The sequence below is a fragment of the Anomaloglossus baeobatrachus genome, chromosome 2, assembly GCF_048569485.1.
Source record: "Anomaloglossus baeobatrachus isolate aAnoBae1 chromosome 2, aAnoBae1.hap1, whole genome shotgun sequence".
NCBI classification, from domain to species: domain Eukaryota; kingdom Metazoa; phylum Chordata; class Amphibia; order Anura; family Aromobatidae; genus Anomaloglossus; species Anomaloglossus baeobatrachus.
Genome location: NC_134354.1, coordinates 343,309,696 through 343,453,874, shown reverse-complemented (window position 1 = coordinate 343,453,874; position 144,179 = coordinate 343,309,696). Strand labels below are relative to the sequence as shown.

At 42.0% G+C, this 144,179-nt stretch overlaps 31 non-coding genes across 31 annotated transcripts; all 31 read right to left on the bottom strand.

Annotated features, from left to right (window-relative positions):
* Positions 1 to 19,331: 19,331 nt before the first annotated feature.
* Positions 19,332 to 19,404, bottom strand: TRNAI-AAU (transfer RNA isoleucine (anticodon AAU)). Its single transcript has one exon. It is a non-coding gene; the product is annotated as a tRNA-Ile (tRNA).
* Positions 19,405 to 53,007: 33,603 nt separating this feature from the next.
* Positions 53,008 to 53,080, bottom strand: TRNAV-CAC (transfer RNA valine (anticodon CAC)). Its single transcript has one exon. It is a non-coding gene; the product is annotated as a tRNA-Val (tRNA).
* A 3,758-nt stretch (positions 53,081 to 56,838) lies between these two features.
* Positions 56,839 to 56,911, bottom strand: TRNAV-AAC (transfer RNA valine (anticodon AAC)). Its single transcript has one exon. It is a non-coding gene; the product is annotated as a tRNA-Val (tRNA).
* A 392-nt stretch (positions 56,912 to 57,303) lies between these two features.
* Positions 57,304 to 57,376, bottom strand: TRNAV-CAC (transfer RNA valine (anticodon CAC)). Its single transcript has one exon. It is a non-coding gene; the product is annotated as a tRNA-Val (tRNA).
* Positions 57,377 to 60,291: 2,915 nt separating this feature from the next.
* On the bottom strand, positions 60,292 to 60,364 carry TRNAV-CAC (transfer RNA valine (anticodon CAC)). The gene has a single exon. It is a non-coding gene; the product is annotated as a tRNA-Val (tRNA).
* Positions 60,365 to 72,678: 12,314 nt separating this feature from the next.
* Positions 72,679 to 72,751, bottom strand: TRNAV-CAC (transfer RNA valine (anticodon CAC)). Its single transcript has one exon. It is a non-coding gene; the product is annotated as a tRNA-Val (tRNA).
* Positions 72,752 to 74,525: 1,774 nt separating this feature from the next.
* Positions 74,526 to 74,598, bottom strand: TRNAV-CAC (transfer RNA valine (anticodon CAC)). The gene has a single exon. It is a non-coding gene; the product is annotated as a tRNA-Val (tRNA).
* A 295-nt stretch (positions 74,599 to 74,893) lies between these two features.
* TRNAV-CAC (transfer RNA valine (anticodon CAC)) lies at positions 74,894 to 74,966 on the bottom strand. Its single transcript has one exon. It is a non-coding gene; the product is annotated as a tRNA-Val (tRNA).
* Positions 74,967 to 80,823: 5,857 nt separating this feature from the next.
* On the bottom strand, positions 80,824 to 80,896 carry TRNAV-CAC (transfer RNA valine (anticodon CAC)). Its single transcript has one exon. It is a non-coding gene; the product is annotated as a tRNA-Val (tRNA).
* A 4,218-nt stretch (positions 80,897 to 85,114) lies between these two features.
* TRNAV-CAC (transfer RNA valine (anticodon CAC)) lies at positions 85,115 to 85,187 on the bottom strand. Its single transcript has one exon. It is a non-coding gene; the product is annotated as a tRNA-Val (tRNA).
* A 1,381-nt stretch (positions 85,188 to 86,568) lies between these two features.
* Positions 86,569 to 86,641, bottom strand: TRNAV-CAC (transfer RNA valine (anticodon CAC)). Its single transcript has one exon. It is a non-coding gene; the product is annotated as a tRNA-Val (tRNA).
* A 1,641-nt stretch (positions 86,642 to 88,282) lies between these two features.
* Positions 88,283 to 88,355, bottom strand: TRNAV-UAC (transfer RNA valine (anticodon UAC)). Its single transcript has one exon. It is a non-coding gene; the product is annotated as a tRNA-Val (tRNA).
* A 1,271-nt stretch (positions 88,356 to 89,626) lies between these two features.
* TRNAV-CAC (transfer RNA valine (anticodon CAC)) lies at positions 89,627 to 89,699 on the bottom strand. The gene has a single exon. It is a non-coding gene; the product is annotated as a tRNA-Val (tRNA).
* Positions 89,700 to 105,226: 15,527 nt separating this feature from the next.
* Positions 105,227 to 105,299, bottom strand: TRNAV-CAC (transfer RNA valine (anticodon CAC)). The gene has a single exon. It is a non-coding gene; the product is annotated as a tRNA-Val (tRNA).
* Positions 105,300 to 107,397: 2,098 nt separating this feature from the next.
* On the bottom strand, positions 107,398 to 107,470 carry TRNAV-UAC (transfer RNA valine (anticodon UAC)). Its single transcript has one exon. It is a non-coding gene; the product is annotated as a tRNA-Val (tRNA).
* A 2,552-nt stretch (positions 107,471 to 110,022) lies between these two features.
* TRNAV-AAC (transfer RNA valine (anticodon AAC)) lies at positions 110,023 to 110,095 on the bottom strand. Its single transcript has one exon. It is a non-coding gene; the product is annotated as a tRNA-Val (tRNA).
* A 176-nt stretch (positions 110,096 to 110,271) lies between these two features.
* TRNAI-AAU (transfer RNA isoleucine (anticodon AAU)) lies at positions 110,272 to 110,344 on the bottom strand. The gene has a single exon. It is a non-coding gene; the product is annotated as a tRNA-Ile (tRNA).
* Positions 110,345 to 110,390: 46 nt separating this feature from the next.
* TRNAV-CAC (transfer RNA valine (anticodon CAC)) lies at positions 110,391 to 110,463 on the bottom strand. Its single transcript has one exon. It is a non-coding gene; the product is annotated as a tRNA-Val (tRNA).
* Positions 110,464 to 112,561: 2,098 nt separating this feature from the next.
* On the bottom strand, positions 112,562 to 112,634 carry TRNAV-CAC (transfer RNA valine (anticodon CAC)). The gene has a single exon. It is a non-coding gene; the product is annotated as a tRNA-Val (tRNA).
* An 892-nt stretch (positions 112,635 to 113,526) lies between these two features.
* Positions 113,527 to 113,599, bottom strand: TRNAV-AAC (transfer RNA valine (anticodon AAC)). The gene has a single exon. It is a non-coding gene; the product is annotated as a tRNA-Val (tRNA).
* A 294-nt stretch (positions 113,600 to 113,893) lies between these two features.
* TRNAV-CAC (transfer RNA valine (anticodon CAC)) lies at positions 113,894 to 113,966 on the bottom strand. The gene has a single exon. It is a non-coding gene; the product is annotated as a tRNA-Val (tRNA).
* Positions 113,967 to 114,858: 892 nt separating this feature from the next.
* Positions 114,859 to 114,931, bottom strand: TRNAV-AAC (transfer RNA valine (anticodon AAC)). The gene has a single exon. It is a non-coding gene; the product is annotated as a tRNA-Val (tRNA).
* A 46-nt stretch (positions 114,932 to 114,977) lies between these two features.
* Positions 114,978 to 115,050, bottom strand: TRNAV-CAC (transfer RNA valine (anticodon CAC)). The gene has a single exon. It is a non-coding gene; the product is annotated as a tRNA-Val (tRNA).
* A 1,603-nt stretch (positions 115,051 to 116,653) lies between these two features.
* Positions 116,654 to 116,726, bottom strand: TRNAV-CAC (transfer RNA valine (anticodon CAC)). Its single transcript has one exon. It is a non-coding gene; the product is annotated as a tRNA-Val (tRNA).
* A 2,211-nt stretch (positions 116,727 to 118,937) lies between these two features.
* Positions 118,938 to 119,010, bottom strand: TRNAV-CAC (transfer RNA valine (anticodon CAC)). The gene has a single exon. It is a non-coding gene; the product is annotated as a tRNA-Val (tRNA).
* A 4,968-nt stretch (positions 119,011 to 123,978) lies between these two features.
* On the bottom strand, positions 123,979 to 124,051 carry TRNAV-AAC (transfer RNA valine (anticodon AAC)). The gene has a single exon. It is a non-coding gene; the product is annotated as a tRNA-Val (tRNA).
* A 1,499-nt stretch (positions 124,052 to 125,550) lies between these two features.
* Positions 125,551 to 125,623, bottom strand: TRNAV-CAC (transfer RNA valine (anticodon CAC)). The gene has a single exon. It is a non-coding gene; the product is annotated as a tRNA-Val (tRNA).
* Positions 125,624 to 127,344: 1,721 nt separating this feature from the next.
* Positions 127,345 to 127,417, bottom strand: TRNAV-CAC (transfer RNA valine (anticodon CAC)). Its single transcript has one exon. It is a non-coding gene; the product is annotated as a tRNA-Val (tRNA).
* Positions 127,418 to 129,138: 1,721 nt separating this feature from the next.
* On the bottom strand, positions 129,139 to 129,211 carry TRNAV-CAC (transfer RNA valine (anticodon CAC)). The gene has a single exon. It is a non-coding gene; the product is annotated as a tRNA-Val (tRNA).
* Positions 129,212 to 130,344: 1,133 nt separating this feature from the next.
* TRNAV-AAC (transfer RNA valine (anticodon AAC)) lies at positions 130,345 to 130,417 on the bottom strand. Its single transcript has one exon. It is a non-coding gene; the product is annotated as a tRNA-Val (tRNA).
* A 664-nt stretch (positions 130,418 to 131,081) lies between these two features.
* Positions 131,082 to 131,154, bottom strand: TRNAV-CAC (transfer RNA valine (anticodon CAC)). The gene has a single exon. It is a non-coding gene; the product is annotated as a tRNA-Val (tRNA).
* Between the last annotated feature and the right edge of the window lie 13,025 nt (positions 131,155 to 144,179).

The window sequence follows — 144,179 nt, the reverse complement described above, 5'->3', positions numbered from 1 at the left end:
ATATTGTAATGGTCAGTAGGATCCTTTTGTAGTTCAGCATAGGTATCCAGGTCCTGTAGATCAGAGAGAGTTAATTTCTTATATAGGCCAGAGTCGAGCAGGACAATCAACCCTCCTTTATCTGCTTGTCTGATCACTATGTTAGTATTATGAATTAGTTCAGACAATGCGGTTCTTTCTCCTTTTGTGAGATTATCTCTGTGGGGGGAGAATGTCCTGCTCAGCTCTGTTAATTCTTGGACTATCAGTTCTTGAAAAGTGTCCATTATCATTGGTCATGATTGAACTGGATAATATGTCTAATTAGACAACTGAATTTTTGATCTAATGTCTTCAGAGTAAAATTGCTGATTCTGGTCCGACTGGAGAAGACGGAGGTCCATGATGGCTTTTTGTTCTTGAAACAATGGGTAGTCATTTGCAATATAAGGTTTATCAGTTGGTACAATAGTCTTTTGGATATTTACTGTTGTCTCTGTATCTTGAAAGAAGTGTCGCTTTAACGTTATATTTCTGGCAAATTTTTTCAGGTCTAAGCTGGTATGGAAGACAACAAAATTAGTATTAGGTGAGAATCCCAAGCCCTTGCTTAATAGAGAAATTTGATTCTCTGAAAGGATATAAGCAGATAGGTTCCAGACTGGCACATTATCTAATTGTAATTTCGTGCTCCTTTTATGTTTTTTTTATGAAATCCTTGCGAAGTAATGGCAATTAGAGACAAGTTTTGACCACCAGGAAAAAAACAAACAAATTCGTAGCTCTGTTGGTGATGGAAGCTAAAAGATCCCGTCATTCGGCAACAAAAGCAAGAACTTCATATATAACAGGTTGATCGTGTTTTATTTCAACACCATGAACAGATTGGTTTTACTGCGGATTGAACGTAGGACCTGCTGCGTGTTTGGCAGACGTGATGACCACTACACTATGAAACCTGATGGAATGTTACTGTGTATTGGCTTGCAGAGCAAAATTGTGACTGACGGGGCCTTTTCATTGCTGAAGGAAAGTATTTTTTGGTTAATGAAACATTTACAATTTTTATTACATATTTTACTAGTTTTATTCCTACAAAGGGATTTTGCTTAAATTGAAACTTACATTGAATGTGTTACATTTTTCTACATAGTTTAGTCATTTGCTTTTGTATTTATGGGAACTATATATTTTGAAACAAACAGGATATTTATAATATGGGAAGATGTTTTCTGCTAAAATGGTTAATAAAAAAGAAACCCAAAATCGTAGTTCTCTTGGTGATGCAAGCCAAAATGTATTGTCATTTGGCAACGAAACCAAGAATTTCATATTTTACAGGTTGATAGGAAATTACTTCAACACCGAAAACGGATTGGTTTCACTGGGGATTGAACCCAGGAACTTCTGGGTGTGAAGCAGAAAAGTTCGTGATTTCTTCTGGTGGACCAACCCAAATCAGTAGCATGTCATCCAGGTAACTGCCATACCAAAGGATGCTACTGCTGCTGCTGCTGCTGCTGAATGGGTTGGCATCACCGTATAAAAACTGTTCCTTCCACCTCACCATGACAATGTTAGCTAGCGAGGGGGAGAATCGAGCCCCCATACTGACTCCCCTACACTGCAAATAATACTGTCCATCAAAGGTAAAATAATTGTGTTGTAAGAGAAACTGTACAGCCATCAAAATAAAATCCTTAAGTTCAGTTTCATAAGTGCTGAATCTGTCCAGATGTTGTGACAGAGATCTTAATGCTATATTGTGTGGTATTGAAGGGTACAATGAAATTAAATCGCATGAGAGCCATCGATAGTTTTTTTGCCAATGAAATCTATCTAATGCTTTGACAATCTCTTTCGTGTCTTTGATAAAACCTGGGATGTTATAAACCAATGGTTGCAAAAATTGATCCACCCAACCTCCTAATTTTTCCCCCAAAGACCCTATGCCGGAGGGGGGGAGGAAAAATGTTTTTATGTATTTTACGTAATGAATGGTATATTGGTACCACAGGAAATGACACAAATAGATTGTCTTTTATTTTACTATCAATGGCTCCCATTCAAACACCCTCTTCCAAGATTTTTAACATAAGAATATTGTAATGGTCAGTAGGATCCTTTTGTAGTTCAGCATAGGTATCCAGGTCCTGTAGATCAGAGAGAGTTAATTTCTTATATAGGCCAGAGTCGAGCAGGACAATCAACCCTCCTTTATCTGCTTGTCTGATCACTATGTTAGTATTATGAATTAGTTCAGACAATGCGGTTCTTTCTCCTTTTGTGAGATTATCTCTGTGGGGGGAGAATGTCCTGCTCAGCTCTGTTAATTCTTGGACTATCAGTTCTTAAAAAGTGTCCATTATCATTGGTCGTGATTGAACTGGATAATATGTCTAATTAGACAACTGAATTTTTGATCTAATGTCTTCAGAGTAAAATTGCTGATTCTGGTCCGACTGGAGAAGACGGAGGTCCATGATGGCTTTTTGTTCTTGAAACAATGGGTAGTCATTTGCAATATAAGGTTTATCAGTTGGTACAATAGTCTTTTGGATATTTACTGTTGTCTCTGTATCTTGAAAGAAGTGTCGCTTTAACGTTATATTTCTGGCAAATTTTTTCAGGTCTAAGCTGGTATGGAAGACAACAAAATTAGTATTAGGTGAGAATCCCAAGCCCTTGCTTAATAGAGAAATTTGATTCTCTGAAAGGATATAAGCAGATAGGTTCCAGACTGGCACATTATCTAATTGTAATTTCGTGCTCCTTTTATGTTTTTTTTATGAAATCCTTGCGAAGTAATGGCAATTAGAGACAAGTTTTGACCACCAGGAAAAAAACAAACAAATTCGTAGTTCTAATGGTGATGGAAGCCAAAACATCCCATCATTCGGCAACAAAGCCAAGAACTTCATATATTGTAGGTTGATAGGAAATTACTTCAACACCGAAAACAGCTTGTTTTCACTGGGGATTGAACCCAGGACCTTCAGTGTGTGAAGCAGACATGATGACCACTACACTATGAAACCTGTGAAATCCTGCAAAGCAATGGCAATTGGAGACGAGTTTTGACCGCCAGGGGAAAAAAAAAAAAATCGTAGTTCTGTTGGTGATGGAAGCCAAAACAACCCATCATTCGGCAACAAAGCCAAAAACTTCATATATTGTAGTTTGATAGGGTATTATTTCAACACCAAGAACAGATTGGTTTTACTGGGGATTGAACCCAAGACCTGCTACGTGTTAAGCAGACGTGATGACCACTACACTATGAAACCTTGTGAAAAGTTACTGTTTATTGGCTAGCAGAGCAGAATTTTGACTGACGGGGCCTTTTTATTGCTGATGGAAAGAATTTTTGGTAATAAAACATTTACAATTTTTATTGCATATTTTACCAGTTTTATTCCTACAAAGGGATATTGCTTAAATTGAAGTTTACATTGAATGTGTTACATTTTTCTACACAGTTTAGTCGTTTGCATTTGTATTTATGGGAACTATGTATTTTGAAACAAACAGGATTTTTATAATATGGGATTATGTTTTCTGCTAAAATGGTCAATAAAAAAGAAACCCAAATTCGTAGTTCTCTTTGTAATGGAAGCCAAAATGTATTGTCATTTGGCAACGAAATGAAGAATTTCATTTCTTACAGGTTGATAGGAAATTACTTCAACACCGAAAATAGGTTGGTTTCACTGGGGATTGAACCCAGAACTTACTGCATGTGAAGCAGACTTGATGACAACCACACTAGAAAACCTGTAAAATCCTGCACAGTAATGGCAATTAGAGACGAGGTTTGACCGCCAGGGGAAAAAAAAAAAATAATTCATAGTACTGTTGGTGATGGAAGACAAAACATCCCATTATTCGTGAACAAAGCCAAGAACTTTTTATATTGCAAGTTGATAGAGTATTACTTCTACACCAAGAAATGATAAGTTTCACTGGGGATTGAATCAGGACCTTCTGCATGTAAAGCACACATGATTACCACTACACTATGAAACCTGACAAAAAATTATAGAGTATTGGCTATCAGAGCAAAATTGTGACTAACGGGGCCTTTATATTGCTGAAGAAAAGTATTTTTGGTAATGAAAAACTTTACAATTTTTATTACATATTTTACCAGTTTTATTCCTACAAAGGTATATTGATTAAATTGAAGTTTACATTGAATGTGTTACTTTTTTCTACACAGTTTAGTCGTTTGCTTTTGTATTTATGGGAACTATATATTTTAAAACAAAAAGGATTTTTATAATATGTGATTATGTTTTCTGCTAAATTAGTCAATAAAAAAGAAACCCAAAATCGCAGTTCTCTTTGTGATGGAAGCCAATATGTATTGTCATTTGGCAACGAAACCAAGAATATCATATACTACAGGTTGAGAGCAAATTACTTCAACACCGAAAAAAGATTGGTTTCACTGGGGATTAAACCCAGAACGTTCTGCATGTGAAGCAGACTTGATAACCACCACCAGAGAAAACCTGTGAAATCCTGCAAAGTAATGGCAATTACAAACGAGTTTTGACCGCCAGGGGCAAAAAAAAAATAATTCGTAGTTCTGTTGGTTATGGAAGCCAAAACATCCCGTCATTCAGCAACAAAGCCAAGAACTTCATATATTGTAGTTGGATAGGGTACTATTTCAACACCAAGAACAGATTGGTTTCACTGGGGATTGAACCCAGAACCTTCTGCGTGTGAAACAGACGTGATGACCACTACACTATGAACCATGTGAAATCCTGCAAAGTAATGGCAATTGGAGACGAGTTTTGACCGCCAGGGGAAAAAAAAAAAAAAATCGTAGTTCTGTTGGTGATGGAGCCAAAACATCCTGTTATTCGACAACAAAGCCAAGAACTTTATATGTTGCTGGTTGATAGGGTATTATTTCAACACCAAGAACAGATTGTATTCACTGGGGATTTACCTCAGGACCTTTTGCGTATTAAGCAGACGTGATGACCACTACACTTTGAAACCTGTGAAATCCTGCAAAGTAATGGCAATTAGAGACGAGTTTTGACCGCCAGGGGAAAAAAAAAATAATTCGTAGTTCTGTTGATGATGGAAGCTAAAACATCTCATCATTCGGCAGCAATGCCAAGAACTTCATATATTGTAGTTTGATAGGTTATTATTTCAACACCAAGAACATATTGGTTTTACAGGGTATTGAACGCTGGACCTTCTGCATATTAAGCAGACATGATGACCACTACACTATGAAACCTTGTGGAAAGTTACTGTGTATTGGCAAGCAGAGCAGAATTGTGACTGACGTGGCCTTTTTATTGCTGAAGGAAAGTATTTTTGGTTAATGAAACATTTGTAATTTTGATTACATATTTTACCAGTTTTATTCCTACAACGGGATATTGCTTAAATTGAAGTTTACATTGAATGTGTTACTTTTTTCTATACAGTTTAGTCGTTTGCTTTTGTATTTATGGGAACTATATATTTTAAAACAAACAGGATTTTTATAATATGGGATTATGTTTTCTCCTAAAATGGTCAATAAAAAAGAAACCCAAAATCGTAGTTCTCTTGGTGACGGAAGCCAAAATGTATTGTCATTTGTAGAGTTGAGCGCGGTTCGCGGTTCGAGGTTCTCCAGTTCTAAGCTCGAGTGATTTTGGGGGCTGTTCGAGATCGAACTAGAACTCGAGCTTTTTGCAGAAGCTCGATAGTTCTAGATACATTCGAGAACGGTTCTAGCAGCAAAAAGCAGGGCTTTTTACAGCTACAGTGTGCAGGAGCCATCTCTGGCAGCCTGCCAGAAGCTGGTAACCAAGATAAACATCGGGTATCCAACCAAAGCGCTTTGGTTAGCAACCCGATGTTTATCCTAGTTACGTGCAGGAAGCTCACACTTCCCCGCTCAGCTCGCTCCGCCCCCTCCTGCCCGCAGCATGTACACACGTACACACACACACACACACACGGTCCCGCTCGGCTTACCTGCGGTGATGAAGTCCCGCCATCCCGACCTCAGCGCTGTCACTGTCCTCCATGGCCGCCGCTTGTCACATCACCTCTCGCTTCCGACCCGAGACTGACTAGCGGTGACGTCACGGGCCTCTCGCGATATTTGGCTGTGAAAGCGGTGGTCATTGAACTCAGTGACAGGTCGGCAGTGCTGGAGATCAGCGCAGGTAATGTACCTCGCTGACAGGAAGCACTTGTCATGCCCTGCAGTGACCTGGGCTGACCCATTGATGTTAGCTCAGGTAACTGCACTGCTCTCCCAGCCAATGGGGAACATCCTGCTCTTCATTGACTGGGACAGTGTGGATCGTCATGGCAACCCCTTTGATTACACCAGACCTGGATTTGTTTTTCATTCTTATAAATTGGTTAAAGAGGGAATGTTTTGGGGAGTGTTTTTTCAAATAAAAATGTGTTTGTCGTCTATTTTTTTTTATTACTGACTGGGTTGGTGATGTCGGGTATCTGATAGACGCCTGACCTCACCAACCCCAGGGCTTGATGCCAGGTGACATTACACATCTGGTATTAACCCCATATATTACCCTGTTTGCCACCGCACCAGGGCGTGGGATGAGCTGGGGCGAAGCACCAGGATTGGCGCATCTAATGGATGCGCCACTTCTGGGGCGGCTGCGGCCTGCTATTTTTAGGCTGGGGAGAGTCCAATAACCATGGACCTCCCTAGTCTGAGAATATCAGACCCCAGCTGTCTGCTTTACCTTGGCTGGTGATCCAATTTTGGGGGGACCCCTACGTGTTCTTTTTTTTTAATTATTTATTTAATTTAAAATAACAGCGTGGGGTGCCCTCAGTTTTGGATTACCAGCCGGGTACAAATAGGCAACTGGGGGTTGGGGGCAGACTTACCTGCCTGCTGTACCTGGCTAGCATACAAAAATATGGCGAAGCCCACATAACTTTTTCAGGGGGCAAAAAACTTCTGCATACAGTCCTGGATGGAGTATGCTGAGCTTTGTAGTTCTGCAGCTGCTGTCTGTCTGTATGGAGAAGAGCAGACAGCAGCTGCAGAACTACAAGGCTCAGCATACTCCATCCAGGACTGTATGCAGAAGTTTTTTGCCCACCAAAAAAATGACGTGGGCTTCGCCATATTTTTGTATGCTAGCCAGGTACAGCAGGCAGCCACGGGCTGCTTCCAACCCCCAGTTGCCTATTTGTACCCGGCTGGGAACCAAAAATATAGGGAAGCCCATTTTTTTTTAATTATTTCACTTATTTCATGAAATAATTAAAAAACAAATGACGTGGGCTTCGCCCCATTTTTGTGTCCAGCCGGGTACAACTAGGCAGCTGGGGATTGGAATCCGCAGCATAGGTTAGCCCGAGGTTTCTGGGCGCCTCTGCTGCGGATTTCAGTCCGCAGCTGTCCCAGAAAATGGCGCTCTCATAGAAGTGCCATCATCTGGCGCTGTATCCAACTCTTCCAACAGCCCTGGAGCCGGGTGGCTTGTTGGGTAATCATGAGTTAATACTGGCTTTGTTTTACTAGCCAGTATTAAGCCAGAGATTCTTAATGTCAGGCACGTTTGACCCGGCCATTAAGAATCTACAATAAAGGGTTAAAAAAAGACACCACACAGAGAAAAAATACTTTAATAGAAATAAATACACAGACACATTAGAGACTCCATCTTTATTACCCCCTGTCAGCCCTCCACGATCCTGCTCTTCTGTCTTCTTTCTTTCTAGTGTAGTAGTAGTGACGATTGTAGTGAGGATGAGGTTCACCAGCCCATCACTTGGAGCTGGGGAACGTCATCCTCAGTACAATCCTCACTAGTGTAGTAGTAGTGACGATTGTAGTGAGGATAAGGTTCACCAGCTCATCACTTGGGGCTGGGGAACCTCATCCTCAGTACAATCCTCACTACAATCGGGAAGCAGCGTGCAGCCTTCACTCCGTGAGTGATGAGTGCTGGCTGTCAGCGGTAACAGCGGTAACTAGAGATGAGCGAACCGGTCCCGGTTCGGCTCGAGGTCGGTTCGCCGAACGGAGGTCCCGTTCGAGTTCGGCTCGTCGAACGTTCGACGAACCGAACTCGAACTGCATAGGAAACAATGGCAGGCAATCACAAACACATAAAAACACCTAGAAAACACCCTCAAAGGTGTCCAAAAGGTGACAAACAACTCACAACACAACACAAACACATGGGAAAGTGACAAGGACATATACTCATGCGAAAACAAAACAGCTGGACAAGGAAAAAGAGTTGGACACACAGATATATGAGTATATGCAAGTAAACATCGATTCCATTATTGTGCAACTTGAGCCCTGCTCATTTTAGGCTTCCAATCTTGATAAATTGCCTGAGCTCGCCACGTACGCCTTGGGGATCTTGTCGTGTCCTGAAGCCAGCGTTCTCTCGGAACCTGTCTTCAGTGCTGCTGGGGGTCTGCTGGCAGATAAGCACACGTGTCTGTCCACTGACAATGTTGACATGGCTCTCAGAGGACTTTTCTTCCCCTGGGTCAGCCAGGGGACGGGAAAGGCACGCGTATTTTTGAGAGTGCTTCATGCAAAGCATCTTTTTCATTTTGAAAAGGGGGGTCAAGTGATGGCAGTCAAGTGGGGTGTGTGTGGCCCAATTAGTGGAAACGAGGGAGACTGTGGTTGGATTCCCTTCGCTTTTGAAAAAAGAACCAAGATGAACAAGTCGGGGCTCTCAGAGGACTTTTCTTCCCCTGGGTCATCCAGGGGAGGTGAAAGGCACGCGTATTTTTGAGAGTGCTTCATGCAAAGCATCTTTTTCATCTTGAAAATTGGCTCAACTGATGCCAGTCAAGTGGGGTGTGTGTGGCCCAGTTAGTGGAAACGAGGGAGACTGTGGTTGGAGTCCCCTCGCTGTGTTTCTAAAAGAACCAAGATGAACAAGTCATGGCTCTCAGAGGACTTTTCTTCCCCTGGGTCAGCCAGGGGACGGGAAAAGGCACGCGTATTTTTGACAGTGCTTCATGCAAAGCATCTTTTTCATTTTGAAAAGGGGCATCAACTGATGTCAGTCAAGTGGGGTGTGTGTGGCCCAATTAGTGGCAACGAGGGAGACTGTGGTTGGAGTCCCCTCGCTGTGGTTCTAAAAGAAACAAAATGAACAAATCATGGCTCTCAGAGGACTTTTCTTCCCCTGGGTCAGCCAGGGGACGGGAAAGGCACGCGTATTTTTGAGAGTGCTTCATGCAAAGCATCTTTTTCATTTTGAAAAGGGGCATCAACTGATGTCAGTCAAGTGGGGTGTGTGTGGCCCAATTAGTGGCAACGAGGGAGACTGTGGTTGGAGTCCCCTCGCTGTGTTTCTAAAAGAAACAAAATGAACAAATCATGGCTCTCAGAGGACTTTTCTTCCCCTGGGTCAGCCAGGGGACGGGAAAGGCACGCGTATTTTTGAGAGTGCTTCATGCAAAGCATCTTTTTCATTTTGAAAAGGGGCATCAACTGATGTCAGTCAAGTGGGGTGTGTGTGGCCCAATTAGTGGCAACGAGGGAGACTGTGGTTGGAGTCCCCTCGCTGTGTTTCTAAAAGAAACAAAATGAACAAATCATGGCTCTCAGAGGACTTTTCTTCCCCTGGGTCAGCCAGGGGACAGGAAAGGCACGCGTATTTTTGAGAGTGCTTCATGCAAAGCATCTTTTTCATCTTGAAAATTGGCTCAACTGATGCCAGTCAAGTGGGGTGTGTGTGGCCCAGTTAGTGGAAACGAGGGAGACTGTGGTTGGAGTCCCCTCGCTGTGTTTCTAAAAGAACCAAGATGAACAAGTCATGGCTCTCAGAGGACTTTTCTTCCCCTGGGTCAGCCAGGGGACGGGAAAGGCACGCGTATTTTTCAGAGTGCTTCATGCAAAGCATCTTTTTCTTTTTCAAAAGGGGGCTCAACCGATGCCAGTCAAGTGGGGTGTGTGTGGCCCAATTAGTGGCAACTAGGGAGACTGTGGTTGGAGTCCCCTCGCTGTGTTTCTAAAAGAAACAAAATGAACAAATCATGGCTCTCAGAGGACTTTTCTTCCCCTGGGTCAGCCAGGGGACGGGAAAGGCACGCGTATTTTTGAGAGTGCTTCATGCAAAGCATCTTTTTCATCTTGAAAATTGGCTCAACTGATGCCAGTCAAGTGGGGTGTGTGTGGCCCAGTTAGTGGAAACGAGGGAGACTGTGGTTGGAGTCCCCTCGCTGTGTTTCTAAAAGAACCAAGATGAACAAGTCATGGCTCTCAGAGGACTTTTCTTCCCCTGGGTCATCCAGGGGATGGGAAAGGCACGCGTATTTTTGAGAGTGCTTCATGCAAAGCATCTTTTTCTTTTTCAAAAGGGGGCTCAACCGATGCCAGTCAAGTGGGGTGTGTGTGGCCCAGTTAGTGGAAACGAGGGAGACTGTGGTTGGAGTCCCCTCGCTGTGTTTCTAAAAGAACCAAGATGAACAAGTCATGGCTCTCAGAGGACTTTTCTTCCCCTGGGTCAGCCAGGGGACGGGAAAGGCACGCATATTTTTGAGAGTGCTTCATGCAAAGCATCTTTTTCATCTTGAAAATTGGCTCAACTGATGCCAGTCAAGTGGGGTGTGTGTGGCCCAGTTAGTGGAAACGAGGGAAACTGTGGTTGGAGTCCCCTCGCTGTGTTTTACATGCTTTTAGAAGGGCATGACATGGCTTGGAGGTTGACTTTCATAAAATGCAAACTGTTGGCTACCAAAATGCTGCCTTTCCAACAACTGTAGTTATAGGCAATGAGGAACATACTGATGAAGATGAGACGCAGATACCCGATTGGGATGACAACTTAAATATTCGGTCAGGGCAAGAAGAGGCTCGGTCTGAGGGGGAGGGGAGTGCAAACACAACAATTGACGCCGCTGCAGCCATTCTCCCTGCCACTGTGCCAGCTCCGGATCTCCACTGCAGGCGTCCATTCACCTCACATTGTGATCCTGTCACCCCTTCACCTACGAGCACACTCTGCAATACGTGTGGAACCTTACCTCTATTTGTCCATCTCCGGTTGTCCCTCGAGACCCGCATTTCCCTATTCTGACCAGTGATGCAACAACCTTGAGAAAGGCTCTATGCCGAAACGTTGGTGCTGTTGCTCTGGTTAGGTTCCTTCTGCAGTGTGTCAGTCAATAAAATCACTCATGCATATTCCCTCTTTGTCTTCATTCGAGTGCTGGGGTTCATTTTACTATACTATATGATTCTTTATCCCCATAGCACCTATATTGTGAGTGGTAGAGCCTTTAATCTCCAAGTATCGACATGGCTTGGAGGTTGACTTTCAGCATCTGCAAACTGTTGGCAACCAAAATGCTGCCTTTCCAACCTTTTTAACCGAAGATTTTCGAGACCTTATGCCCATCGCAGTGCCCCAAGAGCCGATGCCCAGGCGCCACTCCTTCTCCAACAAAGGCGTGCACGCGCTACACCAGCATGTCGCACTAAACATCACTGATTCCTTGAGAAACTCTGTGTGACAGGGTGCATTTCACCACAGATAATTGGCCCAGTAAGCATGGACAGGGGCGTTACATGTCGCTGACTGGGCAATGGGTTACTGTGGGGAGAGATGGAGAAGGGTCTGCTGTACAAGTCTTGCCGTCCCCACGAGTTGTTTCAATCCTTCTTCTGTATGTAGAAGTTAATACACTGCTTCTGCCTCTTCAACCTCGTGTGGGTCCTCCACCTTGGCGCAAACCCTGTGTGGTCAGGCCACCCTTCCTTGTAACTGCGCACAAGTAATACCACACACCTCCTTACTATGCTGGCAGCAGAGCTCAATGCCATCAGGCGGTCAAAGGTTTACTTTGAAATGTATGGGAAATGTGAGTCACACCGCTGAGAAGTTGTGGACGGTTAGCTCTGGAGACCGAGTTTCATCAATGGTTGTCTCCACTCAACCAGCAGCCAGGGAAGGCCGGGTGCGACAATGATGCAAACATGGGTGCGGCCCTTCGCTGTGACAATGTGACACACGTGCCTTGTGTGGTTCACGTGTTGAACCTGGTTGTCCAGCAATTTTTAAAGCACTATCCTGGCCCACATGGCCTTCTGCAGAGAGCACTGTGTAACGCCTTCCTTGATCCACACACTCAGATGGGCTGTAAATGATAGCCTAGAGGGAAGCCACTCACCAAGCAGGACCCCTAGAACCCTGAAACCCTTTAACCCCTATACAGGGATTAGGAATTACACAGGGCCCAAGGTGATTAATACCTGTGGAAGGCTGCAGTTCCAGAGAATAGTAGTCAGGCAGGGTCAAAACATTAATTGAGGAACAGGAACAGAATGGGACGGCCAGGACTTAATCAGAAAACAAGCAGAGGTGAAATGCGGATCGGCCAACAAGGTACATAAATAGCAAGCAGGAAAAGTAGTCAGGTAACAAGCACACAAAATCATAAAACTGAACTGGGGTTAAAATTAACCAGAGGTTCATAGCTATGTCTGGCAGTGGTCTGCAGACAGGATGGGCATAAAAAAGGGTGTGGTGTCTTCCCATTGGTTGTAGCTGAATGATGGTATTTCATCTGTGAGATACCCACCAGCTACATTCAGCCAGAGATTCTGCATCTGTCAAGGTAATGCAGCCCAGTGGGTGAGCATAACCTGTGTCCACCTGCACCGCTGGCATCGACTCCTCTCCCATCATCAGCACTATGCATGAAAGGAACATGTTGTCACCTGGCGACCGGAGTACAAATTGACGGAGCGTACTCCGTTGGTGACTTAACAGCCGTGTGCGGCAATGATGCAAACTTGGCTGCGGGCCATCGTCAGGGCAATGTGACACACGTGCCTTGTATGGCTCACGTGTTGAACCTAATTCTCCAGCAATTTTTAAAACACCATCCCGGCCTACATGGCCTTGTGCAGCGGGCACGCTCGCCATGTGCTCACTTCCATCGTGCGCACACAGCAGCTCAACAACTTTCATCACTCCGGAAGTCTTAGGGTCTGGCAGTTAAACGCCGGAAATGCGATGTTCCGACACGCAGGAATTGGAATCTGCACATGTTGCAGCGTGTGTGGCAGCACCGCAGAGCCCTGCTGAAATCCGGTATGACATATAGCCTGGGATAACTTGATCCAGAGGTGGTGCAGATCCCGCTGCTGGAGTGGTGTCAGATCAAGGACCTATGCACCCTGCTACACAGTTTACAAATGTCGAAGAAGATGTTTAGCACTGGCAATGTCATTCTCAGCGTGACAATTCTGGTCATCTACATGATGGAGCACACTGTAATTATTATTCGGAGTCAGGTGTTGGGACAAGAGGAAGGGGAGGAAGTACAGGAGGAGTCATATGCGGAAGGGATAACAAGATCTACGAGGTCCAGATGGTCAGCGGCACCTATGCGGCAGTCATGGTGAGGGAGAGGGATTAACAAGGGCGCATAGTATCAGCAAAAAGTGTTGAGGAAAGTGCAGGAGCCCATGAAGAAATGGAGGACGAACTGGCGATGGGCATGGAAGACTCAGCAGATGAGTGAGAGCTTGCTCACATTTCGGTTGTGCGAGGTTGTGGGGAGAGGGCCGAGGAAGGAGGCACGATTCTCACCTCTCTGCCACCAACACACCAAGGACTTGGTCCTCCTGGATGCACAAGACACATGAGCGCCTTCTTGCTGCACTACCTACATGACCCTCGAATTGTACGAATTCGAAGTAATCCTGAATACTGGGTTGCCACACTGTTAGATCCCCGGTACAAGACAAAATTTGGCGAAATAATTCCTGCCATAGAAATGGACGCACGTATACAGGAGTATCTGCAGAATGTGGTACGCAATCTTAGATCTGCTTTTCCACTAAACACCAGTGCTGCACAGAGTGAATCTCAACGCTTTGTCATGGATAGGAGGAAATGGTCTTTTCCTTGTCCACATCGGAGGGACCGAGGGATGGCTGCTGTGCTGAGATGGCGATGAGTACGGTGTCCCTGCAGAGTTGCACTTTTGGTCATATACCAAATGAGTTGAAAAAGGACAGATGCTGGTGGAAAGGGGAACAGGTGTGTTGGAAAGGGGAAAAAAGTTTTGGTCCGTGGATTTGGTGGTTAAGCAAAAGTAACATTTGATGAAGAAACACCATCTGTTACAGTGGGACTGGCAGATTTGGATAAGGTGGTATATACTATGTTACCGCTATATAACGAAAATTAATAAGAAAAGAAAGAGAAAGGTATATATCCCCATCAGCAGTCAGTGTCCACCGTGCTCACAGTTGGAAAAGGAGAGGTTGGCAACTGGAAGGTTTGGTGGAGGATACAGAGCTGTGTGGCTATGAAACTAATAGTAGCCTGAACCGAGTTAGACGCCATTCGGATCTGGAGACTGGGAGCCCTGTTAGCGTCACAGGGTCCACATGCCCACCCAGCCCAGGAACTCTTTGTTAACAACACAGGAGCCATTGAGTACGCTGACCGTGTGCGTAGGGGCAACACCTGTGGACAGCAGGCGCATCAGCAGCAGCAGGCCTGTTAATGCCACTGGGCTGCACAAGCAGGACTGGTAGGACAGGAGCTGGTCTTAACCGTTCTGCGTTACCAACTGTGGTGGTGGCCTGCATCGACACCCTATTCCTGCCTACCTCTGGCCTAAAGCCGCAATGGGTTCAACACATGGAGGTGTGCTCTTTCGGAGCATAATAGAAGAATGCGCACCTCCTTGTTGGCTCCAGCCCCTTTTATAACCTGGGTCCGCCCCAAACCAGGGTGAACCACAATGAACCTCCTGAAGACAAAAGTAGAGTGACACGTCATGAGTGGCATAACTAGCGTCCTATTTGGAACCACAACTTCAATGATGACCTCATGGCTGCCATGACCCAAACACCTCACCAGTCATCGTCTGACCATCAATAATGCGGTGACAAGTCATAGGGGTGGGCCTCTGCAAGCCATTTGGTAGGACACCTGATGCCCTGTGGTCTATATGGGACCCCCACATCAGGGGCAGGGCCAAAGAGTTCATTACCGGACCTAGTCTCTGATGCAGTAAGTGCCTGAGCATGCTCAGTAGCATGAAATACAGTCTCTGAAAAAAGACTATCAGCTTTAGCATGGTGTCTAGGCACAAAACAGGACTTAAACCCAGCACGGAATGCAAGTACCTGTGCAAAGAGGCTTTTGACACTTAGTGTGGGAGCATGCGCTGTATCCCGAAATGAAGACTTAGCGTCAGGAATGGCACAGTCAGGCTGAGCATACTCACTAGGCGAAACACTGTAGTTAGGCTGCAGCTGGGGTAAATCGGCACACGCATGCGCACTAGCTGCCTCTCCACACTTAGACGTGGAGGAGAAATTGCTCTTCGGGTGTGAACTTGGAGATGCTGTCTATGAACAGAAGGAAAAGCTAAAGGAAGCCTCACTTTCTATCCCTCCGAATTATCAAATGCAGCAATGAATTCCCTGAGTTTGCTATAACATTAGCGTAGCAAAATGTGCATGAGGGTGTCATGTAGAGGTGCTAGAAATAGCTTGGCACCAGTGAAGCACTAATGGAATACAACATCCAGTTCTATGATGCCACTAAATGGCAGTATTTTTTGCTATCATTATACCATATTAAAAACAGAGCAGGAGGGTGTCATGCAGAGGTGCTGCACATAGCTTGGTAGCAGTGGGGCACTAATGGAATACAACAGCCAGTTCTATGATGCCACTAAATGGCAGTATTTTTTGCTATCATTATAGCTTATTAAAAACAGAGCAGGAGGGTGTCATGCAGAGGTGCTGCACATAGCTTGGTACCAGTGGGGCACTAATGGAATACAACAGCCAGTTCTATGATGCCACTAAATGGCAGTATTTTTTGCTATCATTATCGCTTATTAAAAAAAGAGCAGGAGGGTGTCATGCACAGGTGCTAGAAATAGCTTGGCACCAGTGGGGCACTAATGGAATACAACAGCCAGTTCTATGATGCCACTAAATGGCAGTATTTTTTGCTATCATTATAGCTTATTAAAAACAGAGCAGGAGGGTGTCATGCAGAGGTGCTGCACATAGCTTGGTACCAGTGGGGCACTAATGGAATACAACAGCCAGTTCTATGATGCCACTAAATGGCAGTATTTTTTGCTATCATTATAGCTTATTAAAAACAGAGCAGGAGGGTGTCATGCAGAGGTGCTGCACATAGCTTGGTACCAGTGGGGCACTAATGGAATACAACAGCCAGTTCTATGATGCCACTAAATGGCAGTATTTTTTGCTATCATTATAGCTTATTAAAAACAGAGCAGGAGGGTGTCATGCACAGGTGCTGCACATAGATTTGCACTAGTGTGACTAGACAAAAGTCCAATAGCCACGTTTAGGATGCCACTAGGTACACTGACTGTTTGCTAGTATAATGGCTTAGTTAAAAAGAGTTGGAGTGTGCAATGCAGGCAGACGTGCTGCAAATATCTTTCCACTAGTGTGACTACACAAAAGTACAATAGCCACGTTTAGGATGCCACTAGGTACACTGACTGTTTGCTAGTATATTGGCTTAGTTAAAAAGAGTTGGAGTGTGCAATGCAGGCAGACGTGCTGCAAATATCTTTCCACTAGTGTGACTACACAAAAGTACAATAGTCACGTTTAGGATGCCACTAGGTACACTGACTGTTTGCTAGTATAATGGCTTAGTTAAAAAGAGTTGGAGTGTGCAGAGGACAGGAGGGTACAGTGCCAGGATTGTGGGGCTCTGGGTAGAGGAATGGAAGCCTGCCTTTCTATTCACTCCTAATGGGGTAATGCAGCGACGAAATCCCTGACCTTGGCTACACAGACGCTGTCTCTGTTTTCAGGACCTGTCACCTATGGCTCTGACCCTGCCGGTTTGATCCCTTAAAAGGACTGATAGAAAGTGCTCTCCCTAAGCTGTCCAGCGCTGTGTATGGAACGCATACAGCTGTATCGGCGATAGGACAAAGGACGGAGCTGCGACAGTGATGTCTGACACCCATGACGCAGAAGAGATAATGGCGTCCTGGAGGAAAATGTCCGGTTTTATAATGCAGGGGCATGTGACATGGACATCCTATCACACATGCCGTTGCTTCTCTGGCTAAAAGTCCACTTAGCTGTGTGTGTGTCTGGGATTGGCTGACATGCTGGCCCGCCCCACTACATGCGCGCGCTTAGGGAAGGATGACAAGGGAAAAAAAAAAAAATGGCGATCGCCATTATACAAACAGGAGTGATCTGAAGGCGCTGTTCACGCACACTATACACTGAAATGTCATAATAGTGTGAGTCACAGAGTGACTTACACTATTACAGCGGAAAGCCAGCTAGGAATTAGCTGTTTTTTTGCTGCTAGAACCGTTCTCGAACGTTTCTAAAACTATCGAGCTTTTGCAAAAAGCTCGAGTTCTAGTTTGATCTAGAACAGGCCCCAAAATCACTCGAGCCTAGAACTGGAGAACCTCGAACCGCGAACCGCGCTCAACTCTAGTGCGGGGTAGTGCCACAAGAAATTCTAAGTTTGCCCAGATGCTCAAGGAGTACCTTGCAGATCGAACAACTGTACTTCGACATTCCTCTGTGCCTTACAATTATTGGGTATCCAAGGTGGACATGTGGCATGAATTGGCTCTCTACGCCTTGGAAGTCCTGGCCTGCCCTGCCGCTAGCGATTTGTCAGAGCGTGTTTTTAGTGCCGCAGGTGGAATCATTACAGATAAACGCACCCGCCTGTCAACTGAAAATGCTGACAGGCTGACTCTGATCAAGATGAACAAGGGTTGGATTGGGCCAGACTTCACCACACCACCAGCAAATGAGAGCGGAATTTAAAGTTTGAAACGGGAATTTGCCATGTACCTCCACTCACCCATGGGTACACACTTCTGGACTTTGGATAATCACTGGACTGCTCCTCCTTCTCCTCATGCGCCACCATGATGACCGTTACAATAGTTAGGCCTTTGTTTCAGGTATACCCCCAGTGGTACATTTTTTCGCCCATTCTTTCAGAATGGACATTACAACGACAGGAGACCCGCTCCTTTGCAATGGGAACAATGTTTTGAGGCCCTCATGCACGTCTCTATCCAGGGACAACGTGGAGCCTCCCAATTTTTGGCTGCCCTGCCAAAGGGCTATACTACAATAGACCCACTTCCTTACAATAGGCACTTCAGGTTTACAGGCCCTCATGCACGTCTGTATGCAGGGGCATTGGTGAACCTCACAATTTTGGACTGCCATGGCAAAGGAAAATACTACAAAGACTCACTTCCTCAAAATGGGCACATTAGACTCAAGAGGCCTTCATGTACGTCTCTTCTCAGGGACATCGGAGTGCCACACAATGTTTTACGTAAAATCTTACATGTATTAATCTCAAAAAGTAACATACGCCAGCTCTATCTCACTATTGGGTATGTGCCCTTAACATTTCTGCCATGAAAATTCATTTTGATGTCATTTTGGAAGGTTTTCTGGTGAGTCCGTAAAAATGGTGTAAAACGCGGACAAAATTGTTCACAGCTGTGACTTTTGAGTGATAAATGCTTCAAGGGGTCTTCCCCATGCTGTTGCCATGTCATTTGAGCACTCTACTGAGACTTTTGTGACATTTTTAGGGTTTCTACATGCTGCCGGGGGTCATTTCATAAAAATACTCGGGTCTCCCATAGGATAACATTGGGCTCGGTGCTTGGGCCGAGTACACAAGTATCTTGGGATGCTCGGCCCGAGCCTCGAGCACCCGAGCTTTTTAGTACTCGCTCATCAATAGTAATGAAACATTTACAATTTTTATTACATATTTTACCAGTTTTATTCCTACAAAGGGATATTGCTTAAATTGAAGTTTACATTGAATGTGTTACTTTTTTCTACACAGTTTAGTTGTTTGCTTTTGTATTTATGGGAACTATATATTTTGAAACAAACAGGATTTTTATAATATGGGATTATGTTTTCTGCTAAAATGGACAATAAAAAAGAAACCCAAATTCGTAGTTCTCTTTGTGATGGAAGCCAAAATGTATTGTCATTTGGCACTGAAACCAAGTATTTTATATATTACAGGTTGATAACAAATTACTTCAACAGAGAAAACGGCTTGATTTACTAGGGATTAAACCCAGGACCTTCTGCGTGTGAAGCAGATGTGATGACTACTACACTTTGAAACCTGTGAAATCCTGCAAAGTAATGGCAATTAGAGACGAGTTTTGACCGCCAGGGGAAAAAAAAAAAGTAATTCGTAGTTCTGTTGATGATGGAAGCGAAAACATCCCATCATTCGGCAACAAAGTCAAGAACTTCATATATTGTGGTTTGATAGGGTATTATTTCAACACAAAGAAACGATTGGTTTCACTGGGGATTGTACCCAGGACCTTCTGAGTATTAAGCAGACGTGATGACCACTACACTATGAAACCTGTGCAAGCCTGCAAAGTAATGGCAATTAGAGACGAGTTTTGACCGCCAGGGGAAAAAAATAATAATTCGTAGTTCTGTTGGTGATGGAAGCCAAAACATCCTGTTATTCGGCAACAAAGCCAAGAACTATATATATTGCAGGTTGATATGGTATTATTTCAACACCAAGAACAGATGGGTTTCACTGGGGATTTAACTCAGGTCCTTGTGCGTGTAAAGCAGACGTGATGACCACTACACTATGAAGCCTGATGAAAAGTTTCTGTGTATTGGCTAGCAGAGCAGAATTGTGACTGACGGGGCCTTTTTATTGCTGAAGGAAAGTATTTTTGGTAATGAAACATTTACAATTTTTATTACATATTTTACCAGTTTTATTCCTACAAAGGGATATTGCTTAAATTGAAGTTTACATCGAATGGGATTATGTTTTCTGCTAAAATGGACAATAAAAAAGAAACCCAAAATCGTAGTTCTCTTTGTGATGGAAGCCTAAATGTATTGTCATTTGGCACTGAAACCAAGAATTTTATATATTACAGTTTGATAGCAAATTACTTCAACAGCGAAAACGGCTTGTTTTTACTAGGGATTAAACCCAGGACCTTCTGCGTGTGAAGCAGACGTGATGACAACTACACTTTGACACCTGTGAAATCCTGCAAAGTAATGGCAATTAGAGACGAGTTTTGATAACCAGGGGAAAAAAAAATAATTCGTAGCTCTATTCGTGATGGAAGCCAAAACATCCCGTCATTCGGCAACAAAACCAAGAACTTCATATATTTTAGTTGGATAGGGTATTATTTCAACACAAAGAACAGATTGGTTTCACTGGGGATTGAACCCAGGACCTTCTGCGTGTTAAGCAGATGTGATGCCCACTACACTATGAAACCTGATGGAAAGTTACTGTGTATTGGCAAGCAGAGCAGAATTGTGACTGACGGGGCCTTTTTATTGCTGGAGGAAAGTATTTTTGGTAATGAAACATTTACAATTTTTATTACATATTTTACCAGTTTTATTCCTACAAAGGGGTATTGCTTAACTTGAAGTTTACATTGAATGTGTTCCTTTTTTCTACACAGTTTAGTCGTTTGCTTTTGTATTTATGGGAACTATATATTTTGAAACAAACAGGATTTTTATAATATGGGATTATAATTTCTGCTAAAATGGACAATAAAGAAGAAACCCAAAATCGTAGTTCTCTTTGCGATGGAAGCCAAAATGTATTGTCATTTGGCACTGAAACCAAGAATTTTATATATTACAGGTTGATAGCAAATTACTTCAACAGCGAAAACGGCTTGTTTTTACTAGGGATTAAACCCAGGACCTTCTGCATGTGAAGCAGATGTGATGAGTACTACACTTTGAAACCTGTGAAATCCTGCAAAGTAAAGACAATTAGAGACGAGTTTTGACCGCCAGGGGAAAAAAATAATAATTCGTAGTTCTGTTTATGATGGAAGCTAAAACATCCCATCATTCGGCAACAAAGCCGAGAACTTCATATATTGTAGATTGATAAGGTATTATTTCAACACCAAGAACAGATTGGTTTTACTGGGGATTGAACCCAGGTCCTTCTGCATGTTAAGCAGACGTGATGACCACTACACTATGAAACCTTACAGAAAGTTACTATGTATTGGTAAGCAGAGCAGAATTGTGACTGACGGGGCATTTTTATTGCTGAAGGAAAGTAATTTTGGTTACATAGTTACATAGTTACATAGTTACTTAGGTTGAAAAAAGACCTAGGTCCATCTAGTTCAACCTTCCTCCACCAGTTCTACATTTAGTCACTAAGTCATTTATAACCAACAATGTTTTGTGTACTGAGGAAATCATCCAGCCCTTTTTTAAAAGCTGTTACAGTATCTGCCATTACTACCTCTTGTGGTAGGGCATTCCACAGTCTGACTGCTCTAACTGTAAAGAACCCTTTCCTATTTAGCTGTTGGAATCGCTTTTCTTCCACTCGCAGTGAGTGCCCCCTGGTCCTTAGTACTGTCTTTGGAAGAAATAAGTCATGTGCCAGTCCTTTATATTGACCACACATGTATTTATACATATAAATGAGATCTCCTCTGTAGAGATGAGCGAACCGGTCGCGGTTCGGCTCGAGGTTGGTTCGCCGAACGGACCTCCCGTTCGAGTTCGGTTCGACGAACCGAACTCGAACTGCATAGGAAACAATGGCAGGCAATCACAAACACAGAAAAACACCTAGAAAACACCCTCAAAGGTGTCCAAAAGGTCACAAACAACTCACAACACATGGGAAAGTGACAAGGACATATACTCATGCGAAAACAAAAGAGCTGGACAAGGAAAAAGAGGAGGACACACAGATATATGAGTATATGCAAGGAAACATGCCATTATTGTGCAACTTGAGCCCTGCTCATTCTTGGCTTCCAATCTTGATAAATTGCCTGAGCTCGCCACGTACGTCTTGGGGATCTTGTCGTGTCCTGCAGCCAGCGTTCTCTCGGAACCTGTCTTCAGTGCTGCTGTGGGTCTGCTGGCAGATAAGCACACGTGTCTGTCCACTGACAATGTGGACATGGCTCTCAGAGGACTTTTCTTCCCCGGGGTCAGCCAGGGGACGGGAAAGGCACGCGTATTTTTGAGAGTGCTTCATGCAAAGCATCTTTTTCTTTTTCAAAAGGGGGCTCAACCGATGCCAGTCAAGTGGGGTGTGTGTGGCCCAGTGAGTGGCAACGAGGGAGACTGTGGTTGGAGTCCCCTCGCTGTGTTTCTAAAAGAACCAAGATGAACAAGTCATGGCTCTCAGAGGACTTTTCTTCCCCGGGGTCAGCCAGGGGACGGGAAAGGCATGCGTATTTTTGAGAGTGCTTCATGCAAAGCATCTTTTTCTTTTTCAAAAGGGGGCTCAACCGATGCCAGTCAAGTGGGGTGTGTGTGGCCCAGTGAGTGGCAACGAGGGAGACTGTGGTTGGAGTCCCCTCGCTGTGTTTCTAAAAGAACCAAGATGAACAAGTCATGGCTCTCAGAGGACTTTTCTTCCCCGGGGTCAGCCAGGGGACGGGAAAGGCACGCGTATTTTTGAGAGTGCTTCATGCAAAGCATCTTTTTCTTTTTCAAAAGGGGGCTCAACCGATGCCAGTCAAGTGGGGTGTGTGTGGCCCAGTGAGTGGCAACGAGGGAGACTGTGGTTGGAGTCCCCTCGCTGTGTTTCTAAAAGAACCAAGATGAACAAGTCATGGCTCTCAGAGGACTTTTCTTCCCCGGGGTCAGCCAGGGGACGGGAAAGGCACGCGTATTTTTGAGAGTGCTTCATGCAAAGCATCTTTTTCTTTTTCAAAAGGGGGCTCAACCGATGCCAGTCAAGTGGGGTGTGTGTGGCCCAGTGAGTGGCAACGAGGGAGACTGTGGTTGGAGTCCCCTCGCTGTGTTTCTAAAAGAACCAAGATGAACAAGTCATGGCTCTCAGAGGACTTTTCTTCCCCGGGGTCAGCCAGGGGACGGGAAAGGCACGCGTATTTTTGAGAGTGCTTCATGCAAAGCATCTTTTTCTTTTTCAAAAGGGGGCTCAACCGATGCCAGTCAAGTGGGGTGTGTGTGGCCCAGTGAGTGGCAACGAGGGAGACTGTGGTTGGAGTCCCCTCGCTGTGTTTCTAAAAGAACCAAGATGAACAAGTCATGGCTCTCAGAGGACTTTTCTTCCCCGGGGTCAGCCAGGGGACGGGAAAGGCACGCGTATTTTTGAGAGTGCTTCATGCAAAGCATCTTTTTCTTTTTCAAAAGGGGGCTCAACCGATGCCAGTCAAGTGGGGTGTGTGTGGCCCAGTGAGTGGCAACGAGGGAGACTGTGGTTGGAGTCCCCTCGCTGTGTTTCTAAAAGAACCAAGATGAACAAGTCATGGCTCTCAGAGGACTTTTCTTCCCCGGGGTCAGCCAGGGGACGGGAAAGGCACGCGTATTTTTGAGAGTGCTTCATGCAAAGCATCTTTTTCTTTTTCAAAAGGGGGCTCAACCGATGCCAGTCAAGTGGGGTGTGTGTGGCCCAGTGAGTGGCAACGAGGGAGACTGTGGTTGGAGTCCCCTCGCTGTGTTTCTAAAAGAACCAAGATGAACAAGTCATGGCTCTCAGAGGACTTTTCTTCCCCGGGGTCAGCCAGGGGACGGGAAAGGCACGCGTATTTTTGAGAGTGCTTCATGCAAAGCATCTTTTTCTTTTTCAAAAGGGGGCTCAACCGATGCCAGTCAAGTGGGGTGTGTGTGGCCCAGTGAGTGGCAACGAGGGAGACTGTGGTTGGAGTCCCCTCGCTGTGTTTCTAAAAGAACCAAGATGAACAAGTCATGGCTCTCAGAGGACTTTTCTTCCCCGGGGTCAGCCAGGGGACGGGAAAGGCACGCGTATTTTTGAGAGTGCTTCATGCAAAGCATCTTTTTCTTTTTCAAAAGGGGGCTCAACCGATGCCAGTCAAGTGGGGTGTGTGTGGCCCAGTGAGTGGCAACGAGGGAGACTGTGGTTGGAGTCCCCTCGCTGTGTTTCTAAAAGAACCAAGATGAACAAGTCATGGCTCTCAGAGGACTTTTCTTCCCCGGGGTCAGCCAGGGGACGGGAAAGGCACGCGTATTTTTGAGAGTGCTTCATGCAAAGCATCTTTTTCTTTTTCAAAAGGGGGCTCAACCGATGCCAGTCAAGTGGGGTGTGTGTGGCCCAGTGAGTGGCAACGAGGGAGACTGTGGTTGGAGTCCCCTCGCTGTGTTATACATGCTTTTAGAAGGGCATGACATGGCTTGGAGGTTGACTTTCATAAAATGCAAACTGTTGGCTACCAAAATGCTGCCTTTCCAACAACTGTGGTTATAGGCAATGAGGAACATACTGATGAAGATGAGACGCAGATACCCGATTGGGATGACAACTTAAATATTCGGTCAGGGCAAGAAGAAACTCGGTCTGAGGGGGAGGGGAGTGCAAACACAACAACTGATGATGAAGTTCTAGATCACACCTACTGTCAACCCACAGTCAGACACTCGAGGAGGTCAATAGAGGCGGTGGAGGAGGATGCAACCGACGTCGAAGTAACCTGGCGCCTTCCTGGACACAGTCGGAGCACTGGTAGCACGTCTACAACTGCATCCTCAGCCACCACTCTGCCTCTGAGCATTATTCGGGGTGGATCAACAGGTCGCATGGCCTCTAAGCCTTGCCTAGCCTGGTCCTTTTTTGACATAAAAAAAGATCGGCCAAATTATGTGATCTGTAACATTTGCCATGGTTATCTTAGTAGAGGTCAAAACCTCAGCAGTTTGACAACTTCTTCCATGAATCGTCACATGAATAAATATCATATGGCCTGGTGGGAAGCTCACCGTGCTGCAATGCGGCCTAGTGGAGCCAACCATCCACCGCCTGCCCCTTCCAGGGCATCCGCGCGCTCGTCATCTTCTAGGACTGTGGGGACAGCTGTCACACCTGTTTTTCCACCCACAACTTCCACCACTGTAACCGCAACAGGCAGTTTGCTTGGTAGGTCATCAGTTGGTTTGGAAGGGGAAACAAGTGAGTGTGTACAGCTCTCTCAGACATCGATAGCACCAACTTTGGATGAAGGCAACATCATGTCTCCGCCTGCACTTTCCTCCCAAAGCTGCATTTTTCCAGGGACACCCTACTCAACACCGTCTACACACAGCAGCCAGATCTCTGTCCCTCAGATGTGGTCAAATAAAAGGCCACTTCCTTCGACCCATGACAAAGCGAAGAGGTTGACTCTATCCCTCTGTAAGCTGTTGGCTACAGAAATGCTGCCTTTCCGCCTAGTGGACACACAGGATTTTAGAGACCTTATATCTGTCGCTGTGCCCCAGTACCAGATGCCTAGTCGCCACTACTTCTCTAAGAAAGGTGTGCCCGCGCTACACCAGCATGTCGCACACAATATCACCGCTTCCTTGAGAAACTCTGTGTGTGAACGGGTGAATTTCAGCACCGATACTTGGACCAGTAAGCATGGACAGGGACGTTACATGTCGCTGACTGGGCACTGGGTAACTATGGTGATAGATGGTGAAGGGTCTGCTGCACAAGTCTTGCCGTCCCCACGACTTGTGTGTCAATCCTCTGTCTGTCCAAGTTCCGCCACTGCTTCTGCATCCTCCACCTCATCTGGGTCCTCCACCTCCGCCCCAAGCCTGCCTGGTCAGGCCACCAGCGTTCTCACTGCGCAGAAGGAATCACGCACCCCTCATTACTATGCTGGCAGCAGAGCGCAACGGCATCAGGCGGTCTTTAGCTTGACATGTCTTGGGAATAAGAGTCACACAGCTGAGGAGTTGTGGTCAGCTCTGCGGTCCGAGTTTAATAAATGGTTGTCTCCACTCAACCTGCAGCCTGGTAAGGCCGTGTGCGACAATGCTGCAAACCTGGGTGCGGCCCTTCGCCTGGGCAAGGTGACACACGTGCCTTGTATGGCTCACGTGTTGAACCTTGTTGTCCAGCAATTTTTAACACACTATCCCGGCCTAGATGGCCTTCTGACCAGGGCACGGAAACTGTCTGCAGTGCTCACTTCCGCCGTTCAAGCGCCGCAGCTGAGCGACTTGCATCGCTCCAGAAGTCTTTCGGCCTGCCGGTTCATCGCCTGAAATGCGATGTGGCGACACGCTGGAATTCAACTCTCCACATGTTACAGCGACTGTGGCAGCACCGCAGAGCCCTGGTGCAATACGTCATGACGTATAGCCTGGGCCAACGAGATGCAGAGGTGGGGCAGATAACCCTGATGGAGTGATCTCAGATCACGGACCTATGCACCCTTCTGCACAGTTTCAACATGGCGACGAATATGTTTAGCGCTGACAATGCCATTATCAGCATGACGATTACAGTCATTTACATGCTGGAGCACACGCTAAACACTATTCGGAGTCAGGGGGTGGGACAACAGGAAGGGGAGGAACTACAGGAGGATTCATATGCGCAAGACACAACAACATCACCAAGGTCCAGACGTTCATCATCACCAACGCGGCAGGCATGGGACCATGGGGGACAGGGATCAACAAGGGCGCATGGTAGCAGGCGAGATGTTGAGGAAGGTGCAGGAGGACATGAAGATATGGAGGACGAACTGTCCATGGACATGGAAGACTCAGCTGATGAGGGGGACCTTGGTCAAATTTAAGTTGAAAGAGGTTGGGGGGAGATGACAGAGGAAGAAAGAACGGTTAGCACCTCTATGCCACAAACACAGCGTGGACTTGGTCCGCATGGCTGCGCAAGACACATGAGTGCCTTCTTGTTGCACTACCTCCAACATGACCCTCGTATTGTCAAAATTAGAAGTGATGATGACTACTGGCTTGCCACACTATTAGATCCCCGGGACAAGTCCAAATTTTGTGACATAATTCCACCCATAGAAAGGGACGCACGTATGCAGGAGTATCAGCAGAAGCTGTTACTCGATCTTAGCTCGGCTTTTCCACCAAACAACCGTGCAGGTGAAGGGAGTGATTCTCCCAGTTGTAACTTGACAAACATGGGACGGCCTCGTCATCTTCAACAGTCTACCCGTACCAGTAGGACCGTATCTGGTGCTGGTAACAGCAATTTTATGGAATCTTTTCATAATTTTTTTAGACCCTCCTTTGCAAGGCCACCAGAGACATCAAGTGTGTCACATAGTCAACGGATGGAGAGGATGATACAGGAGTATCTCCAAATGAACATCGATGCAATGACTTTGCAAATGGAGCCTTGCTCCTTTTGTGCTTCAAATCTAGAAAAATGTCAAGAGCTCTCCAGTTACGCCTTGAAGATTTTGTCGTGTCCAGCTGCCAGCGTTGTCTCTGAACGTGTCTTCAGTGCTGCTGGGTGTGTGCTGACAGATAAGCGCACGCGTCTGTCCAGTGACAATGTGGACAGACTGACGTTCATCAAAATGAACAAGTCATGGATCCAGAAGGAATTTACTACCCCTGTGTCATCCTGGGGAGAGTAAATGCTTGTGGATTTGGAATGTGCTTGATGCAAATCAAAACATCCTGTTTGCAACTAGGGCACAAGTCCTGCCACTGATGGGGTGTCTGTGTGCCCAATTTGGGGAAAAAAGGTAGACTCCGCTTGGAGTAACCCTTGCTTGCTGTGTTTTTTAAAAATGATACAAGATGAACAGATCTGAAGGCAAGATGAAGGCAACATCATGTCTCCGCCTGCACTTTTCTCACAAACCTGCATTTTTCCAGGGACACCCTACTCAACACCGTCTACAGACAGCAGCCAGATCTCTGTCCCTCAGATGTGGTCAAATAAAAGGCCACTTACTGCGACCCATGACAAAGCTAAGTGGTTGACTCTATCCCTCTGTAAGCTGTTGGCTACCGAAATGCTGCCTTTACGCGTAGTGGACACACAGGATTTTACAGACCTTATGTCTGTCGCTGTGCCCCAGTACCAGATGCCCAATCACCACTGCTTCTCCAAGAAAAGCATGCCCGCGCTACACCAGCATGTCGCACACAACATCACCACTTCCTTGAGAAAATCTGTGTGCGACAGGGTGCATTTCAACACAGATACTTGGACCAGTAAGCATAGACAGGGTCATTACATGTCACTGACTGGGCACTGGCAAACTATGGTGAGAGATGGAGAAGGGTCTGCTGTACAAGTCTTGCCGTCCCCACGAGTTGTTTCAATCCTTGTTCTGTATGTAGAAGTTAATACACTGCTTCTGCCTCTTCAACCTCGTGTGGGTCCTCTACCTTGGCGCAAACCCTGTGTGGTCAGGCCACCCTTCCTTGCAACTGCGCACAAGGACTACCACACACCTCCTTACTATGCTGGCAGCAGAGCTCAATGCCATCAGGCGGTCAAAGCTTTACTTTGAAATGTATGGGAAATGTGAGTCACACCGCTATTACAGAGAATAGTGGTCAGGCAGGGTCAAAACATTAATTGAGAAACAGGAACAGAATGGGACGGCCAGGAAAGAATCAGAAAACAAGCAGAGGTGAAATGCGTATCGGCCAACAAGGTACATAAACAGCAAGCAGGAAAAGTAGTCAGGTAACAAGCACACAAAATCATAAAACTGAACTGGGGGTAAAATTAACCAGAGGTTCATAGCTATGTCTGGCAGTGGTCTGCAGACAGGATGGGCATAAAAAAGGGTGTGGTGTCTTCCCATTGGTTGTAGCTGAATGATGGTATTTCATCTGTGAGATACCCACCAGCTACATTCAGCCAGAGATTCTGCATCTGTCAAGGTAATGCAGCCCAGTGGGTGAGCATAACCTGCGTCCACCTGCGCCGCTGGCATCGACTACTCTCCCATCATCAGCACTATTCATGAAAGGAACACGTTGTCACCTGGCGACCGGAGTACAAATTGACGGAGCGGACTCCGTTGGTGACTTAACAGCCGTGTGCGGCAATGATGCAAACCTGGCTGCGGGCCATCCTCAGGGCAATGTGACACACGTGCCTTTTAGGGCTCACGTGTTGAACCGAATTCGCCAGCAATTTTTAAAACACCATCACGGCCTACATGGCCTTGTGCAGTGGGCACGCTCGCTATGTGCTCACTTCCATCGTGCGCACACAGCAGCTCAACAACTTTCATCACTCCGGAAGTCTTAGGGTCTGGCAGTTAAACGCCGTAAATGCGATGTTTCGACACGCAGGAATTGGAATCTGCACATGTTGCAGCGTGTGTGGCAGCACCGCAGAGCCCTGCTGAAATACGGTAAGACATATAGCCTGGGATAACTTGATCCAGAGGTGGTGCAGATCACGCTGCTGGAGTGGTGTCAGATCAACGACCTATGCACCCTGCTACACAGTTTTGAAATGTCGACGAAGATGTTTAGCACTGGCAATGTCATTCTCAGCGTGACAATTCTGGTCATCTACATGATGGAGCACACTGTAATTATTATTCGGAGTCAGGTGTTGGGACAAGAGGAAGGGGAGGAAGTACAGGAGGAGTCATATGCGGAAGGGATAACAAGATCTACGAGGTCCAGATGGTCAGCGGCACCTATGCGGCAGTCATGGTGAGGGAGAGGGATTAACAAGGGCGCATAGTATCAGCAAAAAGTGTTGATGAAAGTGCAGGAGCCCATGAAGAAATGGAGGACGAACTGGCGATGGGCATGGAAGACTCAGCAGATGAGTGAGAGCTTGCTCACATTTCGGTTGTGCGAGGTTGGGGGGAGAGGGCAGAGGAAGGATGCACGATTCTCACCTCTCTGCCACCAACACACCAAGGACTTGGTCCTCCTGGATGCACAAGACACATGAGCGCCTTCTTGCTGCACTACCTACATGACCCTCGGATTGTATGAATTTGAACTAATCCTGAATACTGGGTTGCCACACTGTTAGATCCCCGGTACAAGACAAAATTTGGCGAACTAATTCCTGCCATAGAAATAGACGCACGTATACAGGAGTATCTGCAGAATGTGGTACGCAATCTTAGATCTACTTGTCCACTAAACACCAGTGCTGCACAGAGTGAATCTCAACGCTTTGTCATGGATAGGAGGAAATGGTCTTTTACTTGTCCACATCGGAGGGACCGAGGGATGGCTGCTGTACTGAGATGGCGTTGAGTACGGTGTCCCTGCACAGTTGCACTTTTGGTCATATCCCAAAATGAGTTGAAAAAGGACAGATGCTGTTGGAAAGGGGAACAGGTGTGTTGGAAAGGGGAAAAAAGTTTTGGTCCGTGGATTTGGTGGTTAAGCAACTGTAACATTTGCTGAAGAAACAACATCTGTTACAGTGGGACTGGCAGATTTGGATAAAGTGGTATATAATCTGTGACCGCTATATAACGAAAATTAATAAGAAAAGAAAGAGAAAGGTATATATCCCCATCAGCAGTCAGTGTCCACCGTGCTCCCAGTTGGAAAAGGAGAGGTTGGCAACTTGAAGGTTTGGTGGAGGATACAGAGCTGTGTGGCTATGAAACTAATAGTAGCCTGAACCGAGTTAGACGCCATTCGGATCTGGAGACTGTGAGCCCTGTTAGCGTCACAGGGTCCACATGCCCACCCAGCCCAGGAACTCCCTGTTAACAACACAGGGGCCATTGAGTACGCTGACCGTGTGCGTAGGGGCCACACCTGTGGACAGCAGGCGCATCAGCAGCAGCAGGCCTGTTAATGCCACTGGGCTGCACAAGCAGGACTGTTAGGACAGGAGCTGGTCTTAACCGTTCTGCGTTACCAACTGTGGTGTGGCCTGCATCCACCACCCGATCCCTGCCTACCTCTGGCCTAAAGCCGCAATGGGTTCAACACATGGAGGTGTGCTCTTTCGGAGCATAATAGAAGACTGCGCACCTCCTTGTTGGCTCCAGCCCCTTTTATAACCTGGGTCCGCCCCAAACCAGGGTGAACCACAATGCACCTCCTGGAGACAAAAGTAGAGTGACACGTCATGAGTGGCATAACTAGCGTCCTATTTGGAAACGCAACTTCAATGATGACCTCATGGCTGCCATGACCCAAACACCTCACCAGTCATCGTCTGAGCATCAATAATGCGGTGACAAGTCATAGGTGTGGGCCTCTGCAAGCCATTTGGGAGGACACCTGATGCCCTGTGGTCTATATGGGACCCCCACATCAGGGCCAGGGCCAAAGAGTTCATTACCGGACCTAGTCTCTGATGCAGGAAGTGCCTGAGCATGCTCAGTAGCATGAAATACAGTCTCTGAAAAAAGACTATCAGCTTTAGCATGGTGTCTATGCCCAAAACAGGACTTATACCCGGCACGGAATGCAAGCACCTGTGCAAAGAGGCTTTTCACACTTAGTGTGGGAGCATGCGCTGTATCCCGAAATGAAAACTTAGCGTCAGGAATGGCACAGTGAGGCTGAGCATACTCACTAGGCGAAACACTGTAATTATGCTGCAGCTGGGGTACATCGGCACACGCATGCGCACTAGCTGCCTCTCCACACTTAGACGTGGAGGGGAAATTTGTCTTGGAGATGCTGTCTATGAACAGAAGGAAAAGCTAAAGGAAGCCTGACTTTCTATCCCTCCGAATTATGAAATGCAGCAATGAATTCCATGAGTTTGCTATAACATTAGCGTAGCAAAATGTGCATGAGGGTGTGATGTAGAGGTGCTAGAAATAGCTTGTCACCAGTGGGGCACTAATGGAATACAACAGCCAGTTCTATGATGCCACAAAATGGCAGTATTTTGTGCTATCATTATAGCTTATTAAAAACAGAGCACGAGGTTGTCATGCAGAGGTGCTGCACATAGATTTGCAGTAGTGTGAATTGACAAAAGTACAATAGCCACGTTTAGGATACAACTAGGTACAGTGAGTGTTTGCTAGTATAATGGCTGAGTTTAAAAAAGTTTGAGTGTGCAATGCAGGCAGATGTCCTGCAAATAACGTTCCAATACTGTGAATTGACAAAAGTACAATAGCCACGTTTAGGATACAACTAGGTACAGTGAGTGTTTGCTAGTATAATGGCTGAGTTTAAAAAAGTTTGAGTGTGCAATGCAGGCAGAAGTGCTGCAAATAACGTTCCAATACTGTGAATTGACAAAAGTACAATAGCCACGTTTAGGATACAACTAGGTACAGTGAGTGTTTGCTAGTATAATGGCTGAGTTTAAAAAAGTTTGAGTGTGCAATGCAGGCAGACGTGCTGCAAATAACGTTCCAATACTGTGAATTGACAAAAGTACAATAGCCACGTTTAGGATACAACTAGGTACAGTGAGTGTTTGCTAGTATAATGGCTGAGTTTAAAAAAGTTTGAGTGTGCAAGGCAGGCAGATGTCCTGCAAATAACGTTCCAATACTGTGAATTGACAAAAGTACAATAGCCACGTTTAGGATACAACTAGGTACAGTGAGTGTTTGCTAGTATAATGGCTGAGTTTAAAAAAGTTTGAGTGTGCAATGCAGGCAGACGTCCTGCAAATAACGTTCCAATACTGTGAATTGACAAAAGTACAATAGCCACGTTTAGGATACAACTAGGTACAGTGAGTGTTTGCTAGTATAATGGCTGAGTTTAAAAAAGTTTGAGTGTGCAATGCAGGCAGACGTCCTGCAAATAACGTTCCAATACTGTGAATTGACAAAAGTACAATAGCCACGTTTAGGATACAACTAGGTACAGTGAGTGTTTGCTAGTATAATGGCTGAGTTTAAAAAAGTTTGAGTGTGCAATGCAGGCAGACGTGCTGCAAATAACGTTCCAATACTGTGAATTGACAAAAGTACAATAGCCACGTTTAGGATACAACTAGGTACAGTGAGTGTTTGCTAGTATAATGGCTGAGTTTAAAAAAGTTTGAGTGTGCAATGCAGGCAGACGTCCTGCAAATAACGTTCCAATACTGTGAATTGACAAAAGTACAATAGCCACGTTTAGGATACAACTAGGTACAGTGAGTGTTTGCTAGTATAATGGCTGAGTTTAAAAAAGTTTGAGTGTGCAAGGCAGGCAGATGTCCTGCAAATAACGTTCCAATACTGTGAATTGACAAAAGTACAATAGCCACGTTTACGATACAACTAGGTACAGTGAGTGTTTGCTAGTATAATGGCTGAGTTTAAAAAAGTTTGAGTGTGCAATGCAGGCAGACGTGCTGCAAATAACGTTCCAATACTGTGAATTGACAAAAGTACAATAGCCACGTTTAGGATACAACTAGGTACAGTGAGTGTTTGCTAGTATAATGGCTGAGTTTAAAAAAGTTTGAGTGTGCAATGCAGGCAGACGTGCTGCAAATAACGTTCCAATACTGTGAATTGACAAAAGTACAATAGCCACGTTTAGGATACAACTAGGTACAGTGAGTGTTTGCTAGTATAATGGCTGAGTTTAAAAAAGTTTGATTGTGCAATGCAGGCAGACGTCCTGCAAATAACGTTCCAGTACTGTGAATTGACAAAAGTACAATAGCCACGTTTAGGATACAACTAGGTACAGTGAGTGTTTGCTAGTATAATGGCTGAGTTTAAAAAAGTTTGAGTGTGCAAGGCAGGCAGATGTCCTGCAAATAACGTTCCAATACTGTGAATTGACAAAAGTACAATAGCCACGTTTACGATACAACTAGGTACAGTGAGTGTTTGCTAGTATAATGGCTGAGTTTAAAAAAGTTTGAGTGTGCAATGCAGGCAGACGTGCTGCAAATAACGTTCCAATACTGTGAATTGACAAAAGTACAATAGCCACGTTTAGGATACAACTAGGTACAGTGAGTGTTTGCTAGTATAATGGCTGAGTTTAAAAAAGTTTGAGTGTGCAATGCAGGCAGACGTGCTGCAAATAACGTTCCAATACTGTGAATTGACAAAAGTACAATAGCCACGTTTAGGATACAACTAGGTACAGTGAGTGTTTGCTAGTATAATGGCTGAGTTTAAAAAAGTTTGAGTGTGCAAGGCAGGCAGATGTCCTGCAAATAACGTTCCAATACTGTGAATTGACAAAAGTACAATAGCCACGTTTAGGATACAACTAGGTACAGTGAGTGTTTGCTAGTATAATGGCTGAGTTTAAAAAAGTTTGAGTGTGCAATGCAGGCAGACGTGCTGCTAATAACGTTCCAATACTGTGAATTGACAAAAGTACAATAGCCACGTTTAGGATACAACTAGGTACAGTGAGTGTTTGCTAGTATAATGGCTGAGTTTAAAAAAGTTTGAGTGTGCAATGCAGGCAGACGTCCTGCAAATAACGTTCCAATACTGTGAATTGACAAAAGTACAATAGCCACGTTTAGGATACAACTAGGTACAGTGAGTGTTTGCTAGTATAATGGCTGAGTTTAAAAAAGTTTGAGTGTGCAATGCAGGCAGACGTGCTGCAAATAACGTTCCAATACTGTGAATTGACAAAAGTACAATAGCCACGTTTAGGATACAACTAGGTACAGTGAGTGTTTGCTAGTATAATGGCTGAGTTTAAAAAAGTTTGAGTGTGCAATGCAAGCAGACGTCCTGCAAATAACGTTCCAATACTGTAAATTGACAAAAGTACAATAGCCACGTTTAGGATACAACTAGGTACAGTGAGTGTTTGCTAGTATAATGGCTGAGTTTAAAAAAGTTTGAGTGTGCAAGGCAGGCAGATGTCCTGCAAATAACGTTCCAATACTGTGAATTGACAAAAGTACAATAGCCACGTTTACGATACAACTAGGTACAGTGAGTGTTTGCTAGTATAATGGCTGAGTTTAAAAAAGTTTGAGTGTGCAATGCAGGCAGACGTGCTGCAAATAACGTTCCAATACTGTGAATTGACAAAAGTACAATAGCCACGTTTAGGATACAACTAGGTACAGTGAGTGTTTGCTAGTATAATGGCTGAGTTTAAAAAAGTTTGAGTGTGCAATGCAGGCAGACGTGCTGCAAATAACGTTCCAATACTGTGAATTGACAAAAGTACAATAGCCACGTTTAGGATACAACTAGGTACAGTGAGTGTTTGCTAGTATAATGGCTGAGTTTAAAAAAGTTTGAGTGTGCAAGGCAGGCAGATGTCCTGCAAATAACGTTCCAATACTGTGAATTGACAAAAGTACAATAGCCACGTTTAGGATACAACTAGGTACAGTGAGTGTTTGCTAGTATAATGGCTGAGTTTAAAAAAGTTTGAGTGTGCAATGCAGGCAGATGTCCTGCAAATAACGTTCCAATACTGTGAATTGACAAAAGTACAATAGCCACGTTTAGGATACAACTAGGTACAGTGAGTGTTTGCTAGTATAATGGCTGAGTTTAAAAAAGTTTGAGTGTGCAAGGCAGGCAGATGTCCTGCAAATAACGTTCCAATACTGTGAATTGACAAAAGTACAATAGCCACGTTTAGGATACAACTAGGTACAGTGAGTGTTTGCTAGTATAATGGCTGAGTTTAAAAAAGTTTGAGTGTGCAATGCAGGCAGATGTCCTGCAAATAACGTTCCAATACTGTGAATTGACAAAAGTACAATAGCCACGTTTAGGATACAACTAGGTACAGTGAGTGTTTGCTAGTATAATGGCTGAGTTTAAAAAAGTTTGAGTGTGCAAGGCAGGCAGATGTCCTGCAAATAACGTTCCAATACTGTGAATTGACAAAAGTACAATAGCCACGTTTAGGATACAACTAGGTACAGTGAGTGTTTGCTAGTATAATGGCTGAGTTTAAAAAAGTTTGAGTGTGCAATGCAGGCAGATGTCCTGCAAATAACGTTCCAATACTGTGAATTGACAAAAGTACAATAGCCACGTTTAGGATACAACTAGGTACAGTGAGTGTTTGCTAGTATAATGGCTGAGTTTAAAAAAGTTAGAGTGTGCAATGCAGGCAGATGTCATGCAAATAACGTTCCAATACTGTGAATTGACAAAAGTCCAATAGTCACGTATAGGATGCCACTAGGTACACTGAGTGTTTGCTAGTATAATGGCTTCGTTATAATTAGTTGGAGTGTGCAACGCAGGCAGATGCGCTCTGCAAATGTCTTGGCACTAGTGGGACTATAGCAAAGTCCAATAGCCACGTATAGGATGCCACTAGGTACACTGAGTGTTTGCTAGTAAAATTGCTTAGTTTAAAAAAGTTGTAGTGTGCAATGCAGGCAGACGTGCTCTGCAAATGTCTTTGCACTAGTGGGACTATAGCAAAGTCCAATAGCCACGTATAGGATGCCACTAGGTACACTGAGTGTTTGCTAGTAAAATTGCTTAGTTTAAAAAAGTTGTAGTGTGCAATGCAGGCAGACGTGCTCTGCAAATGTCTTTGCACTAGTGGGACTATAGCAAAGTCCAATAGCCACGTATAGGATGCCACTAGGTACACTGAGTGTTTGCTAGTAAAATTGCTTAGTTTAAAAAACTTGGAGTGTGCAATGCAGGCAGATGTGCTCTGCTAATGTCTTTGCACTAGTGGGACTATAGCAAAGTCCAATAGCCACGTTTAGGATACAACTAGGTACAGTGAGTGTTTGCTAGTATAATGGCTGAGTTTAAAAAAGTTTGAGTGTGCAATGCAGGCAGATGTCCTGCAAATAACGTTCCAATACTGTGAATTGACAAAAGTACAATAGCCACGTTTAGGATACAACTAGGTACAGTGAGTGTTTGCTAGTATAATGGCTGAGTTTAAAAAAGTTTGAGTGTGCAAGGCAGGCAGATGTCCTGCAAATAACGTTCCAATACTGTGAATTGACAAAAGTACAATAGCCACGTTTAGGATACAACTAGGTACAGTGAGTGTTTGCTAGTATAATGGCTGAGTTTAAAAAAGTTTGAGTGTGCAATGCAGGCAGATGTCCTGCAAATAACGTTCCAATACTGTGAATTGACAAAAGTACAATAGCCACGTTTAGGATACAACTAGGTACAGTGAGTGTTTGCTAGTATAATGGCTGAGTTTAAAAAAGTTAGAGTGTGCAATGCAGGCAGATGTCATGCAAATAACGTTCCAATACTGTGAATTGACAAAAGTCCAATAGCCACGTATAGGATGCCACTAGGTACACTGAGTGTTTGCTAGTATAATGGCTTCGTTATAATTAGTTGGAGTGTGCAACACAGGCAGATGCGCTCTGCAAATGTCTTGGCACTAGTGGGACTATAGCAAAGTCCAATAGCCACGTATAGGATGCCACTAGGTACACTGAGTGTTTGCTAGTAAAATTGCTTAGTTTAAAAAAGTTGTAGTGTGCAATGCAGGCAGACGTGCTCTGCAAATGTCTTTGCACTAGTGGGACTATAGCAAAGTCCAATAGCCACGTATAGGATGCCACTAGGTACACTGAGTGTTTGCTAGTAAAATTGCTTAGTTTAAAAAAGTTGTAGTGTGCAATGCAGGCAGACGTGCTCTGCAAATGTCTTTGCACTAGTGGGACTATAGCAAAGTCCAATAGCCACGTATAGGATGCCACTAGGTACACTGAGTGTTTGCTAGTAAAATTGCTTAGTTTAAAAAACTTGGAGTGTGCAATGCAGGCAGATGTGCTCTGCTAATGTCTTTGCACTAGTGGGACTATAGCAAAGTCCAATAGCCACGTTTAGGATGCCACTAGGTACACTGAGTGTTTGCTAGTAAAATTGATTAGTTTAAAAAAGTTGTAGTGTGCAATGCAGGCAGACGTGCTCTGCAAATGTCTTTGCACTAGTGGGACTATAGCAAAGTCCAATAGCCACGTATAGAATGCCACTAGGTACACTGAGTGTTTGCTAGTAAAATTGCTTAGTTTAAAAAAGTTGTAGTGTGCAATGCAGGCAGACGTGCTCTGCAAATGTCTTTGCACTAGTGGGACTATAGCAAAGTCCAATAGCCACGTATAGGATGCCACTAGGTACACTGAGTGTTTGCTAGTAAAATTGCTTAGTTTAAAAAACTTGGAGTGTGCAATGCAGGCAGATGTGCTCTGCTAATGTCTTTGCACTAGTGGGACTATAGCAAAGTCCAATAGCCACGTTTAGGATGCCACTAGGTACACTGAGTGTTTGCTAGTATAATGGCTTCGTTATAATTAGTTGGAGTGTGCAACGCAGGCAGATGCGCTCTGCAAATGTCTTGGCACTAGTGGGACTATAGCAAAGTCCAATAGCCACGTATAGGATGCCACTAGGTACACTGAGTGTTTGCTAGTAAAATTGCTTAGTTTAAAAAAGTTGTAGTGTGCAATGCAGGCAGACGTGCTCTGCAAATGTCTTTGCACTAGTGGGACTATAGCAAAGTCCAATAGCCACGTATAAGATGCCACTAGGTACACTGAGTGTTTGCTAGTAAAATTGCTTAGTTTAAAAAAGTTGTAGTGTGCAATGCAGGCAGACGTGCTCTGCAAATGTCTTTGCACTAGTGGGACTATAGCAAAGTCCAATAGCCACGTATAGGATGCCACTAGGTACACTGAGTGTTTGCTAGTAAAATTGCTTAGTTTAAAAAACTTGGAGTGTGCAATGCAGGCAGATGTGCTCTGCTAATGTCTTTGCACTAGTGGGACTATAGCAAAGTCCAATAGCCACGTTTAGGATGCCACTAGGTACACTGAGTGTTTGCTAGTATAATGGCTTACTTAGAATGAGTTGGAGTGTGCAGAGGACAAGAGGGTACAGTGGCAGGATTGTGGTGCTCTGGGTAGAGGAATGGAAGCCTGCCTTTCTATTCCCTCCTAATGGTGAAATGCAGGGAGGAAATCCCTGACCTGGGCTACACAGACGCTGTTGCTGTTTGCAGGACCTGTCACTTATGGCTCTCTGACCCTGCCGCTTTGAGCCCTTAAAAGGACTGCTAGAATGTGCTCTCCCTAAGCTGTCTAACGCTGTGTATGCAGCGCATACAGCTGTATCGGCTATAGGACTCAGGAGGACGGAGCTGCGACACTGATGTCTGACACCAAAGACGCAGAAGGCAGATAATGGCGTTCGTGAAGAAAATGTCCGGTTTTATAATGCAGGGACATGTGACATGCAGATCCTATCACACATGCCGTTGCTTCTCTGGCTCAAAGTCCACTTAGGCGTGTGTGTGTCTGTGATTGGCTGACATGCTGGCCCGCCCCACAAGACGCGCGCGCTTAGGGAAGGAAGACAAGAAAAAAAAAAAAAAAAATGGCGATCGCCATTATAGAAACAGCAGTGATCTGAAGGCGCTGTTCACGCACACTATACACTGAAATGTGATAATAGTTTGATTCACAGAGTGACTTACACTATTACAGCAGAAACCAAGCTAGGATTTAGCTGTTTTTTGGCTGCTAGAACCGTTCTCGAACGTTTCTAGAACTATCGAGCTTTTGCAAAAAGCTCGAGTTCTAGTTCGATCTAGAACATGCCCCAAAATCACTCGAGCCGCGAACTGGAGAACCACGAACCACGAACCGCGCTCAACTCTACTCCTCTGAGACGTCTTTTTTCTAAGCTAAACATATCTAACTTTTTCAACCTGTCATCATATGGGAGGCCTTCCATTCCTTGTAATAGTCTAGTTGCCCGCCTTTGAACTGACTCTAACTTCTGAATGTCCTTTTTAAAATGTGGAGCCCAAAACTGGATCCCGTATTCCAGATGTGGCCTTACAAGTGATTTATAGAGGGGTAACAATACGTTGGGATCACGGAATCTAATCTCTCTTTTTATACACCCTAAAATATTGTTTGCTTTAGCAGCTGCTGCTTGACATTGAGTGCTGCTGCTCAGCTTATTTGTAATGAGAATACCCAAGTCCTTCTCCTGTTCTGTAGTCCCGAGTTTACTTCCATTTAATATATACGCAGCTATAGGATCACTCCGTCCTAGGTGCATTACTTTACATTTATCAACATTAAATCTCATTTGCCAAGTATCTGCCCATTCTGACATCTTATCCAGATCTTTTTGTAATATTGTACTATCCAGGTCAGTTTTTAATATCCTACATAGTTTGGTGTCATCGGCAAAGACTGACACTGTACTATCAATCCCATCCACAAGGTCATTAATAAAGAGATTAAAAAGAATCGGTCCAAGCACAGATCTCTGCGGCACCCCACTGCTGACTATAGCCCATTTAGAGAATGTACCATTTATGACTACTCTTTGTTTCCTATCTTTTAGCCAATTCCTTACCCAGTTGCATATTGTGTCCCCTAGTCCTTGCTTCTGGAACTTTAGTATAAGGCTATTATGGGGTACAGTATCAAATGCCTTTGCAAAGTCCAAATAAATCACATCAACTGCATTACCAATATCCAGGTTTGAACTTACCCCCTCATAGAACCCCAACAGGTTGGTTAGACACGACTTATCTTTCATGAATCCATGCTGTTTGTCAGTTATCATATTATTTTCTGCAATATATTTTTGCATGTCATCCCTTAAAATGCCCTCAAAAACTTTGCATACTACTGATGTCAGGCTTACCTCTGACCTTTCCTAAATATCGGTACCACATCAGCAATCCTCCAATCCTGAGGCACCAACCCTGTTACAAGTGAGTCTAAAAAGATGAGATACAGTGGTCTGTCGATTACGGAGCTCAATTCCCTCAATATTCGTGGATGAATGCCATCTGGCCCTGGGGATTTGTCAATGTTTAATTTACTCAGACGTAGGCGTACTTCATCTTGTGTTAAATTAATTATATCGGGTGGTGAACTTTGATTTTTCACTTGTTGAATGATCCCTGGTACAGTCAGTTCCTTGGTGAATACAGATGAGAAATGCCTATTTAATATCTCAGTCTTTTGTTTGTCCTCTATAACTAACTTGTTATTATATTTTAAGGGGCCGATACTATCCTTTGTTTTCCTTTTGGCATTAATGTATTCATAAAAGATTTTGGGATTTATTTTAATGTCATTGGCGATTTTTGTTTCAGTAGCTTATTTTGCTTGTTTGATTTCTTTTTTACATTTCCTATTGATATCTTTATACTTCTGAAATGCTATTTCTGTATTCTCAGCCTTTAAGATTTTAAATGCCCTTTGTTTTTGTTTTATTATACTTTGTACAGTCTTAATTATCCATAGTGGTTTCTTTTTATTCCTGGACATTTTATTACCAGAGGGTATACGTTTTTTACAGGACTCTAGTAGTATATCCTTAAACTTACCCCATTTATGTTCGGTATCCCCAGTTATTATGACTTTGTCCCAATCTACATTTAAGCTCTTCCCTTAATTTGTTGAAATCAGCTTTCCTAAAATTCCAGGTTTTAGCATCCCCCTTTGAAATGTTCTATTGAATATTATGTTGAAGCTTACCATATTATGATCACTGGTGCCCAAGTGCTCCCGGACCTGTAGATCTGAAATTGTATCCGGTCTATTTGACAGGACCAGATCTAGCAAATTATCTCCCCTGGTCGGTTCACCTACCATCTGAGAGAGGAAATTGTCTTGAATAGTAGATAAGAACTTACAGATTTTAGCAGAACCAGAAGATTCTATGTCCCACTGTATGTCTGGATAGTTGAAATCCCCCATAATAAGAACTCGATTATTATTATTAGCTGCCTTTTCAATTTGTTCCAGCATTTCACCCTCTATTTGTTGAGGTATGTTAGGAGGCTTATAGCAAACTCCAATTAGTATTTTTCCATTATTCCCCTCCCCATGTACATTTACCCATACTGACTCTACATTGTTGCTGTTCCCCTCAATGTCATCATACAACACAGGTTTTAGGTACATATTTTACCAGTTTTATTCCTACAAAGGGATTTTTCTTGAATCGAAGTTTACATTGAATGTGTTACTTTTTTCTACATAGTTTAGTCATTTGCTTTTGTATTTATGGGAACTATATATTTTGAAACAAACAGGATTTTTATAATATGGGATTATGTTTTCTGCTAAAATGGACAATAAAAAAGAAACCCAAAATTGTAGTTCTCTTTGTGATGGAAGCCAAAATGTATTGTCATTTGACAATGAAACCAAGAATTTCACAGGTTGAGAGCAAATTACTTCAACACCGAAAAAAGATTGGTTTCACTGGGGATTGAACTCAGAACGTTCTGCATGTGAAGCAGACTTGATGACCACCACACTAGAAAACCTGTGAAATCCTGCAAAGTAATGGCAATTAGAGACGAGTTTTGACCGCCAGGGGCAAAAAAAAATAATTCGTAGTTCTGTTGGTGATGGAAGCCAAAACATCCCGTCATTCGGCAACAAAGCCAAGAACTTCATATATTGTAGTTTGATAGGGTATTATTTCAACACCAAGAACAGATTGCTTTTACTGGGGATTGAACCCAGGACCTTATGCGCGTTATGCAGACGTGATGACCACTACACTATGAAACCTGTGAAATCCTGCAAAGTAATGGCAATTAGAGACGAGTTTTGACCGCCAGGGGAAAAAAAAAAAAATAATTCATAGTTCTGTTGGTGATGGAAGCTAAAACAACCCATCATTCGTCAACAAAGCCAAGAACTTCATATATTGTAGTTTGATAGGGTATTATCTCAACACCAAGAACAGACTGGTTTTACTGGGTATTGAACCCGGGACCTTTTACGTGTTAAGCAGACGTGATGACCACTACACTATGAAACCTGATGAAAAGTTGCTGTGTATTGGCTAGCAGAGCAGAATTGTCACTGACGGGGCCTTTTTATTGCTGATGGAAAGTATTTTTGGTAATGAAACATTTACAATTTTTATTACATATTTTACCAGTTTTATTCCTACAAAGGGATATTGCTTAAATTGAAGTTTACATTGAATGTGATACTTTTTTCTACACAGTTTAGTCGTTTGCTTTTGTATTTATGGGAACTATATATTTTGAAACAAACAGGATTTTTATAATATGGGATTATGTTTTCTGCTAAAATGGTCAATAAAAAAGAAACCCAAATTCGTAGTTCTCTTTGTGATGGAAGCCAAAATGTATTGTCATTTGGCAACAAAACCAAAAATTTCGTTTCTTACAGGTTGATAGGAAATTACTTCAACACCGAAAACAGGTTGGTTTCACTGGGGATTGAACCCAAAACTTACTGCATGTGAGGCAGACTTAATGACAACCACACTAGAAAACCTGTGAAATCCTGCACAGTAATGGCAATTAGAGACGAGTTTTGACTAGAGTTGAGCGTGGTTCGTGGTTCTCCAGTTCACGGCTCGAGTGATTTTGGGGGCTGTCTTAGATCGATCTAGAACTCGAGCTTTTTGATAAAAGCTCGATAGTTCTAGATTCGTTCCAGAACGGTTCTAGCAGCAAAAAAAACAGCTAATTCCTAGCTGGCTTTCCGCTGTAATAGTGTAAGTCACTCTGTGACTTACACTATTATAACATTTCAGTGTATAGTGTGCGGGAACAGCGCGTTCAGATCACTGCTGTATGGATAATGGCAATCGCCATTTTTTTTTTTTCCTTGTCTTCCTTCCCTAAGCGCGCGCGTGTAGTGGGGAGGGCCAGCATGTCAGCCAATCCCAGACACACACACAGCTAAGTGGACTTTTAGCCAGAGAAGCAACGGCATGTGTGATAGGATGTCCATGTCACATGTCCCTGCATTATTAAACCGGACATTTTCCTCCAGCACGCCATTATCTGCCTTCTGCGTCCTTGGTGTCAGACTTCACTGGCGCAGCTCCTATCGCCGATACAGCTGTATACGCTCCATACACAGTGCTGGGCAGCATAGGGATAGCACTTTCTATCAGTCCTTTTAAAGGCTCATACCGGCAGGGTCAGAGCCATAGGTGACAGGTCCTGAAAACAGAGTTTAACAGCTACACAAGATGACAGCGTCTGTGTAGCTAAGGTCAGGGATTTCCTCGCTGCATTTTCCCATTAGGAGGGATAGAAAGGCAGGCTTCATTTCCTCTACCCAGAGACCCACAACCCTGCCACTGTACCCTCCTGCCCTTTGCACACTCCAACTCATTGTTACTAAGCCATTATACTAGCAAACACTGAGTGAACTTAGTGGCATCCTAAACGTGGCTATTGGACTTCTGTATAGTTCCAGTAGTGCACAGATATTTGCAGCACCTCTGCCTGCATTGCACACTCAAACTCATTGTTACTAAGCCATTATACTAGCAAACACTGAGTGAACCTAGTGGCATCCTAAACGTGGCTATTGGATTTCTGTATAGTCCCACTAGTGCAAAGATATTTGCAGCACGTCTGCCTGCATTGCACACTCAAACTCATTGTTACTAGGCCATTATACTAGCAAACAATGAGTGAACTTAGTGGCATCCTAAACGTGGCTATTGGACTTCTGTATAGTCCCAGTAGTGCACAGATATTTGCAGCACCTCTGCCTGCATTGCACATTCAAACTCATTGTTACTAAGCCATTATACTAGCAAACACTGAGTGAACCTAGTGGCATCCTAAACGTGGCTATTGGACTTCTGTATAGTCCCACTAGTGCAAAGATATTTGCAGCACGTCTGCCTGCATTGCACACTCAAACTCATTGTTACTAAGCCATTATACTAGCAAACAATGAGTGAACTTAGTGGCATCCTAAACGTGGCTATTGGACTTCTGTGTAGTCCCAGTAGTGCACAGATATTTGCAGCACCTCTGCCTGCATTGCACATTCAAACTCATTGTTACTAAGCCATTATACTAGCAATCACTGAGTGAACCTAGTGGCATCCTAAACGTGGCTATTGGACTTCTGTATAGTCCCACTAGTGCAAAGATATTTGCAGCACGTCTGCCTGCATTGCACACTCAAACTCATTGTTACTAAGCCATTATACTAGCAAACAATGAGTGAACCTAGTGGCATCCTAAACGTGGCTATTGGACTTCTGTATAGTCCCACTAGTGCAAAGATATTTGCAGCACGTCTGCCTGCATTGCACACTCAAACTCATTGTTACTAAGCCATTATACTAGCAAACACTGAGTGAACCTAGTGGCATCCTAAATGTGGCTTTTGGACTTCTGTATAGTCCCACTAGTGCAAAGATATTTGCAGCACGTCTGCCTGCATTGCACACTCAAACTCATTTTTACTAAGCCATTATACTAGCAAACACTGAGTGAACCTAGTGGCATTCTAAACGTGGCTATTGGACGTCTGTATAGTCCCAGTAGTGCACCGATATTTGCAGCACGTCTGCCTGCATTGCACACTCAAACTCATTGTTACTAAGCCATTATACTAGCAAACACTGAGTGAACCTAGAGGCATCCTAAACGTGGCTATTGGACTTCTGTATAGTCCCACTAGTGCAAAGATATTTGCAGCACTGCTGCCTGCATTGCACACTCAAACTCATTGTTACTAAGCCATTATACTAGCAAACACTGAGTGAACCTAGTGGCATCCTAAACGTGGCTATTGGACTTCTGTATAGTCCCACTAGTGCAAAGATATTTGCAGCACGTCTGCCTGCATTGCACACTCAAACTCATTGTTACTAAGCCATTATACTAGCAAACACTGAGTGAACCTAGTGGCATCCTAAACGTGGCTATTGGACTTCTGTATAGTCCCAGTAGTGCACAGATATTTGCAGCACGTCTGCCTGCATTGCACACTCAAACTAATTGTTACCAAGCCATTATACTAGCAAACACTGAGTGAACTTAGTGGCATCATAAAATTGGCTGTTGGACTTCTGTATTGTCCCACTAGTGCAAAGATATATGCAGCACGTCTGCCTGCATTGCACACTCAAACTCATTGTTACTAAGCCATTATACTAGCAAACACTGAGTGAACCTAGTGGCATCTTAAACGTGGCTATTGGACTTCTGTATAGTCTCACTAGTGCGAAGATATTTGCAGCACGTCTGCCTGCATTGCACACTCAAACTCATTGTTACTAAGCCATTATACTAGCAAACACTGAGTGAACCTAGTGGCATCCTAAACGTGGCTATTGGACTTCTGTATAGTCCCACTAGTGCAAAGATATTTGCAGCACGTCTGCCTGCATTGCACACTAAAACTCATTGTTACTTACTAAGACATTATAATACCAAAAATTGAGTAAACTTAGTGGCATACAAGAAGTGGCTGTTGTACTCCATTAGTGGCCCATTGGTGCAAATCTATGTGCAGCACCTGTGCAGGACACCCTCCTGCTCTGTTTTTAATAAGCTACAATGATAGCAAAAAATACTGCCATTTAGTGGCATCATAGAACTGGATGTTGTATTCCATTATTGTCCCACTGGTGCCAAGCTATTTCTAGTACCTGTGCAGGACACCCTCCTGCTCTGTTTTTAATAAGCTATATTGATAGCAAAAAATACTGCCATTTAGTGGCATTATAGAACTGGATGTTGTATTCCATTATTGTCCCACTGGTGCCAAGCTATTTCTAGCACCTGTGCAGGACACCTTCATGCACATTTTGCTACGCTAATGTTATAGCAAACTTAGGGAATTCATTGCTGCATTTGATAATTCGGAGGGATAGAAAGTGAGGCTTTCTTTAGCTTTTCCTTCTGTTCATAGACAGCATCTCCAAGTCCACACCCGAAGAGCAATTTCTCCTCCACGTGTAAGTGTGGAGAGGCAGCTAGTGCGCATGCGTGTGCCGATTTACCCCAGCTACAGCCTAACTACAGTGTTTCACCTAGTGAGTATGCTCAGCCTTACTGTGCCATTCCTGACGCTAAGTCTTCATTTCAGGATACAGCGCATGCTCCCACACTTAGTGTGAAAAGCCTCTTTGCACAGGTACTTGCATTCCGTGCCGGGTCTAAGTCCTGTTTTGTGCTGGGACACCATGCTAAAGCTGATAGTCTTTTTTCAGAGACGCTATTTCATGCAACTGACCATGCTCAGGCACTTACTGCATCAGAAACTAGGTCCGGTAATGAACTCTTTGGCCCTGCCCCTGATGTGGGGGGGGCCCATATAGACCACAGGGCATCAGGTGTCCTGACGATGTGGCCAGGCCACTCCCAAATGGCTTGCAGAGGCCCGCCCCTATGACTTGTCACCTCATTATTGATGGTAAAACAATGACTGGTGAGGTGTTTGTGTTGTGGCCGCCATGATGTCATTATTGAAGTTGCGGTTCCAAATAGGACGCTAGTTATGCCACTCATGACGTGTCACTCTGGTTTTTTCTCCAGGAGGTGCATTGTGGTCCACCCTGGTTTGGGGCGGACCCAGGTTATAAAACGGGCTGGAGCCAACAAGGAGGTGCGCAGTCTTCTATTATGCTCCGAAAGAGCACACCTCCATGTGTTGAACCCATTGCGGCTTTAGGCCAGAGGTAGGCAGGGATAGGGCGTCGATGCAGGCCGCCACCACAGTTGGTAACGCAGAACGGTTAAGACCAGATCCTGTCCTTCAAGTCCTGCTTGTGCAGCCCAGTGGCATTAACAGGCCTGCTGCTGCTGATGCACCTGCTGTCCACAGGTGTGGCCCCAATGCACACGGTCAGCGTACTCAATGGCCCCTGTGATGTTAACAGGGAGTTCCTGGGCTGGGTGGGCGTGTGGACCCTGTGACGCTAACAGGGCTCCCAGTCTCAAGATCCGAGTGGCGTCTAACTCGGTTCAGGCAACTATTAGTTTCATAGCCACACAGATCTGTATCCTCCACCGAACCTTCCATTTGCCAACCTCTCCTTTTCCATCTGGGAGCACGGTGGACATTGACTGCTGATGGGGATATATACCTTTCTCTTTTTTTTTTCTTATTAATTTTCGTTATATACCAGTAACATAGTATATACCACCTTATCCAAATCTGCCAGTCCCACCGTAACAGATGGTGTTTCTTCATCAAATGTTACTTTTGCTTAACAACCAAACCCACTCACAAAAACTTTTTTCCCCTTTCCAACACACCTGTTCCCCTTTCCACCAGCATTTGTCATTTTTCAATTCATTTGGTATATGACCAAAAGTGCAACTCTGCAGGGACACCGTACTCAATGCCATCTCAGCCCAGCAGCCAGCCCTCGGTCCCTCAGATGTGGACAAGTAAAAGCCCATTTCCTCCTATCCATGACAAAGCATTGAGATTCACTCTGTGCAGCACTGGTGTTTACTGGAAAAGCAGATCTAAGAATCCGTACCACCTTTTGCAGATACTCCTGTATACGTGCGTCCCTTTCTATGGCTGATATTATTTCGCCAAATTTTGTCTTGTACCGGGGATCTAACAGTGTGGCAACCCAGTAGTTAGCATTACTTCGAATTCGTTCAATCCGAGGGTCATGTTGTAGGTAGTGCAGCAAGAAGGCGATCATGTGTCTTGTGCATCCAGGAGGACCAAGTCCTTGGTTTGTTGGTGGCAGAGAGGTGAGAATCGTGCCTCCTTCCTCTGCCCTCTCCCCCCAACCTCGCACAACCGAAATGTGAGCAAGCTCTCACTCATCTGCTGAGTCTTCCATGCCCATCGCAAGTTCGTCCTCCATTTCTTCATGGGCTCCTGCACCTTCCTCAACAATTTTTGCTGATACTATGCGCCCTTGTTAATCCCTATCCCCCACCATGACTGCCGCCTAGGTGCCGCTCAACGTATGGACCTTGTACATCTTATTATCCCTTCTGCATATGACTCCTCCTGTACTTCCTCCCCTTCCTCTTGGACCAACACCTGACTCCGAATAATGCTTACAGTGTGCTCCATCTTGTAGATGACCAGAATTGTCACGCTGAGAATGGCATCGCTAGTGCTAAACATCTTCGTCGACATTTGTAAACTGTGTAGAAGGGTGCATAGGTCCTTGATCTGACACCACTCCAGCAGCGTGATCTGCACCACCTCTGGATCAAGTTAGCCCAGGGTATACATTATAACGTATTTCAGCAGGGCTCTGCGGTGCTTCCACAGACGCTGCAACATGAGCAGATTCCAATTCCTGAGTGTCGGAACATCGCATTTCCGGCGTTTAACCGCCAGACCCTAAGACTTCAGGAGCGATGAAAGTTGTTGAGCTGCTGGGTGCGAAGGATGAAAGTGAGCACATAGCAGCGTGCCCGCTGCACAAGGCCATGTAGGCCGGGATGGTATTTTAAAAATTGCTGGAGAATCAGATTCAACACGTGAGCCATACAAGGCACGTGTGTCACATTGCCCTGACGAAGGGCCGCAGACAGGTTTGCATCATTGCCGCACACGGCTGTTAAGTCACCAACGTAGTCCACTCAATTAATTTGTACTCCGGTCGCCAGGTGACAACGTGTTCCTTTCGTGCATAGTGCTGATGATGGGAAAGGAGTCGATGCCTGCTGCGCAGGTGGACGCAGGTTATGGTCACCCACTGGGTTGCGTTACCTTGACAGATACAGATCCACAGGCTGAATGTAGGTGGTGGGTATCTCACAGATGAAGTACCATCATTCAGCTACAACCAATGGGAAGACACCACACCCTTTTTTAGGCCCCTCCTGTCTGCCGACCACTGCCAGACAAAGCTATGAACCTTTTGTTACTGTTACCCCCAGTTCAGTTTTATGAGTTTGTGTGCTTGTTACCTGACTACTTTTCCTGCTTGCTGTTTATGTACCTCGTTGGCCGATCCGCATTTCACCTCTGCTTGTTTTCTGATTAAGTCCTGGCCATCCCATTCTGTTCCTCTTCCTCAATTAATGTTTTTGACCCTGCATGACTACTATTCTCTGGAACTGCAGCCTTCCACAGGTATTGATCAACTTGGGCCCTGTGTAATTCCAAATCACTGTATAGGGGTTAAAGGGTTTCAGGGTTCTGGGTGTCCAGCTTGGTGAGTGGCTTGCCTCTAGCCTATCCTTTACAGCCCATCTGAGTGTGTCGATCCAGGCAGGCGTTACACCGTGCCCTCTGCAGAAGGCCATGTAGGCCGGGATAGTGTTTTAAAAATTGCTGGACAACCAGGTTCAACACGTGAGCCATACAAGGCACGTGTGCCACATTGCCCTGAAGAAGGGTCGCAGACTGGTTTGCATCATTGTCGCACCCGACCTTCCCTGGCTGCTGGTTGAGTGGAGACAACCATTGATGAAACTCGGTCTCACTCTCCAGAGCTAACCGTCCACAATTCCTCAGCGGTGTCTCACATTTCCCCTACATTTCAAAGTAAACATTTGACCGCCTGATGGCCTTGAGCTCTGCTGCCAGCATAGTAAGGAGGTGTGTGGGATTCCTTGGGCGCAGTTACAAGGAAGGGTGGACTGACCACACAGGGTTTGGGCCAAGGTGGAGGACCCACACGAGGTTGAGAAAGCAGAAGCAGCGGATGAACTTGTACATACAGAGGAAGGATTGACACACAAGTCATGGGGACGGCAAGACTTGTACAGCAAACCCTTTTAGAAACACAGCGAGGGGACTCCAACCACAGTCTCCCTCGTTGCCACTAATTGGGCCACACACACCCCACTTGACTGGCATCAGTTGACCCCCCTTTTGAAAAAGAAAAAGATGCTTTGCATGAAGCACTCTCAAAAATACGCGTGCCTTTCCCGTCCCCTGGCTGACCCAAGGGGAAGAAAAGTCCTCTGAGAGCCATGACTTGTTCATCTTGGTTCTTTTAGAAACACAGCGAGGGGACTCCAACCACAGTCTCCCTCGTTGCCACTAATTGGGCCACACACACCCCACTTGACTGGCATCAGTTGACCCCCCCTTTTGAAAAAGAAAAAGATGCTTTGCATGAAGCTCTCTCAAAAATACGCGTGCCTTTCCCATCCCCTGGCTGACTCAGGGGAAGAAAAGTCCTCTGAGAGCCATGACTTGTTCATCTTGGTTCTTTTAGAAACACAGCGAGGGGACTCCAACCACAGTCTCCCTCGTTGCCACTAATTGGGCCACACACAACCCACTTGACTGGCATCAGTTGACCCCCTTTTGAAAAAGAAAAAGATGCTATGCATGAAGCACTCTCAAAAATACGCGTGCCTTTCCCATTCCCTGGCTGACCCAGGGGAAGAAAAGTCCTCTGAGAGCCATGACTTGTTCATCTTGGTTCTTTTAGAAACACAGCGAGGGGACTCCAACCACAGTCTCCCTCGTTGCCACTAATTGGGCCACACACACCCCACTTGACTGGCATCAGTTGACCCCCCTTTTGAAAAAGAAAAAGATGCTTTGCATGAAGCACTCTCAAAAATACGCGTGCCTTTCCCGTCCCCTGGCTGACCCAAGGGGAAGAAAAGTCCTCTGAGAGCCATGACTTGTTCATCTTGGTTCTTTTAGAAACACAGCGAGGGGACTCCAACCACAGTCTCCCTCGTTGCCACTAATTGGGCCACACACACCCCACTTGACTGGCATCAGTTGACCCCCCCTTTTGAAAAAGAAAAAGATGCTTTGCATGAAGCTCTCTCAAAAATACGCGTGCCTTTCCCATCCCCTGGCTGACTCAGGGGAAGAAAAGTCCTCTGAGAGCCATGACTTGTTCATCTTGGTTCTTTTAGAAACACAGCGAGGGGACTCCAACCACAGTCTCCCTCGTTGCCACTAATTGGGCCACACACACCCCACTTGACTGGCATCAGTTGACCCCCCTTGTGAAAAAGAAAAAGATGCTTTGCATGAAGCACTCTCAAAAATAAGCGTGCCTTTCCCGTCCCTTGGGTGACCCAGGGGAAGAAAAGTCCTCTGAGAGCCTTGTCCACATTGTCAGTGGACAGACACGTGTGCTTATCTACCAGCAGACCCCCAGCAGCACTGAAGACAGGTTCCGAGAGAACGCTGGCTGCAGGACACGACAAGATCCCCAAGGCGTACGTGGCAATCTCAGGCAATTTATCCAGATTGGAAGCCTAAAATGAGCAGGGCTCAAGTTGCACAGTAATGGCATCGATGTTTCCTTGCATATACTCATATATCTGTGTGTCCTCCTCTTTTTCCTTGTCCAGCACTTTTGTTTTCGCATGAGTATATGTCCTTGTCACTTTCCCATGTGTTTGGGATGTGTTGTGCGTTGTTTGTCACCTTTTGGACACCATTGAGGGTGTTTTCTATGTGTTTTTATGTGTTTGTGAATGCCTGCCATTGTTTCCTATGCAGTTCGAGTTCGGTTCGTCGAACGTTCGACGAACCGAACTCGAACGGGAGCTCATCTCTAGTTTTGACCGCCAGGGTAAAAAAAAAAAATAATTCGTAGTACTGTTGGTGATGGAAGACAAAACACACCGTTATTCGTGAACAAAGCCAAGAACTTTTTATATTGCTGGTTGATAGAGTATTACTTCAACACCAAGAACAGATAGGTTTCACTGAGGATTGAATCAGGACCTTCTGCATGTAAAGCACACATGATAACCACTACACTATGAAACCTGACAAAAAAATTATAGAGTATTGGCTATCGGAGCAAAATTGTGACTGACAGGGCCTTTTTATTGCTGAAGGAAAGTATTTTTGGTAATGAAACATTTACAATTTTTATTACATATTTTACCACTTTTATTCCTACAAAGGGATATTGCTTAAATTGAAGTTTACACTGAATGTGTTACTTTTTTCTACATAGTTTAGTCGTTTGCTTTTGTATTTATGGGAACTATATATTTTAAAACAAACAGGTTTTTTTATAATATGGGATTATGTTTTCTGCTAAAATGTTCAATAAAAAAGAAACCCAAAATCGTAGTTCTCCTTGTGATAGAAGCCAAAATGTATTGTCATTTGGCAACGAAACCAAGAATTTCATACTTTACAGGTTGATAGGAAATTACTTCAACACCGAAAACAGATTGGTTTAACTGGGTATTGAATCCAAAACGTTCTGCATATGAAGCAGACTTGATGACCACCACACTTTAAAACCTGTGAAATCCTGCAAAGTAATGGCAATTAGAGACGAGTTTTGACTGCCAGGAAAAAAAAAAAAATTCGTAGTTCTGTTGGTTATGGAAGCTAAAACATCCCGTCATTCGGCAACAAAGCCAAGAACTTCATGTATTGTAGTTAAATAGGGTATTATTTCAACACCAAGAACAGATTGGTTTCACTGGGGATTGAACCAAGAACCTTCTGCATGTTAAGCAGACGTGATGACCACTACACTATGAAACCTGTGAAATCCTGCAAAGCAATGGCAATTGGAGACGATTTTGACCGCCAGGGAAAAAAAAAAAATATCAAAGTTCTGTTGGAAGCCAAAACATCCTGTTATTCGACAACAAAGCCAAGAACTTCATATATTATAGTTGGATAGTGTATTATTTCAACACCAAGAGGAGATTGGTTTCACTGGGGATTGAACCCAGGACCTTCTGCGTGTGAAGCAGACGTGATGACCACTACACTATGAAACCTGTGAAATCCTGCAAAGCAATGGCAATTGAAAACGAGTTTTGACCGCCAGGGGAAAAAAAAATATTAGTTCTGTTGGTGATGGAAGCCAAAACATCCCATCATTCGGCAACAAAGCCAAGAACTTCATATATTGTAGTTTGATAGGGTATTATTTCAACACTAAGAACAGATTGCTTTTACTGGGGATTGAACCAGTGTTAAGCAGACGTGATGACTACTACACTATGAAACCTTCTGGAAAGTTACTGTGTATTGGCAAGCAGAGCAGAACTGTAACTGATGGGGCCTTTTTATTGCTGAAGAAAAGTGTTTTTGGTAATGAAACATTTACAATTTTTATTACATATTTTACCAGTTTTATTCCTACAAAGGGATATTGCTTAAATTGAAGTTTACATTGAATGTGTTCCTTTTTTCTACACAGTTTAGTCGTTTGCTTTTGTATTTATGGGAACTATATATTTTAAAACAAACAGGATTTTTATAATATGGGATTATGTTTTCTGCTAAAATGGACAATAAAAAAGAAACCCAAAATAGTAGTTCTCTTTGTGATGGAAGCCAAAATGTATTGTCATTTGGCAACGAAACGAAGAATTTTATATATTACAGGTTGATAGGGTATTATTTCAACACCAAGGACAGATGGGTTTCACTGGGGATTGAACCCAGGACCTTCTGCGTGTGAAGCAGACGTGATGACCACTACACTATGAAACCTGTGAAATCCTGCATAGCAATGGCAATTGAAAACGAGTTTTGACCGCCAGGGGAAAAAAATTATTAGTTCTGTTGGTGATGGAAGCCAAAACATCCCATCATTCGGCAACAAAGCCAAGAACTTCATATATTGTAGTTTGATAGAGTATTATTTCAACACCAAGAACAGATTGCTTTTACTGGGGATTGAACCAGTGTTAAGCAGATGTGATGACTACTACACTATGAAACCTTCTGGAAAGTTACTGTGTATTGGCAAGCAGAGCAGAATTGTAACTGACGGGACCTTTTTATTGCTGAAGAAAAGTGTTTTTGGTAATGAAACATTTACAATTTTTATTACATATTTTACCAGTTTTATTCCTACAAAGGGATATTGCTTAAATTGAAGTTTACATTGAATGTGTTACTTTTTTTCTTTGTTCTGAAACAAACAGGATTGTTATAATATGGGATTATGTTTTCTGCTTAAATGTTCAATAAAAAAGAAACCCAAAATCGTAGTTCTCCTTGTGATGGAAGCCAAAACATCCTGTTATTCGGCAACAAAGCCAAGTACTTATTATATTGCAGGTTGATAGGGTATTATTTCAACACCAAGAAGAGACTGGTTTCACTGGGGATTGAACCCAAGACCTTCTGCGTGTTAAGCAGACGTGATGACCTCTACACTATGAAACCTGTAAAATCCTGCAAAGCAATGGCAATTGGAGACGAGTTTTGACCGCCAGGGAAAAAAAAAATAAATTCTTAGTTCTGTTGGTGATGGAAGCCAAAACATCCCATCATTCTGCAACAAAGCCAAGAACTTCATATATTGTAGTTTGATAGGGTATTATTTCAACACCAAGAACAGACTGGTTTTACTGGGGATTAAACCCAGGACCTTTCCGTGTTAAGCAGACATGATGACCACTACACTCTGAATCCTGATGAAAAGTTACTGTGTATTGGCTAGCAGAGCAGAATTGTGACTGACCGGGCCTTTTTATTGCTGAAGGAAAGTATTTTTGGTAATGAAACATTTCCAATTTTTATTACATATTTTACGAGTTGTATTCCTACTAAGGGATATTGCTTAAATTGAAGTTTACATTGAATGTGTTACTTTTTTCTACATAGTTTAGTCGTTTGCTTTTGTATTTATGGGAACTATATATTTTAAAACAAACAGGTTTTTTTATAATATGGGATTATGTTTTCTGCTAAAATGTTCAATAAAAAAGAAACCCAAAATCGTAGTTCTCCTTGTGATAGAAGCCAAAATGTATTGTCATTTGGCAACGAAACCAAGAATTGCATACTTTACAGGTTGATAGGAAATTACTTCAACACCGAAAACAGACTGGTTTCACTGGGTATTGAACCCAGAACGTTCTGCATATGAAGCAGACTTGATGACCACCACACTTTAAAACCTGTGATTCCTGCAAAGTAATGGCAATTAGAGACGAAATTTGACTGCCAGGAAAAAAAAAAAATTCGTAGTTCCTTTGGTTTTGGAAGCTAAAACATCCCATCATTCGGCAACAAAGCCAAGAACTTCATGTATTGCAGTTGGATAGGGTATTATTTCAACACCAAGAAGAGACTGGTTTCACTGTATTTATGGGAACTATAAATTTTGAAACAAACAGGATTGTTATAATATGGGATTATGTTTTCTGCTAAAATGTTCAATAAAAAAGAAACCCAAAATCGTAGTTCTCCTTGTGATAGAAGCCAAAATGTATTGTCATTTGGCAACGAAACCAAGAATTTCATACTTTACAGGTTGATAGGAAATTACTTCAACACCGAAAACAGATTGGTTTCACTGGGTATTGAACCCAGAACGTTCTGCATATGAAGCAGACTTGATGACCACCACACTTTAAAACCTGTGATTGCTGCAAAGTAATGGCAATTAGAAACGAAATTTGACTGCCAGGAAAAAAAAATAATTCGTAGTTTCTTTGGTTATGGAAGCTAAAACATCCCATCATTCGGCAACAAAGCCAAGAACTTCATGTATTGTAGTTGGATAAGGTATTATTTCAACACCAAGAACAGACTGATTTTACTGGGGATTAAACCCAGGACTTTCTGCGTGTTAAGCAGACGTGATGACCACTACACTATGAATCTTAATGAAACGTTACTGTGTATTGGCTAGCAGAGCAGAATTGTGACTGACGGGGCCTTTTTATTGCTGAAGGAAAGTATTTTTGGTAATGAAACATTTTCAATTTTTATTACATATTTTACCAGTTTTATTCCTACAAAGGGATATTGCTTAAATTGAAGTTTACATTGAATGTGTTACTTTTTTCTACATAGTTTAATCGTTTGCTTTTGTATTTATGGGAACTATAAATTTTGAAACAAACAGGATTGTTATAATATGGGATTATGTTTTCTGCTAAAATGTTCAATAAAAAAGAAACCCAAAATCGTAGTTCTCCTTGTGATAGAAGCCAAAATGTATTGTCATTTGGCAATGAAACCAAGAATTTCACACTTTACAGGTTGATAGGAAATTACTTCAACACCGAAAACAGATTGGTTTCACTGGGTATTGAACCCAGAACGTTCTGCATATGAAGCAGACTTGATGACCACCACACTTTAAAACCTGTGATTCCTGCAAAGTAATGGCAATTAGAGACGAAATTTGACTGCCAGGAAAAAAAAAAAAATCGTAGTTCTGTTGGTGATGGAAGCCAAAACATCCCATCATTCTGCAACAAAGCCAAGAACTTCATATATTGTAGTTTGATAGGGTATTATTTCAACACCAAGAAGAGACTGGTTTCACTGGGGCTTGAACCTAGGACCTTCTGCGTGTTAAGCAGACGTGATAACCACTACACTATGAAACCTGTGAAATCCTGCAAAGCAATGGCAATTGGAGACGAGTTTTGACCGCCAGGGAAAAAAAAAAAAATTCAAAGTTCTGTTGGTGATGGAAGACAAAACATCCTGTTATTCAGCAACAAAGCCAAGAAATTCATATATTGCAGTTGGATAGGGTATTATTTCAACACCAAGAAGAGATTGGTTTCACTGGGGATTGAACCCAGGACCTTCTGCGTGTTAAGCAGACGTGATGACCACTACACTATGAAACCTGATGAAAAGTTACTGTGTATTGGCTAGCAGAGCAGAATTGTGACTGACGGGGCCTTTTTCTTGCTGAAGGAAAGTATTTTTGGTAATGAAACATTTAAAATTTTTATTACATATTTTACCAGTTTTATTCCAACAAAGGGATATTGCTTAAATTGAAGTTTACATTGAATGTGTTACTTTCTTCTACACAGTTTAGTCGTTTGCTTTTGTATTTATGGGAACTATATATTTTTAAACAAACAGGATTTTTATAATATGGGATTATGTTTTCTGCTAAAATGAAAAAGAAACCCAAAATAGTAGTTCTCTTTGTGATGGAAGCCAAAATGTATTGTCATTTGGCAACGAAACCAAGAATTTTATATATTACAGGTTGATAGCGAAAACAGATTGGTTTCACTGGGGATTGAACCCAGGACCTTCTGCGTGTGAAGCAGACGTGATGACCACTACACTATGAAACCTGTGATATCCTGCAAAGCAATGGCAATTGAAAACGAGTTTTGACAGCCAGGGGAAAAAAATTATTAGTTCTGTTGGTGATGGAAGCCAAAACATCCCATCATTCGGCAACAAAGCCAAGAACTTCATATATTGTAGTTTGATAGGGTATTATTTCAACACCAAGAACAGATTGCTTTTACTGGGGATTGAACCATTGTTAAGCAGACGTGATGACTACTACACTATGAAACCTTCTGGAAAGTTACTGTGTATTGGCAAGCAGAGCAGAATTGTAACTGATGGGGCCTTTTTATTGCTGAAGAAAAGTGTTTTTGGTAATGAAACATTTACAATTTTTATTACATATTTTACCAGTTTTATTCCTACAAAGGGATATTGCTTAAATTGAAGGTTACATTGAATGTGTTACTTTTTTCTACACAGTTTAATCGTTTGCTTTTGTATTTATGGGAACTATAAATTTTGAAACAAACAGGATTGTTATAATATGGGATTATGTTTTCTGCTAAAATGTTCAATAAAAAAGAAACCCAAAATCGTAGTTCTCCTTGTGATAGAAGCCAAAATGTATTGTCATTTGGCAACGAAACCAAGAATTTCAAACTTTACAGGTTGATAGGAAATTACTTCAACACCGAAAACAGATTGGTTTCACTGGGTATTGAACCCAGAACGTTTTGCATATGAAGCAGACTTGATGACCACCACACTTTAAAACCTGTGATTCCTGCAAAGCAATGGCAATTAGAGACGAAATTTGACTGCCAGGAAGAAAAAAATATTCGTAGTTCTGTTGGTTATGGAAGCTAAAACATCCCATCATTCGGCAACAAAGCCAAGAACTTCATGTATTGCAGTTGGATAGGGTATTATTTTAACACCAAGAACAGACTGGTTTTACTGGGGATTAAACCCAGGACCTTCTGCGTGTGAAGCAGACGTGATGACCACTACACTATGAAACCTGTGAAATCCTGCAAAGCAATGGCAATTGAAAACGAGTTTTGACCGCCAGGGGAAAAAAAATATTAGTTCTGTTGGTGATGGAAGCCAAAACATCCCATCATTCGGCAACAAAGCCAAGAACTTCATATATTGTAGTTTGATAGGGTATTATTTCAACACCGAGAACAGATTGCTTTTACTGGGAATTGAACCAGTGTTAAGCAGACGTGATGACTACTACACTATGAAACCTTCTGGAAAGTTACTATGTATTGGCAAGCAGTGCAGAATTGTAACTGACGAGGCCTTTTTATTGCTGAAGAAAAGTGTTTTTGGTAATGAAACATTTACAATTTTTATTACATATTATACCAGTTTTATTCCTACAAAGGGATATTGCTTAAATTGAAGATTACATTGAATGTGTTACTTTTTTCTACACAGTTTAATCGTTTGCTTTTGTATTTATGGGAACTATAAATTTTGAAACAAACAGGATTGTTATAATATGGGATTATGTTTTCTGCTAAAATGTTCAATAAAAAAGATTGAACCCAGGACCTTCTGCGTGTGAAGCAGACGTGATGACCACTACACTATGAAACCTGTGAAATCCTGCAAAGCAATGGCAATTGAAAACGAGTTTTGACCGCCAGGGGAAAAAAATTATTAGTTCTGTTGGTGATGGAAGCCAAAACATCCCATCATTCGGCAACAAAGCCAAGAACTTCATATATTGTAGTTTGATAGGGTATTAGTTCAACACCAAGAACAGATTGCTTTTACTGGGGATTGAACCAGTGTTAAGCAGACGTGATGACTACTACACTATGAAACCTTCTGGAAAGTTACTGTGTATTGGCAAGCAGAGCAGAATTGTAACTGATGGGGCCTTTTTATTGCTGAAGAAAAGTGTTTTTGGTAATGAAACATTTACAATTTTTATTACATATTTTACCAGTTTTATTCCTACAAAGGGATATTGCTTAAATTGAAGATTACATTGAATGTGTTACTTTTTTCTACACAGTTTAATCGTTTGCTTTTGTATTTATGGGAACTATAAATTTTGAAACAAACAGGATTGTTATAATATGGGATTATGTTTTCTGCTAAAATGTTCAATAAAAAGAAACCCAAAATCGTAGTTCTCCTTGTGATAGAAGCCAAAATGTATTGTCATTTGGCAACGAAACCAAGAATTTCATACTTTACAGGTTGATAGGAAATTACTTCAACACCGAAAACAGATTGGTTTCCTTGGGTATTGAACCCAGAACATTCTGCATATGAAGCAGACTTGATGACCACCACACTTTAAAACCTGTGATTCCTGCAAAGTAATGGCAATTAGAGACGAAATTTGACTGCCAGGAAAAAAAAATAATTCGTAGTTCTGTTGGTTATGGAAGCTAAAACATCCCGTCATTCGGCAACAAAGCCAAGAACTTCATGTATTGCAGTTGGATAGGGTATTATTTCAACACCAAGAAGAGACTGGTTTCACTGGGGATAGAACCCAGGACCTTCTGCGTGTTAAGCAGACGTGATGACCACTACACTATGAAATCCTGCAAAGCAATGGCAATTGGAGACGAGTTTTGACCGCCAGGGAAAAAAAAAAAAAATTCTTAGTTCTGTTGGTGATGGAAGCCAAAACATCCCATCATTCTGCAACAAAGCCAAGAACTTCATATATTGTAGTTTGATAGGGTATTATTTCAACACCAAGAACAGACTGGTTTTACTGGGGATTAAACCCAGGACCTTCTACGTGTTAAGCAGACATGATGACCACTACACTATGAATCCTGATGAAAAGTTTCTGCTAAAATGGACAATAAAAAAGAAACCCAAAATAGTAGTTCTCTTTGTGATGGAAGCCAAAATGTATTGTCATTTGGCAACGAAACCAAGAATTTTATATATTACAGGTTGATAGCAAATTACTTCAACAGCGAAAACAGATTGGTTTCACTGGGGATTGAACCCAGGACCTTCTGCGTGTGAAGCAGACGTGATGACCACTACACTATGAAACCTGTGAAATCCTGCAAAGCAATGGCAATTGAAAACGAGTTTTGACAGCCAGGGGAAAAAAATTATTAGTTCTGTTGGTGATGGAAGCCAAAACATCCCATCATTCGGCAACAAAGCCAAGAACTTCATATATTGTAGTTTGATAGGGTATTATTTCAACACCAAGAACAGATTGCTTTTACTGGGGATTGAACCAGTGTTAAGCAGACGTGATGACTAGAGTTGAGCGCGGTTCGTGGTTCGTGGTTCTCCAGTTCTAGGCTCGAGTGATTTTGGGGCATGTTCTAGATCGAACTAGAACTCGAGCTTTTTGCAAAAGCTCGATAGTTCTAGAAACGTTCGAGAACGGTTCTAGCAGCAAAAAAACAGCTAAATCCTAGCTTGGTTTCTGCTGTAATAGTGTAAGTCACTCTGTGAATCACACTATTATGACATTTCAGTGTATAGTGTGCGTGAACAGCGCCTTCAGATCACTGCTGTTTCATTTTTTTATTTTTTTTTCTTGTCTTCCTTCCCTAAGCGCGCGCGTGTAGTGGGGCGGGCCAGCATGTCAGCCAATCCCAGACACACACACAGCTAAGTGGACTTTTAGCCAGAGAAGCAACGGCATGTGTGATAGGATGTCCATGTCACATGTCCCTGCATTATAAAAACGGACATTTTCCTCCCAGGACGCCATTATCTGCCTTCTGCGTCTTTGGTGTCAGACATCACTGTCGCAGCTCCGTCCTCCTGAGTCCTATCGCCGATACAGCTGTATGCGCTGCATACACAGCATTAGACAGCTTAGGGAGAGCACTTTCTAGCAGTCCTTTTAAGGGCTCAAACCGGCAGGGTCAGAGAGCCATAGGTGACAGGTCCTGAAAACAGCGCCAGCGTCTGTGTAGCCAAGGTCAGGGATTTCCTCCCTGCATTTCACCATTAGGAGGGAATAGAAAGGCTCTACCCAGAGCCCCACAATCCTGCCACTGTACCCTCTTGTCCTCTGCACACTCCAACTCATTATAACTAAGCCATTATACTAGCAAACACTCAGTGTACCTAGTGGCATCCTATCTGGGGCTATTGGACTTTGCTATAGTCCCACTAGTGCAAAGACATTTGCAGAGCGCGTCTGCCTGCATTGCACACTCCAACTCATTATAACTAAGCCATTATACTAGCAAACACTCAGTGTACCTAGTGGCATCCTATCTGGGGCTATTGGACTTTGCTATAGTCCCACTAGTGCAAAGACATTTGCAGAGCGCGTCTGCCTGCATTGCACACTCCAACTCATGATAACTAAGCCATTATACTAGCAAACACTCAGTGTACCTAGTGGCATCCTATCTGTGGCTATTGGACTTTGCTATAGTCCCACTAGTGCAAAGACATTTGCAGAGCGCGTCTGCCTGCATTGCACACTCCAACTCATGATAACTAAGCCATTATACTAGCAAACACTCAGTGTACCTAGTGGCATCCTATCTGTGGCTATTGGACTTTGCTATAGTCCCACTAGTGCAAAGACATTTGCAGAGCGCGTCTGCCTGCATTGCACACGCCAACTCATTATAACTAAGCCATTATACTAGCAAACACTCAGTGTACCTAGTGGCATCCTATCTGTGGCTATTGGACTTTGCTATAGTCCCACTAGTGCAAAGACATTTGCAGAGCGCGTCTGCCTGCATTGCACACTCCAACTCATGATAACTAAGCCATTATACTAGCAAACACTCAGTGTACCTAGTGGCATCCTATACGTGGCTATTGGACTTTGCTATAGTCCCACTAGTGCAAAGACATTTGCAGAGCGCGTCTGCCTGCATTGCACACTCCAACTCATTATAACTAAGCCATTATACTAGCAAACACACAGTGTACCTAGTGGCATCCTATCTGTGGCTATTGGACTTTGCTATAGTCCCACTAGTGCAAAGACATTTGCAGAGCGCGTCTGCCTGCATTGCACACTCCAACTCATTATAACTAAGCCATTATACTAGCAAACACTCAGTGTACCTAGTGGCATCCTATACGTGGCTATTGGACTTTGCTATAGTCCCACTAGTGCAAAGACATTTGCAGAGCGTGTCTGCCTGCATTGCACACTCCAACTCATTATAACTAAGCCATTATACTAGCAAACACTCAGTGTACCTAGTGGCATCCTATCTGTGGCTATTGGACTTTGCTATAGTCCCACTAGTGCAAAGACATTTGCAGAGCGCGTCTGCCTGCATTGCACACTCCAACTCATTATAACTAAGCCATTATACTAGCAAACACTCAGTGTACCTAGTGGCATCCTATCTGTGGCTATTGGACTTTGCTATAGTCCCACTAGTGCAAAGACATTTGCAGAGCGCGTCTGCCTGCATTGCACACTCCAACTCATTATAACTAAGCCATTATACTAGCAAACACTCAGTGTACCTAGTGGCATCCTATCTGTGGCTATTGAACTTTGCTATAGTCCCACTAGTGCAAAGACATTTGCAGAGCGCGTCTGCCTGCAATGCACACTCCAACTCATGATAACTAAGCCATTATACTAGCAAACACTCAGTGTACCTAGTGGCATCCTATCTGTGGCTATTGGACTTTGCTATAGTCCCACTAGTGCAAAGACATTTGCAGAGCGCGTCTGCCTGCATTGCACACTCCAACTCATTATAACTAAGCCATTATACTAGCAAACACTCAGTGTACCTAGTGGCATCCTATCTGTGGCTATTGGACTTTGCTATAGTCCCACTAGTGCAAAGACATTTGCAGAGCGCGTCTGCCTGCATTGCACACTCCAACTCATGATAACTAAGCCATTATACTAGCAAACACTCAGTGTACCTAGTGGCATCCTATACGTGGCTATTGGACTTTGCTATAGTCCCACTAGTGCAAAGACATTTGCAGAGCGCGTCTGCCTGCATTGCACACTCCAACTCATTATAACTAAGCCATTATACTAGCAAACACTCAGTGTACCTAGTGGCATCCTATCTGTGGCTATTGGACTTTGCTATAGTCCCACTAGTGCAAAGACATTTGCAGAGCGCGTCTGCCTGCATTGCACACTCCAACTCATGATAACTAAGCCATTATACTAGCAAACACTCAGTGTACCTAGTGGCATCCTATCTGTGGCTATTGGACTTTGCTATAGTCCCACTAGTGCAAAGACATTTGCAGAGCGCGTCTGCCTGCATTGCACACTCCAACTCATGATAACTAAGCCATTATACTAGCAAACACTCAGTGTACCTAGTGGCATCCTATACGTGGCTATTGGACTTTGCTATGGTCCCACTAGTGCAAAGACATTTGCAGAGCGCGTCTGCCTGCATTGCACACTCCAACTCATTATAACTAAGCCATTATACTAGCAAACACTCAGTGTACCTAGTGGCATCCTATCTGTGGCTATTGGACTTTGCTTTAGTCCCACTAGTGCAAAGACATTTGCAGAGCGCGTCTGCCTGCATTGCACACTCCAACTCATTATAACTAAGCCATTATACTAGCAAACACTCAGTGTACCTAGTGGCATCCTATACGTGGCTATTGGACTTTGCTATAGTCCCACTAGTGCAAAGACATTTGCAGAGCGCGTCTGCCTGCATTGCACACTCCAACTCATTATAACTAAGCCATTATACTAGCAAACACTCAGTGTACCTAGTGGCATCCTATCTGTGGCTATTGGACTTTGCTATAGTCCCACTAGTGCAAAGACATTTGCAGAGCGCGTCTGCCTGCATTGCACACTCCAACTCATTATAACTAAGCCATTATACTAGCAAACACTCAGTGTACCTAGTGGCATCCTATCTGTGGCTATTGGACTTTGCTATAGTCCCACTAGTGCAAAGACATTTGCAGAGTGCGTCTGCCTGCATTGCACACTCCAACTCATTATAACTAAGCCATTATACTAGCAAACACTCAGTGTACCTAGTGGCATCCTATCTGTGGCTATTGGACTTTGCTATAGTCCCACTAGTGCAAAGACATTTGCAGAGCGCGTCTGCCTGCATTGCACACTCCAACTCATGATAACTAAGCCATTATACTAGCAAACACTCAGTGTACCTAGTGGCATCCTATCTGTGGCTATTGGACTTTGCTATAGTCCCACTAGTGCAAAGACATTTGCAGAGCGCGTCTGCCTGCATTGCACACTCCAACTCATGATAACTAAGCCATTATACTAGCAAACACTCAGTGTACCTAGTGGCATCCTATCTGTGGCTATTGGACTTTGCTATAGTCCCACTAGTGCAAAGACATTTGCAGAGCGCGTCTGCCTGCATTGCACACTCCAACTCATTATAACTAAGCCATTATACTAGCAAACACTCAGTGTACCTAGTGGCATCCTATCTGTGGCTATTGGACTTTGCTATAGTCCCACTAGTGCAAAGACATTTGCAGAGCGCGTCTGCCTGCATTGCACACTCCAACTCATTATAACTAAGCCATTATACTAGCAAACACTCAGTGTACCTAGTGGCATCCTATCTGTGGCTATTGGACTTTGCTATAGTCCCACTAATGCAAAGACATTTGCAGAGCGCGTCTGCCTGCATTGCACACTCCAACTCATTATAACTAAGCCATTAGACTAGCAATTTTTGCTGCCAGTTTAAGGCCTGTAGTTGCATTGTCATGGATATTTATTCTTTATTATTCTGCTGTTAATAAAGCTAGACCACCACTGCAATCTACACCACCTCTCAATTTTTACTATCACATTTTCAGTCCACAATCTTGTCGCAATCAACATGAGTGGCAAAATAACAGATGCTGGTGGAAAGGGGAAGAGTCGTGGTGGAAAAGGCAAAAAAGGTTTTGTCCGTGGGGAAGGTGGCAAAGCTCCATTATCCTCTGCTGAAGATAGACCCTCTACCAGCAAAAGTAAGATGTCTACTATTTACCATGGACAATCCGATGTGCTCCCTTTTTTACGGACACGAACAACAGGAAGAAAGGTAGATGATGGGCAAAAAAGGAAAATGCTTGAATGGATCTCAAGTGGTCCAACAAGTGCCCTCTCAGCCACTTCAAGTACCGCATCCAAAAAACACCAGTCCTCTGAGTTGTCATCCCAATCACACTTGATTTCTCCCAGCTCTGAAGTCTCCATCAGCCCTGCACAGTATGGTGGAACTGAGATGGCTGAGTCTGCAGAGCTGTTCATTCACACTTTAGCCTGGGAATCGGAGGTCTGCTCCCAAGCTACAGTGAGTACAGACCAGGAAATGGTCTGCAGTGATGCCCAGAACCTTTGTGACTCTGATTCAGGCCGTGAGGAACAAGTTTCTGAGCATAATGTTGACCCTTTGTCACAAACTGTAACACCTGTGGTTATAGACAATGAGGAACATTCTGATGAAGATGAGATGCAGATACCCAATTGGGATGACAACTTAAATATTCGGTCAGGGCAAGAAGAGGCTCGGTCTGAGGGGGAGAGAGTGCAAACACAACAATTGATGATGAAGTTCTAGATCCCACCTACTGTCAACCCCCAGTCAGGCACTCGAGGAGGTCAACAGAGGCGGTGGAGGAGGATGCAACCGACGATGAAGTTACCTTGCGCCTTCCTGGACAGAGTCGGAGCACTGGTAGCACGTCTACAACTGCATCCTCAGCCACCACTCTGCCTCTGAGCATTATTCGTGGTGGATCAACAGGTCGCATGGCCTCTAAGCCTTGCCTAGCCTGGTCCTTTTTTGACATAGAAAAAGATCGCCCAAATTATGTGATATGTAAACTTTGTCATGATTCTCTTAGTAGAGGTCAAAACCTCAGCAGTTTGACAACTTCTTCCATGAATCATCACATGAATAAATATCATAGGTCCTGGTGGGAAGCTCACCGTGCTGCAATGCGGCCTAGCGGAGCGAACCATCCAGCGCCTGCCCCTTCCAGTGCATCCGCGCGCTCTTCACCTTCTAGGACTGTGGGGACAGCTGTCACACCTGTTTTTCCACTCACAACTTCCACCACTGTAACCGCAACAGGCAGTTTGCTTGGTAGGTCGTCAGTTGGTTTGGAAGGGGAAACAAGTGAGTGTGTACAGCTCTCTCAGACATCGATAGCACCAACTTTGGATGAAGGCAACATCATGTCTCCGCCTGCACTTTCCTCACAAACCTGCATTTTTCCAGGGACACCCTACTCAACACCGTCTACACACAGCAGCCAGATCTCTGTCCCTCAGATGTGGTCAAATTAAAGGCCACTTCCTGCGACCCATGACAAAGCTAAGAGGTTGACTCTATCCCTCTGTAAGCTGTTGGCTACCGAAATGCTGCCTTTCCGCCTAGTGGACACACAGGATTTTAGAGACCTTATGTCTGTCGCTGTGCCCCAGTACCAGATGCCTAGTCGCCACTACTTCTCTAAGAAAGGTGTGCCCGCGCTACACCAGCATGTCGCACACAACATCACCGCTTCCTTGAGAAACTCTGTGTGTGAACGGGTGCATTTCACCACCGATACTTGGACCAGTAAGCATGGAAAGGGACATTACATGTCGCTGACTGGGCACTGGGTAACTATGGTGATAGATGGTGAAGGGTCTGCTGCACAAGTCTTGCCGTCCCCACGACTTGTGTGTCAATCCTCTATCTGTCCAAGTTCCGCCACTGCTTCTGCATCCTCCACCTCATCTGGGTCCTCCACCTCCGCCCCAAGCCTGCCTGGTCAGGCCACCAGCGTTCTCACTGCGCAGAAGGAATCACGCACCCCTCATTACTATGCTGGCAGCAGAGCGCAACAGCATCAGGCGGTCTTTAGCTTGACATGTCTTGGGAATAAGAGTCACACAGCTGAGGAGTTGTGGTCAGCTCTGCGGTCCGAGTTTAATAAATGGTTGTCTCCACTCAACCTGCAGCCTGGTAAGGCCGTGTGCGACAATGCTGCAAACCTGGGTGCGGCCCTTCGCCTGGGCAAGGTGACACACGTACCTTGTATGGCTCACGTGTTGAACCTTGTCGTCCAGCAATTTTTAACACACTATCCCGGCCTAGATGGCCTTCTGAACAGGGCACGAAAACTGTCTGCTCACTTCCGCCGTTCAAGCGCCGCAGCTGAGCGACTTGCATCGCTCCAGAAGTCTTTCGGCCTGCCGGTTCATCGCCTGAAATGCGATGTGGCGACACGCTGGAATTCAACTCTCCACATGTTACAGCGACTGTGGCAGCACCGCAGAGCCCTGGTGCAATACGTCATGACGTATAGCCTGGGCCAACGAGATGCAGAGGTGGGGCAGATCACCCTGATGGAGTGGTCTCAGATCAAGGACCTATGCACCCTTCTGCACAGTTTCGACATGGCGACGAATATGTTTAGCGCTGACAATGCCATTATCAGCATGACGATTCCAGTCATTTACATGCTGGAGCACACGCTAAACACTATTCGGAGTCAGGGGGTGGGACAACATGAAGGGGAGGAACTACAGGAGGATTCATATGCGCAAGGGACAACAACATCACCAAGGTCCAGACGTTCATCATCACCAACGCAGCAGGCATGGGACCATGGGGGACAGGGATCGACAAAGGCGCATAGTAGCAGGCGAAATGTTGAGCAAGGTGCAGGAGAACATGAAGAAATGGAGGACGAACTGTCCATGGACATGGAAGACTCAGCGGATGAGGGAGACCTTGGTCAAATTTCAGTTGAAAGAGGTTGGGGGGAGATGTCAGAGGAAGAAAGAACGGTTAGCACCTCTATGCCACAAACACAGCGTGGACTTGGTCCGCATGGCTGCGCAAGACACATGAGTGCCTTTTTGTTGCACTACCTCCAACATGACAGTCGTATTCTCAAAATTAGAAGTGATGATGACTACTGGATTGCCACACTATTAGATCCCCGGTACAAGTCCAAATTTTGTGACATAATTCCAGCCATAGAAAGGGACGCACGTATGAAGGAGTATCAGCAGAAGCTGTTACTCGATCTTAGCTCGGCTTTTCCACCAAACAACCGTGCAGGTGCAGGGAGGGAATCTCCCAGTTGTAACTTGACAAACATGGGACGGTCTCGTCATCTTCAACAGTCTACCCATACCAGTAGGACCGTATCTGGTGCTGGTAACAGCAATTTTATGGAATCTTTTCATAATTTTTTTAGACCCTCTTTTGCAAGGCCACCAGAGACAACAAGTCTGACACATAGTCAACGGCTGGAGAGGATGATACAGGAGTATCTCCAAATGAACATCGATGCCATGACTTTGCAAATGGAGCCTTGCTCCTTTTGGGCTTCAAATCTAGAAAAATGGCCAGAGCTCTCCCGTTACGCCTTGGAGATTTTGTCGTGTCCAGCTGCCAGCGTTGTCTCTGAACGTGTCTTCAGTGCTGCTGGGTGTGTGCTGACAGATAAGCGCACGCGTCTGTCCAGTGACAATGTGGACAGACTGACGTTCATCAAAATGAAAAAGTCATGGATCCAGAAGGAATTTACTACCCCTGTGTCATCCTGGAGAGAGTAAATGCTTGTGGATTTGGAATGTGCTTGATGCAAATCAAAACATCCTGTTTGCAACTAGGGCACAAGTGCTGCCACTGATGGGGTGTCTGTGTGGCCCAATTTTTGGAAAAAAGGGAGACTCCGCTTGGAGTAACCCTTGCTTGATGTGTTTTTAAAATAAGCCAAGATGAACAGAGCTGGGATCAGGAAAGACTTTGCTACCTACCCCGGTGTCATCCTGGGGACGTATAAGAATGGCGTATTTTTGAATGTGCTTGATGCAAATCTAGCTGTGAAGTGTACAACTGGGGCACAACTGCTGCCACTGAAGGGGTGGGTGTGTGTGGGGCCCAATTTTTGGAAAAAAGGGAGACTCCGCTTGGAGTAACCCTTGCTTGCTGTGTTTTTAAAAGAAGCCAAGATGAACAGAGATGGGATCAGGAAAGACTTTGCTACCTACCCCGGTGTCTGGACGTATAAGAATGGCGTATTTTTGAATGTGCTTGATGCAAATCTAGCTGTGAAGTGTACAACTGGGGCACAACTGCTGCCACTGAAGGGGTGGGTGTGTGTGGGGCCCAATTTTTGGAAAAAAGGGAGACTCGGCTTGGAGTAACTCTTGCTTGCTGTGTTTTTAAAAGAAGCCAAGATGAACAGAGCTGGGATCAGGAAAGACTTTGCTACCTACCCCGGTGTCATCCTGGGGACGGATAAGAATGGCGTATTTTTGAATGTGCTTGATGCAAATCTAGCTGTGAAGTGTACAACTGGGGCACAACTGCTGCCACTGAAGGGGTGGGTGTGTGTGGGGCCCAATTTTTGGAAAAAAGGGAGACTCCGCTTGGAGTAACCCTTGCTTGATGTGTTTTTAAAAGAAGCCAAGATGAACAGAGCTGGGATCAGGAAAGACTTTGCTACCTACCCCGGTGTCATCCTGGGGACGGATAAGAATGGCATATTTTTGAATGTGCTTGATGCAAATCTAGCTGTGAAGTGTACAACTGGGGAACAACTGCTGCCACTGAAGGGGTGGGTGTGTGTGGGGCCCAATTTTTGGAAAAAAGGGAGACTCCGCTTGGAGTAACCCTTGCTTGATGTGTTTTTAAAAGAAGCCAAGATGAACAGAGCTGGGATCAGGAAAGACTTTGCTACCTACCCCGGTGTCATCCTGGGGACGGATAAGAATGGCGTATTTTTGAATGTGCTTGATGCAAATCTAGCTGTGAAGTGTACAACTGGGGCACAACTGCTGCCACTGAAGGGGTGGGTGTGTGTGGGGCCCAATTTTTGGAAAAAAGGGAGACTCCGCTTGGAGTAACCCTTGCTTGCTGTGTTTTTAAAAGAAGCCAAGATGAACAGAGCTGGGATCAGGAAAGACTTTGCTACCTACCCCGGTGTCATCCTGGGGACGGATAAGAATGGCGTATTTTTGAATGTGCTTGATGCAAATCTAGCTGTGAAGTGTACAACTGGGGCACAACTGCTGCCACTGAAGGGGTGGGTGTGTGTGGGGCCCAATTTTTGGAAAAAAGGGAGACTCCGCTTGGAGTAACCCTTGCTTGCTGTGTTTTTAAAAGAAGCCAAGATGAACAGAGCTGGGATCAGGAAAGACTTTGCTACCTACCCCGGTGTCATCCTGGGGACGTATAAGAATGGCGTATTTTTGAATGTGCTTGATGCAAATCTAGCTGTGAAGTGTACAACTGGGGCACAACTGCTGCCACTGAAGGGGTGGGTGTGTGTGGGGCCCAATTTTTGGAAAAAAGGGAGACTCCGCTTGGAGTAACCCTTGCTTGCTGTGTTTTTAAAAGAAGCCAAGATGAACAGAGCTGGGATCAGGAAAGACTTTGCTACCTACCCCGGTGTCATCCTGGGGATGAATAAGAATGGTGTATTTTTGAATGTGCTTGATGCAAATCTAGCTGTGAAGTGTACAACTGAAGCACAACTGCTGCCACTGAAGGGGTGGGTGTGTGTGGGGCCCAATTTTTGGAAAAAAGGGAGACTCCGCTTGGAGTAACCCTTGCTTGATGTGTTTTTAAAAGAAGCCAAGATGAACAGAGCTGGGATCAGGAAAGACTTTGCTACCTACCCCGGTGTCATCCTGGGGACGGAAAAGAATGGCGTATTTTTGAATGTGCTTGATGCAAATCTAGCTGTGAAGTGTACAACTGGGGCACAACTGCTGCCACTGAAGTGGTGGGTGTGTGTGGGGCCCAATTTTTGGAAAAAAGGGAGACTCCGCTTGGAGTAACCCTTGCTTGATGTGTTTTTAAAAGAAGCCAAGATGAACAGAGCTGGGATCAGGAAAGACTTTGCTACCTACCCCGGTGTCATCCTGGGGATGGATAAGAATGGCGTATTTTTGAATGTGCTTGATGCAAATCTAGCTGTGAAGTGTACAACTGGGGCACAACTGCTGCCACTGAAGGGGTGGGTGTGTGTGGGGCCCAATTTTTGGAAAAAAAGGGAGACTCCGCTTGGAGTAACCCTTGCTTACATTGTTTTTAAAAGAAGCCAAGATGAACAGAGCTGGGATCAGGAAAGACTTTGCTACCTACCCCGGTGTCATCCTGGGGACAGATAAGAATGGCGTATTTTTGAATGTGCTTGATGCAAATCTAGCTGTGAAGTGTATAACTGGGGCACAACTGCTGCCACTGAAGGGTGGGTGTGTGTGGGGCCCAATTTTTGGAAAAAAGGGAGACTCCGCTTGGAGTCACCTTGCGGTGTTTTACATGACTTTAGAAGGGCGTGCCATGCCTATATCTGTGTGTCCTCCTCTTTTTCCTTGTCCAGCTGTTTTGTTTTCTCATCAGTATATGTCCTTGTCACTTTCCCATGTGTTTGAGTTGTTTGTCACCTTTTGGACACCTTTGAGGGTGTTTTCTAGGTGTTTTTCTGTGTTTGTGATTGCCTGCCATTGTTTCCTATGCAGTTCGAGTTCGGTTCGTCGAACGTTCGACGAGCCGAACTCCAACGGGACCTCCGTTCGGCGAACCGACCTCGAGCCGAACCGGGACCGGTTCGCTCATCTCTAGTGATGACTACTACACTATGAAACCTTCTGGAAAGTTACTGTGTATTAGCAAGCAGAGCAGAATTGTAACTGATGGGGCCTTTTTATTGCTGAAGAAAAGTGTTTTTGGTAATGAAACATATACAATTTTTATTACATATTTTACCAGTTTTATTCCTACAAAGGGATATTGCTTAAATTGAAGATTACATTGAATGTGTTACTTTTTTCTACACAGTTTAATCGTTTGCTTTTGTATTTATGGGAACTATAAATTTTGAAACAAACAGGATTGTTATAATATGGGATTATGTTTTCTGCTAAAATGTTCAATAAAAATGAAACCCAAAATCGTAGTTCTCCTTGTGATAGAAGCCAAAATGTATTGTCATTTGGCAACGAAACAAAGAATTTCATACTTTACAGGTTGATAGGAAATTACTTCAACACCGAAAACAGATTGGTTTCATTGGGTATTGAACCCAGAACGTTCTGCATATGAAGCAGACTTGATGACCACCACACTTTAAAACCTGTGATTCCTGCAAAGTAATGGCAATTAGAGACGAAATTTGACTGCCAGGAAAAAAAAAAATTCGTAGTTCTGTTGGTTATGGAAGCTAAAACATCCCGTCATTCGGCAACAAAGCCAAGAACTTCATGTATTGCAGTTGGATAGGGTATTATTTCAACACCAAGAACAGACTGGTTTTAGTGGGGATTAAACCCGGGACCTTCTGCGTGTTAAGCAGACGTGATGACCACTACACTATGAAACCTGTGAAATCCTGTTGATAGCAAATTACTTCAACAGCGAAAACGGTTTGGTTTCACTGGGGATTGAACCCAGGACCTTCTGCGTGTGAAGCAGACGTGATGACCACTACACTATGAAACCTGTGAAATCCTGCAAAGCAATGGCAATTGAAAACGAGTTTTGACCGCCAGGGGAAAAAAATTATTAGTTCTGTTGGTGATGGAAGGCAAAACATCCCATCATTCGGCAACAAAGCCAAGAACTTCATATATTGTAGTTTGATAGGGTATTATTTCAACACCAAGAACAGATTGCTTTTACTGGGGATTGAACCAGTGTTAAACAGACGTGATGACTACTACACTATGAAACCTTCTGGAAAGTTACTGTGTATTGGCAAGCAGAGCAGAATTGTAACTGATGGGGCTTTTTTATTGCTGAAGAAAAGTGTTTTTTTGGTAATGAAACATTTCCAATTTTTATTACATATTTTACCAGTTTTATTCCTACAAAGGGATATTGCATAAATTGAAGATTACATTGAATGTGTTACTTTTTTCTACACAGTTTAGTCGTTTGCTTTTGTATTTATGGGAACTATAAATTTTGAAACAAACAGGATTGTTATAATATGGGATTATGTTTTCTGCTAAAATGTTCAATAAAAAAGAAACCCAAAATCGTAGTTCTCCTTGTGATAGAAGCCAAAATGTATTGTCATTTGGCAACGAAACCAAGAATTTCATACTTTACAGGTTAATAGGAAATTACTTCAACACCGAAAACAGATTGGTTTCACTGGGTATTGAACCCAGAACGTTCTGCATATGAAGCAGACTTGATGACCACCACACTTTAAAACCTGTGATTCCTGCAAAGTAATGGCAATTAGAGATGAAATTTGACTGCCAGGAAAAAAAAAAATTCGTAGTTCTGTTGGTTATGGAAGCTAAAACATCCCGTCATTCGGCAACAAAGCCAAGAACTTCATGTATTGCAGTTGGATAGGGTATTATTTCAACACCAAGAAGAGACTGGTTTTACTGGGGATTAAACCCAGGACCTTCTGCGTGTTAAGCAGACGTGATGACCTTCTACGTGTTAAGCAGACATGATGACCACTACAGTATGAATCCTGATGAAAAGTTACTGTGTATTGGCTAGCAGAGCAGAATTGTGACTGACAGGGCCTTTTTATTGCTGAAGGAAAGTATTTTTGGTAATGAAACATTTCCAATTTTTATTACATATTTTACCAGTTTTATTCCTACAAAGGGATATTGCATAAATTGAAGATTACATTGAATGTGTTACTTTTTTCTACACAGTTTAATCGTTTGCTTTTGTATTTATGGGAACTATAAATTTTGAAACAAACAGGATTGTTATAATATGGGATTATGTTTTCTGCTAAAATGTTCAATAAAAAAGAAACCCAAAATCGTAGTTCTCCTTGTGATAGAAGCCAAAATGTATTGTCATTTGGCAACGAAACCAAGAATTTTATATATTACAGGTTGATAGCAAATTACTTCAACAGCAAAAACAGATTGGTTTCGCTGGGTATTGAACCCAGAACGTTCTGCATATGAAGCAGACTTGATGACCACCACACTTTAAAACCGGTGATTCCTGCACAGTAATGGCAACTAGAGACGAAATTTGACTGCCAGGAAAAAAAAAAAATCGTAGTTCTGTTGGTTATGGAAGCTAAAACATCCCGTCATTTGGCAACAATGCCAAGAACTTCATGTATTGCAGTTGGATAGGGTATTATTTCAACACCAAGAACAGACTGGTTTTACTGGGGATTAAACCCAGGACCTTCTGCGTGTTAAGCAGACGTGATGACCACTACACTATGAAACCTGTGAAATCCTGTTGATAGCAAATTACTTCAACAGCGAAAACGGATTGGTTTCACTGGGGATTGAACCCAGGACCTTCTGCGTGTGAAGCAGACGTGATGACCACTACACTATGAAACCTGTGAAATCCTGCAAAGCAATGGCAATTGGAGACGAGTTTTGACCGCCAGGGAAAAAAAAAAAAATTCTTAGTTCTGTTGGTGATGGAAGCCAAAACATCCCATCATTCTGCAACAAAGCCAAGAACTTCATATATTGCAGTTGGATAGGGTATTATTTCAACACCAAGAACAGACTGGTTTTACTGGGGATTAAACCCAGGACCTTCTGCGTGTTAAGCAGACGTGATGACCACTACACTATGAAACCTGTGAAATCCTGTTGATAGCAAATTACTTCAACAGCGAAAACGGATTGGTTTCACTGGGGATTGAACCCAGGACCTTCTGCGTGTGAAGCAGACGTGATGACCACTACACTATGAAACCTGTGAAATCCTGCAAAGCAATGGCAATTGAAAACGAGTTTTGACCACCAGGGGAAAAAAATTATTAGTTCTGTTGGTGATGGAAGCCAAAACATCCCATCATTCGGCAACAAAGCCCAGAACTTCATATATTGTAGTTTGATAGGGTATTATTTCAACACCAAGAACAGATTGCTTTTACTGGGGATTGAACCAGTGTTAAGCAGATGTGATGACTACTACACTATGAAACCTTCTGGAAAGTTACTGTGTATTGGCAAGCAGAGCAGAATTGTAACTGATGGGGCCTTTTTATTGCTGAAGAAAAGTGTTTTTGGTAATGAAACATTTACAATTTTTATTACATATTTTACCAGTTTTATTCCTACAAAGGGATATTGCTTAAATTGAAGTTTACATTGAATGTGTTACTTTTTTCTACACAGTTTAATCGTTTGCTTTTGTATTTATGGGAACTATAAATTTTGAAACAAACAGGATTGTTATAATATGGGATTATGTTTTCTGCTAAAATGTTCAATAAAAAAGAAACCCAAAATCGTAGTTCTCCTTGTGATAGAAGCCAAAATGTATTGTCATTTGGCAACGAAACCAAGAATTTCATACTTTACAGGTTGATAGGAAATTACTTCAACACCGAAAACAGATTGGTTTCACTGGGTATTGAACGCAGAACGTTCTGCATATGAAGCAGACTTGATGACCACCACACTTTAAAACCTGTGATTCCTGCAAAGTAATGGCAATTAGAGACGAAATTTGACTGCCAGGAAAAAAAAAAAATTCGTAGTTCTGTTGGTTATGGAAGCTAAAACATCCCGTCATTCGGCAACAAAGCCAAGAGCTTCATGTATTGCAGTTGTATAGGGTATTATTTCAACACCAAGAAGAGACTGGTTTCACTGGGGATTGAACCAAGGACCTTCTGTGTGTTAAGCAGACGTGATGACCACTACATTATGAAACCTGATGAAAAGTTACTGTGTATTGGCTAGCAGAGCAGAATTGTGACTGACGGGGCCTTTTTATTGCTGAAGGAAAGTATTTTTGGTAATGAAACATTTACAATTTTTATTACATATTTTACCAGTTTTATTCCTACAAAGGGATATTGCTTAAATTGAAGTTTACATTGAATGTGTTACTTTTTTCTACACAGTTTAGTCGTTTGCTTTTGTATTTATGGGAACTATATATTTTTAAACAAACAGGATTTTTATAATATGGGATTATGTTTTCTGCTAAAATGGACAATAAAAAAGAAACCCAAAATAGTAGTTCTCTTTGTGATGGAAGCCAAAATGTATTGTCATTTGGCAACGAAACCAAGAATTTTATATATTACAGGTTGATAGCAAATTACTTCAACAGCGAAAACAGATTTGTTTCACTGGGGATTGAACCCAGGACCTTCTGCGTGTGAAGCAGACGTGATGACCACTACACTATGAAACTTGTGAAGTCCTGCAAAGCAATGGCAATTGAAAACGAGTTTTGACCGCCAGGGGAAAAAAATTATTAGTTCTGTTGGTGATGGAAGCCAAAACATCCCATCATTCGGCAACAAAGCCAAGAACTTCATATATTGTAGTTTGATAGGGTATTATTTCAACACCAAGAACAGATTGCTTTTACTGGGGATTGAACCAGTGTTAAGCAGACGTGATGACTACTACACTATGAAACCTTCTGGAAAGTTATTGTGTATTGGCAAGCAGAGGAGAATTGTAACTGATGGGGCCTTTTTATTGCTGAAGAAAAGTGTTTTTGGTAATGAAACATTTCCAATTTTTATTACATATTTTACCAGTTTTATTCCTACAAAGGGATATTGCTTAAATTGAAGTTTACATTGAATGTGTTACTTTTTTCTACACAGTTTAATCGTTTGCTTTTGTATTTATGGGAACTATAAATTTTGAAACAAACAGGATTGTTATAATATGGGATTATGTTTTCTGCTAAAATGTTCAATAAAAAAGAAACGCAAAATCGTAGTTCTCCTTGTGATAGAAGCCAAAATGTATTGTCATTTGGCAACGAAACCAAGAATTTCATACTTTACAGGTTAATAAAAAATTACTTCAACACCGAAAACAGATTGGTTTCACTGGGTATTGAACCCAGAACGTTCTGCATATGAAGCAGACTTGATGACCACCACACTTTAAAACCTCTGATTCCTGCAAAGTAATGGCAATTAGAGACGAAATTTGACTGCCAGGAAAAAAAAAAAATTCGTAGTTCTGTTGGTTATGGAAGCTAAAACATCCCGTCATTCGGCAACAAAGCCAAGAACTTCATGTATTGCAGTTGGATAGGGTATTATTTCAACACCAAGAACAGACTGGTTTTACTGGGGATTAAACCCAGGACCTTCTGCGTGTTAAGCAGACGTGATGACCACTACACTATGAAACCTGTGAAATCCTGCAAAACAATGGCAATTGGAGACGAGTTTTGACCGCCAGGGAAAAAAAAAAAAAATTCTTAGTTCTGTTGGTGATGGAAGCCAAAACATCCCATCATTCTGCAACAAAGACAAGAACTTCATATATTGTAGTTTGATAGGGTATTATTTCAACACCAAGAACAGACTGGTTTTACTGGGGATTAAACCCAGGACCTTCTACGTGTTAAGCAGACATGATGACCACTACACTATGAATCCTGATGAAAAGTTACTGTGTATTGGCTAGCAGAGCAGAATTGTGACTGACAGGGCATTTTTATTGCTGAAGGAAAGTATTTTTGGTAATGAAACATTTCCAATTTTTATTACATATTTTACGAGTTTTATTCCTACAAAGGGATATTGCTTAAATTGAAGTTTACATTGAATGTGTTACTTTTTTCTACATAGTTTAGTCGTTTGCTTTTGTATTTATGGGAACTATATATTTTAAAACAAACAGGTTTTTTTATAATATGGGATTATGTTTTCTGCTAAAATGTTCAATAAAAAAGAAACCCAAAATCGTAGTTCTCCTTGTGATAGAAGCCAAAATGTATTGTCATTTGGCAACGAAACCAAGAATTTCATACTTTACAGGTTGATAGGAAATTACTTCTACACCGAAAACAGATTGGTTTAACTGGGTATTGAACCCAGAACGTTCTGCACATGAAGCAGACTTGATGACCACCACACTTTAAAACCTGTGAAATCCTGCAAAGTAATGGCAATTAGAGACGAGTTTTGACTGCCAGGAAAAAAAAAAAAAATCGTCGTTCTGTTGGTTATGGAAGCTAAAACATCCCGTCATTCGGCAACAAAGCCAAGAACTTCATGTATTGTAGTTGGATAAGGTATTATTTCAACACCAAGAACAGACTGGTTTTACTGGAGATTAAACCCAGGACTTTCTGCGTGTTAAGCAGACGTGATGACCACTACACTATGAATCTTAATGAAAAGTTACTGTGTATTGGCTAGCAGAGCAGAATTGTGACTGACGGGGCCTTTTTATTGCTGAAGGAAAGTATTTTTGGTAATGAAACATTTACAATTTTTATTACATATTTTACCAGTTTTATTCCTACAAAGGGATATTGCTTAAATTGAAGTTTACATTGAATGTGTTACTTTTTTCTACACAGTTTAATCGTTTGCTTTTGTATTTATGGGAACTATAAATTTTGAAACAAACAGGATTGTTATAATATGGGATTATGTTTTCTGCTAAAATGTTCAATAAAAAAGAAACCCAAAATCGTAGTTCTCCTTGTGATAGAAGCCAAAATGTATTGTCATTTGGCAACGAAACCAAGAATTTCATACTTTACAGGTTGATAGGAAATTACTTCAACACCGAAAACAGATTGGTTTCACTGGGTATTGAACCCAGAACGTTCTGCATATGAAGCAGACTTGATGACCACCACACTTTAAAACATGTGATCCCTGCAAAGTAATGGCAATTAGAGACGAAATTTGACTGCCAGGAAAAAAAAAAATTCGTAGTTCTGTTGGTTATGGAAGCTAAAACATCCCGTCATTCGGCAACAAAGCCAAGAACTTCATGTATTGCAGTTGGATAGGGTATTATTTCAACACCAAGAACAGACTGGTTTTTACTGGGGATTAAACCCAGGACCTTCTGCGTGTTAAGCAGACGTGATGACCACTACACTATAAAACCTGTGAAATCCTGTTGATAGCAAATTACTTCAACAGCGAAAACAGATTGGTTTCACTGGGCATTGAACCCAGGACCTTCTGCGTGTGAAGCAGACGTGATGACCACTACACTATGAAACCTGTGAAATCCAGCAAAGCAATGGCAATTGAAAACGAGTTTTGACAGCCAGGGGAAAAAAATTATTAGTTCTGTTGGTGATGGAAGCCAAAACATCCCATCATTCGGCAACAAAGCCAAGAACTTCATATATTGTAGTTTGATAGGGTATTATTTCAACACCGAGAACAGATTGCTTTTACTGGGGATTGAACCAGTGTTAAGCAGACGTGATGACTACTACAATATGAAACCTTCTGGAAAGTTACTATGTATTGGCAAGCAGAGCAGAATTGTAACTGATGGGGCCTTTTTATTGCTGAAGAAAAGTGTTTTTGGTAATGAAACATTTACAATTTTTATTACATATTTTACCAGTTTTATTCCTACAAAGGGATATTGTTTAAATTGAAGATTACATTGAATGTGTTACTTTTTTCTACACAGTTTAATCGTTTGCTTTTGTATTTATGGGAACTATAAATTTTGAAACAAACAGGATTGTTATAATATGGGATTATGTTTTCTGCTAAAATGTTTAATAAAAAAGATTGAACCCAGGACCTGATGCGTGTGAAGCAGACGTGATGACCACTACACTATGAAACCTGTGAAATCCTGCAAAGCAATGGCAATTGAAAACGAGTTTTGACCGCCAGGGGAAAAAATTTATTAGTTCTGTTGGTGATGGAAGCCAAAACATCCCATCATTCGGCAACAAAGCCAAGAACTTCATATATTGTAGTTTGATAGGGTATTATTTCAACACCAAGAACAGATTGCTTTTACTGGGGATTGAACCAGTGTTAAGCAGACGTGATGACTACTACACTATGAAACCTTCTGGAAAGTTATTGTGTATTGGCAAGCAGAGCAGAATTGTAACTGATGGGGCCTTTTTATTGCTGAAGAAAAGTGTTTTTGGTAATGAAACATTTCCAATTTTTATTACATATTTTACCAGTTTTATTCCTACAAAGGGATATTGCTTAAATTGAAGTTTACATTGAATGTGTTACTTTTTTCTACACAGTTTAATCGTTTGCTTTTGTATTTATGGGAACTATAAATTTTGAAACAAACAGGATTGTTATAATATGGGATTATGTTTTCTGCTAAAATGTTCAATAAAAAAGAAACGCAAAATCGTAGTTCTCCTTGTGATAGAAGCCAAAATGTATTGTCATTTGGCAATGAAACCAAGAATTTCATACTTTACAGGTTAATAAAAAATTACTTCAACACCGAAAACAGATTGGTTTCACTGGGTATTGAACCCAGAACGTTCTGCATATGAAGCAGACTTGATGACCACCACACTTTAAAACCTCTGATTCCTGCAAAGTAATGGCAATTAGAGACGAAATTTGACTGCCAGGAAAAAAAAAAATTCGTAGTTCTGTTGGTTATGGAAGCTAAAACATCCCGTCATTCGGCAACAAAGCCAAGAACTTCATGTATTGCAGTTGGATAGGGTATTATTTCAACACCAAGAACAGACTGGTTTTACTGGGGATTAAACCCAGGACCTTCTGCATGTTAAGCAGACGTGATGACCACTACACTATGAAACCTGTGAATTCCTGTTGAGAGCAAATTACTTCAACAGCGAAAACGGATTGGTTTCACTGGGGATTGAACCCAGGACCTTCTGCGTGTGAAGCAGACGTGATGACCACTACACTATGAAACCTGTGAAATCCTGCAAAGCAATGGCAATTGAAAACGAGTTTTGACAGCCAGGGGAAAAAAATTATTAGTTCTGTTGGTGATGGAAGCCAAAACATCCCATCATTCGGCAATAAAGACAAGAACTTCATATATTGTAGTTTGATAGGGTATTATTTCAACACCAAGAACAGACTGGTTTTACTGGGGATTAAACCCAGGACCTTCTACGTGTTTAGCAGACATGATGACCACTACACTAAGAATCCTGATGAAAAGTTACTGTGTATTGGCTAGCAGAGCAGAATTGTGACTGACGGGGCCTTTTTATTGCTGAAGGAAAGTATTTTTGGAAATGAAACATTTACAATTTTTATTACATTTTTACCAGTTTTATTCCTACAAAGGGATATTGCTTAAATTAAAGTTTACATTGAATGTGTTACTTTTTTCTACACAGTTTAGTCGTTTGCTTTTGTATTTATGGGAACTATATATTTTTAAACAAACAGGATTTTTATAATATGGGATTATGTTTTCTGCTAAAATGTTCAATAAAAAAAGAAACCCAAAATCGTAGTTCTCCTTGTGATAGAAGCCAAAATGTATAGTCATTCGGCAACAAAGCCAAGAACTTCATGTATTGCAGTTGGATAGGGTATTATTTCAACACCAAGAACAGACTGGTTTTACTGGGGATTAAACCCAGGACCTTCTGCGTGTTAAGCAGACGTGATGACCACTACACTATGCAACCTGTGAAATCCTGCAAAACAATGGCAATTGGAGACGAGTTTTGACCGCCAGGGAAAAAAAAAAAAAATTCTTAGTTCTGTTGGTGATGGAAGCCAAAACATCCCATCATTCTGCAACAAAGACAAGAACTTCATATATTGTAGTTTGATAGGGTATTATTTCAACACTAAGAACAGACTGGTTTTACTGGGGATTAAACCCAGGACCTTCTACGTGTTAAGCAGACATGATGACCACTACACTATGAATCCTGATGAAAAGTTACTGTGTATTGGCTAGCAGAGCAGAATTGTTACTGACAGGGCATTTTTATTGCTGAAGGAAAGTATTTTTGGTAATGAAACATTTCCAATTTTTATTACATATTTTACGAGTTTTATTCCTACAAAGGGATATTGCTTAAATTGAAGTTTACATTGAATGTGTTACTTTTTTCTACATAGTTTAGTCGTTTGCTTTTGTATTTATGGGAACTATATATTTTAAAACAAACAGGTTTTTTTATAATATGGGATTATATTTCTGCTAAAATGTTCAATAAACAAGAAACCCAAAATCGTAGTTCTCCTTGTGATAGAAGCCAAAATGTATTGTCATTTGGCAACGAAACCAAGAATTTCATACTTTACAGGTTGATAGGAAATTACTTCAACACCAAAAACAGATTGGTTTAACTGGGTATTGAACCCAGAACGTTCTGCACATGAAGCAGACTTGATGACCACCACACTTTAAAACCTGTGAAATCCTGCAAAGTAATGGCAATTAGAGACGAGTTTTGACTGCCAGGAAAAAAAAAAAAAAATCGTAGTTCTGTTGGTTATGGAAGCTAAAACATCCCGTCATTCGGCAACAAAGCCAAGAACTTCATGTATTGTAGTTGGATAAGGTATTATTTCAACACCAAGAACAGACTGGTTTTACTGGAGATTAAACCCAGGACTTTCTGCGTGTTAAGCAGACGTGATGACCACTACACTATGAATCTTAATGAAAAGTTACTGTGTATTGGCTAGCAGAGCAGAATTGTGACTGACGGGGCCTTTTTATTGCTGACGGAAAGTATTTTTGGTAATGAAACATTTACAATTTTTATTACATATTTTACCAGTTTTATTCCTACAAAGGGATATTGCTTAAATTGAAGTTTACATTGAATGTGTTACTTTTTTCTACACAGTTTAATCGTTTGCTTTTGTATTTATGGGAACTATAAATTTTGAAACAAACAGGATTGTTATAATATGGGATTATGTTTTCTGCTAAAATGTTCAATAAAAAAGAAACCCAAAATCGTAGTTCTCCTTGTGATAGAAGCCAAAATGTATTGTCATTTGGCAACGAAACCAAGAATTTCATACTTTACAGTTTGATAGGAAATTACTTCAACACCGAAAACAGATTGGTTTCACTGGGTATTGAACCCAGAACGTTCTGCATATGAAGCAGACTTGATGACCACCACACTTTAAAACATGTGATTCCTGCTAAGTAATGGCAATTAGAGACGAAATTTGACTGCCAGGAAAAAAAAAAAAAATTCAAAGTCCTGTTGGTGATGGAAGACAAAACGTCCTGTTATTCTGCAACAAAGCCAAGAAATTCATATATTGTAGTTGGATAGGGTATTATTTCAACACCAAGAAGAGATTGGTTTCACTGGGGATTGAACCCAGGACGTTCTGCGTGTTAAGCAGACGTGATGACCACTACATTATGAAACCTGATGAAAAGTTACTGTGTATTGGCTAGCAGAGCAGAATTGTGACTGACGGGGCCTTTTTATTGCTGAAGGAAAGTATTTTTGGTAATGAAACATTTACAATTTTTATTACATATTTTACCAGTTTTATTCCTACAAAGGGATATTGCTTAAATTGAAGTTTACATTGAATGTGTTACTTTTTTCTACACAGTTTAGTCGTTTGCTTTTGTATTTATGGGAACTATATATTTTTAAACAAACAGGATTTTTATAATATGGGATTATGTTTTCTGCTAAAATGGACAATAAAAAAGAAACCCAAAATAGTAGTTCTCTTTGTGATGGAAGCCAAAATGTATTGTCATTTGGCAACGAAACCAATCCTGCAAAGCAATGGCAATTGAAAATGAGTTTTGACAGCCAGGGAAAAAAAATTATTAGTTCTGTTGGTGATGGAAGCCAAAATATCCCATCATTCGGCAACAATGCCAAGAACTTCATATATTGTAGTTTGATAGGGTATTTTTTCAACACCAAGAACAGATTGCTTTTACTGGGGATTGAACCAGTGTTAAGCAGACGTGATGACTACTACACTATGAAACCTTCTGGAAAGTTACTGTGTATTGGCAAGCAGAGCAGAATTGTAACCGATGGGGCCTTTTTATTGCTGAAGAAAAGTGTTTTTGGTAATGAAACATTTACAATTTTTATTACATATTTTACCAGTTTTATTCCTACAAAGGGATATTGCTTAAATTGAAGTTTACATTGAATGTGTTACTTTTTTCTACACAGTTTAATCGTTTGCTTTTGTATTTATGGGAACTATAAATTTTGAAACAAACAGGATTGTTATAATATGGGATTATGTTTTCTGCTAAAATGTTCAATAAAAAAGAAACCCAAAATCGTAGTTCTCCTTGTGATAGAAGCCAAAATGTATTGTCATTTGGCAACGAAACCAAGAATTTCATACTTTACAGGTTGATAGGAAATTACTTCAACACCGAAAACAGATTGGTTTCACTGGGTATTGAACCCAGAACGTTCTGCATATGAAGCAGACTTGATTACCACCACACTTTAAAACCTGTGATTCCTGCAAAGTAATGGCAATTAGAGACGAAATTTGACTGCCAGGAAAAAAAAAATTCGTAGTTCTGTTGGTTATGGAAGCTAAAACATCCCGTCATTCGGCAACAAAGCCAAGAACTTCATGTACTGCAGTTGGATAGGGTATTATTTCAACACCAAGAACAGACTGGTTTTTACTGGGGATTAAACGCAGGACCTTCTGCGTGTTAAGCAGACGTGATGACCTTATACGTGTTAAGCAGACATGATGACCACTACACTATGAATCCTGATGAAAAGTTACTGTGTATTGGTTAGCAGAGCAGAATTGTGACTGACAGGGCCTTTTTATTGCTGAACGAAAGTATTTTTGGTAATGAAACATTTACAATTTTTATTACATATTTTACCAGTTTTATTCCTACAAAGGGATATTGCTTAAATTGAAGTTTACATTGAATGTGTTACTTTTTTCTACACAGTTTAGTCGTTTGCTTTTGTATTTATGGGAACTATATATTTTTAAACAAACAGGATTTTTATAATATGGGATTATGTTTTCTGCTAAAATGGACAATAAAAAAGAAACCCAAAATAGTAGTTCTCTTTGTGATGGAAGCCAAAATGTATTGTCATTTGGCAACGAAACCAAGAATTTTATATATTACAGGTTGATAGCAAATTACTTCAACAGCGAAAACAGATTGGTTTCACTGGGGATTGAACCCAGGACCTTCTGCGTGTGAAGCAGACGTGATGACCACTACACTATGAAACCTGTGAAATCCTGCAAAGCAATGGCAATTGAAAACGAGTTTTGACCGCCAGGGGAAAAAAATTATTAGTTCTGTTGGTGATGGAAGCCAAAACATCCCATCATTCGGCAACAAAGCCAAGAACTTCATATATTGTAGTTTGATAGGGTATTATTTCAACACCAAGAACAGATTGCTTTTACTGGGGATTGAACCAGTGTTAAGCAGACGTGATGACTACTACACTATGAAACCTTCTGGAAAGTTACTGTGTATTGGCAAGCAGAGCAGAATTGTAACTGATGGGGCCTTTTTATTGCTGAAGAAAAGTGTTTTTGGTAATGAAACATTTACAACTTTTATTACATATTTTACCAGTTTTATTCCTACAAAGGGATATTGCTTAAATTGAAGTTTACATTGAATGTGTTACTTTTTTCTACACAGTTTAATCGTTTGCTTTTGTATTTATGGGAACTATAAATTTTGAAACAAACAGGATTGTTATAATATGGGATTATGTTTTCTGCTGAAATGTTCAATAAAAAAGAAACCCAAAATCGTAGTTCTCCTTAAGATAGAAGCCAAAATGTATTGTCATTTGGCAACGAAACCAAGAATTTCATACTTTACAGGTTAATAGGAAATTACTTCAACACCGAAAACAGATTGGTTTCACTGGGTATTGAACCCAGAACGTTCTGCATATGAAGCAGACTTGAAGACCACCACACTTTAAAACCTGTGATTCCTGCAAAGTAATGGCAATTAGAGACGAAATTTGACTGCCAGGAAAAAAAAAAAATTCGTAGTTCTGTTGGTTTTGGAAGCTAAAACATCCCGTCATTCGGCAACAAAGCCAAGAACTTCATGTATTGCAGTTGGATAGGGTATTATTTCAACACCAAGAACAGACTGGTTTTTCTGGGGATTAAACCCAGGACCTTCTACGTGTTAAGCAGACATGATGACCACTACACTATGAATCCTGATGTAAAGTTACTGTGTATTGCCTAGCAGAGCAGAATTGTGACTGACAGGGCCTTTTTATTGCTGAAGGAAAGTATTTTTGGTAATGAAACATTTACAATTTTTATTACATATTTTACCAGTTTTATTCCTACAAAGGGATATTGCTTAAATTGAAGTTTACATTGAATGTGTTACTTTTTTCTACACAGTTTAGTCGTTTGCTTTTGTATTTATGGGAACTATATATTTTTAAACAAACAGGATTTTTATAATATGGGATTATGCTTTCTGCTAAAATGGACAATAAAAAAGAAACCCAAAATAGTAGTTCTCTTTGTGATGGAAGCCAAAATGTATTGTCATTTGGCAACGAAACCAAGAATTTTATATATTACAGGTTGATAGCAAATTACTTCAACAGCGAAAACAGATTGGTTTCACTGGGGATTGAACCCAGGACCTTCTGCGTGTGAAGCAGACGTGATGACCACTACACTATGAAACCTGTGAAATAATGCAAAGCAATGGCAATTAAAAACGAGTTTTGACAGCCAGGGGAAAAACATTATTAGTTCTGTTGGTGATGGAAGCCAAAACATCCCATCATTCGGCAACAAAGCCAAGAACTTCATATATTGTAGTTTGATAGGGTATTATTTCAACACCAAGAACAGACTGGTTTTACTGGGGATTAAACCCAGGACCTTCTGCGTGTTAAGCAGACGTGATGACCACTACACTATGAAACCTGTTAAATCCTGTTGATAGCAAATTACTTCAACAGCGAAAACAGATTGGTTTCACTGGGGATTGAACCCAGGACCTTCTGCGTGTGAAGCAGACGTGATGGCCACTACACTATGAAACCTGTGAAATCCTGCAAAGCAATGGCACATGAAAACGAGTTTTGACAGCCAGGGGAAAAAAATTATTAGTTCTGTTGGTGATGGAAGCCAAAACATCCCATCATTCGGCAACAAAGCCAAGAACTTCATGTATTGCAGTTGGATAGGGTATTATTTCAACACCAAGAACAGACTGGTTTTTACTGGGGATTAAACTCAGGACCTTCTGCGTGTTAAGCAGACGTGATGACCACTACACTATAAAACCTGTGAAATCCTGTTGATAGCAAATTACTTCAACAGCGAAAACAGATTGGTTTCACTGGGGATTGAACCCAGGACCTTCTGCGTGTGAAGCAGACGTGATGACCACTACACTATGAAACATGAGAAATCCTGCAAAGCAATGGCAATTGAAAACGAGTTTTGACCGCCAGGGGAAAAAAATTATTAGTTCTGTTGGTGATGGAAGCCAAAACATCCCATCATTCGGCAACAAAGCCAAGAACTTCATATATTGTAGTTTGATAGGGTATTATTTCAACACCGAGAACAGATTGCTTTTACTGGGGATTGAACCAGTGTTAACCCAGAATGTTCTGCATATGAAGCAGACTTGAAGACCACCACACTTTAAAACCTGTGATTCCTGCAAAATAATGGCAATTAGAGATGAAATTTGACTGCCAGGAAAAAAAAAAATTCATAGTTCTGTTGGTTTTGGAAGCTAAAACATCCCGTCATTCGGCAACAAAGCCAAGAACTTCATGTATTGCAGTTGGATACGGTATTATTTCAACACCAAGAACAGACTGGTTTTTCTGGGGATTAAACCCAGGACCTTCTACGTGTTAAGCAGATATGATGACCGCTACACTATGAATCCTGATGAAAAGTTACTGTGTATTGCCTAGCAGAGCAGAATTGTGACTGACAGGGCCTTTTTATTGCTGAAGGAAAGTATTTTTGGTAATGAAAAATTTACAATTTTTATTACATATTTTACCAGTTTTATTCCTACAAACGGATATTGCTTAAATTGAAGTTTACATTGAATGTGTTACTTTTTTCTACACAGTTTAGTCGTTTGCTTTTGTATTTATGGGAACTATATATTTTTAAACAAACAGGATTTTTATAATATGGGATTATGCTTTCTGCTAAAATGGACAATAAAAAAGAAACCCAAAATAGTAGTTCTCTTTGTGATGGAAGCCAAAATGTATTGTCATTTGGCAACGAAACCAAGAATTTTATATATTACAGGTTGATAGCAAATTACTTCAACAGCGAAAACAGATTGGTTTCACTGGGGATTGAACCCAGGACCTTCTGCGTGTAAAGCAGACGTGATGACCACTACACTATGAAACCTGTGAAATCCTGCAAAGCAATGGCAATTGAAAACGAGTTTTGACCGCCAGGGGAAAAAAATTATTAGTTCTGTTGGTGATGGAAGCCAAAACATCCCATCATTCGGCAACAAAGCCAAGAACTTCATATATTGTAGTTTGATAGGGTATTATTTCAACACCAAGAAGAGACTGGTTTCACTGGGGATTGAACCCAGGACCTTCTTCGTGTTAAGCAGACGTGATGACCACTACACTATGAAACCTGTGAAATCCTGCAAAGCAATGGCAATTGGAGACGAGTTTTGACCGCTAGGGAAAAAAAAAAATTCTTAGTTCTGTTGGTGATGGAAGCCAAAACATCCCATCATTCTGCAACAAAGCCAATAACTTCATATATTGTAGTTTGATAGGGTATTATTTCAACACCAAGAACAGACTGGTTTTACTGGGTATTAAACCCAGGACCGTCTACGTGTTAAGCAGACATGATGACCACTACACTATGAATCCTGATGAAAAGTTATTGTGTATTGGCTAGCAGAGCAGAATTGTGACTGACAGGGCCTTTTTATTGCTGAAGGAAAGTATTTTTGGTAATGAAACATTTCCAATTTTTATTACATATTTTACGAGTTTTATTCCTACAAAGGGATATTGCTTAAATTGAAGTTTACATTGAATGTGTTACTTTTTTCGACATAGTTTAGTCGTTTGCTTTTGTATTTATGGGAACTATATATTTTAAAACAAACAGGTTTTTTTATAATATGGGATTATGTTTTCTGCTAAAATGTTCAATAAAAAAGAAACCCAAAATCGTAGTTCTCCTTGTGATAGAAGCCAAAATGTATTGTCATTTGGCAACGAAACCAAGAATTTCATACTTTACAGGTTGATAGGAAATTACTTCAACACCGAAAACAGATTGGTTTCACTGGGTATTGAACCCAGAACGTTCTGCATATGAAGCAGACTTGATGACCACCACACTTTAAAACCTGTGATTCCTGCAAAGTAATGGCAATTAGAGACGAAATTTGACTGCCAGGAAAAAAAAAAATTCGTAGTTCTGTTGGTTATGGAAGCTAAAACATCCCGTCATTCGGCAACAAAGCCAAGAACTTCATGTATTGCAGTTGGATAGGGTATTATTTTAACACCAAGAACAGACTGGTTTTACTGGGGATTAAACCCAGGACCTTCTGCGTGTTAAGCAGACGTGATGACCACTACATTATGAAACCTGTGAAATCCTGTTGATAGCAAATTACTTCAACAGCGAAAACGGATTGGTTTCACTGGGGATTGAACCCAGGACCTTCTGCGTGTGAAGCAGACGTGATGACCACTACACTATGAAACCTGCGAAATCCTGCAAAGCAATGGCAATTGAAAACGAGTTTTGACAGCCAGGGGAAAAAAATTATTAGTTCTGTGGGTGATGGAAGCCAAAACATCCTATCATTCGGCAACAAAGCCAAGAACTTCATATATTGTAGTTTGATAGGGTATTATTTCAACACCGAGAACAGTTTGCTTTTACTGGGGATTGAACCAGTGTTAAGCAGACGTGATAACTACTACACTATGAAACCTTCTGGAAAGTTACTATGTATTGGCAAATATTCAAATTGTCTCTCCAGTAAAGGAGACAAACTCTAGCACAGCGCCACCTATTGGAAGTAGCGATCCTAAAAGTCACAAGTGGATTTTTGACAATCCTTTGCAATATGACTCAGGATATATAAGCCAGATCAGAATCCCAATTTGCAGACACGGTGTTTCGGGGTGCTTGCCCCTCGTCAGTGCAAAGTATGGGGGTGTCTGATCTGGCTCATGAGAAAGCTATGTGGGGACCACGGGGGAACACTATTCTCCTTAAGGAGACTTTGCAAGCCAGTCTGGCTGCCAGGTAAGGGGACTTATAGCTGCAATGCCCCTCTGGGAAATAGGGAAATATTCAAATTGTCTCTCCAGTAAAGGAGACAAACTCTAGCACAGCGCCACCTATTGGAAGTAGCGATCCTAAAAGTCACAAGTGGATTTTTGACAATCCTTTGCAATATGACTCAGGATATATAAGCCAGATCAGAATCCCAATTTGCAGACACGGTGTTTCGGGGTGCTTGCCCCTCGTCAGTGCAAAGTATGGGGGTGTCTGATCTGGCTCATGAGAAAGCTATGTGGGGACCACGGGGGAACACTATTCTCCTTAAGGAGACTTTGCAAGCCAGTCTGGCTGCCAGGTAAGGGGACTTATAGCTGCAATGCCCCTCTGGGAAATAGGGAAATATTCAAATTGTCTCTCCAGTAAAGGAGACAAACTCTAGCACAGCGCCACCTATTGGAAGTAGCGATCCTAAAAGTCACAAGTGGATTTTTGACAATCCTTTGCAATATGACTCAGGATATATAAGCCAGATCAGAATCCCAATTTGCAGACACGGTGTTTCGGGGTGCTTGCCCCTCGTCAGTGCAAAGTATGGGGGTGTCTGATCTGGCTCATGAGAAAGCTATGTGGGGACCACGGGGGAACACTATTCTCCTTAAGGAGACTTTGCAAGCCAGTCTGGCTGCCAGGTAAGGGGACTTATAGCTGCAATGCCCCTCTGGGAAATAGGGAAATATTCAAATTGTCTCTCCAGTAAAGGAGACAAACTCTAGCACAGCGCCACCTATTGGAAGTAGCGATCCTAAAAGTCACAAGTGGATTTTTGACAATCCTTTGCAATATGACTCAGGATATATAAGCCAGATCAGAATCCCAATTTGCAGACACGGTGTTTCGGGGTGCTTGCCCCTCGTCAGTGCAAAGTATGGGGGTGTCTGATCTGGCTCATGAGAAAGCTATGTGGGGACCACGGGGGAACACTATTCTCCTTAAGGAGACTTTGCAAGCCAGTCTGGCTGCCAGGTAAGGGGACTTATAGCTGCAATGCCCCTCTGGGAAATAGGGAAATATTCAAATTGTCTCTCCAGTAAAGGAGACAAACTCTAGCACAGCGCCACCTATTGGAAGTAGCGATCCTAAAAGTCACAAGTGGATTTTTGACAATCCTTTGCAATATGACTCAGGATATATAAGCCAGATCAGAATCCCAATTTGCAGACACGGTGTTTCGGGGTGCTTGCCCCTCGTCAGTGCAAAGTATGGGGGTGTCTGATCTGGCTCATGAGAAAGCTATGTGGGGACCACGGGGGAACACTATTCTCCTTAAGGAGACTTTGCAAGCCAGTCTGGCTGCCAGGTAAGGGGACTTATAGCTGCAATGCCCCTCTGGGAAATAGGGAAATATTCAAATTGTCTCTCCAGTAAAGGAGACAAACTCTAGCACAGCGCCACCTATTGGAAGTAGCGATCCTAAAAGTCACAAGTGGATTTTTGACAATCCTTTGCAATATGACTCAGGATATATAAGCCAGATCAGAATCCCAATTTGCAGACACGGTGTTTCGGGGTGCTTGCCCCTCGTCAGTGCAAAGTATGGGGGTGTCTGATCTGGCTCATGAGAAAGCTATGTGGGGACCACTATTCTCCTTAAGGAGACTTTGCAAGCCAGTCTGGCTGCCAGGTAAGGGGACTTATAGCTGCAATGCCCCTCTGGGAAATAGGGAAATATTCAAATTGTCTCTCCAGTAAAGGAGACAAACTCTAGCACAGCGCCACCTATTGGAAGTAGCGATCCTAAAAGTCACAAGTGGATTTTTGACAATCCTTTGCAATATGACTCAGGATATATAAGCCAGATCAGAATCCCAATTTGCAGACACGGTGTTTCGGGGTGCTTTCCCCTCGTCAGTGCAAAGTATGGGGGTGTCTGATCTGGCTCATGAGAAAGCTATGTGGAGACCACGGGGGAACACTATTCTCCTTAAGGAGACTTTGCAAGCCAGTCTGGCTGCCAGGTAAGGGGACTTATAGCTGCAATGCCCCTCTGGGAAATAGGGAAATATTCAAATTGTCTCTCCAGTAAAGGAGACAAACTCTAGCACAGCGCCACCTATTGGAAGTAGCGATCCTAAAAGTCACAAGTGGATTTTTGACAATCCTTTGCAATATGACTCAGGATATATAAGCCAGATCAGAATCCCAATTTGCAGACACGGTGTTTCGGGGTGCTTGCCCCTCGTCAGTGCAAAGTATGGGGGTGTCTGATCTGGCTCATGAGAAAGCTATGTGGGGACCACGGGGGAACACTATTCTCCTTAAGGAGACTTTGCAAGCCAGTCTGGCTGCCAGGTAAGGGGACTTATAGCTGCAATGCCCCTCTGGGAAATAGGGAAATATTCAAATTGTCTCTCCAGTAAAGGAGACAAACTCTAGCACAGCGCCACCTATTGGAAGTAGCGATCCTAAAAGTCACAAGTGGATTTTTGACAATCCTTTGCAATATGACTCAGGATATATAAGCCAGATCAGAATCCCAATTTGCAGACACGGTGTTTCGGGGTGCTTGCCCCTCGTCAGTGCAAAGTATGGGGGTGTCTGATCTGGCTCATGAGAAAGCTATGTGGGGACCACGGGGGAACACTATTCTCCTTAAGGAGACTTTGCAAGCCAGTCTGGCTGCCAGGTGAGGGGACTTATAGCTGCAATGCCCCTCTGGGAAATAGGGAAATATTCAAATTGTCTCTCCAGTAAAGGAGACAAACTCTAGCACAGCGCCACCTATTGGAAGTAGCGATCCTAAAAGTCACAAGTGGATTTTTGACAATCCTTTGCAATATGACTCAGGATATATAAGCCAGATCAGAATCCCAATTTGCAGACACGGTGTTTCGGGGTGCTTGCCCCTCGTCAGTGCAAAGTATGGGGGTGTCTGATCTGGCTCATGAGAAAGCTATGTGGGGACCACGGGGGAACACTATTCTCCTTAAGGAGACTTTGCAAGCCAGTCTGGCTGCCAGGTAAGGGGACTTATAGCTGCAATGCCCCTCTGGGAAATAGGGAAATATTCAAATTGTCTCTCCAGTAAAGGAGACAAACTCTAGCACAGCGCCACCTATTGGAAGTAGCGATCCTAAAAGTCACAAGTGGATTTTTGACAATCCTTTGCAATATGACTCAGGATATATAAGCCAGATCAGAATCCCAATTTGCAGACACGGTGTTTCGGGGTGCTTGCCCCTCGTCAGTGCAAAGTATGGGGGTGTCTGATCTGGCTCATGAGAAAGCTATGTGGGGACCACGGGGGAACACTATTCTCCTTAAGGAGACTTTGCAAGCCAGTCTGGCTGCCAGGTAAGGGGACTTATAGCTGCAATGCCCCTCTGGGAAATATTCAAATTGTCTCTCCAGTAAAGGAGACAAACTCTAGCACAGCGCCACCTATTGGAAGTAGCGATCCTAAAAGTCACAAGTGGATTTTTGACAATCCTTTGCAATATGACTCAGGATATATAAGCCAGATCAGAATCCCAATTTGCAGACACGGTGTTTCGGGGTGCTTGCCCCTCGTCAGTGCAAAGTATGGGGGTGTCTGATCTGGCTCATGAGAAAGCTATGTGGGGACCACGGGGGAACACTATTCTCCTTAAGGAGACTTTGCAAGCCAGTCTGGCTGCCAGGTAAGGGGACTTATAGCTGCAATGCCCCTCTGGGAAATAGGGAAATATTCAAATTGTCTCTCCAGTAAAGGAGACAAACTCTAGCACAGCGCCACCTATTGGAAGTAGCGATCCTAAAAGTCACAAGTGGATTTTTGACAATCCTTTGCAATATGACTCAGGATATATAAGCCAGATCAGAATCCCAATTTGCAAACACGGTGTTTCGGGGTGCTTGCCCCTCGTCAGTGCAAAGTATGGGGGTGTCTGATCTGGCTCATGAGAAAGCTATGTGGGGACCACGGGGGAACACTATTCTCCTTAAGGAGACTTTGCAAGCCAGTCTGGCTGCCAGGTAAGGGGACTTATAGCTGCAATGCCCCTCTGGGAAATAGGGAAATATTCAAATTGTCTCTCCAGTAAAGGAGACAAACTCTAGCACAGCGCCACCTATTGGAAGTAGCGATCCTAAAAGTCACAAGTGGATTTTTGACAATCCTTTGCAATATGACTCAGGATATATAAGCCAGATCAGAATCCCAATTTGCAGACACGGTGTTTCGGGGTGCTTGCCCCTTGTCAGTGCAAAGTATGGGGGTGTCTGATCTGGCTCATGAGAAAGCTATGTGGGGACCACGGGGGAACACTATTCTCCTTAAGGAGACTTTGCAAGCCAGTCTGGCTGCCAGGTAAGGGGACTTATAGCTGCAATGCCCCTCTGGGAAATAGGGAAATATTCAAATTGTCTCTCCAGTAAAGGAGACAAACTCTAGCACAGCGCCACCTATTGGAAGTAGCGATCCTAAAAGTCACAAGTGGATTTTTGACAATCCTTTGCAATATGACTCAGGATATATAAGCCAGATCAGAATCCCAATTTGCAGACACGGTGTTTCGGGGTGCTTGCCCCTCGTCAGTGCAAAGTATGGGGGTGTCTGATCTGGCTCATGAGAAAGCTATGTGGGGACCACGGGGGAACACTATTCTCCTTAAGGAGACTTTGCAAGCCAGTCTGGCTGCCAGGTAAGGGGACTTATAGCTGCAATGCCCCTCTGGGAAATAGGGAAATATTCAAATTGTCTCTCCAGTAAAGGAGACAAACTCTAGCACAGCGCCACCTATTGGAAGTAGCGATCCTAAAAGTCACAAGTGGATTTTTGACAATCCTTTGCAATATGACTCAGGATATAAAAGCCAGATCAGAATCCCAATTTGCAGACACGGTGTTTCGGGGTGCTTGCCCCTCGTCAGTGCAAAGTATGGGGGTGTCTGATCTGGCTCATGAGAAAGCTATGTGGGGACCACGGGGGAACACTATTCTCCTTAAGGAGACTTTGCAAGCCAGTCTGGCTGCCAGGTAAGGGGACTTATAGCTGCAATGCCCCTCTGGGAAATATTCAAATTGTCTCTCCAGTAAAGGAGACAAACTCTAGCACAGCGCCACCTATTGGAAGTAGCGATCCTAAAAGTCACAAGTGGATTTTTGACAATCCTTTGCAATATGACTCAGGATATATAAGCCAGATCAGAATCCCAATTTGCAGACACGGTGTTTCGGGGTGCTTGCCCCTCGTCAGTGCAAAGTATGGGGGGTGTCTGATCTGGCTCATGAGAAAGCTATGTGGGGACCACGGGGGAACACTATTCTCCTTAAGGAGACTTTGCAAGCCAGTCTGGCTGCCAGGTAAGGGGACTTATAGCTGCAATGCCCCTCTGGGAAATAGGGAAATATTCAAATTGTCTCTCCAGTAAAGGAGACAAACTCTAGCACAGCGCCACCTATTGGAAGTAGCGATCCTAAAAGTCACAAGTGGATTTTTGACAATCCTTTGCAATATGACTCAGGATATATAAGCCAGATCAGAATCCCAATTTGCAGACACGGTGTTTCGGGGTGCTTGCCCCTCGTCAGTGCAAAGTATGGGGGTGTCTGATCTGGCTCATAAGAAAGCTATGTGGGGACCACGGGGGAACACTATTCTCCTTAAGGAGACTTTGCAAGCCAGTCTGGCTGCCAGGTAAGGGGACTTATAGCTGCAATGCCCCTCTGGGAAATAGGGAAATATTCAAATTGTCTCTCCAGTAAAGGAGACAAACTCTAGCACAGCGCCACCTATTGGAAGTAGCGATCCTAAAAGTCACAAGTGGATTTTTGACAATCCTTTGCAATATGACTCAGGATATATAAGCCAGATCAGAATCCCAATTTGCAGACACGGTGTTTCGGGGTGCTTGCCCCTCGTCAGTGCAAAGTATGGGGGTGTCTGATCTGGCTCATGAGAAAGCTATGTGGGGACCACTATTCTCCTTAAGGAGACTTTGCAAGCCAGTCTGGCTGCCAGGTAAGGGGACTTATAGCTGCAATGCCCCTCTGGGAAATAGGGAAATATTCAAATTGTCTCTCCAGTAAAGGAGACAAACTCTAGCACAGCGCCACCTATTGGAAGTAGCGATCCTAAAAGTCACAAGTGGATTTTTGACAATCCTTTGCAATATGACTCAGGATATATAAGCCAGATCAGAATCCCAATTTGCAGACACGGTGTTTCGGGGTGCTTTCCCCTCGTCAGTGCAAAGTATGGGGGTGTCTGATCTGGCTCATGAGAAAGCTATGTGGGGACCACGGGGGAACACTATTCTCCTTAAGGAGACTTTGCAAGCCAGTCTGGCTGCCAGGTAAGGGGACTTATAGCTGCAATGCCCCTCTGGGAAATAGGGAAATATTCAAATTGTCTCTCCAGTAAAGGAGACAAACTCTAGCACAGCGCCACCTATTGGAAGTAGCGATCCTAAAAGTCACAAGTGGATTTTTGACAATCCTTTGCAATATGACTCAGGATATATAAGCCAGATCAGAATCCCAATTTGCAGACACGGTGTTTCGGGGTGCTTGCCCCTCGTCAGTGCAAAGTATGGGGGTGTCTGATCTGGCTCATGAGAAAGCTATGTGGGGACCACGGGGGAACACTATTCTCCTTAAGGAGACTTTGCAAGCCAGTCTGGCTGCCAGGTAAGGGGACTTATAGCTGCAATGCCCCTCTGGGAAATAGGGAAATATTCAAATTGTCTCTCCAGTAAAGGAGACAAACTCTAGCACAGCGCCACCTATTGGAAGTAGCGATCCTAAAAGTCACAAGTGGATTTTTGACAATCCTTTGCAATATGACTCAGGATATATAAGCCAGATCAGAATCCCAATTTGCAGACACGGTGTTTCGGGGTGCTTGCCCCTCGTCAGTGCAAAGTATGGGGGTGTCTGATCTGGCTCATGAGAAAGCTATGTGGGGACCACGGGGGAACACTATTCTCCTTAAGGAGACTTTGCAAGCCAGTCTGGCTGCCAGGTGAGGGGACTTATAGCTGCAATGCCCCTCTGGGAAATAGGGAAATATTCAAATTGTCTCTCCAGTAAAGGAGACAAACTCTAGCACAGCGCCACCTATTGGAAGTAGCGATCCTAAAAGTCACAAGTGGATTTTTGACAATCCTTTGCAATATGACTCAGGATATATAAGCCAGATCAGAATCCCAATTTGCAGACACGGTGTTTCGGGGTGCTTGCCCCTCGTCAGTGCAAAGTATGGGGGTGTCTGATCTGGCTCATGAGAAAGCTATGTGGGGACCACGGGGGAACACTATTCTCCTTAAGGAGACTTTGCAAGCCAGTCTGGCTGCCAGGTAAGGGGACTTATAGCTGCAATGCCCCTCTGGGAAATAGGGAAATATTCAAATTGTCTCTCCAGTAAAGGAGACAAACTCTAGCACAGCGCCACCTATTGGAAGTAGCGATCCTAAAAGTCACAAGTGGATTTTTGACAATCCTTTGCAATATGACTCAGGATATATAAGCCAGATCAGAATCCCAATTTGCAGACACGGTGTTTCGGGGTGCTTGCCCCTCGTCAGTGCAAAGTATGGGGGTGTCTGATCTGGCTCATGAGAAAGCTATGTGGGGACCACGGGGGAACACTATTCTCCTTAAGGAGACTTTGCAAGCCAGTCTGGCTGCCAGGTAAGGGGACTTATAGCTGCAATGCCCCTCTGGGAAATATTCAAATTGTCTCTCCAGTAAAGGAGACAAACTCTAGCACAGCGCCACCTATTGGAAGTAGCGATCCTAAAAGTCACAAGTGGATTTTTGACAATCCTTTGCAATATGACTCAGGATATATAAGCCAGATCAGAATCCCAATTTGCAGACACGGTGTTTCGGGGTGCTTGCCCCTCGTCAGTGCAAAGTATGGGGGTGTCTGATCTGGCTCATGAGAAAGCTATGTGGGGACCACGGGGGAACACTATTCTCCTTAAGGAGACTTTGCAAGCCAGTCTGGCTGCCAGGTAAGGGGACTTATAGCTGCAATGCCCCTCTGGGAAATAGGGAAATATTCAAATTGTCTCTCCAGTAAAGGAGACAAACTCTAGCACAGCGCCACCTATTGGAAGTAGCGATCCTAAAAGTCACAAGTGGATTTTTGACAATCGTTTGCAATATGACTCAGGATATATAAGCCAGATCAGAATCCCAATTTGCAGACACGGTGTTTCGGGGTGCTTGCCCCTCGTCAGTGCAAAGTATGGGGGTGTCTGATCTGGCTCATGAGAAAGCTATGTGGGGACCACGGGGGAACACTATTCTCCTTAAGGAGACTTTGCAAGCCAGTCTGGCTGCCAGGTAAGGGGACTTATAGCTGCAATGCCCCTCTGGGAAATAGGGAAATATTCAAATTGTCTCTCCAGTAAAGGAGACAAACTCTAGCACAGCGCCACCTATTGGAAGTAGCGATCCTAAAAGTCACAAGTGGATTTTTGACAATCCTTTGCAATATGACTCAGGATATATAAGCCAGATCAGAATCCCAATTTGCAAACACGGTGTTTCGGGGTGCTTGCCCCTCGTCAGTGCAAAGTATGGGGGTGTCTGATCTGGCTCATGAGAAAGCTATGTGGGGACCACGGGGGAACACTATTCTCCTTAAGGAGACTTTGCAAGCCAGTCTGGCTGCCAGGTAAGGGGACTTATAGCTGCAATGCCCCTCTGGGAAATAGGGAAATATTCAAATTGTCTCTCCAGTAAAGGAGACAAACTCTAGCACAGCGCCACCTATTGGAAGTAGCGATCCTAAAAGTCACAAGTGGATTTTTGACAATCCTTTGCAATATGACTCAGGATATATAAGCCAGATCAGAATCCCAATTTGCAGACACGGTGTTTCGGGGTGCTTGCCCCTTGTCAGTGCAAAGTATGGGGGTGTCTGATCTGGCTCATGAGAAAGCTATGTGGGGACCACGGGGGAACACTATTCTCCTTAAGGAGACTTTGCAAGCCAGTCTGGCTGCCAGGTAAGGGGACTTATAGCTGCAATGCCCCTCTGGGAAATAGGGAAATATTCAAATTGTCTCTCCAGTAAAGGAGACAAACTCTAGCACAGCGCCACCTATTGGAAGTAGCGATCCTAAAAGTCACAAGTGGATTTTTGACAATCCTTTGCAATATGACTCAGGATATATAAGCCAGATCAGAATCCCAATTTGCAGACACGGTGTTTCGGGGTGCTTGCCCCTCGTCAGTGCAAAGTATGGGGGTGTCTGATCTGGCTCATGAGAAAGCTATGTGGGGACCACGGGGGAACACTATTCTCCTTAAGGAGACTTTGCAAGCCAGTCTGGCTGCCAGGTAAGGGGACTTATAGCTGCAATGCCCCTCTGGGAAATAGGGAAATATTCAAATTGTCTCTCCAGTAAAGGAGACAAACTCTAGCACAGCGCCACCTATTGGAAGTAGCGATCCTAAAAGTCACAAGTGGATTTTTGACAATCCTTTGCAATATGACTCAGGATATAAAAGCCAGATCAGAATCCCAATTTGCAGACACGGTGTTTCGGGGTGCTTGCCCCTCGTCAGTGCAAAGTATGGGGGTGTCTGATCTGGCTCATGAGAAAGCTATGTGGGGACCACGGGGGAACACTATTCTCCTTAAGGAGACTTTGCAAGCCAGTCTGGCTGCCAGGTAAGGGGACTTATAGCTGCAATGCCCCTCTGGGAAATATTCAAATTGTCTCTCCAGTAAAGGAGACAAACTCTAGCACAGCGCCACCTATTGGAAGTAGCGATCCTAAAAGTCACAAGTGGATTTTTGACAATCCTTTGCAATATGACTCAGCATATATAAGCCAGATCAGAATCCCAATTTGCAGACACGGTGTTTCGGGGTGCTTGCCCCTCGTCAGTGCAAAGTATGGGGGTGTCTGATCTGGCTCATGAGAAAGCTATGTGGGGACCACGGGGGAACACTATTCTCCTTAAGGAGACTTTGCAAGCCAGTCTGGCTGCCAGGTAAGGGGACTTATAGCTGCAATGCCCCTCTGGGAAATAGGGAAATATTCAAATTGTCTCTCCAGTAAAGGAGACAAACTCTAGCACAGCGCCACCTATTGGAAGTAGCGATCCTAAAAGTCACAAGTGGATTTTTGACAATCCTTTGCAATATGACTCAGGATATATAAGCCAGATCAGAATCCCAATTTGCAGACACGGTGTTTCGGGGTGCTTGCCCCTCGTCAGTGCAAAGTATGGGGGTGTCTGATCTGGCTCATGAGAAAGCTATGTGGGGACCACGGGGGAACACTATTCTCCTTAAGGAGACTTTGCAAGCCAGTCTGGCTGCCAGGTAAGGGGACTTATAGCTGCAATGCCCCTCTGGGAAATAGGGAAATATTCAAATTGTCTCTCCAGTAAAGGAGACAAACTCTAGCACAGCGCCACCTATTGGAAGTAGCGATCCTAAAAGTCACAAGTGGATTTTTGACAATCCTTTGCAATATGACTCAGGATATATAAGCCAGATCAGAATCCCAATTTGCAGACACGGTGTTTCGGGGTGCTTGCCCCTCGTCAGTGCAAAGTATGGGGGTGTCTGATCTGGCTCATGAGAAAGCTATGTGGGGACCACGGGGGAACACTATTCTCCTTAAGGAGACTTTGCAAGCCAGTCTGGCTGCCAGGTAAGGGGACTTATAGCTGCAATGCCCCTCTGGGAAATAGGGAAATATTCAAATTGTCTCTCCAGTAAAGGAGACAAACTCTAGCACAGCGCCACCTATTGGAAGTAGCGATCCTAAAAGTCACAAGTGGATTTTTGACAATCCTTTGCAATATGACTCAGCATATATAAGCCAGATCAGAATCCCAATTTGCAGACACGGTGTTTCGGGGTGCTTGCCCCTCGTCAGTGCAAAGTATGGGGGTGTCTGATCTGGCTCATGAGAAAGCTATGTGGGGACCACGGGGGAACACTATTCTCCTTAAGGAGACTTTGCAAGCCAGTCTGGCTGCCAGGTAAGGGGACTTATAGCTGCAATGCCCCTCTGGGAAATAGGGAAATATTCAAATTGTCTCTCCAGTAAAGGAGACAAACTCTAGCACAGCGCCACCTATTGGAAGTAGCGATCCTAAAAGTCACAAGTGGATTTTTGACAATCCTTTGCAATATGACTCAGGATATATAAGCCAGATCAGAATCCCAATTTGCAGACACGGTGTTTCGGGGTGCTTGCCCCTCGTCAGTGCAAAGTATGGGGGTGTCTGATCTGGCTCATGAGAAAGCTATGTGGGGACCACGGGGGAACACTATTCTCCTTAAGGAGACTTTGCAAGCCAGTCTGGCTGCCAGGTAAGGGGACTTATAGCTGCAATGCCCCTCTGGGAAATAGGGAAATATTCAAATTGTCTCTCCAGTAAAGGAGACAAACTCTAGCACAGCGCCACCTATTGGAAGTAGCGATCCTAAAAGTCACAAGTGGATTTTTGACAATCCTTTGCAATATGACTCAGGATATAAAAGCCAGATCAGAATCCCAATTTGCAGACACGGTGTTTCGGGGTGCTTGCCCCTCGTCAGTGCAAAGTATGGGGGTGTCTGATCTGGCTCATGAGAAAGCTATGTGGGGACCACGGGGGAACACTATTCTCCTTAAGGAGACTTTGCAAGCCAGTCTGGCTGCCAGGTAAGGGGACTTATAGCTGCAATGCCCCTCTGGGAAATAGGGAAATATTCAAATTGTCTCTCCAATAAAGGAGACAAACTCTAGCACAGCGCCACCTATTGGAAGTAGCGATCCTAAAAGTCACAAGTGGATTTTTGACAATCCTTTGCAATATGACTCAGGATATATAAGCCAGATCAGAATCCCAATTTGCAGACACGGTGTTTCGGGGTGCTTGCCCCTCGTCAGTGCAAAGTATGGGGGTGTCTGATCTGGCTCATGAGAAAGCTATGTGGGGACCACGGGGGAACACTATTCTCCTTAAGGAGACTTTGCAAGCCAGTCTGGCTGCCAGGTAAGGGGACTTATAGCTGCAATGCCCCTCTGGGAAATAGGGAAATATTCAAATTGTCTCTCCAGTAAAGGAGACAAACTCTAGCACAGCGCCACCTATTGGAAGTAGCGATCCTAAAAGTCACAAGTGGATTTTTGACAATCCTTTGCAATATGACTCAGGATATATAAGCCAGATCAGAATCCCAATTTGCAGACACGGTGTTTCGGGGTGCTTGCCCCTTGTCAGTGCAAAGTATGGGGGTGTCTGATCTGGCTCATGAGAAAGCTATGTGGGGACCACGGGGGAACACTATTCTCCTTAAGGAGACTTTGCAAGCCAGTCTGGCTGCCAGGTAAGGGGACTTATAGCTGCAATGCCCCTCTGGGAAATAGGGAAATATTCAAATTGTCTCTCCAGTAAAGGAGACAAACTCTAGCACAGCGCCACCTATTGGAAGTAGCGATCCTAAAAGTCACAAGTGGATTTTTGACAATCCTTTGCAATATGACTCAGGATATATAAGCCAGATCAGAATCCCAATTTGCAGACACGGTGTTTCGGGGTGCTTGCCCCTCGTCAGTGCAAAGTATGGGGGTGTCTGATCTGGCTCATGAGAAAGCTATGTGGGGACCACGGGGGAACACTATTCTCCTTAAGGAGACTTTGCAAGCCAGTCTGGCTGCCAGGTAAGGGGACTTATAGCTGCAATGCCCCTCTGGGAAATAGGGAAATATTCAAATTGTCTCTCCAGTAAAGGAGACAAACTCTAGCACAGCGCCACCTATTGGAAGTAGCGATCCTAAAAGTCACAAGTGGATTTTTGACAATCCTTTGCAATATGACTCAGGATATAAAAGCCAGATCAGAATCCCAATTTGCAGACACGGTGTTTCGGGGTGCTTGCCCCTCGTCAGTGCAAAGTATGGGGGTGTCTGATCTGGCTCATGAGAAAGCTATGTGGGGACCACGGGGGAACACTATTCTCCTTAAGGAGACTTTGCAAGCCAGTCTGGCTGCCAGGTAAGGGGACTTATAGCTGCAATGCCCCTCTGGGAAATAGGGAAATATTCAAATTGTCTCTCCAGTAAAGGAGACAAACTCTAGCACAGCGCCACCTATTGGAAGTAGCGATCCTAAAAGTCACAAGTGGATTTTTGACAATCCTTTGCAATATGACTCAGGATATATAAGCCAGATCAGAATCCCAATTTGCAGACACGGTGTTTCGGGGTGCTTGCCCCTCGTCAGTGCAAAGTATGGGGGTGTCTGATCTGGCTCATGAGAAAGCTATGTGGGGACCACGGGGGAACACTATTCTCCTTAAGGAGACTTTGCAAGCCAGTCTGGCTGCCAGGTAAGGGGACTTATAGCTGCAATGCCCCTCTGGGAAATAGGGAAATATTCAAATTATCTCTCCAGTAAAGGAGACAAACTCTAGCACAGCGCCACCTATTGGAAGTAGCGATCCTAAAAGTCACAAGTGGATTTTTGACAATCCTTTGCAATATGACTCAGGATATATAAGCCAGATCAGAATCCCAATTTGCAGACACGGTGTTTCGGGGTGCTTGCCCCTCGTCAGTGCAAAGTATGGGGGTGTCTGATCTGGCTCATGAGAAAGCTATGTGGGGACCACGGGGGAACACTATTCTCCTTAAGGAGACTTTGCATGCCAGTCTGGCAAGCAGAGCAGAATTGTAACTGACGGGGCCTTTTTATTGCTGAAGAAAAGTGTTTTTGGTAATGAAACATTTACAATTTTTATTACATATTTTACCAGTTTTATTCCTACAAAGGGATATTGCTTAAATTGAAGATTACATTGAATGTGTTACTTTTTTCTACACAGTTTAATCGTTTGCTTTTGTATTTATGGGAACTATATATTTTGAAACAAACAGGATTGTTATAATATGGGATTATGTTTTCTGCTAAAATGTTCAATAAAAAAGATTGAACCCAGGACCTTATGCGTGTGAAGCAGACGTGATGACCACTACACTATGAAACCTGTGAAATCCTGCAAAGCAATGGCAATTGAAAACGAGTTTTGACAGCCAGGGGAAAAAAATTATTAGTTCTGTTGGTGATGGAAGCCAAAACATCCCATCATTCGGCAACAAAGCCAAGAACTTCATATATTGTAGTTTGATAGGGTATTATTTCAACACCAAGAATAGATTGCTTTTACTGGGGATTGAACCAGTGTTAGGCAGACGTGATGACTACTACACTATGAAACATTCTGGAAAGTTACTGTGTATTGGCTAGCAGAGCAGAATTGTAGCTGATGGGGCCTTTTTATTGCTGAAGAAAAGTGTTTTTGGTAATGAAACATTTACAATTTTTATTACATATTTTACCAGTTTTATTCCTACAAAGGGATATTGCTTAAATTGAAGTTTACATTGAATGTTTTACTTTTTTCTACACAGTTTAATCGTTTGCTTTTGTATTTATGGGAACTATAAATTTTAAAACAAACAGGATTGTTATAATATGGGATTATGTTTTCTGCTAAAATGTTCAATAAAAAAGAAACCCAAAATCGTAGTTCTCCTTGTGATAGAAGCCAAAATGTATTGTCATTTGGCAACGAAACCAAGAATTTCATACTTTACAGGTTGATAGGAAATTACTTCAACACCGAAAACAGATTGGTTTCACTGGGTATTGAACCCAGAACGTTCTGCATATGAAGCAGACTTGATGACCACCACACTTTAAAACCTGTGATTCCTGCAAAGTAATGGCAATTAGAGACGAAATTTGACTGCCAGGAAAAAAAAAAAATTCGTAGTTCTGTTGGTTATGGAAGCTAAAACATCCCGTCATTCGGCAACAAAGCCAAGAACTTCATGTATTGCAGTTGGATAAGGTATTATTTTAACACCAAGAACAGACTGGTTTTACTGGAGATTAAACCCAGGACCTTCTGTGTGTTAAGCAGACGTGATGACCACTACACTATGAAACCTGTGAAATCCTGTTGATAGCAAATTACTTCAACAGTGAAAACGGATTGGTTTCACTGGGGATTGAACCCAGGACCTTCTGCGTGTGAAGCAGACGTGATGACCACTACACTATGAAACCTGTGAAATACTGCACAGCAATGGCAATTGAAAACGAGTTTTGACCGCCAGGGGAAAAAAATTATTAGTTCTGTTGGTGATGGAAGCCAAAACATCCCATCATTTGGCAACAAAGCCAAGAACTTCATATATTGTAGTTTGATAGGGTATTATTTCAACACCAAGAACAGATTGCTTTTACTGGGGATTGAACCAGTGTTAAGCAGACGTGATGACTACTACACTATGAAACCTTCTGGAAAGTTACTGTGTATTGGCAAGCAGAGCAGAATTGTAACTGACGGGGCCTTTTTATTGCTGAAGAACAGTGTTTTTGGTAATGAAACATTTACAATTTTTATTACATATTTTACCAGTTTTATTCCTACAAAGGGATATTGCTTAAATTGAAGTTTACATTGAATGTGTTACTTTTTTCTACACAGTTTAATCATTTGCTTTTGTATTTATGGGAACTATAAATTTTGAAACAAACAGGATTGTTATAATATGGGATTATGTTTTCTGCTAAAATGTTCAATAAAAAAGAAACCCAAAATCGTAGTTCTCCTTGTCATAGAAGCCAAAATGTATTGTCATTTGGCAACAAAACCAAGAATTTCATACTTTACAGGTTAATAGGAAATTACTATAACACCGAAAACAGATTGGTTTCACTGGGTATTGAACACAGAACGTTCTGCATATGAAGAAAACTTGACGACCACCACACTTTAAAACCGGTGATTCCTGCAAAGTAATGGCAATTAGACACGAAATTTGACTGCCAGGAAAAAAAAAAATTCGTAGTTCTGTTGGTTATGGAAGCTAAAACATCCCGTCATTTGGCAACAAAGCCAAAAACTTCAGGTATTGCAGTTGGATAGGGTATTATTTCAACACCAAGAACAGACTGGTTTTTACTGGGGATTAAACCCAGGACCTTCTGCGTGTTAAGCAGACGTGATGACCACTACACTATAAAACCTGTGAAATACTGTTGATAGCAAATTACTTCAACAGCGAAAACAGATTGGTTTCACTGGGGGTTGAACCCAGGACCTTCTGCGTGTGAAGCAGACGTGATGACCACTACACTATGAAACCTCTGAAATCCTGCAAAGCAATGGCAATTGAAAACGAGTTTTGACCGCCAGGGGAAAAAAATGATTAGTTCTGTTGGTGATGGAAGCCAAAACATCCCATCATTCAGCAACAAAGCCAAGAACTTCATATATTGTAGTTTGATAGGGTATTATTTAAACACCGAGAACAGATTGCTTTTACTGGGGATTGAACCAGTGTTAAGCAGACGTGATGACTACTACACTACGAAATCTTCTGGAAAGTTACTATGTATTGGCAAGCAGAGCAGAATTGTAACTGACAGGGCCTTTTTATTGCTGAAGAAAAGTGTTTTTGGTAATGAAACATTTACAATTTTTATTACATATTTTACCAGTTTTATTCCTACAAAGGGATATTGCTTAAATTGAAGTTTACATTGAATGTGTTACTTTTTTCTACACAGTTTAATCGTTTGCTTTTGTATTTATGGGAACTATAAATTTTGAAACAAACAGGATTGTTATAATATGGGATTATGTTTTCTGCTAAAATGTTCAATAAAAAAGAAACCCAAAATCGTAGTTCTCCTTGTGATAGAAGCCAAAATGTATTGTCATTTGGCAACGAAACCAAGAATTTCATACTTTACAGGTTAATAGGAAATTACTATAACACCGAAAACAGATTGGTTTCACTAGTAATTGAACCCAGAACGTTCTGCATATGAAGCAAACTTGATGACCACCACACTTTAAAACCGGTGATGCCTGCAAAGTAATGGCAATTAGATACGAAATTTGACTGCCAGGAAAAAACAAAAATTCGTAGTTCTGTTGGTTATGGAAGCTAAAACATCCCGTCATTTGGCAACAAAGCCAAGAACTTCATGTATTGCAGTTGGATAGGGTATTATTTCAACACCAAGAACAGACTGGTTTTTACTGGGGATTAAACCCAGGACCTTCTGCGTGTTAAGCAGACGTGATGACCACTACACTATAAAACCTGTGAAATCCTGTTGATAGCAAATTACTTCAACAGCGAAAACAGAGTGGTTTCACTGGCGATTGAACCCAGGACCTTCTGCGTGTAAAGCAGACGTGATGACCACTACACTATGAAACCTGTGAAATCCTGCAAAGCAATGGCAATAGAAAACGAGTTTTGACCGCCAGGGGAAAAAAATTATTAGTTCTGTTGGTGATGGAAGCCAAAACATCCCATCATTCGGCAACAAAGCCAAGAACTTCATATATTGTAGTTTGATAGGGTATTATTTCAACACCGAGAACAGATTGCTTTTACTTGGGTTTGAACCAGTGTTAAGCAGACGTGATGACTACTACACTATGAAACCTTCTGGAAAGTTACTCTGTATTGGCAAGCAGAGCAGAATTGTAACTGACGGGGCCTTTTTATTGCAGAAGAAAAGTGTTTTTGGTAATGAAACATTTACAATTTTTATTACATATTTTACCAGTTTTATTCCTACAAAGGGATATTGCTTAAATTGAAGATTACATTGAATGTGTTACTTTTTTCTACACAGTTTAATCGTTTGCTTTTGTATTTATGGGAACTATAAATTTTGAAACAAACAGGATTGTTATAATATGGGATTATGTTTTCTGCTAAAATGTTCATTAAAAAAGATTGAACCCAGGACCTTCTGCGTGTAAAGCAGACGTGATGACCACTACACTATGAAACCTGTGAAATCCTGCAAAGCAATGGCAATTGAAAACGAGTTTTGACAGCCAGGGGAAAAAAATTATTAGTTCTGTTGGTGATGGAAGCCAAAACATCCCATCATTCGGCAACAAAGCCAAGAACTTCATATATTGTAGTTTGATAGGGTATTATTTCAACACCAAGAACAGATTGCTTTTACTGGGGATTGAACCAGTGTTAAGCAGACGTGATGACTACTACACTATGAAACCTTCTGGAAAGTTACTGTGTATTGGCAAGCAGAGCAGAATTGTAACTGATGGGGCCTTTTTATTGCTGAAGAAAAGTGTTTTTGGTAATGAAACATTTACAATTTTTATTACATATTTTACCAGTTTTATTCCTACAAAGGGATATTGCTTAAATTAAAGATTACATTGAATGTGTTACTTTTTTCTACACAGTTTAATCGTTTGCTTTTGTATTTATGGGAACTATAAATTTTGAAACAAACAGGATTGTTATAATATGGGATTATGTTTTCTGCTAAAATGTTCAATAAAAAAGAAACCCAAAATCGTAGTTCTCCTTGTGATAGAAGCCAAAATGTATTGTCATTTGGCAACGAAACCAAGAATTTTATACTTTACAGGTTGATAGGAAATTACTTCAACACCGAAAACAGATTGGTTTCACTGGGTATTGAACCCAGAACGTTCTGCATATGAAGCAGACTTGATGACCACCACACTTTAAAACCTGTGATTCCTGCAAAGTAATGGCAATTAGAGACGAAATTTGACTGCCAGGAAAAAAAAAAAATTCGTAGTTCTGTTGGTTATGGAAGCTAAAACATCCCGTCATTCGGCAACAAAGTCAAGAACTTCATGTATTGCAGTTGGATAGGGTATTATTTCAACACCAAGAACAGACTGGTTTGACTGGGGATTAAACCCAGGACCTTCTGCGTGTTAAGCAGACGTGATGACCACTACACTATGAAACCTGTGAAATCCTGTTGATAGCAAATTACTTTAACAGCGAAAACGGATTGGTTTCACTAGGAATTGAACCCAGGACCTTCTGCGTGTGAAGCAGACGTGATGACCACTACACTATGAAACCTGTGAAATCCTGGAAAGCAATGGCAATTGAAAACGAGTTTTGACTGCCAGGGGAAAAACTTATTAGTTCTGTTGGTGATGGAAGCCAAAACATCCCATCATTCGGCAACAAAGCCAAGAACTTCATATATTGTAGTTTGATAGGGTATTATTTCAACACCAAGAACAGATTGCTTTTACTGGGGATTGAACCAGTGTTAAGCAGATGTGATGACTACTACACTATGAAACCTTCTGGAAAGTTACTGTGTATTGGCAAGCAGAGCAGAATTGTAACTGATGGGGCCTTTTTATTGCTGAAGAAAAGTGTTTTTGGTAATGAAACATTTACAATTTTTATTACATATTTTACCAGTTTTATTCCTACAAAGGGATATTGCTTAAATTGAAGTTTACATTGAATGTGTTACTTTTTTCTACACAGTTTAATCGTTTGCTTTTGTATTTATGGGAACTATAAATTTTGAAACAAACAGGATTGTTATAATATGGGATTATGTTTTCTGCTAAAATGTTCAATAAAAAAGAAACGCAAAATCGTAGTTCTCCTTGTGATAGAAGCCAAAATTTGGCAACGAAACCAAGAATTTCATACTTTACAGGTTGATAGGAAATTACTTCAACACCGAAAACAGATTGGTTTCACTGGGTATTGAACCCAGAACGTTCTGCATATGAAGCAGACTTGATGACCACCACACTTTAAAACCTGTGATTCCTGCAAAGTATTGGCAATTAGAGACGAAATTTGACTGCCAGGAAAAAAAAAAATTCGTAGTTCTGTTGGTTATGGAAGCTAAAACATCCCGTCATTCGGCAACAAAGCCAAGAACTTCATGTATTGCAGTTGGATAGGGTATAATTTCAACACCAAGAAGAGACTGGTTTCACTGGGGATTGAACCCAGGACCTTCTGCGTGTTAAGCAGACGTGATGACCACTACACTATGAAACCTGTGAAATCCTGCAAAGTAATGGCAATTAGAGACGAAATTTGACTGCCAGGAAAAAAAAACAAAATTCGTAGTTCTGTTGGTTATGGAAGCTAAAACATCCCGTCATTCGGCAACAAAGCCAAGAACTTCATGTATTGCAGTTGGATAGGGTATTATTTTAACACCAAGAACAGACTGGTTTTACTGGGGATTAAACCCAGGACCTTCTGCGTATTAAGCAGACGTGATGACCACTACACTATGAAACCTGTGAAATCCTGTTGATAGCAAATTACTTCAACAGTGAAAACGGATTGGTTTCACTGGGGATTGAACCCAGGACCTTCTGCGTGTGAAGCAGACGTGATGACCACTACACTATGAAACCTGTGAAATCCTGCAAAGCAATGGCAATTGAAAACGAGTTTTGACCGCCAGGGGAAAAAAATTATTAGTTCTGTTGGTGATGGAAGCCAAAACATCCCATCATTCGGCAACAAAGCCAAGAACTTCATATATTGTAGTTTGATAGGGTATTATTCCAACACCAAGAACAGATTGCTTTTACTGGGGATTGAACCAGTGTTAAGCAGACGTGATGACTACTACACTATGAAACCTTCTGGAAAGTTACTGTGTATTGGCAAGCAGAGCAGAATTGTAACTGATGGGGCCTTTTTATTGCTGAAGAAAAGTGTTTTTGGTAATGAAACATTTACAATTTTTATTACATATTTTACCAGTTTTATTCCTACAAAGGGATATTGCTTAAATTGAAGTTTACATTGAATGTGTTACTTTTTTCTACACAGTTTAATCGTTTGCTTTTGTATTTATGGGAACTATAAATTTTGAAACAAACAGGATTGTTATAATATGGGATTATGTTTTCTGCTAAAATGTTCAATAAAAAAGAAACCCAAAATCGTAGTTCTCCTTGTGATAGAAGCCAAAATGTATTGTCATTTGGCAACGAAACCAAGAATTTCATACTTTACAGGTTAATAGGAAATTACTATAACACCGAAAACAGATTGGTTTCACTGGGTATTGAACCCAGAACGTTCTGCATATGAAGCAAACTTGATGACCACCACACTTTAAAACCGGTGATTCCTGCAAAGTAATGGCAATTAGATACGAAATTTGACTGCCAGGAAAAAACAAAAATTCGTAGTTCTGTTGGTTATGGAAGCTAAAACATCCCGTCATTTGGCAACAAAGCCAAGAACTTCATGTATTGCAGTTGGATAGGGTATTATTTCAACACCAAGAACAGACTGGTTTTTACTGGGGATTAAACTCAGGACCTTCTGCGTGTTAAGCAGACGTGACGACCACTACACTATAAAACCTGTGAAATCCTGTTGATAGCAAATTACTTCAACAGCGAAAACAGAGTGGTTTCACTGGCGATTGAACCCAGGACCTTCTGCGTGTGAAGCAGACGTGATGACCACTACACTATGAAACCTGTGAAATCCTGCAAAGCAATGGCAATTGAAAACGAGTTTTGACCGCCAGGGGAAAAAAATTATTAGTTCTGTTGGTGATGGAAGCCAAAACATCCCATCATTCGGCAACAAAGCCAAGAACTTCATATATTGTAGTTTGATAGGGTATTATTTCAACACCGAGAACAGATTGCTTTTACTTGGGATTGAACCAGTGTTAAGCAGACGTGATGACTACTACACTATGAAACCTTCTGGAAAGTTACTATGTATTGGCAAGCAGAGCAGAATTGTAACTGACGGGGCCTTTTTATTGCTGAAGAAAAGTGTTTTTGGTAATGAAACATTTACAATTTTTATTACATATTTTACCAGTTTTATTCCTACAAAGGGATATTGCTTAAATTGAAGATTACATTGAATGTGTTACTTTTTTCTACACAGTTTAATCGTTTGCTTTTGTATTTATGGGAACTATAAATTTTGAAACAAACAGGATTGTTATAATATGGGATTATGTTTTCTGCTAAAATGTTCAATAAAAAAGAAACCCAAAATCGTAGTTCTCCTTGTGATAGAAGCCAAAATGTATTGTCATTTGGCAACGAAACCAAGAATTTTATACTTTACAGGATGATAGGAAATTACTTCAACACCGAAAACAGATTGGTTTCACTGGGTATTGAACCCAGAACGTTCTGCATATGAAGCAGACTTGATGACCACCACACTTTAAAACCTGTGATTCCTGCAAAGTAATGGCAATTAGAGACGAAATTTGACTGCCAGGAAAAAAAAAAAATTCGTAGTTCTGTTGGTTATGGAAGCTAAAACATCCCGTCATTCGGCAACAAAGTCAAGAACTTCATGTATTGCAGTTGGATAGGGTATTATTTCAACACCAAGAACAGACTGGTTTGACTGGGGATTAAACCCAGGACCTTCTGCGTGTTAAGCAGACGTGATGACCACTACACTATGAAACCTGTGAAATCCTGTTGATAGCAAATTACTTCAACAGCGAAAACAGATTGGTTTCACTGGGGATTGAACCCAGGACCTTCTGCGTGTGAAGCAGACGTGATGACCACTACACTATGAAACCTGTGAAATCCTGCAAAGCAATGGCAATTGAAAACGAGTTTTGACTGCCAGGGGAAAAAAATTATTAGTTCTGTTGGTGATGGAAGCCAAAACATCCCATCATTCGGCAACAAAGCCAAGAACTTCATATATTGTAGTTTGATAGGGTATTATTTCAACACCAAGAACAGATTGCTTTTACTGGGGATTGAACCAGTGTTAAGCAGATGTGATGACTACTACACTATGAAACCTTCTGGAAAGTTACTGTGTATTGGCAAGCAGAGCAGAATTGTAACTGATGGGGCCTTTTTATTGCTGAAGAAAAGTGTTTTTGGTAATGAAACATTTACAATTTTTATTACATATTTTACCAGTTTTATTCCTACAAAGGGATATTGCTTAAATTGAAGTTTACATTGAATGTGTTACTTTTTTCTACACAGTTTAATCGTTTGCTTTTGTATTTATGGGAACTATAAATTTTGAAACAAACAGGATTGTTATAATATGGGATTATGTTTTCTGCTAAAATGTTCAATAAAAAAGAAACGCAAAATCGTAGTTCTCCTTGTGATAGAAGCCAAAATGTATTGTCATTTGGCAACGAAACCAAGAATTTCATACTTTACAGGTTGATAGGAAATTACTTCAACACCGAAAACAGATTGGTTTCACTGGGTATTGAACCCAGAACGTTCTGCATATGAAGCAGACTTGATGACCACCACACTTTAAAACCTGTGATTCCTGCAAAGTATTGGCAATTAGAGACGAAATTTGACTGCCAGGAAAAAAAAAAATTCGTAGTTCTGTTGGTTATGGAAGCTAAAACATCCCGTCATTCGGCAACAAAGCCAAGAACTTCATGTATTGCAGTTGGATAGGGTATAATTTCAACACCAAGAAGAGACTGGTTTCACTGGGGATTGAACCCAGGACCTTCTGCGTGTTAAGCAGACGTGATGACCACTACACTATGAAACCTGTGAAATCCTGCAAAGCAATGGCAATTGGAGACGAGTTTTGACCGCCAGGGAAAAAAAAAAAATTCTTAGTTCTGTTGGTGATGGAAGCCAAAACATCCCATCATTCTGCAACAAAGCCAAGAACTTCATATATTGCAGTTGGATAGGGTATTATTTCAACACTAAGAACAGACTGGTTTTACTGGGGATTAAACCCAGGACCTTCTGCGAGTTAAGCAGACGTGATGACCACTACACTATGAAACCTGTGTAATCCTGTTGATAGCAAATTACTTCAACAGCGAAAACGGATTGGTTTCACTGGGGATTGAACCCAGGACCTTCTGCGTGTGAAGCAGACGTGATGACCACTACACTATGAAACCTGTGAAATCCTGCAAAGCAATGGCAATTGAAAACGAGTTTTGACCGCCAGGGCAAAAAAATTATTAGTTCTGTTGGTGATGGAAGCCAAAACATCCCATCATTCGGCAACAAAGCCAAGAACTTCATATATTGTAGTTTGATAGGGTATTATTTCAACACCGAGAACAGATTGCTTTTACAGGGGATTGAACCAGTGTTAAGCAGACGTGATGACTACTACACTATGAAACCTTCTGGAAAGTTACTATGTATTGGCAAGCAGAGCAGAATTGTAACTGACGGGGCCTTTTTATTGCTGAAGAAAAGTGTTTTTGGTAATGAAACATTTACAATTTTTATTACATATTTTACCAGTTTTATTCCTACAAAGGGATATTGCTTAAATTGAAGTTTACATTGAATGTGTTACTTTTTTCTACACAGTTTAATCGTTTGCTTTTGTATTTATGGGAACTATAAATTTTGAAACAAACAGGATTGTTATAATATGGGATTATGTTTTCTGCTAAAATGTTCAATAAAAAAGAAACGCAAAATCGTAGTTCTCCTTGTGATAGAAGCCAAAATGTATTGTCATTTGGCAACGAAACCAAGAATTTCATACTTTACAGGTTGATAGGAAATTACTTCAACACCGAAAACAGATTGGTTTCACTGGGTATTGAACCCAGAACGTTCTGCATTTGAAGCAGACTTGATGACCACCACACTTTAAAACCTGTGATTCCTGCAAAGTAATGGCAATTAGAGACGAAATTTGACTGCCAGGAAAAAAAAAAATTCGTAGTTCTGTTGGTTATGGAAGCTAAAACATCCCGTCATTCGGCAACAAAGCCAAGAACTTCATGTATTGCAGTTGGATAGGGTATAATTTCAACACCAAGAAGAGACTGGTTTCACTGGGGATTGAACCCAGGACCTTCTGCGTGTTAAGCAGACGTGATGACCACTACACTATGAAACCTGTGAAATCCTGTTGATAGCAAATTACTTCAACAGCGAAAACGGATTGGTTTCACTGGGGATTGAACCCAGGACCTTCTGCGTGTGAAGCAGACGTGATGACCACTACACTATGAAACCTGTGAAATCCTGCAAAGCAATGGCAATTGAAAACGAGTTTTGACCGCCAGGGGAAAAAAATTATTAGTTCTGTTGGTGATGGAAGCCAAAACATCCCATCATTCGGCAACAAAGCCAAGAACTTCATATATTGTAGTTTGATAGGGTATTATTTCAACACCGAGAACAGATTTCTTTTACTTGGGATTGAACCAGTGTTAAGCAGACGTGATGACTACTACACTATGAAACCTTCTGGAAAGTTACTATGTATTGGCAAGCAGAGCAGAATTGTAACTGACGGGGCCTTTTTATTGCTGAAGAAAAGTGTTTTTGGTAATGAAACATTTACAATTTTTATTACATATTTTACCAGTTTTATTCCTACAAAGGGATATTGCTTAAATTGAAGATTACATTGAATGTGTTACTTTTTTCTACACAGTTTAATCGTTTGCTTTTGTATTTATGGGAACTATAAATTTTGAAACAAACAGGATTGTTATAATATGGGATTATGTTTTCTGCTAAAATGTTCAATAAAAAAGATTGAACCCAGGACCTTCTGCGTGTGAAGCAGACGTGATGACCACTACACTATGAATCCTGTGAAATCCTGCAAAGCAATGGCAATTGAAAACGAGTTTTGACCGCCAGGGGAAAAAAATTATTAGTTCTGTTGGTGATGGAAGCCAAAACATCCCATCATTCAGCAACAAAGCCAAGAACTTCATATATTGTAGTTTGATAGGGTATTATTTCAACACCGAGAACAGATTGCTTTTACTGGGGATTGAACCAGTGTTAAGCAGACGTGATGACTGACTACTACACTACGAAACCTTCTGGAAAGTTACTATGTATTGGCAAGCAGAGCAGAATTGTAACTGACGAGGCCTTTTTATTGCTGAAGAAAAGTGTTTTTGGTAATGAAACATTTACAATTTTTATTACATATTTTACCAGTTTTATTCCTACAAAGGGATATTGCTTAAATTGAAGATTACAATGAATGTGTTACTTTTTTCTACACAGTTTAATCGTTTGCTTTTGTATTTATGGGAACTATATATTTTGAAACAAACAGGATTGTTATAATATGGGATTATGTTTTCTGCTAAAATGTTCAATAAAAAAGAAACCCAGAATCGTAGTTCTCCTTGTGATAGAAGCCAAAATGTATTGTCATTTGGCAACGAAACCAAGAATTTCATACTTTACAGGTTGATAGGAAATTACTTCAACACCGAAAACAGATTGGTTTCACTGGGTATTGAACCCAGAACGTTCTGCATATGAAGCAGACTTGATGACCACCACACTTTAAAACCTGTGATTCCTGCAAAGTAATGGCAATTAGAGACGAAATTTGACTGCCAGGAAAAAAAAAAAAATTCGTAGTTCTGTTGGTTATGGAAGCTAAAACATCCCGTCATTCGGCAACAAAGGCAAGAACTTCATGTATTGCAGTTGGATAGGGTATTATTTTAACACCAAGAACAGACTGGTTTTACTGGGGATTAAACCCAGGACCTTCTGCGTGTTAAGCAGATGTGATGACCACTACACTATGAAACCTGTGAAATCCTGTTGATAGCAAATTACTTCAACAGTGAAAACGGATTGGTTTCACTGGGGATTGAACCCAGAACCTTCTGCGTGTGAAGCAGACGTGATGACCACTACACTATGAAACCTGTGAAATCCTGCAAAGCAATGGCAATTGAAAACGAGTTTTGACCGCCAGGGGAAAAAAATTATTAGTTCTGTTGGTGATGGAAGCCAAAACATCCCATCATTCGGCAACAAAGCCAAGAACTTCATATATTGTAGTTTGATAGGGTATTATTCCAACACCAAGAACAGATTGCTTTTACTGGGGATTGAACCAGTGTTAAGCAGACGTGATGACTACTACACTATGAAACCTTCTGGAAAGTTACTGTGTATTGGCAAGCAGAGCAGAATTGTAACTGATGGGGCCTTTTTATTGCTGAAGAAAAGTGTTTTTGGTAATGAAACATTTACAATTTTTATTACATATTTTACCAGTTTTATTCCTACAAAGGGATATTGCTTAAATTGAAGTTTACATTGAATGTGTTACTTTTTTCTACACAGTTTAATCGTTTGCTTTTGTATTTATGGGAACTATAAATTTTGAAACAAACAGGATTGTTATAATATGGGATTATGTTTTCTGCTAAAATGTTCAATAAAAAAGAAACCCAAAATCGTAGTTCTCCTTGTGATAGAAGCCAAAATGTATTGTCATTTGGCAACGAAACCAAGAATTTCATACTTTACAGGTTAATAGGAAATTACTATAACACCGAAAACAGATTGGTATAACTGGGTATTGAACCCAGAACGTTCTGCATATGAAGCAAACTTGATGACCACCACACTTTAAAACCGGTGATTCCTGCAAAGTAATGGCAATTAGATACGAAATTTGACTGCCAGGAAAAAACAAAAATTCGTAGTTCTGTTGGTTATGGAAGCTAAAACATCCCGTCATTTGGCAACAAAGCCAAGAACTTCATGTATTGCAGTTGGATAGGGTATTATTTCAACACCAAGAACAGACTGGTTTTTACTGGGGATTAAACCCAGGACCTTCTGCGTGTTAAGCAGACGTGATGACCACTACACTATAAAACCTGTGAAATCCTGTTGATAGCAAATTACTTCAACAGCGAAAACAGAGTGGTTTCACTGGCGATTGAACCCAGGACCTTCTGTGTGTGAAGCAGACGTGATGACCACTACACTATGAAACCTGTGAAATCCTGCAAAGCAATGGCAATTGAAAACGAGTTTTGACCGCCAGGGGAAAAAAATTATTAGTTCTGTTGGTGATGGAAGCCAAAACATCCCATCATTCGGCAACAAAGCCAAGAACTTCATATATTGTAGTTTGATAGGGTATTATTTCAACACCGAGAACAGATTGCTTTTACTTGGGATTGAACCAGTGTTAAGCAGACGTGATGACTACTACACTATGAAACCTTCTGGAAAGTTACTATGTATTGGCAAGCAGAGCAGAATTGTAACTGACGGGGCCTTTTTATTGCTGAAGAAAAGTGTTTTTGGTAATGAAACATTTACAATTTTTATTACATATTTTACCAGTTTTATTCCTACAAAGGGATATTGCTTAAATTGAAGATTACATTGAATGTGTTACTTTTTTCTACACAGTTTAATTGTTTGCTTTTGTATTTATGGGAACTATAAATTTTGAAACAAACAGGATTGTTATAATATGGGATTATGTTTTCTGCTAAAATGTTCAATAAAAAAGATTGAACCCAGGACCTTCTGCATGTGAAGCAGACGTGATGACCACTACACTATGAAACCTGTGAAATCCTGCAAAGCAATGGCAATTGAAAACGAGTTTTGACAGCCAGGGGAAAAAAATTCTTAGTTCTGTTGGTGATGGAAGCCAAAACATCCCATCATTCTGCAACAAAGCCAAGAACTTCATGTATTGCAGTTGGATAGGGTATAATTTCAACACCAAGAAGAGACTGGTTTCACTGGGGATAGAACCCAGGACCTTCTGCGTGTTAAGCAGACGTGATGATCACTACACTATGAAACCTGTGAAATCCTGCAAAGCAATGGCAATTGGAGACGAGTTTTGACCGCCAGGGAAAAAAAAAAAAATTCTTAGTTCTGTTGGTGATGGAAGCCAAAACATCCCATCATTCTGCAACAAAGCCAAGAACTTCATATATTGCAGTTGGATAGGGTATTATTTCAACACCAAGAACAGACTGGTTTTACTGGGGATTAAACCCAGGACCTTCTGCGTGTTAAGCAGCCGTGATGACCACTACACTATGAAACCTGTGAAATCCTGTTGATAGCAAATTACTTCAACAGCGAAAACGGATTGGTTTCACTGGGGATTGAACCCAGGACCTTCTGCGTGTGAAGCAGACGTGATGACCACTACACTATGAAACCTGTGAAATCCTGCAAAGCAATGGCAATTGAAAACGAGTTTTGACCGCCAGGGGAAAAAAATTATTAGTTCTGTTGGTGATGGAAGCCAAAACATCCCATCATTCGGCAACAAAGCCAAGAACTTCATATATTGTAGTTTGATAGGGTATTATTTCAACACCGAGAACAGATTGCTTTTACAGGGGATTGAACCAGTGTTAAGCAGACGTGATGACTACTACACTATGAAACCTTCTGGAAAGTTACTATGTATTGGCAAGCAGAGCAGAATTGTAACTGACGGGGCCTTTTTATTGCTGAAGAAAAGTGTTTTTGGTAATGAAACATTTACAATTTTTATTACATATTTTACCAGTTTTATTCCTACAAAGGGATATTGCTTAAATTGAAGATTACATTGAATGGGTTACTTTTTTCTACACAGTTTAATCGTTTGCTTTTGTATTTATGGGAACTATAAATTTTGAAACAAACAGGATTGTTATAATATGGGATTATGTTTTCTGCTAAAATGTTCAATAAAAAAGATTGAACCCAGGACCTTCTGCGTGTGAAGCAGACGTGATGACCACTACACTATGAAACCTGTGAAACCCTGCAAAGCAATGGCAATTGAAAACGAGTTTTGACAGCCAGGGGAAAAAAATTATTAGTTCTGTTGGTGATGGAAGCCAAAACATCCCATCATTCGGCAACAAAGCCAAGAACTTCATATATTGTAGTTTGATAGGGTATTATTTCAACACCAAGAACAGATTGCTTTAACTGGGGATTGAACCAGTGTTAAGCAGACGTGATGACTACTACACTATGAAACCTTCTGGAAAGTTACTGTGTATTGGCAAGCAGAGCAGAATTGTAACTGATGGGGCCTTTTTATTGCTGAAGAAAAGTGTTTTTGGTAATGAAACATTTACAATTTTTATTACATATTTTACCAGTTTTATTCCTACAAAGGGATATTGCTTAAATTGAAGATTACATTAAATGTGTTACTTTTTTCTACACAGTTTAATCGTTTGCTTTTGTATTTATGGGAACTATAAATTTTGAAACAAACAGGATTGTTATAATATGGGATTATGTTTTCTGCTAAAATGTTCAATAAAAAAGAAACCCAAAATCGTAGTTCTCCTTGTGATAGAAGCCAAAATGTATTGTCATTTGGCAACGAAACCAAGAATTTCATACTTTACAGGTTGATAGGAAATTACTTCAACACCGAAAACAGATTGGTTTCACTGGGTATTGAACCCAGAACGTTCTGCATATGAAGCAGACTTGATGACCACCACACTTTAAAACCTGTGATTCCTGCAAAGTAATGGCAATTAGAGACGAAATTTGACTGCCAGGAAAAAAAAAAATTCGTAGTTCTGTTGGTTATGGAAGCTAAAACATCCCGTCATTCGGCAACAAAGCCAAGAACTTCATGTATTGCAGTTGGATAGGGTATTATTTCAACACCAAGAACAGACTGGTTTTACTGGGGATTAAACCCAGGACCTTCTGCGTGTTAAGCAGACGTGATGACCACTACACTATGAAACCTGTGAAATCCTGTTGATAGCAAATTACTTCAACAGCGAAAAACGGATTGGTTTCACTGGGGATTGAACCCAAGACCTTCTGCGTGTGAAGCAGACGTGATGACCACTACACTATGAAACCTGTGAAATCCTGCAAAGCAATGGCAATTGAAAACGAGTTTTGACCGCCAGGGGAAAAAAATTATTAGTTCTGTTGGTGATGGAAGCCAAAACATCCCATCATTCGGCAACAAAGCCAAGAACCTCATATATTGTAGTTTGATAGGGTATTATTTCAACACCAAGAACAGATTGCTTTTACTGGGGATTGAACCAGTGTTAAGCAGATGTGATGACTACTACACTATGAAACCTTCTGGAAAGTTACTGTGTATTGGCAAGCAGAGCAGACTTGTAACTGATGGGGCCTTTTTATTGCTGAAGAAAAGTGTTTTTGGTAATGAAACATTTACAATTTTTATTACATATTTTACCAGTTTTATTCCTTCAAAGGGATATTGCTTAAATTGAAGATTACATTGAATGGGTTACTTTTTTCTACACAGTTTAATCGTTTGCTTTTGTATTTATGGGAACTATAAATTTTGAAACAAACAGGATTGTTATAATATGGGATTATGTTTTCTGCTAAAATGTTCAATAAAAAAGATTGAACCCAGGACCTTCTGCGTGTGAAGCAGACGTGATGACCACTACACTATGAAACCTGTGAAATCCTGCAAAGCAATGGCAATTGAAAACGAGTTTTGACAGCCAGGGGAAAAAAATTATTAGTTCTGTTGGTGATGGAAGCCAAAACATCCCATCATTCGGCAACAAAGCCAAGAACTTCATATATTGTAGTTTGATAGGGTATTATTTCAACACCAAGAACAGATTGCTTTAACTGGGGATTGAACCAGTGTTAAGCAGACGTGATGACTACTACACTATGAAACCTTCTGGAAAGTTACTGTGTATTGGCAAGCAGAGCAGAATTGTAACTGATGGGGCCTTTTTATTGCTGAAGAAAAGTGTTTTTGGTAATGAAACATTTACAATTTTTATTACATATTTTACCAGTTTTATTCCTACAAAGGGATATTGCTTAAATTGAAGATTACATTAAATGTGTTACTTTTTTCTACACAGTTTAATCGTTTGCTTTTGTATTTATGGGAACTATAAATTTTGAAACAAACAGGATTGTTATAATATGGGATTATGTTTTCTGCTAAAATGTTCAATAAAAAAGAAACCCAAAATCGTAGTTCTCCTTGTGATAGAAGCCAAAATGTATTGTCATTTGGCAACGAAACCAAGAATTTCATACTTTACAGGTTGATAGGAAATTACTTCAACACCGAAAACAGATTGGTTTCACTGGGTATTGAACCCAGAACGTTCTGCATATGAAGCAGACTTGATGACCACCACACTTTAAAACCTGTGATTCCTGCAAAGTAATGGCAATTAGAGACGAAATTTGACTGCCAGGAAAAAAAAAAATTCGTAGTTCTGTTGGTTATGGAAGCTAAAACATCCCGTCATTCGGCAACAAAGCCAAGAACTTCATGTATTGCAGTTGGATAGGGTATTATTTCAACACCAAGAACAGACTGGTTTTACTGGGGATTAAACCCAGGACCTTCTGCGTGTTAAGCAGACGTGATGACCACTACACTATGAAACCTGTGAAATCCTGTTGATAGCAAATTACTTCAACAGCGAAAACGGATTGGTTTCACTGGGGATTGAACCCAAGACCTTCTGCGTGTGAAGCAGACGTGATGACCACTACACTATGAAACCTGTGAAATCCTGCAAAGCAATGGCAATTGAAAACGAGTTTTGACCGCCAGGGGAAAAAAATTATTAGTTCTGTTGGTGATGGAAGCCAAAACATCCCATCATTCGGCAACAAAGCCAAGAACCTCATATATTGTAGTTTGATAGGGTATTATTTCAACACCAAGAACAGATTGCTTTTACTGGGGATTGAACCAGTGTTAAGCAGATGTGATGACTACTACACTATGAAACCTTCTGGAAAGTTACTGTGTATTGGCAAGCAGAGCAGACTTGTAACTGATGGGGCCTTTTTATTGCTGAAGAAAAGTGTTTTTGGTAATGAAACATTTACAATTTTTATTACATATTTTACCAGTTTTATTCCTACAAAGGGATATTGCTTAAATTCAAGTTTACATTGAATGTGTTACTTTTTTCTACACAGTTTAATCGTTTGCTTTTGTATTTATGGGAACTATAAATTTTGAAACAAACAGGATTTTTATAATATGGGATTAAGTTTTCTGCTAAAATGTTCAATAAAAAAGAAACCCAAAATCGTAGTTCTCCTTGTGATAGGAGCCAAAATGTATTGTCATTTGGCAACGAAACCAAGAATTTCATACTTTACAGGTTGATAGGAAATTACTTCAACACCGAAAACAGATTGGTTTCACTGGGTATTGAACCCAGAACGTTCTGCATATGAAGCAGACTTGATGACCACCACACTTTAAAACCTGTGATTCCTGCAAAGTAATGGCAATTAGAGACGAAATCTGACTGCCAGGAAAAAAAAAAATTTGTAGTTCTGTTGGTTATGGAAGCTAAAACATCCCGTCATTCGGCAACAAAGCTAAGAACTTCATGTATTGCAGTTGGATAGGGTATTATTTCAACACCAAGAACAGAATGGTTTTACTGGGGATTAAACCAAGGACCTCCTACATGTTAAGCAGACATGATGACCACTACACTATGAATCCTGATGAAAAGTTACTGTGTGTTGGCTAGCAGAGCAGAATTGTGACTGACAGGGCCTTTTTATTGCTGAAGGAAAGTATTTTTGGTAATGAAACATTTCCAATTTTTATTACATATTTTACGAGTTTTATTCTTACAAAGGGATATTGCTTAAATTGAAGTTTACATTGAATGTGTTACTTTTTTCTACATAGTTTAGTCGTTTGCTTTTGTATTTATGGGAACCATATATTTTAAAACAAACAGGTTTTTTTATAATATGGGATTATGTTTTCTGCTAAAATGTTCAATAAAAAAGAAACCCAAAATCGTAGTTCTTCTTGTGATAGAAGCCAAAATGTATTGTCATTTGGCAACGAAACCAAGAATTTCATATTTTATAGGTTGATAGGAAATTACTTCAACACCGAAAACAGATTGGATTAACTGGGTATTGAATCCAGAACGTTCAGCATATGAAGCAGACTTGATGACCACCACACTTTAAAACCTGTGAAATCCTGCAAAGTAATGGCAATTAGAGACGAGTTTTGACTGCCAGGAAAAAAAAAAATTCAAAGTTCTGTTGGTGATGGAAGACAAAACATCCTGTTGATCGGCAACAAAGTCAAGAAATTCATATATTGTAGTTGGATAGGGTATTATTTAAAAACCAAGAAGAGATTGGTTTCACTGGGGATTGAACCCAGGACCTTCTGCGTGTTAAGCAGACGTGATGACCACTACACTATGAAACCTGATGAAAAGTTACTGTGTATTGGCTAGCAGAGCAGAATTGTGACTGACGGGGCCTTTTTATTGCTGAAGGAAAGTATTTTTGGTAATGAAACATTTACAATTTTTATTACATATTTTACCAGTTTTATTCCTACAAAGGGATATTGCTTAAATTGAAGTTTACATTGAATGTGTTACTTTTTTCTACACAGTTTAGTCGTTTGCTTTTGTATTTATGGGAACTATATATTTTTAAACAAACAGGATTTTTATAATATGGGATTATGTTTTCTGCTAAAATGGACAATAAAAAAGAAACCCAAATAGTAGTTCTCTTTGTGATGGAAGCCAAAATGTATTGTCATTTGGCAACAAAACCAAGAATTTTATGTATTACAGGTTGATAGCATATTACTTCAACAGCGAAAACAGATTGGTTTCACTGGTAATTGAACCCAGGACCTTTTGCGTGTGAAGCAGACATGATGACCACTACACTATGAAACCTGTGAAATCCTGCAAAGCAATGGCAATTGAAAACGAGTTTTTACCGCCAGGGGAAAAAAATTATTAGTTCTGTTGGTGATGGAAGCCAAAACATCCCATCATTGGGCAACAAAGCCAAGAACTTCATATATTGTAGTTTGATAGGGTATTATTTCAACACCAAGAACAGATTGCTTTTATTGGGGATTGAACCAGTGTTAAGCAGGCGTGATGACTACTACACTATGAAACCTTCTGGAAAGTTACTGTGTATTGGCAAGCAGAGCAGAATTGTAACTGATGGGGCCTTTTTATTGCTGAAGAAAAGTGTTTTTGGTAATGAAACATTTACAATTTTTATTACATATTTTACCAGTTTTATTCCTACAAAGGGATATTGCTTAAATTGAAGTTTACATTGAATGTGTTACTTTTTTCTACACAGTTTAATCGTTTGCTTTTGTATTTATGGGAACTATAAATTTTGAAACAAACAGGATTGTTATAATATGGGATTATGTTTTCTGCTAAAATGTTCAATAAAAAAGAAACCCAAAATCGTAGTTCTCCTTGTGATAGAAGCCAAAATGTATTGTCATTTGGCAACGAAACCAAGAATTTCATACTTTACAGGTTAATAGGAAATTACTATAACACCGAAAACAGATTGGTTTCACTGGGTATTGAACCCAGAACGTTCTGCATATGAAGCAAACTTGATGACCACCACACTTTAAAATCGGTGATTCCTGTAAAGTAATGGCAATTAGAGACGAAATTTGACTGCCAGGAAAAAAAAAAATTCGTAGTTCTGTTGGTTATGGAAGCTAAAACATCCCGTCATTCGGCAACAAAGCCAAGAACTTCATGTATTGCAGTTGGATAGGGTATTATTTAAACACCAAGAACAGACTGGTGTTTACTGGGGATTAAACCCAGGACCTTCTGCGTGTTAAGCAGACGTGATGACCACTACACTATAAAACCTGTGAAATCCTGTTGATAGCAAATTACTTCAACAGCGAAAACAGATTGGTTTCACTGGGGATTGAACCCAGGACCTTCTGCGTGTGAAGCAGACGTGATGACCACTACACTATGAAACCTGTGAAATACTGCAAAGCAATGGCAATTGAAAACGAGTTTTGACAGCCAGGGGAAAAAAATTATTAGTTCTGTTGGTGATGGAAGCCAAAACATCCCATCATTCGGCAACAAAGCCAAGAACTTCATATATTGTAGTTTGATAGGGTATTATTTCAACACCAAGAACAGATTGCTTTTACTGGGGATTGAAGCAGACGTGATGACTACTACACTATGAAACCTTCTGGAAAGTTACTGTGTATTGGCAAGCAGAGCAGAATTGTAACTGATGGGGCCTTTTTATTGCTGAAGAAAAGTGTTTTTGGTAATGAAACATTTACAATTTTTATTACATATTTTACCAGTTTTATTCCTACAAAGGGATATTGCTTAAATTAAAGATTACATTGAATGTGTTACTTTTTTCTACACAGTTTAATCGTTTGCTTTTGTATTTATGGGAACTATAAATTTTGAAACAAACAGGATTGTTATAATATGGGATTATGTTTTCTGCTAAAATGGACAATAAAAAAGAAACCCAAATAGTAGTTCTCTTTGTGATGGAAGCCAAAATGTATTGTCATTTGGCAACAAAACCAAGAATTTTATATATTACTGGTTGATAGCATATTACTTCAACAGCGAAAACAGATTGGTTTCACTGGTAATTGAAGCCAGGACCTTTTGCGTGTGAAGCAGACGTGATGACCACTACACTATGAAACCTGTGAAATCCTGCAAAGCAATGGCAATTGAAAACGAGTTTTGACCGCCAGGGGAAAAAAATTATTAGTTCTGTTGGTGATGGAAGCCAAAACATCCCATCATTCGGCAACAAAGCCAAGAACTTCATATATTGTAGTTTGATAGGGTATTATTTCAACACCAAGAACAGATTGCTTTTACTGGGGATTGAACCAGTGTTAAGCAGACGTGATGACTACTACACTATGAAACCTTCTGGAAAGTTACTGTGTATTGGCAAGCAGAGCAGAATTGTAACTGATGGGGCCTTTTTATTGCTGAAGAAAAGTGTTTTTGGTAATGAAACATTTACAATTTTTATTACATATTTTACCAGTTTTATTCCTACAAAGGGATATTGCTTAAATTGAAGTTTACATTGAATGTGTTACTTTTTTCTACACAGTTTAATCGTTTGCTTTTGTATTTATGGGAACTATAAATTTTGAAACAAACAGGATTGTTATAATATGGGATTATGTTTTCTGCTAAAATGTTCAATAAAAAAGAAACCCAAAATCGTAGTTCTCCTTGTGATAGAAGCCAAAATGTATTGTCATTTGGCAACGAAACCAAGAATTTCATACTTTACAGGTTAATAGGAAATTACTATAACACCGAAAACAGATTGGTTTCACTGGGAATTGAACCCAGAACGTTCTGCATATGAAGCAAACTTGATGACCACCACACTTTAAAATCGGTGATTCCTGTAAAGTAATGGCAATTAGAGACGAAATTTGACTGCCAGGAAAAAAAAAAATTCGTAGTTCTGTTGGTTATGGAAGCTAAAACATCCCGTCATTCGGCAACAAAGCCAAGAACTTCATGTATTGCAGTTGGATAGGGTATTATTTAAACACCAAGAACAGACTGGTGTTTACTGGGGATTAAACCCAGGACCTTCTGCGTGTTAAGCAGACGTGATGACCACTACACTATAAAACCTGTGAAATCCTGTTGATAGCAAATTACTTCAACAGCGAAAACAGATTGGTTTCACTGGGGATTGAACCCAGGACCTTCTGCGTGTGAAGCAGACGTGATGACCACTACACTATGAAACCTGTGAAATACTGCAAAGCAATGGCAATTGAAAACGAGTTTTGACAGCCAGGGGAAAAAAATTATTAGTTCTGTTGGTGATGGAAGCCAAAACATCCCATCATTCGGCAACAAAGCCAAGAACTTCATATATTGTAGTTTGATAGGGTATTATTTCAACACCAAGAACAGATTGCTTTTACTGGGGATTGAAGCAGACGTGATGACTACTACACTATGAAACCTTCTGGAAAGTTACTGTGTATTGGCAAGCAGAGCAGAATTGTAACTGATGGGGCCTTTTTATTGCTGAAGAAAAGTGTTTTTGGTAATGAAACATTTACAATTTTTATTACATATTTTACCAGTTTTATTCCTACAAAGGGATATTGCTTAAATTAAAGATTACATTGAATGTGTTACTTTTTTCTACACAGTTTAATCGTTTGCTTTTGTATTTATGGGAACTATAAATTTTGAAACAAACAGGATTGTTATAATATGGGATTATGTTTTCTGCTAAAATGGACAATAAAAAAGAAACCCAAATAGTAGTTCTCTTTGTGATGGAAGCCAAAATGTATTGTCATTTGGCAACAAAACCAAGAATTTTATATATTACTGGTTGATAGCATATTACTTCAACAGCGAAAACAGATTGGTTTCACTGGTAATTGAAGCCAGGACCTTTTGCGTGTGAAGCAGACGTGATGACCACTACACTATGAAACCTGTGAAATCCTGCAAAGCAATGGCAATTGAAAACGAGTTTTGACCGCCAGGGGAAAAAAATTATTAGTTCTGTTGGTGATGGAAGCCAAAACATCCCATCATTCGGCAACAAAGCCAAGAACTTCATATATTGTAGTTTGATAGGGTATTATTTCAACACCAAGAACAGATTGCTTTTACTGGGGATTGAACCAGTGTTAAGCAGACGTGATGACTACTACACTATGAAACCTTCTGGAAAGTTACTGTGTATTGGCAAGCAGAGCAGAATTGTAACTGATGGGGCCTTTTTATTGCTGAAGAAAAGTGTTTTTGGTAATGAAACATTTACAATTTTTATTACATATTTTACCAGTTTTATTCCTACAAAGGGATATTGCTTAAATTGAAGTTTACATTGAATGTGTTACTTTTTTCTACACAGTTTAATCGTTTGCTTTTGTATTTATGGGAACTATAAATTTTGAAACAAACAGGATTGTTATAATATGGGATTATGTTTTCTGCTAAAATGTTCAATAAAAAAGAAACCCAAAATCGTAGTTCTCCTTGTGATAGAAGCCAAAATGTATTGTCATTTGGCAACGAAACCAAGAATTTCATACTTTACAGGTTAATAGGAAATTACTATAACACCGAAAACAGATTGGTTTCACTGGGAATTGAACCCAGAACGTTCTGCATATGAAGCAAACTTGATGACCACCACACTTTAAAACCGGTGATTCCTGCAAAGTAATGGCAATTAGAGACAAAATTTGACTGCCAGGAAAAAAAAAAATTCGTAGTTCTGTTGGTTATGGAAGCTAAAACATCCCGTCATTCGGCAACAAAGCCAAGAACTTCATGTATTGCAGTTGGATAGGGTATTATTTAAACACCAAGAACAGACTGGTTTTTACTGGGGATTAAACCCAGGACCTTCTGCGTGTTAAGCAGACGTGATGACCACTACACTATAAAACCTGTGAAATCCTGTTGATAGCAAATTACTTCAACAGCGAAAACAGATTGGTTTCACTGGGGATTGAACCCAGGACCTTCTGCGTGTGAAGCAGACGTGATGACCACTACACTATGAAACCTGTGAAATCCTGCAAAGCAATGGCAATTGAAAACGAGTTTTGAAAGCCAGGGGAAAAAAAATTATTAGTTCTGTTGGTGATGGAAGCCAAAACATCCCATCATTCGGCAACAAAGCCAAGAACTTCATATATTGTAGTTTGATAGGGTATTATTTCAACACCAAGAACAGATTGCTTTTACTGGGGATTGAAGCAGACGTGATGACTACTACACTATGAAACCTTCTGGAAAGTTACTGTGTATTGGCAAGCAGAGCAGAATTGTAACTGATGGGGCCTTTTTATTGCTGAAGAAAAGTGTTTTTGGTAATGAAACATTTACAATTTTTATTACATATTTTACCAGTTTTATTCCTACAAAGGGATATTGCTTAAATTGAAGTTTACATTGAATGTGTTACTTTTTTCTACACAGTTTAATCGTTTGCTTTTGTATTTATGGGAACTATAAATTTTGAAACAAACAGGATTGTTATAATATGGGATTATGTTTTCTGCTAAAATGTTCAATAAAAAAGAAACCCAAAATCGTAGTTCTCCTTGTGATAGAAGCCAAAATGTATTGTCATTTGGCAACGAAACCAAGAATTTCATACTTTACAGGTTGATAGGAAATTACTTCAACACCGAAAACAGATTGGTTTCACTGGGTATTGAACCCAGAACGTTCTGCATATGAAGCAGACTTGATGACCACCACACTTTAAAACCTGTGATTCCTGCAAAGTAATGGCAATTAGAGACGAAATTTGACTGCCAGGAAAAAAAAAAAATTCGTAGTTCTGTTGGTTATGGAAGCTAAAACATCCCGTCATTCGGCAACAAAGCAAAGAACTTCATGTATTGCTGTTGGATAGGGTATTATTTTAACACCAAGAAGAGACTGGTTTCACTGGGGATTGAACCCAGGACCTTCTGCGTGTTAAGCAGACGTGATGACCACTACACTTTGAAACCTGTGAAATCCTGCAAAGTAATGGCAATTAGAGACGAGTTTTGACCACCAGGAAAAAAAAAACTAATTCGTAGTTCTATTGTTGATGGAAGCCAGAACATCCCGTCACTCGGCAACAATGCCAAGAACTTCATATATTGTAGTTGCATAGGGTATTATTTCAACGCCAAGAACAGATTGGTTTCACTGGGGATTGAACCCAGGACCTTCTGCGTGTTAAGCAGACGTGATGACCACTACACTATGAAACCTGTGAAATCCTGCAAAGCAATGGCAATTGGAGACGATTTTGACCGCCAGGGAAAAAAAAAAAAAATTCAAAGTTCTGATGGTGATGGAAGCCAAAACATCCTGTTATTCGACAACAATGCCAAGAACTTCATATATTGTAGTTGGATAGGGTATTATTTCAACACCAAGAACAGATTCGTTTCACTGGGGATTGAACCCAGGACCTTCTGCGTGTTAAGCAGACGTGATGACCACTACACTATGAAACCTGATGAAAAGTTACTGTGTATTGGCTAGCAGAGCAGAATTGTGACTGACAGGGCCTTTTTATTGCTGACGGAAAGTATTTTTGGTAATGAAACATTTACAATTTTTATTACATATTTTACCAGTTTTATTCCTACAAAGGGATATTGCTTAAATTGAAGTTTACATTGAATGTGTTACTTTTTTCTACACAGTTTAGTCGTTTGCTTTTGTATTTATGGGAACTATATATTTTTAAACAAACAGGATTTTTATAATATGGGATTATGTTTTCTGCTAAAATGGACAATAAAAAAGAAACCCAAAATAGTAGTTCTCTTTGTGATGGAAGCCAAAATGTATTGTCATTTGGCAACGAAACCAAGAATTTTATATATTACAGGTTGATAGCAAATTACTTCAACAGCGAAAACAGATTGGTTTCACTGGGGATTGAACCCAGGACCTTCTGCGTGTGAAGCAGACGTGATGACCACTACACTATGAAACCTGTGAAATCCTGCAAAGCAATGGCAATTGAAAACGAGTTTTGACCGCCAGGGGAAAAAAATTATTAGTTCTGTTGGTGATGGAAGCCAAAACATCCTATTATTCGGCAACAAAGCCAAAATCTTCATATATTGTAGTTTGATAGGTTATTATTTCAACACCAAGAACAGATTGCTTTTACTGGGGATTGACCCAGTGTGAAGCAGACGTGATGACTACTACACTATGAAATCTTCTGGAAAGTTACTGTGTATTGGCAAGCAGAGGAGAATTGTAACTGACGGGGCCTTTTTATTGCTGAAGAAAAGTGTTTTTGGTAATGAAACATTTACAATTTTTATTACATATTTTACCAGTTTTATTCCTACAAAGGGATATTGCTTAAATTGAAGTTTACATTGAATGTGTTACTTTTTTCTACACAGTTTAATCGTTTGCTTTTGTATTTATGGGAACAATAAATTTTGAAACAAACAGGATTGTTATAATATGGGATTATGTTTTCTGCTAAAATGTTCAATAAAAAAGAAACCCAAAATCGTAGTTCTCCTTGTGATAGAAGCCAAAATGTATTGTCATTTGGCAACGAAACCAAGAATTTCATACTTTACAGGTTGATAGGAAATTACTTCAACACCGAAAACAGATTGGTTTCACTGGGTATTGAAGCCAGAACGTTCTGCATATAAAGCAGACTTGATGACCACCACACTTTAAAACCTGTGATTCCTGCAAAGTAATGGCAATTAGAGATGAGTTTTGACCTCCAGGGGAAAAAAAAAAAATTCTTAGTTCTGTTGGTGATGGAAGCCAAAGCATACCATCATTCGACAACAAAGCCAAGAACTTCATATATTGTAGTTTGATAGGGTATTATTTCAACACCAAGAACAGATTGCTTTTACTGGGGATTGAACCAGTGTTAAGCAGACGTGATGACTACTACACTTTGAAACCTGTGAAATCCTGCAAATTAATAGCTATTAGAGACGAGTTTTGACCACCAGGGGAAAAAAAAAATAATTCGTAGTACTATTAGTGATGGAAGCCGTCATTCGGCAACAATGCCAAGAACTTCATATATTGTAGTTGCATAGGGTATTATTTCAACACCAAGAACAGATTGGTTTCACTGGGGATTGAACCCAAGACCTTCTGCATGTTAAGCAGACGTGATGACCACTATACTGTTAAACCTGTGAAATCCTGCAAAGCAATGGAAATTGGAGACTATTTTGACCGCCAGGGGAAAAAAAAAAAATTCAAAGTTCTGTTGGTGATGGAAGCCAAAACATCCTGTTATTCGACAACAAAGCCAAGACAGCAGACGTGATGACCTCTACACTATGAAACCTGATGAAGAGTTATTGTGTATTGGCAAGCAGAGCAGAATTGTGACTGACGGTGCCTTTTTATTGCTGAATGAAAGTATTTTTATTAATGAAACATTTACAATTTTTATTACATATTTTACCAGTTTTATTCCTACAAAGGGGTATTGCTTAAATTCAAGTTTACATTGAATGTCTTACTTTTTTCTACACAGTTTAGTCGTTTGCTTTTGTATTTATGGGAACTATATATTTTGAAACAAACAGGATTTTTATAATATGAGATTATGTTTTCTGCTAAAAAGGTCAATAAAAAAGAAACCCAAATTCGTAGTTCTCTTTGTGATGGAAGCCAAAATGTATTGTCATTTGGCAACAAAACCAAGAATTTCATTTCTTACAGGTTGATAGGAAATTACTTCAACACCGAAAACAGGTTGGTTTCATTGGGAATTGAACCCAGAACTTACTGCATGTGAAGCAGACTTGATGACAACCACACTAGAAAACCTGTGAAATCCTGCACAGTAATAAAAACTAGAGACGAGTTTTGACTAGAGTTGAGCGCGGTTCGTGGTTCGTGGTTCATGGTTCTCCAGTTCGCAGCTCGAGTGATTTTGGGGGCTTTTCTAGATCGATCTAGAACTCGAGCTTTTTGGTAAAAGCTTGATAGTTCTAGATACATTAGAGAACGGTTCTAGCAGCAAAAAATACAGCTAATTCCTAGCTGGCTTTCCGCTGTAATAGTGTAAGTCACTCTGTGACTCACACTATTATGACATTTCAGTGTATAGTGTGCGGGAACAGCGCGTTCAGATCACTGCTGTATGGATAATGGCGATCGCCATTTTTTTTTTTTCCTTGTCTTCCTTCCCTAAGCGCGCGCGTGTAGTGGGGAGGGCCAGCATGTCAGCCAATCCCAGACACACACAGCTAAGTGGACTTTTAGCCAGAGAAGCAACGGCATGTGTGATAGGATGTCCATGTCACATGTCCCTGCATTATAAAAACGGACATTTTCCTCCAGCATGCTATTATCTGCCTTCTGCGTCCTTGGTGTCAGACATCACTGGCGCAGCTCCTATCACCGATACAGCTGTTTACGCTCCATACACAGCGCTGGACAGCATAGGGATAGCACTTTCTATCAGTCCTTTTAAGGGCTCATACCGGCAGGGTCAGAGCCATAGGTGACAGGTCCTGAAAACAGAGTTTAACAGCTACACAAGATGACAGCATCTATATAGCTAAGGCCAGGGATTTCCTCGCTGCATTTCTCCATTAGGAGGGATAGAAAGGCAGGCTTTCTTTCCTCTACCCAGAGACCCACAACCCTGCCACTGTACCCTCCTGCCCTTTGCACACTCCAACTCATTGTTACTAAGCCATTATACTAGCAAACACTGAGTGAACTTAGTGGCATCCTAAACGTGGCTATTGGACTTCTGTATAGTCCCACTAGTGCACAGACATTTGCAGCACCTCTGCCTGCATTGCACACTCAAACTCATTGTTACTAAGCCATTATACTAGCAAACACTGAGTGAACCTAGTGGCATCCTAAACGTGGCTATTGGACTTCTGTATAGTCCCAGTAGTGCACAGATATTTTCAGCACCTCTGCCTGCATTGCACACTCAAACTCATTGTTACTAAGCCATTATACTAGCAAACACTGAGTGAACCTAGTGGCATCCTAAACGTGGCTATTGGACTTCTGTATAGTCCCACTAGTGCAAAGATATTTGCAGCACGTCTGCCTGCATTGCACACTCAAACTCATTGTTACTAAGCTATTATACTAGCAAACACTGAGTGAACTTAGTGGCATCCTAAACGTGGCTATTGGACTTCTGTATAGTCCCAGTAGTGCACAGATATTTGCAGCACCTCTGCCTGCATTTCACACTCAAACTCATTGTTACTAAGCCATTATACTAGCAAACACTGAGTGAACCTAGTGGCATCCTAAACGTGGCTATTGGACTTCTGTATAGTCCCACTAGTGCAAAGATATTTGCAGCACGTCTGCCTGCATTGCACACTCAAACTCATTGTTATTAAGCCATTATACTAGCAAACACTGAGTGAACCTAGTGGCATCCTAAACGTGGCTATTGGACTTCTGTATAGTCCCACTAGTGCAAAGATATTTGCAGCACTGCTGCCTGCATTGCACACTCAAACTCATTGTTACTAAGCCATTATACTAGCAAACACTGAGTGAAATTAGTGGCATCCTAAAGTTGACTATTGGACTTCTGTATAGTCCCACTAGTGCACAGATATTTGCAGCACGTCTGCCTGCATTGCACACTCAAATTCATTGTTACTAAGCCATTATACTAGCAAACACTGAGTGAACCTAGTGGCATCCTAAACGTGGCTATTGGACTTCTGTATAGTCCCACTAGTGCAAAGATATTTGCAGCACGTCTGCCTGCATTGCACACTCAAACTCATTGTTACTAAGCCATTATACTAACAAACACTTAGTGAACCTAGTGGCATCCTAAACGTGGCTATTAGACTTCTGTATTGTCCCACTAGTGCAAAGATATTTGCAGCACGTCTGCCTGCATTGCACACTCAAAGTAATTGTTACTAAGCCATTATACTAGCAAACACTGAGTGAACTTAGTGGCATCATATAAGTGGCTGTTGGACTTCTGTATAGTCCCAGTAGTGCACAGATATTTGCAGCACCTCTGCCTGCATTGCACACTCAAACTCATTGTTACTAAGCCATTATACTAGCAAACACTGAGTGAACCTAGTGGCATCCTAAACGTGGCTATTGGACTTCTGTATAGTCCCACTAGTGCAAAGATATTGTCACGCTCCCCGGGTCCTCGGCTCCCCTTCCCGGGTCCTCGGTTCCGCTCCCCGGGTCCTCACCCCCGCTCCCCGGCTCACCTGCCACGCTCCCCGCTCTCCAGCCTCCGGTGCCCGTCCTTCCCAGGCCCCCTGGTCCCCGATCCCGGCGCCCGACGGCTTCCCAGGCTCTGGCCGGCTCCCCTGCGTCCTCCTCTCAGCTTCCTTCCCTGGCTTCTGGCACCCGGGCGGCGCGCATGCGCATTAGGGCGCGCGCGCGGTCACTGACCCTTTCTTAAAGGGCCAGCGTCCATTAACAGGAAATGAGGCTAAACAGGTACAGGGTATAAAGGGGGTTATTGTCCAAGGGGGCGGGGCCTGATCTTCGTGTTTCCTAAGCTAGGAGTCATCATCTCGGCTTCCGAACCTGAGCTGCGTCACCCGGACTACCACCCGTGACTCCGTGGTCCCAGGGACTTCTCCGCTATACTCGTGTGCACGGACTGTTCTGCTGTTTATAGTGTTCCAGCCACCGGACTCTTTACTACCATCTAGGAGTTCGGCCCAGTGGATCCACCTCCTGGGTCTGCCCGTCCACCTGGCCGTGACAGTAAGATCAGGCCATGGATCCCGCTGCAGCACTAGCAGCCGTACAGGAGGAACTCCAACGCCAGCGTGAGACTTATACCCGCATGCTGCAGTTCATGTCTTCTGTGGATGCCCACCTGAACACGCTACAAGCGGCCGTTACGTCTTCAACATCCCGGGCTTCCACTAGTCAATCCACGGATCCAGCTCCTGTGGCAACTTCTTCAGATACCACCAGACTTCGGTTGGCTTCACCACCCCGGTACGCCGGAGACCCCAAGACCTGCAGGGGATTCTTAAACCAATGCTCCCTCCATTTCACGCAGCTGCCGCATTTGTTTGCCTCCGACTAAGCCAAGGTCGCCTTCATCATGTCCCATCTAGAGGGTGAGGCACTGGCGTGGATGAACCCCTTGTGGGAGAAGGGGGATCCTGTGACCACGAACATCCAGGACTTCCTGCAGGCATTCCGTGGTACCTTTGATGAGCCCGGACACGCCTCCGCGTCTGCTTCGTCTCTTCTCCGGTTACGTCAGGGGACTCTAAAAAGGTAAGATAAACCTGGCTCACTTTATCAGGTGGGTGCACGGAGAAAAAAATAGTCAAGTAAATGCAAAAAACCCCGGCACACTCCAAGAATAAGAAGAAAATCTTGATTTTTGTGATATAAATTTTTATTTGACTTGTGTTAGAAAAGTCCGACGTTTCAACCTTAACTCAGGTTTTTATCAAGGACATTCTGGTAAATAAATCATAACAGAAAAGAAAAATATTAGTTTACACATTGTACAACAGCATTGTGTTCACATGATTACACTTCCATACATAATCCATTCAGTGAAAAAATATTTAACACGAAATCCGTGTATCTAGACAAAATATTTAAGTATGTCATGATCAGAGATCACAAGTTAAATATCATATTAAGAGAATTAAATGACCTAGTGTTATAAATCTCAATACATCAGTACATTTTCAAAAAAAGAAAAAAATAGAAAAATTGAAAAACAAATCAGAAGAGACATACTCCATAGAATGACAAAGAACAATATCATCATATCACCCACCTAAAATACAGTCACTAATTGAGATTATTTGCTAGGCAACGGATGTTGCATCAAAGTACAAGCAGCATATGAGGTGGTATACCTGAGAGACACAAAATAATGTCAGAAAACAAACAATTTCGTTCAATAAAGACAGAACATAGAAAAAATTTTTTTAGTCACAGAACACAGGGAGGTACGGGGACCAGGAGGGAACCTAGAAGCTCCCAAGGCACCAATTAAATATCTACCTTGCAGTACTGTATATTGGAGAAGAGGACAAAAAAAGTCCAGGAAGGATTAAATTGGCTCTTTATCTATCTGAATAGAAGAAAGCTATTCTCATAATCACATCATTAATATCAATAAATGTGGCTATAATAATTCAAAGCTCTCGCATATAATCTTTCCATTACCTTATATCAAGCTTTGAAGCTTTGAGGATGTAGATTTTAGCAAAAGGAAAGTATATGAGAGCGTTATGAGTGCTTGCTGAAACACTACCCAGGCTCATGCAGAGGTCTATGGGATAAATAGATGATCCATGTTACAAGGAACACTTCAAAAAAGTGCAGCTATAGTGAAGTGACATATTAACTTACTTCGATTGGATCAAGGTGAAGTGAGGGCGCTATGCCTATAGAGACTCTACTGGATAGTACAAAATTGCAATTACCTATTCCACCTAAGAAAAAATAATAAACAAATAGCTCAGGGAATAAGTATAACACCGGCTTTACCAGGGCCAAAATTTTCGGAAATCAGGGATACCAATACTAACATCCACTATTCAGTACCTTATATCAGGATGTGGGATGAGATATCCAACAAGGGGAAATAAGTAAAGGCGCTAAATATGCATACTGAGCCACTCCCCAGGCTCTTCAAGAGTCTGTCGGAATAGATTAGATAATACATGTTACAGGGATAACAAACAAAACAGGTGCAACATTAGTCGGATGGCACATTGACTTACTTTGATTAGAACAAAATGAGATGCAAGGTGCTCTGGCTGCAGAAAATATGATTAGAGCAATGCAAGGGTGCCACTACATGTTCCACCTAGGAATAACACAATTAAGTGATTCAAATAAAGAAATATCGCACTGGCATTTACCAAGCCCAAGACCAAACAGCTGATTACACAATCAACAAAAGCTGATACCAGTTCTCAGGACCGATAGGGGTCCATGTGACCAAACAGCCAATATAAAAGAGTCATGAGTCCTGGAGTTATAAACAGCAGACCAGAGCCTTTACATACCTTCAGTGGTGATTCAGGGTGTCTCATCTATGAGTGGGGAGTGCAGGCCTACATGTGCCGGACTTATTTATGCCGTGGCGGAGGGGAGCGTCCACTTCCCATTTCCTGGGAGTGGAACGCAGCGATCCGGGCGATGAGACGCAAACCGCGCATGCGCAGAGAGCGCCATCGTCAGGCGCATGCGCGGTGCGCGGCAGACCGACCGGATGCATAGAGAAAGGTGGAGGAGTGAAGAGTGCACATTTCCTGTTTCCGGAATATGGGACGCACTGCTCAGTGAGACGCACGCCGCGCATGCGCAATGCACACCATTGTGCAGCGCATGTGCGGTACACGGCAGACGGACCAGGAGCGAAGAAGTGATTGCCAGTGACTCAGTGATGACGATAGGTTAGCAGTCAATAGTGTCCTGTAGTGATGCTGGCAAGGAGTGTGTACGGTGACATTGCCAGTCATGGTGCCTGATACAGATTATTATTCAGGTGACAAGTGGAGCCTGGAAAAGAGAAAAAGACTTTTAAGTAAAAAGGTTAGGATAAAAAGGGGATTAATATAAAATTGCATGTAGATATTCACAAAGGTGCCTACAGGGAAAATAGGCAGGTATACTGAAAATCATGCAATTAAACACACAAAAGGACATAGATGGATATACATAAAATATATATAATATAGACTATGAGCATCACAGTGACCTATTATGAATCATGTTGGCCAATGCAATAAACCAAATTGTGGCATATGTGTGAGAAAAGGAGATTAAGGATGATGCAGGTCATTAAAAGATGCTCAATCAGTATGTTTCAAAGGAAACACAAGCTTACAGTATATGATCCAAAAAATGCTACAAAAACAAAAACAGGTCCGACCAGAAATCTAAATAGCGACCTCATACTCCCTGTTAAGACCACTAGGCTCTAGAGTCTTTAATGTATTGAGACAATGTTGTATTCAACAATTTGACCAAAGGTGACACATTTACCCATCCATTGTCAGGACGGGTGTTCCCTATTAGAGGTTTTTTTACGTGTGAATCATCTTTCGTCGTGTATCTAATAAAATGTCCCTGTGGTCTCGGATATGTTGGGGAAACTACCCAACATATCCGAGACAGAATCAGTAAACACAAATCTACGATAAGATGCAAACAGACCCTTCTCCCGGTACCCTATCATTTTATCACATTAGGACACACTGTTGCCCAACTGAAATATCAGATAATAGAGCATGTGCCCCCTATGCGCAGGGGAGGTAACAGGATACGCATCCTCAAAGAAAAAGAGGCGTATTGGATTCATACATTAAAGACTCTAGAGCCTAGTGGTCTTAACAGGGAGTATGAGGTCGCTATTTAGATTTCTGGTCGGACCTGTTTTTGTTTTTGTAGCATTTTTTGGATCATATACTGTAAGCTTGTGTTTCCTTTGAAACATACTGATTGAGCATCTTTTAATGACCTGCATCATCCTTAATCTCCTTTTCTCACACATATGCCACAATTTGGTTTATTGCATTGGCCAACATGATTCATAATAGGTCACTGTGATGCTCATAGTCTATATTATATATATTTTATGTATATCCATCTATGTCCTTTTGTGTGTTTAATTGCATGATTTTCAGTATACCTGCCTATTTTCCCTGTAGGCACCTTTGTGAATATCTACATGCAATTTTATATTAATCCCCTTTTTATCCTAACCTTTTTACTTAAAAGTCTTTTTCTCTTTTCCAGGCTCCACTTGTCACCTGAATAATAATCTGTATCAGGCACCATGACTGGCAATGTCACCGTACACACTCCTTGCCAGCATCACTACAGGACACTATTGACTGCTAACCTATCGTCATCACTGAGTCACTGGCAATCACTTCTTCGCTCCTGGTCCGTCTGCCGTGTACCGCACATGCGCTGCACAATGGTGTGCATTGCGCATGCGCGGCGTGCGTCTCACTGAGCAGTGCGTCCCATATTCCGGAAACAGGAAATGTGCACTCTTCACTCCCCCACCTTTCTCTATGCATCCGGTCGGTCTGCCGCGCACCGCGCATGCGCCTGACGATGGCGCTCTCTGCGCATGCGCGGTTTGCGTCTCATCGCCCGGATCGCTGCGTTCCACTCCCAGGAAATGGGAAGTGGACGCTCCCCTCCGCCACGGCATAAATAAGTCCGGCACATGTAGGCCTGCACTCCCCACTCATAGATGAGACACCCTGAATCACCACTGAAGGTATGTAAAGGCTCTGGTCTGCTGTTTATAACTCCAGGACTCATGACTCTTTTATATTGGCTGTTTGGTCACATGGACCCCTATCGGTCCTGAGAACTGGTATCAGCTTTTGTTGATTGTGTAATCAGCTGTTTGGTCTTGGGCTTGGTAAATGCCAGTGCGATATTTCTTTATTTGAATCACTTAATTGTGTTATTCCTAGGTGGAACATGTAGTGGCACCCTTGCATTGCTCTAATCATATTTTCTGCAGCCAGAGCACCTTGCATCTCATTTTGTTCTAATCAAAGTAAGTCAATGTGCCATCCGACTAATGTTGCACCTGTTTTGTTTGTTATCCCTGTAACATGTATTATCTAATCTATTCCGACAGACTCTTGAAGAGCCTGGGGAGTGGCTCAGTATGCATATTTAGCGCCTTTACTTATTTCCCCTTGTTGGATATCTCATCCCACATCCTGATATAAGGTACTGAATAGTGGATGTTAGTATTGGTATCCCTGATTTCCGAAAATTTTGGCCCTGGTAAAGCCGGTGTTATACTTATTCCCTGAGCTATTTGTTTATTATTTTTTCTTAGGTGGAATAGGTAATTGCAATTTTGTACTATCCAGTAGAGTCTCTATAGGCATAGCGCCCTCACTTCACCTTGATCCAATCGAAGTAAGTTAATATGTCACTTCACTATAGCTGCACTTTTTTGAAGTGTTCCTTGTAACATGGATCATCTATTTATCCCATAGACCTCTGCATGAGCCTGGGTAGTGTTTCAGCAAGCACTCATAACGCTCTCATATACTTTCCTTTTGCTAAAATCTACATCCTCAAAGCTTCAAAGCTTGATATAAGGTAATGGAAAGATTATATGCGAGAGCTTTGAATTATTATAGCCACATTTATTGATATTAATGATGTGATTATGAGAATAGCTTTCTTCTATTCAGATAGATAAAGAGCCAATTTAATCCTTCCTGGACTTTTTTTGTCCTCTTCTCCAATATACAGTACTGCAAGGTAGATATTTAATTGGTGCCTTGGGAGCTTCTAGGTTCCCTCCTGGTCCCCGTACCTCCCTGTGTTCTGTGACTAAAAAAATTTTTTCTATGTTCTGTCTTTATTGAACGAAATTGTTTGTTTTCTGACATTATTTTGTGTCTCTCAGGTATACCACCTCATATGCTGCTTGTACTTTGATGCAACATCCGTTGCCTAGCAAATAATCTCAATTAGTGACTGTATTTTAGGTGGGTGATATGATGATATTGTTCTTTGTCATTCTATGGAGTATGTCTCTTCTGATTTGTTTTTCAATTTTTCTATTTTTTTCTTTTTTTGAAAATGTACTGATGTATTGAGATTTATAACACTAGGTCATTTAATTCTCTTAATATGATATTTAACTTGTGATCTCTGATCATGACATACTTAAATATTTTGTCTAGATACACGGATTTCGTGTTAAATATTTTTTCACTGAATGGATTATGTATGGAAGTGTAATCATGTGAACACAATGCTGTTGTACAATGTGTAAACTAATATTTTTCTTTTCTGTTATGATTTATTTACCAGAATGTCCTTGATAAAAACCTGAGTTAAGGTTGAAACGTCGGACTTTTCTAACACAAGTCAAATAAAAATTTATATCACAAAAATCAAGATTTTCTTCTTATTCTTGGAGTGTGCCGGGGTTTTTTGCATTTACGTCAGGGGACTCTGACGGTGGGTCAATACGCGATCCGGTTTCGCACCCTGGCCTCAGAACTCGGGTGGAACAACGAGGCCCTAACCGCCGCCTTCTGGGAAGGACTCTCAGGGCGAATTAAAGACGAGCTGGCGGGTCGTGACGTACCGACCACCCTGGATGCCCTGATTGCCCTAGCGACTCGAGTGGACATTCGCTTTCAGGAGCGATCCAAGGAAGTGTCCCGTGAGAGACGTCCGGTACGGCATTCCTCTCCTCCGCGGAAACCCTCCGTACTTCAGTCATCGACAGCTGGGGCTCCCGTCTACGAGCCCATGCAGATCGACCGAGTGCGTCAGTCTGAACAACGCCGAGCAGAGCGGCTCGCCAAGGGTCTCTGCTTTTACTGCGGTGAGGGCACACACCTGCTACGCTCCTGTCCAGAGAGGCCGGGAAACTCCAAAGCCTAGGGTTGGTAGGAGAGGCCACCCTAGGTGCTGGGACTCTCTCTGACCCGGTTACATGGACAGTGCAAGTGACAACGGGAGAGACGCGGTTCACGGCTGATGCCTACCTCGATTCCGGGGCAGCAGGCAATTTCATCCAGCAGGCCACGGTGGACAAGTACCGGGTGCCTGTTATTCCACTCGACAAGCCCCTAGTGATTGCCTCGGTGGATGGGAGACCCCTCTCTGACACCATCTCCTGGATCACCAGGCCGGTCGAACTGCGTATCGGTGCCCTTCACACCGAGAACATCGCTTTCTACGTCCTCCCACACATGTCCCACCAGATCCTGCTGGGACTTCCATGGTTGCGGACACACGAACCATCAGTTACCTGGGGCACTGGCGAAATCACCCGATGGGGCTCTTCATGTCATGAGAGGTGCCTAAAGTCCATACAACCCATCCGACGACCTCCGGTTCCAGAGAACCTACCGGGGCTGCCCTCGGCCTATTGGTCCTTTGCAGATGTCTTTGATAAAAAGGAATCCGAGGTACTGCCGCCACATCGTCCATACGATTGTGCCATCGACCTGCTCCCAGGAACAACACCACCACGAGGACGGATATATCCTTTATCTCCAGCCGAGACAAGGGCCATGTCTGCTTACATCTCAGAGAGCCTGGCAAGGGGGTTCATTCGGAGATCCTCCTCTCCTGCTGGAGCAGGTTTCTTCTTTGTCAAGAAGAAAGAGGGCGACTTACGCCCATGCATAGACTACCGGGGTTTGAATCAAATCACCGTAAAAAACAAGTACCCTCTGCCGCTCATTCCCGAATTGTTTGACCGGCTTCGAGGAGCTCGTGTGTTCACCAAGCTGGATCTTCGGGGTGCTTACAATCTGGTACGCATCCGCTCTGGTGACGAATGGAAAACCGCGTTCAATACGCGCGATGGACATTATGAATACTGCGTGATGCCCTTCGGCCTGTGTAACGCTCCTGCCGTCTTTCAAGAACTGGTGAACGACGTGTTCCGGGACCTTCTCTACATCTGTGTGGTAGTGTATCTAGATGACATCCTTGTCTTCTCTCCGGACCTCCAAACCCACAGAGAAAACGTGCAGCTGGTTCTACAAAGACTGAGAGAGAATCGTCTGTACGCAAAGTATGAGAAGTGTGTCTTTGAGCAGTCTTCTCTCCCCTTTCTGGGGTACATCATCTCTGATACTGGACTGCAGATGGATCCCAAGAAGGTCTCCGCCATTCTCAACTGGCCTCCTCCTTCTGGACTGAAGGCAATCCAACGCTTCCTGGGATTCGCCAACTACTACCGCCAGTTTATCCCTCACTTCTCTGCCTTGACTGCTCCTCTCTCCGCTTTGACTAAGAAGGAGGCTAATCCAAAGGACTGGTCACCTGCGGCTGACGCCGCGTTTGGCTCTCTGAAGCGGGCTTTTGCTTCCTCTCCTGTACTCCACCGTCCGGAGTTAAACCGCCAGTTCACCTTGGAGGTGGATGCCTCCTCCTCAGGAGCCGGAGCAGTGCTCATGCAAAAGTCCTCCTCCGGGAAGATGGTGACTTGCGGATTCTTCTCCAAGGGCTTCTCAGCGCCTGAACGCA